We start from the raw sequence: 144,179 nt of genomic DNA, 5'->3' as shown, positions 1-144,179 counted from the left end.
CCTGAATGAATGTCATCCATGCATCTCTTCTGCTTCAGTGTATTACTTCCATCTTCATTTCATCTTGGTCAGTCAGTGTGTTCCCCTATTGATTATTCAACATCCCTACTCTTGGTTTAAATTTCCCTTTCATTTCTCTAATCTTTTAGAATAGGGCTCTTGTTCTTCCCTTTTTGTTGTCCTCTTCTATTTCTATACAATAACTATTGTAATAGTTCTTTGTCCCTACGTACTAGTTGCTGTATTGTTGCATTTAGGGTTCCGACCAAGTTTCCATCTCCTCTTGCTTTTGCTTTCCTTCTCACCTTAACCATTTTAAGAGTTCCTTCAGTCATCCATTGAGGTCTTTCTCTCTTTTTAACTAGAGGCACTGTCTTTTCGCATTCTTCCCTGATCTTGCCTCTGACTTCACTCCATAGTTCTTCTGGTTCTCTGTCAACTAAGTTTAAACCCTCAAATCTGTTCCTTATTTTGTCTTTATATTCTTCTGGGATGTTATTTAAATTGTATTTTGGCATTATGATTGCTTTGTTGTTCTTCTTTAGCTTTACTCTGATTTTCGATACGACCAGTTCATGATCTGTACCACAATCTACTCCTGGTCTTGTTCGCAGAAAGTATGAAACTTCTCCACCTTCTGCTGCCAATTATATAATCAATTTGATTCCTATAGTGACCATTTGGTGATGTCCACATGTACAGTCGTCTTTTCAGTTGCTCAAAAAATGTGTTTGTGAGAAACAAATTATGGGCTTCACAAAATTCAAGAAGTCTTTCTCCTGCTTCATTTCTGTCTCCTAAGCCCCATTTCCCCACAATTCCTAATTTGTTCCCTACTTTTGCATTCCAGTCCCCCATGATTATCAGAACATCTTGTTTTGGTGTGTGATCAATTTCCTCCTGTACTTCTGCCTAAAATCTCTCAAATTATTCTTCTTCTACATTTGCCATTGGAGCATAGACTTGGATGATGATTATGTTAATAGGTTTCCCATTTAATCTCATTGATATCACTCGGTCAAGCCTTGCTTTGTAGCTCCTAATTTCTTTTGCTACATCACTTCTTACTATTAAAGCAAGCCTATTTCTTCTTAATTTCTCATTTCCTGCATAAAATATTTTGTAGTTGCCTGACTGAAAATGTCCCATGCCCGTCCATTTTAATTTACTCACGCCAAGTATTGTAATGTTAAGACGTTCCATTTCTTGCTTGACAAATTCTAACGTTCCCTGGTTCATGCTTCTCACATTCCATGTTCCTACTGTGTGCATTGTACAACTCCGGACTCTCCTTTCACATATGTGCGCATCAGCCTCTGGGCTTCCTTTCGGCTTTGACGCAGCTGCATCATTAGTCACAGCACTACTCGTACTTGTCCTTTGTTTTTCCCCAGTAGCTCGGTGAGTGCCTTCTGACCTGGGGGGTCTCATCTTCCAGCACTATCTCATGTTGCATTTTGGATACTCTGTTCATAGGGCTTTCGTGGTAAGAGGTATTCAGAGGTGGTTTACCATTGCCTTCCTCTGCGTTTGGATGCATCTTAGTCTGGTGTTTCAGCTTTGACCATTCCGCCTTGGGTGCCCCTGCTAGGAGTCTAGCCTCTTGGTCTAGACTCCTGACGGCATTGCTCTCAGCTTCTTCAACACTCTCAAACCCCCTCATTCTAAAGTGGGCTGATAAATATAAAGCTCTAAAATGTTTGCCATGACTGGGCTAGATGATTATTTGATCTGTGGATTATAGCAATTGGAAGGATTAATTATCCTGCTGCTTCTATCTGTTTTGATTTGATGTAATCCACCAGGAAGTATAGCAGGATACTCTTTGTTTAAAAATGAAACTGAGTCATTGAGGGATTGATAGCTGCCATTAGAAACATCCCTAGTACTTATATCCTCTGATGTCTGAGAAAGTGCAAAATGAGTTGGCCATCTTGAAGAGATTGTTAGTGACATACTTCGGAGTCTAGCTTCACTTGTCATTTATTTGTGTTGTATTCACATATATTTCTATTTCTTGTTTATATTTATCAGTGTTTTGTATTTTTGGACTTGTGAATCTTTGGACTGTTGTTGATTGCACTATTAGGGAACGTAAGAGAAAATTTAAAAATAATTACAATGTTGTGAATGTGCATAGTGCTTTCAATCCCAAATGGTATTACTTTCTGGATCCAGGAAAAACTCAGACCATTTGCAAGACATTATAGTGGTGACATGGATGGATATGAAGCAGAACGCAGACTTTGTCCAAAAGTTCAAGAGAGGTATGAATGAGAAAGACAAGTAAGAATTGACACAATGAACCAAATTCTTACTCTCCTTGAAGAGCCAAAACTGTCTTTCAGTGAACTCCACACACTTATGTGCCATAGCCATCACAATACCTCCATGAAGTGCTGGGCATGAACAAATATTTACATGTTCGCAGCAAATTAAGACCCACTTGAGGACCAGTATGGGTGATGAATGCCTAAGTAACATTGCTGTACTGGCCTCAACCTTGAAACTGTTGTCAATCATTTTGCAGAAGTACATAAGAATGGGCATATTTCTCAGGATGCAGGATTGGGGCCCTGAAGTTTCAGACGATGAGGAGAGGGAGGGGGTCATTTGGACAGAGTCGTGTGAAGGAGAAGCAGAAGAGGGGGAGGGAACCTCAGAGATAGAACTGTCTGGGAGCGAGGACCTTGAATGTCCAACAGACACAGATTCTTACCGTGAGCTTCCCACGCCTCCTCCCCCTCCGAGCTTGGAGGAGTTGGAGAAGGAGGGAGGGCAAGGAGGAATCCAACCCCCTCCTGATCCAGGAAAAAGCAAGGAGAAACAGCCAGATGGTTTAAGCATTGCCCCCCCCCCGCTTTCCCCCATACCCGAGTCAGATTTCTCAGAAGGGGAGGGGGGGTGGCACCCCCTTCACCACGTACAAGGAGACAGCAAAAGAGGCGGCAAAAGAAGGGGGAGAGGTGGGGTGTGGATGAGGGCACTTTGAGGCGGAGTGAGAGAATTCACGCCCGTTTGCCCCCTTCTTAAGGGACAGGGGGAGTAGTGGTTCCTTGTTCTGTCAACTCTCTTCTATATCGCAGGTTATGTTTTGTAGTTAAAGTTCATGAGACGGCGTAGTCTTTGTCTGGATATTACTTTAATAAAAACTGATTTGCTTTCATCAACTGGTCTGGTTCCTGAGCCTCAACCTGGACACGACAATATTCAAGAGATGGCTATTTAGGCACACAACATATATTGCGTTTCTTAGGTGTACAGAACCCAGCTGTCTGTTTGCTCTTACTTTCCTTACACTGAGAGTCTACATTCCTCGTTCTGCCTGCACTGGTTTAAAAGTAACTGTTTTTTAAAGAAACTGTTGTGTCTAATTTGTATGTCAAGGAAGTGTTTATGTAGTGACTCAACCTTGTTTGAAAGCCTTTTTCCTTACTGTAAATTGAATTTGTTTAATACATGCTATATTTAAAAAATCTAAATTAATCAATATATGACTTCAGAAAAATATATTTAGGGTGACAGTTTAAGCATAACATATACAATTATTTTTCTTTCAGAGATTGTAACATAGGGGAAACAGCCTGCCCACGTAGAAATATACTTTGCCCCTTCTGTGCCCCCCTAGAATTATTTTTCTGGTGCCACCACTGCCTTCCAGGAAGTTGAGACAAACCTGGAAAAAACCTCAAGAGTCTGGGTCCTTTAAAGATCAAATTGCTCCAATTACACCGGTAAAATCCAACATATGGGAGCAGAAAGTTTAACTCTGAAGATGCTGTATCTTTCAGATTACACATCCCTCTCTTTCCTTGCTGACATGTTCTTCACCACTGAGAGAGATACCTATTGTAAAGCAGAGGGGGGGCAGCAACTAGAGGGGTAGGACTAGGTGTTTCACTAATGTACTGGTACTTAAAGGCCCACAAAAATTGGAGCCAGATCTGAGTACATTTTCATGACCAGTTATTGTCAGATTTTTATTTTCTTTAGTTCTAAGGCCTTCACGTTGGTTGAACATAAAGCAGGTCTTCAATCTAGTTATTTAATCCCGCGTCCTCAATGTTTCATCTAAAAATAGAAAATAATGTAACTGCCTCAGAGAATACAGCTGCACAGTATTGTTTTTATTAAAAACATGTGGAGGAAATGTAATTTTAGCTAAACAAATGTATGTAAATATTGGAAACCATTTATTGAAACACTGCAAGAAGAGTTATAAGAGTACTTTCAACACAAAATTCCTGAGACAACTGTTGTTCACCCTGTGGAAAATTAGCAGCAGTATAGTAAATACAGTACATTCGATTTATTTGTTCAAATGAACAATGGATAGCATACAGTGGCAGCTGGTGAGAACCAGACCTAAGGGGCCAGCTAAGGGGGTCACTGGAGCAGAGCCAACAGGGTCCCCACCATCACCACCTTGGATCATTACTTAGCATCTAAGTAAATGGATCAGTGCCCTTCCTTCTTTTTCTTTTAGATCTATAAAAGAGGGAACTTCAATAGGTACACAAGGTTGCTCTGCATACCTTTGCATTCTGCTCCTATTCTAGTAGCAGAATGTTTGGTAGTTTAAAAATATAAAATGAAATAGGAACTAAGTTTCGTGGTCCTGTTTCTTAGCAGAGATATAAATGCAGGCAGCAGAGTGAGATAAACCAGTCCACACCTTTCCCTAGGCACAAATAACAACAGACACAATCTTCTTAGGTAAAAGATAAAGAATATTTACTCATGACCTTTCATATGTTCAGAAACATAGGCTTTAGCTTAGATGAAAGAAAAAATAGAAGTCCTAGTCCCTCAAAGAGGAGAGCATCTGCCATGCGGCCTCCCCCAGAGGTAAAAAGCTCAGTAATGGAGATTATGCAGAAATCTCCAGGACAAAGGAGGAGGAAGCCAGGTAACTAATCCCACCCATTAGGAAGTTACATCATGGTAAACAGGTACATGCAATATTTCCCCAAATATCCCTTAAAGTGAACATGCAAGTTTGCCTGTTCCAACACAGAATAGGGAGAAATTCATCAGGCAAAGATTTCTCATGCATGAGGGTGATGAGAAGCTAAATTTGTAAGGTTTCTGCCTGCCATGAAGCTGTTTACATTTATTTTCTACCTTTTTATCCCATCTTACTCCAAGGTGCTCAGTAAACATGGCCTCAATTCCAAATGCTATCTTCACAACAGCCCTGTGAAGATGGTTAGGGATGAAAAGGTGCAACGTGCAAAGATCAGCCATTGAGCTTTATGACTAAATGAGGCATTTGAACCCAGGTCCTTCTCTAATCATAGCCACACTACCTCTCAAAGGCATAAGAGTTCTCCATATTTAGATGGCAAAGAGCTGAGTTCACACTGAAAAAAAACTCAACTGGCAAAGAATTACAAGCAGTATGAAAACAAGAAAATAGCAACTAAACAATAATAGTAAAATAGCATCAAAAAATATTGCCCCAACCCTTAGGCAACAGAAAACAAGGCACATCTATTTTTAACAGCTGTGCAACAGTCATGAATGTAACAGAAGTTATGTTTCTCCTGCACAAAGGAAAAACACTCTTTGAATTCCTGCATATTACATGAACGTCTCATGCCCTCAGGCTTCCCCTTAACTAGCTGCAACCACAGGAGGGAACCAGGAGGAGAAAAAAAACCCTATTCTAACCTCTTAACACAGGAAAAGTGGGAGCGGCTGCTCTTCAGACTCTTCAGAGCCAACAACAGATCAAGCCAGGCTTCTAAAAAAGACCCAGAGGATTGTTTCAGCAAATGCTATAGCTTCCCGCTTCCTTGACTCCTGGCATTTTTAAAGTCCGATTCCCCCACCCCCAACTCACTTAAAAAAAAAAACTTTTAAAAGAGAACGGACCAGGGCCAGGGAACGGAGCAAGCAGACGAGCGGTTTCTTCCCGAGAATCCCAGCATTTCCAAGCCCCAGTCACAACTCAGACCACAAACTATCTGGCTGGCTGCTGCTGGGCCCTCTCTCTCACACACGCGCGTCAAACAGTCTCACGCCGCGGGGTTCTTGCCACAAACAGGCCGGATCGCCCCGCTGAGCCACTGACTCTCAGGAGGGGCTCACAGCCCAGGCTCAGAACAGGAGCAGAACAAGGCCGGGGCGGATTTACGGCCTGCGGGGTCCTGCACGCGGCCCTTGTCGGGACCCCATGTGCGTTCACTTTTCCTGTTATAGGCTTCAACAGCCGCTACCCTGCAATCTGGGAGTGAGCGAAAGGAAGAGTTCCCATGCAGGCCTACGGGGAATAGTGAACGCCCAGCGCCAGCGCTTCCCAGGCCGCGCGCCGGGGCGGCTCCTGAGGGGGAGGAGGGTCCCGCGGAGCTTTCCACCGGCTGCCCGGCAGTTGCGTTGCTGTGCCCCGGGCGGAGAGCCCTGCTGGCTCTGCGCTCTGAAAGCTGCCCCTCTTTTCCCTCTCTGTGGGGCCGATATGCGGGGGGCAGATGGTGGCTGGAACCAGCGAAGAATCATGTGAAGCAGTTCTGTCACTTGCTCCTAAAGCCTTTTCCCTACTGCTATGATCGATTTATGTGAGCTCAAAGTCAACCCCCACTGCTTAAATGCATTCAGTTGATGGTTATGATTCATAAACATGCTTTTTCCTGACAATTTCTGCCTCTTTATTTATTTAGAGGATTATTCATTTCTGAAAGTATACCTTTCATTAAAGAAAAAAATATCAAGGTTGTTCATAAACAAGTAAAACAACAACAAAAAATTGTCATAAAACCAACTCAGTAAAGCAAAGTCAAAGGGTGGTTTGAGGAAGAGGCTGAGTACAGGTGAAGTAGGACAGAGCTCTTTGAATTTAATGTTTATTCATATATTTCACCTCCCACTCTCTTGTGCAAACTGAGGGCTCACCCAAGCTCACCTGGATAATCCACATTTTCCCTGTTCGCTATGTGATTGACCAGTCCCCACTTCGCCTGTTTTTTTCACTTTTTCGCCTGTTTTTTCGCTTTTTTAAATGTTCAGAAAACCGCTGTTTTTGCAGCCACACATCAAACATTCTTTCCGGTTTTTCCCAAAGTCCAACCTCTAACTCCGCCCCTATGAGCCAATTGGTCCACAGAATATGACATGTGCTCCCTGCACGGAAACACACTAACGCAGGCGCTTGGACGCAAGAGCGGGAAATTTGAATTTAAGTTGCTGTAATGGAGGACGAGCGAGGGAGCTAGCGGAGGGTGGGTCAGCAAGCGGGCACGAGCCCAGAAATCCCCAGCCAGGCAGGGTAGGAGTTGCAATGGAAGCAACATGCCATCCACAGCCTCCTCGCTTACCCGGGATGGGATGGGATGGGATGGGGGGGGGAGAAAAAAAGCCTGCTTTGGTTTATGCCACCTTTGAGTTACGACACTGAAGTTGGTTCCTAGTTCCCAGTTCCTTATTTGCTTGAAAGTTCAAAACACTAAAAAAGCACTTCAAGCCAAACTTAACATGTCTCTGAACCCCAAAATATGTGTTGGGGTACCCTGTATGATATATCACTGTGATCGGGGGACCCGTCAAGAATAACAATGCACTTATGCAATCAAAATCATCAGGCTTCTGATATTACCATAAATACATAATGATGTCATAAAATCATAAAAAATAAGTAACTGGGGGTGCCCACCTCAAAATCTGCTCTGGGCCTGGACTGCACTGGCATCTCATAGCAGACACCCTCCCCTTTCCTGGGCTGTATGATTTGTCCTGACCCAGAGCAGATTTAGGGGTGGGCACCCCCAGTTACTTATTTTTTCCTGTATGTATTGGTCTGCTTTGGTTTTGCATAGATGCCCTCATCCGTGCCCTGTGCACAACAGGAGCTCTGGGCCAGGCAGGACACAGTGGCATGTCGTAGAGGACACCCTCCCCTTTCCTGGGCTGTATGATTTGTCCTGGCCCAGAGCAGATTTTGGGGTGGGCACCCCCCTTTACTTACTCCCCAGCTTAGTAGCCGTGGTCAATCCCTGCTGTATATTAAAGTATCACATTGTTGCAACAACAACGAAACTCAACAGTAATAATGTGATTTCTTTTGGTTTCAGATAATGGACGGTTGTTCAATTCGTGGCTGCTGATGAGATGATTTGGGAAACAGCCCCTCGTCATGAGCAGAATGTTGAAGGGCCCACCCCAGCTCACCTTGTGCAGAAGAACACACCAACACACCCCTTAATAGAAGGGTGGTGTGGCTCCTTTGTGTGACACACTGGCACACGTTTAGGAGAGGAGGGAAGGTTCGCCTATTTTGCTGTCACGAAGAGCCCTGCAGCTGGACCTGACCAAAGGCTCAACAACAGTTGAAATTAGGGTCAGTCTTTAATGCCATAGTTGTTCATGGCTGTGCTAATGCACTCATGCATTACCCAAACACAGAAAGTAGTCCCCTCCACAGCAGATCATTCAGGTGGGCATTTTCTTGAGCATTCCAAAGTGCTGCTCCCATTTTTTCTGTGTTTATGATACTTTCTCTACTGAAATAATTACCGGAGTGCATTTTTGTTAACCATTCAGAATAAAACAATTTCGGAAAGAATGCCTGTTTTATTTCTTACGTGCAGATTAAGACATTGTCTTCAAACAACCCATAAACCTATGCGCAGAAAGCAATCCCATGTTTTGCTGCACCTATTAAAAAGGAATGCAATTCAAAAACATCATTCACGAAAGTTACTTGTGCCAATACAGTCATAACCAGAAGTCACTGTTTTGCTATGTAATTTAACATCTAAACTTTAAACACAGTGAAACAGTACAAGAACCCTTTATTAACAACACCGAGCTCCACCGCAAAAAAACGTTTGAATACATGCACACATACACAAAAAAAGTGGGCCATAGGTAGCAATCATCTTTCAGGATATATCACACCATCCATAGAAAATGCAAGGTATAGCATTTTATGTCTTCTTGTTTGGTGTCACATGAAATGCATCCTTGGGTATTGCTTACATAGCGGTCCAATGCCCACAAGAGAAACCTACGCATTCACAGAAGCATAGAACATGTTATATCAACCGGTGGACACAAACTAGGGTTGCCAGGTCCATGGCCTGAGACTGATACTGTATCTTTAGGAGAAGAGAAAGTCAGCCAAGTGCATGTCTTCTTGCAGCACTGCACTAAGAAAAACCGCAACGTTGAATTCTCCCTAACCCCTGCACAGCTTGGCTGACTTTCTCTTCTAAAGATACAGGGTCAGTAGCAGGCCATGGACCTTGCAGCCGTAACACAAACTGAGAAGGTGTCAGAGTCCATGTATGAAGAATCTCCGCTGCAGAATCCAAGTGATGGAAAGCAAATGTGTAAGTCAAGGCGAGCTGAATTAATATTCCACAAACTTTTTCTGAGCTTCAGACAGTGCAGAAACAACCAAACCACATGATGTGTCTATAAAGGGCAACGTTAAGCATTGCACCTGAGTATGCCATGTGCACCTAATTTTTCCATTGCTTTCACAGCTCAGCGCTTGGAGATACGTCTCTACTCGCTCAAGGTCGTCGTGAAAGAAATGGAGAACATTTGCGTTACAGCAATCGACAAGAGGATGAAAGTAATGGAGGCCACATTGTACACTGCATTAACAACCCAACTCCAATTATAAGCACATGCATGCACCCCTTCTTTCTATAGCTTGTTGTGTGCCAATATAGTCATTTTGCAACCGTGAAAGCCATGAAACATTATTTATCCTTGGGTTAAGCATGTACAAACATACCCCTAGGGGCTATAGGGTTGTGGCTTTCTGACATGTCTTGCATGGTGAGAAAATTGCGGGGTGGACGTAAGTGGCTGGATTGAGGGGGCACCGAACTGGGATGGGATGGACACACTTCTGAGCTCTGTGGGTTAACAATTCCAGCAATGGGATTTGGTGGTGGCCTAATCTGTGCAACTGATGATGAACTCTCCGCATCAATTACTGTCTCATCATCACACTCAGCACTGGAAGATATGAGGTCCTGAGAAGAAGGGGACAACTGGGAACTTTGTGGTTTTGGGGTGTTTGCCTGCAAAGAAGGGCAAACATCAGGTCTTTGTGGTTTTGTGGTGTGTCCCTTGTTTTCCTTTCCTGTCGGCAAAGGTGGTCTTTTTCTCTTCCTACTGTAATTACTGTTACAGGTAGAGGATGTTGTTGGAAGCTGCTGCAGTGGCACACTGATGGTTTGTGTTCTGCTTGTGTTCTGCTTCTCCCACCAATCCCACTTACATTGCCACCGCTTGCAGCAGCATTGGTTTATTCCTGCAAAGTGCAGGTCAATGTTTCGAGATTAGCCACAATGGCAGTAAAAGCCGAGACTATTCCATTCATTGTGTCCAAGTACTTGTTTCTGTCCCGCATGTTCTGTGCAGCACGCTCGTCCATAGTGGCAAGGCTCTGATGAAAAAGGTCATTATTTTCTCTCATTAGCAACATGAACTGCTCATGTTCAGTTGGTGCCGCTCTCTCTCTCCTACAAGCGTCCTCTTTTGCCACTTCCAGTACAGACATGAGCAGTGCCTCTGTATCTGTTCCTTTGGGCTTTTTTCGTCTCAGTGCTGCAAGACGAAATGCCGGTGACAGGGTCGCTGTCGGGTTGTGCACTGCTGGGTCTGGGAATTGTACAACTTTACATGTTAGTGTTGTTCTGCAAAATGATGGGAATCATTCTTCCACACCATAACTAAGAGGGTCCATACTTTGCCTTACATTGCAGGAGTAACCATCACACACAGTTCAAATCATCCCCCTTAGACAACGTTCCAACATTTCCAGGTCCATCTTCCGCATCCTCATGTTCAAGTTCAGGCGCATCTGGTTCCAAACCTTCGGGAGACATGGCGAGACAAGAATGAAAATACAGTGAAACCTACCATACAGTCTTTGCAACGGTTTCAGATCAAGAACATACAGCAACAGTGGTCCGGGTGGTTTAACAATCAGTCCCTCTTTGCAGCCGGCTCAGGGAATTGTAGTTTGGTGAGAGGAATAGTGGGTATCCTAACAGCTCGGAGCACCTTGGCACATGGTAATGACTGTTGTTAGCAGACCAGTGTTGGTGAAAAAGCGCGACAATAGCCACAGTGGGATGGGATGGGGTCAGGGTGGTGTCCACTACACATTGCTTTGCCAATCAATGATTCAAATGTCTGGATTCTTTGTTTAAAAAAAATTAACAACTCTTGGCAGCAGTAGCACTTGTACATTAAAAACCTAAAGTCAAAAAAAGTGTGCAATGAAAAATTATTCTGGAACACCAGTTCTTGTAAGTGTTGTTCGGAAGAGACAGAGCTTGGAGAATTTCTGTTAGTGAACTACAAGTCCCATCAGCCACAGCCAGCGTGGGCACTGGATTGGGCTGTTCGGAGTTGTAGTTCCAAAACTCACTTTTCAAAGCTCTGGGAACAGAGTGGTGTTTCTGTAACAGGTGCAAGAAAGAAGACAGCATATTTGTATACCAAGGACCTCTACGTTAATTACAATGCAAACCATTTAAGAAACCAAAACAAAGTGGAGATACATAAAGGAGACGAACTGTCCAAGTCACCTCCATGGATGAAATGGCATCTCCTTATTTCTTGCCTTTAATTTGAATAATGAGAGCCATTTAGGTATAGTGGTAAAGGTGTAGGACCAGGGATCCATAAGCACCTAGCCATGAAGGTCACTGGTTCGCCTTTGGCCCCTCAATTCCACTCATCCTCAGAGGAAGTCCAAGGGAAACCATTGCTATTTTCCTAAATGGGATAAAAGTAAGCCTACCTGCTTGCTCAAAGATCCTCCATGGCGCAGAGTGGTAAGCGGCGGTAACGCAGCCGAAGCTCTGCTCACGGCCGGAGTTCGATTCCAACGGAAGGAGGAAGTCGAATCTCTGGTAAAAGGGGTCGAGGTCCACTCAGCCTTCCATCCATCCGTGGTCGGTAAAATGAGTACCCGGCCTATGCTGGGGGGTAAAGAAAGGTCGGAGACGGAACTGGCAATCCCACCCCATAAATACAGTCTGCCTTGCAAATGTCGCAAGACGTCACCCTAAGAGTCGGAAACGACTCGCACTACAAGTGCAGGGACACCTTTACCTTTTACCTGCTTGCTCTGCACAGAAATCTTCATCTCTAGGCACATCTCCAGCCTCTTCATTGCAAACGGTTTCGCTCCCTGCAAGACAAAAGTAATATCAAGTTCTATACCCATGCATGTTATTTCAAAAATATTCAAACTAATACAGGTTGGTGCATTCCAAATAAAGTAGTTAGGTTACCACATTGTTTGAAATACTTGAGGCAGTATTATGTCACTGTTTAACTACTGTCCTGCGTTGAATGGGGAAATTCAGTGCCACAACACCAAGGAGAAATAATGTGGAGAGACAGGCTTCAGACAAAGTCACAAATAAGCTGCAAGTGGCAGCCCACACCAAGAGAACACCGGAATTGGTGGACTTGTTTTCCTTTTGTAATGCCAAATCCACATGTTTCTGCGCTGTTCTGTTTTGCAGTTACTGTAAACCGCATAGAGAGCTTCTGACATGGGGCGGTATAGAAATAAAACAAATGAATACATAAATTTAGAAATTGGTACCCCGAATCACACAAGCCACCTTCCTAGCCTTTTCTGCAGGGGGAAATCCAAGAATGGCTTGCTACACACACCTCCCACCCCCGATCTCTTCCAGGGCTGAAGTCGCAGTGCTTTGCATAGAGTAGCACAGCAGAAAAGCCCTAATACCTCGCAGGAATGCCAGCTGGGACCTTGGGCTCCACTGCAACGTTCCTGACCTCCAACATCAGAAGAGACAAGCCCTTGGTGTTCAATCCTCTGTTTCTTGGATTGGCTTTCCTCGTCTCTCTGTCCCCCTCCTTCCCTGTTTCTTTACTCCTCTTGTCTGCAGTTCACCTTGGGCAGGAGAGCCTTTCCTGGTAGATGTGTTCTTCCTCCCCTACAGAGAACGTGGCTGGATGGCTAGTAGTGATACTAATAAAGAAAGAGTTGGAAAAAACATTTTTTTAACTTCAGTAAAAATCATGAAACTATTATCCTACTAAAGTGATGGTAGACAATGCATCCAATAATCATTTTGAAAAGGAATGCAACATTTATACTTTAAACACAGTTCAGTTCCAAATTAAAATACCTGCAAACAACACAACAGTTTGTCAGCACATGCAGGCATCCCTTTTTGCCATACATTTGGTTTATGTGCAACTATTGACATGTTGCAACATTGGAAGCGTTGCAACATAATTTCTCCAATGGTGTAGCATGGAGGGGAAAAAAATAGGGCCGAGATGGTTGTTGCTTTGGAAGACATCTTGCACTGCTTGAAAAGTGTGGGGTGCACATAAGTGGCTGGGGTAAGGGGGTGCTTAACTCAGCGGCTATGCCATTCATTGTGTCTAGGGACATGGTTCTCTCCCACATGTGGTGCTAGGCACACTCGGAGACCTTGGTTGAACTGGTAAGAACATTCCCTCTGTGGTTCTCAGATCTCTTGTTCTGTCTAGGAACTGCCTGAGTGCCCACTGCTCCAACTCCTCCTCCTCCTTGCCCCTTCCAACTCTATGCAAATTGCTTCTGAGAAAATGTGATACAGGTTTTTAGTCTGCTCGATCATAAATACATAGATGTCATCAGTGGTGTGCTGGCAAATGTTTAACAACCAGCTCTCTGGAATAAAAAAAGGATGCATATATAAACTGACATAAGTAGGGCATTTCCAGAAGGGTGGCAGTGTCAGTTTGGAGCAGCAGAACTCTTGTGGCACCTTAAAGACAAACAGATTAATGATGGCCTAAGAGAAAGGTAGCCAACGTGGTGCCTTCCAGTTGTTATTGTAATGTTGTTTGACTCTTATCAGCCCCATCCAGTATGGCCAATGATCAGGGTGATAGTTGTAGTCCAGCAGCATCTGGAGGGCACAACATTGGCTACCCCGATGTAATTGGCTTGTGGCTATGGCCCTCCTCTGTAAAGCAGCAGTGAGGAACCTGTGGCCCTAAAAATACCTGACTCCAGCTCTCATCAGCTTCAGCCAGCATGGCCAATGGTCAGGGATGATAATGGTGAATTCTCAGTATTCCATCTGGAAAACATGCAGTGTGTTCAGAAACACACACAGCCTCTAGAAATATGGCAATGTAACATTGCTCTCTGTATTATCTGAAATCTCCTTAGCATGCACAATCTCTACTGTCCTTGCAGTGGTATTCCCCAAATGTTTATAGAGATGGCAATTCCTTCTTTCATCTTTAAGAGGGAAAAAATAATTTAAAAGCTATTAAAAACCAGGGAACTCTCAGACCCAGGCACTTTCCCACGCTCGGCACTAGGAAGAGAAAATAAATGGATATGATCAATTGCCTGTGCAACAGTCTTCTTGCTTTGGATACAATGGATCCGCTGACTCTGAAACAATAACCACAGGAATGTGAAACTGACCAGCAGCAGCAGCAGCCGCTCTGCAGAGAGCAAAGAAGCAGCCAAAGAGAAATTGAAGGGGTAGGATCATTTGTGTTTGCAACTGTTGTGTTGTTCAGTATACAATGCTCTCTGGGTCCTTCCAACCTGTCACTATTTTGCAGGTAGGATTCAAACAATCACAAGCCAGCAAATGCAGGTTGCATAGTTCACGTGGATTCAGAGCTCTTGTGCAACTTCCAAGAAGAATAAAATGAAAATAAAGCACAGACTTTTCACAGTAAGAAAACTTGATAGGAAGTAACATTGAGGATAACAATTACTTCACATGGCATCGTATAACCTCAACGCAAACAAATCAGAGTGAATGATCCATCACCAGCCAGCGTGGTATAACCTTCCTGCAGACTTTGAGCAAACAAATCACGATGAATGCTCAATAAACAGGACACTGGAAGCAACCCCTCACCACTCTGGCAGAGCTGGAGCTCAGTGGTAGGGCCTCTAGGTCCCTGGTTCAATCCTTGACACCGCCAGGTAGGGCTGGGAATGTCCCCTACCTGAAGCCCTGAAGAACCTTGAGGGATTTATGGTCTGACTCAGTACAGTATAAGGCAGCTTCCTAATGTGCTCCTGGGGATGAAACGCGGAGACAGGAGCTGAATGCAGATGAGACACGTTAGGAGACACGGCCAGAGTCAGAGGTAAACAATCAAGCAAACCCTCAGGACTAGAAGCTTCAAGGAGACAAAGAGTGTGTGTGTGAGTGAGGTGGTGCTTGAAGGTGGTTCTGGAAGAGCCCTAGCAGGGCCTATCAGCTACTCACCAGCAGTTACAGCAAGGGCGCTGGTGGTGCCTGCTGTGTCGGCTACATCACGGGGGTCTCTCACGGTGCACAGGAATTGCTGAGTTAAGACAGTCTAAGGCTGACAGAGCCACTGGCGTCACTTGAGGTAGGCAGCACCAAGGAACTCACCTGGAGCGGAAGCATCAGGACATAAGTCCAGCCTGGTGGATCAGGCCAGTGTCCAGCATCCTGTTCTCACAGTGGCCAACCCAGGTGCCTAAACCTCTCACCTTTAGGGCTCCACAGAAACTTTGGGTGTGCTATTGCACCAGTTTATCACAGTAAAATTTCACTATGAAGTTGGGTCTTACAGTATCTATATACCTATGGGAAGGTTCTTAAACTGCAAGGGTGTTGTGTGTTTTTGCCCCAATCTATGTACCCACTAAGACGTGTTACAATAAATCATGCTCCCCCTTCAACTGTCATCTACAACCGCTATGAGATGGAGGGAGAGATGAGACTGCAGGACAAACACACACCCCAGTTGGCTCTGCTGTCAGCCCAGCAGTTTTTGGCTCCTCTGCGCCTTGAAATCTTTCCATTCCAGCTGGTAACTCCCCTGACAAATTGCGCCTGGCACCAACACTGTTATCTTTTCGGCGCCAGCTCAAGACTTTCCTCTTCTCCCAGGCATTTTAGCATGTGTTTTTAAATTGTTTTGAATTTTAAAATTGTGTTTTAAATTGTTTTTTAAATATGTTTTTAAATTGTGTATTTGTTTTAATGTTTTTGATTGCTGTAAACCGCTTCAGCTATGGGGCGGTATACAAGTGCAATAAATAAATAAATAAATAAGAAATAGTGTGTGAGTTTTCATTTTCCTCTTCCCTCCAAATCGCTTTTCCTTTTGTGTTATGTCATTTAGTTTGTAAGCCTAAGGGCAGGCATTGCCTTATCACTGATCTTTGTAAGTCCCTCTGCGAGCCTTATTCAGCTGAAGAGTGGGATACAATTGCTTCAGATAATTAATCAATCCTTGTAGCAAAGAACATAAAAAGGAGCCCTTGCTGGTCAGAGCAGAGGTCTACAGCATCATCAGTCTCCTGCTCCCAACAATTCTTCTGTGGTGGTGTGTGCTTATTAGTGCACCACCTTTGGACAAAAGAGAGGCGCAACCAGGCAATTCAAAAGTTATTTCTGAAGAAAATCTGTAGCTCATTTTTTAAAAGTTCATATTCACATTTGGGTCCCTGCAAAGAGTTTGGTTGGTGCACAGGGAGTTGTCCTCTTTTATTTTCACAACAAGCCTCTGAGGGCAGGGTGGGATGATAAATAATGACTGGGAAAAGATTGTGTTTTGTTTTATTTTAAGAATTTTAAAACTGCTTAATATTAAAAGACCACTCAGTGAGTTTTATGGCTCAAAGGGGATTTGAATTCAGGTCTCCCCACGTATGGCTTAAATCAGGTTCCCCCTCCCTAAAAGAGTTTGTAATGCAGTGTTTATCCTACATTGGCCAAAATGCTCATTTGCATTACAAATGCCTTGCCTTCTGACAGAACTCAAAGGAAATTTCAGCTAAATTTTTAAAACCTTAAGAATATTATGTAGTTTCTCGTTTTTCCAATATTCCTGTATATGACCTCTTTCAGTATTAATTAACAACAGCAAAGGACTAATTGTGGTTCTCAGTATCAACATGTCTTGAGAGTTGGAGGCATGGCAGGATTTCTCTGTTGTATTTATTTGTTGATGTATAGCCAAGTGAGCCCCAGAAGCATCCAAAGCGCCATTCTTTTTTAAAGCTGGATGCCAAACTGTGACATATTGTTTAATCAGAAAATTAATGGAGGCTCTACAGGCAGAATTGCCTTTTTTGTTTTTTGCAGACACTACATCTTGGCATAGAAATGCCCTTAGAGAGTTTTCTGACTCGCTTGTGACAGATTTCCCTTAAAAAAAAACAAAAAAACCCCACCTCACTCTCAGTGATCTCGCTGGGGGGGAGGTCTTTGTCGCTGAGTGGGGCTTGCTTTATGTGGGGCAGGGCACCCAGGGGGGGCAGGGCACCCCACCTTTCTAGGCTGGAAGGGGGTCAGGGCTGTTGGGTCTCACTTGGCTGGCGGCTGAGTGGGGGAGACTTTCCCCTGCAAGGGGCTTCTTGGGGGGGGCTATGAAACCATGCAGTGGGTGAGGCGGGCCGCCCTGCTCTTATCCTCAGGGGGCAGCTGTGCAGGGGGCGGCGGTGAGGGGCACTGGCTTGGGTCCCGTAGAATTTATTCCCCAATTGGAATGCTTGCATATGCAGCTTTGGGGTTGCATAGATGACACTGAACGCACATTCCCCAACCCACACCTCGCACCCCACATCTTTTTGAGGACGGGAAGTGTGTTTATGTTCAGTTTGTAGAGCAGCCTGGACCCACCAGGTTGAAACTGAAAAACCTCTGTAAATATCCTTTCACCACAGTTACAAAAATGGAATGAAATCAATGAAAAGGGAGGGGGCGGGAATAATTTCAGCCCCTTGTAGAGTCTTCTGTGGATCTTCCTCATTGTGTCTCCCCTCCTCCTCCCCCTGGCCTCCTCCTCTCCAAAAAATACAAGAATTATTCTAGTAAATTTTAAGCCGAGAACACGAGATTTATAAGAGAAACAGGCCAAAATGGCCTTTAAAAAAGGGGGGGGACATAATCGAGCCCTTCGTTAATCTGGCATGTTTCCAGAAAGGAACTTGAGAATCCACACGGTGGCATTAGAAACAGGATCGGCACGTTATGCTCAGCAACTCAACTCAGGAAAGTGGCAACCACAGACTCAAATGAACACACGCTTTAAATCCCCGCTGGTCCCCAAACAAGCGTGCTTGCCCATCCTGTGCATGTCATTGGCATTTATTTCCAATTGATCCCAGGCTTCCTGCATTAGAAATTCACAAGCCCATCCCAAAACAGGGCACCATTGCTGTCTCACTCACCCTTCTTATGGCGGGATCGCTCACTCACCCTTCTTGCTGTGGATGGCAGGGAGGGAGCTGACTAGCCCGCCCGCTGGAGGTCACCACAGGAGGAGCAGATGCTGCAGCAGCCTTTCTGAGCACATGGATTTCTGGCTGCCTAATGGCGTCCTGTCGGTGAAGAACTGCCATTCAACTTTTGCGGGCTTTCACAGGCACATGCGCAAAAGTTGAAAGAAGTGATTGGCTGGGAATGAATGAAAGGGCATGTGGAAATGCCCACGGACTGCCTACTGCTGTAAACTCCACAGTATTGAATCCTAGCACCATGAAGGAAAAGCGAATGCTTCCCGGTTTAGGAAAGGATATCGCATTTTTTACGGTATTGCAAATGCGGATTTTAGCGAGATAAAATCCGCAAAAATGACCAACGTCATATGGACCATGCAAAATTAATCAAAACACAAAGCGATCATATCGCACATTAAACAATCGTTTGGATGAGTCCTGAGACACTCCTCGTGTCCATTGGAAACTATTCTGCACAACAGTCAGTGCCATTATTCCACAATTGTTTTTGGAGGTTTTTTTAGTGTTGCAAAGTGTTGCTGTACTTCACATATTCACAGAAACAGAAGCCAAGAGAAAATGATTTCCTATAGGAAACCACTAAAATTGCAAAATAAATCAGACATATTTAAAATGGCCATCTGAACTATATCAACTGTTTTAATATTGTTGCTTCCTCTCTGCTAAAACAAGATCAGCACAGCACGTCTTGTTTCTGTTATTTGGGCTGATTGCAGGTACTGCCAACATTCACCATATGATCAGAGGCATATGTTACCAAATCCCTCCAAGCTACACAGGAAGTGGATTGGACTGTGAAAGACCAACCCAAATTGTGTTTGCATTTTGACAGATGTGTAGGGCAGTACAATATCTGGAGGTCAGGTCTCCTGCTTCCCTGATGCATTCACTATAGCTGCCCAATTTCCCTGCTTTTTAAAGTTTGATAGAAATATTTGTTGGTTATAGGTACGTTCTTAAACCGTAAGGTTTTTTGCCTGTTAGTGAATTTCTCTGCTTTTTAATCCAGGAGGTAAGAAATGGGATCCTGTGCAAGTTTGCTGAGAATGGATTGATCATTTGCTTCCTTATTGAGTTCAGTAGGATTTATTTCCCTGCAATCATGCTTAGGATAAGTGAAACTGACCACAGGGGATGGGGGGAGGGGGAGGGAAGCAGGTGGGAGGGGAAGGAGGGGGAACAGAGGAAGGGGGGAGAGGGGAAGGAGGGGAAAGGCAGGTCTGATCATTTGCATGCTTATTGAGTTCAGTGGGATTTACTTCCATGCAATCATGGTAGGATAGGTAAAACTGACCATGGGGAAGAAGGAAAGGGTAGAGTCAAGGGAAGGAGGAAGGGGGACAGGAGAAAAGAAGGAGGGGATTGGGATTGGAAGGGAGGGGCAAGAGGGAAGGTATAGGAGGGAGGAGGAGGATGGGAGGGCAGGTTTGATCATTTGCATATTTTTTTAGTTCAGTGGGATTTACCCCTGTGCAATCATGCTTATCATAGGTGAAACTGATCTGGGGGAGGGGCAGGGTGGGGAGGAGGAGGGCAGGAATGGAAGGGGGAGGTAGGGGAGAGGAGGGGAAGGGGAGGGTGGGCACTGGGCAGTGGGGAAGCCCCTTTCTTTTCCAAAAGGAAAACATTGTGAACAGTATCATTCTTTTTCAGGGTTTCCCCCACCTTTTTATTTTACAGCAGACAGATGTAACTTCGCACCCAAATTTAAACCAAAGCTGTTGCTGGCCACATCCACACCAGACCTTTAGTTCACTTGAGACAGTCATGGCTTCTCCCAAAAAATCTTGAGAAGTGTAGTTAGTGAAGGGTACTGAGAGTTGCTGGGAGACGCCCTGTTCCCCTCACAGAGCTTCAATCAGAGCTGCTGACGGTTAAACCACTCTAGACACTGGAGCTCTCTCAGGGGAATAGGAGTCTCCTCTCAGCACCCTTCATAAACTACACTTCCCAGGATTCTTTGGGGGAAGCCATGACTGTCTCATGTGAAATAAAGATCTGTTGTGGGTGTGGCCCCCTGATTAGCCAAGCCAAGCAGCTGTGACTCTGGCTTTTAGGACACTGGCAGTTGGCTCTTATTGAGTATGCCTGACATTATTATTGAGTTCAAGTCAAAATTTCTTAAATAAATTAAAAATCAGCCATGCTTTTTTTAACCTTTAAACTGCAGAATATGAAGATCAGAGTATGTGGCAAGGTCCATAATAGGATTACAGGTACTCTGTGAACATGGCTGATCTTTAATTAATTTCAACAAATTATGAGAACTCTGACAGAAGAAAGTCCAAAGTGGGTCTGGTTTTTCCCCTCTCTTTTTACGCTTTGCGCTCTTGATTCCCTCTGACTATTGTGTATCGCCATGAAAATTGAGAGGGTTGTTAAGCAAGCATTTCTGAGTTCAGGACTATAAGTTTTGTAAGGTTTTGTTTTGAAATGAGCTTATGGGAAGCATCAGAATGGCATGAGGGGTGTTTTCAATTTAACATTATGGAATGCGAAAAATCCATGCTGGCTATAGTAATACAGCCACTCTCATGGCTGTATAATGTAGAAGATTGGATTCTGGCAGGTGCAGCTTTCTTGCCACTCATGAGAATCTGCACCTGTCAAAACTCATTCTTCTTTTCATCCTGTAAGTTGCAGAAGCCCTGTCCTTTGCATCTGGTCACCATAGCTGTCAGAGGGAAGGAGAAAGATGGACATTCAAAAATTAAAAGTGGGTCTCATATTGCAAACTGAGGTTAAAGAGGGGTTCCTGCACCTGAAAAGGTTAGACCTATGCAATCTTGTGCCTAGTGGTGTGTTAATTTAACCTTTTGTCCCCTTTGTGCAAACAACCCTTGGAGCAGCCCAGGGAGAGCAGTTTCAGCCAAACCAGCTTGCTGAAATGCTCAGTAACAACAAAAGATCCATTTCCCCATTATTATTCATTATTTCTAAAGCGTATTTCTACATTTACCCCCTAGTTACCTACTCTGCAGAAAATATGTATGTGTGTATGTATATGTGCATTAAATATATTTCCTGATGAACAGATAGAGATACACACCACTTTACAAAGGTTAAACATACATAAACAAATCCTCATCAATAAATCACTCAACATTCTAGAAGGGCAAGGAAAGCAGCAGCGGCAGGGGAGAGAGATAGACAGGTGATTTAAAAAACAATCTCTCTGCATCCAGGGACACTGACATAGCTGAGAATGTCACTGAGCATCTGAGTCACTATAAAAGGGTTTACAATAAAGCTGAAAATATTTTCAGATTTTCTCCCTGAAGAGCAATCACTGATCCTAGGAATTAAATGTAATGTTCTACAAGTTGCCCCTGCTGTCGAAATTAAATGAACAAGATGCAATGATATCTGATAATTATATCCATTAACTTTCACCTAAATCATAAATGCTTAAGGTATGTGTGATTTAGATCAGGGGTTCCCAAACTGTGGTCCGTGGACCACCAGTGGTCCACAAGCTTCATTCAGGTGGTCCATGATGTGTCTGTATTTAATATTCATATTGATCTTTAATTGTGTTATGATAGATTCTTTGTTATATTGAATTTTATTGAATTTGAATTCTATGAAACAAATAAAAGCAACAAATAAATACTATTAAAAATCATACATCATCTAGCATAGCACATTAAGATTGGTACAACAGGCAGAACATCCTTAAGTGGTCTGCCAAGACCTTCAGCAATTTTTCAGGTGGTCTCTTTGGGAAAACATTTGGGAACCACTGCTCTAAGCAATCAAACCATGCCTTATCAAGGTTTATCTATTTATTATTTTATTTATATCCCACCTTCCTCCAAGAAGGAGACCAGGGCAACAAGCAAAAACACTAAAAACACTTTTAAAAATCTTAAAATAAAATACTTTAAAATATCTTAAACACAAAACATCTTTAAAAACATATTAAAACAAAACATCTCAAAAACATCTATCTACTGAAAATTCCCCCAGGGCATTCAGGAATTAGTCTCTGGGCACAGTCCATCTGAATCTGCCCACCACCCCTGCAGGGGAGGACTGGAGCCATAAGTCTGAACTTCACCAGGAAGTGGTCTGACCATGACAATGGGATAACATCCATCCCCCATTTCCAGACCACCCCATCTGGAGCAAAAATCAAATCAAGGGTGTGTCCTGGCCTTAGTGTTGGACTGGTGACAACTGAAGACAGGCCCATGGTTGTCATGGAGGCCATGAAGTTCCAAGCCAGAACACTAGAGGCAACCTCAGCATGGACATTGAAATTACTCATGATTATCGTTCTGGGCTCCTCCATACCACAGCCGAGACGGCCTCCGCCAGCTCTGTCAGAGAAGCTGCTAGGCAGCAGGATGGAAGGTACACCAGCAACAACCCTAGTTTACTGTGTCCTCTCCTGATGCCAGGTGCAAGCCTTCACAGCCACTGCAAAACAGAGTGGCTTCCTGGTGACCAGAGATGTGAACCACAGCAAACTTCCCCTCCCATCCCTGCAGCCTGTGCAGGTGTTGCACTGAGTATGCAGGTGGGCAAAGCTAGGTGAGATCAACTCCTCCCAGTTCACCCACCCAGGTCTCAGTAATACACACCAAATCAATAACCCTTATTGTGTATTGATCTTATTGTGTACCGATCTGGTGTTAAACAACAGCACACACAGGCCAGTGGGCACAGCAGATGAGCAACCAGGAACCTGTCCATGGGAGGATTGGGAGTGAGGAGCAAGGCATATATAGTCTTGCCTTTCTCTCCCATAGTAGCTCATCACCTCCCCATGGCTATACCTCCCTCTATCCATGATCACTGAAATTGGGGTGGCATCACCCATGTCCCTCCTTTCCAAGTTTCCTCCTAAACACATGATATAGATAGCAATAGCAGCCCACAACAGAACAGTTATCCCAGTACACTGCAAGAATTGGGAACAATATTACTAGGACTATACCAGACCCACCCAATACCTTTCAATCAGGCACATCTACTGCCCTTGGCTCACACCCAGGGAGGGCCAGCCTTCTTCAAGTTGCAGATTCTCACTCTGAAGGCATCCCAGTTAAGTGTAGGCTTCTATGTGCATTCAGCAGGATGTGTGTAGAAGCTCCATGGACTGTCCATGTTGGAACATTGGCAGTTGAGGCTTACAAGTACACGCACACACACACACACACACATCTCTACACAGTTATAACCCTTGGGTGCTCAAGCAACTCCTGAAGAGCTATAGTCCTTGGAATTTAAAGTCTATCTGAGGGCAGTTTTACACATTACATGGCAGCAAATCCAGGGACACTTGATTGGGAAGGAGGTTACTTGAACTCTTACACAAATTCTTTCAAAGCATAAGGGAGTTATGGCTAGCCCCGGCCCCCCGTTATGTGCACTTGCCATGTCTCTTATGTTCAGCAGTTATATGAAAGGTCTCTACAAAAGTACACACATGGGACTACTCCATACGAGGAGCAATCCTGTGCCAACATGACGGCTCCTTACAATTTGAAAGAACATGTGAGATGATTGAGTGAACCCTCCTTGAGTCACAGTTCATCTCAGCTCTTGGACAAGTATACTTTACATTTTTAGATGTATACTTAAAACTTTAGATGTGTACAGCTAGAAACATAATATGTGCTGAGGCCATTTAATTCTGAATTGTGTTAGTTTTGGATACAGTGGCCATCAAAATTACACTAATGTTTACGGAGTGATTTCCATGTTATATTTTGACAATACATTAATGATCTCTTAAGTCACATCGATGCTTAAACAGTTTTACAGTTTTAGGCTGCGTTGTCATCAGTACGCTGATGACACGCAGCTCTATTTCTCCTTTTCATCCTCCTCAGGTGAGGCTGTTAACGTGCTAAACCGTTGCCTGACCGCGATAATGGACTGGATGGGAGCTAAGAGACTGAAGCTCAATCCAGACAAGACTGAGACGCTGTTGGTGAGTGCCTTCTCTGCTCAGATGGTGGATGTTCATCCTGTTCTTGATGGGGTTACACTCCCCTTGAAGGAACAGGTTCGTAGCTTGGGAGTTCTTTTCGATCCTTCCCTGTCTCTTGAGGCCCAGGTGGCCTCGGTGGCACAGAATGCTTTTTACCATCTTCGATTGGTAGCCCAGCTACGTCCCTATCTGGGCAGTGACGACCTCACTTCAGTTGTGCATGATCTGGTAACTTCTAGATTGGACTACTGCAACGCGCTCTATGTGGGGCTGCCCTTGAAGACTGTTCGGAAACTACAGCTAGTGCAGAATGCAGCGGCCAGATTGTTGACGCGGACCAGAAGGTCCGCTCATATAGCACCTGTTCTGGCCCGTCTGCACTGGCTTCCTATTTGTTTCCGGGCTAGATTCAAAGTGCTGGTTTTCACCTATAAAGCCCTACACGGCATGGGACCGCAATACCTGGTGGAACGCCTCTCCCAATATGAACCTACCCGTACACTACGCTCAACATCTAAGGCCCTCCTCCGAGTACCATCCCATCAAGAGGCTCGGAGGGTGATGACTAGAACCAGGGCCTTTTCAGTAGTGGCCCCCGAACTGTGGAACAGTTTCCCTGATGAGGTGTGCCTGGCGCCGACGCTACTATCTTTTCGGCGCCAGGTGAAACCCTTTTTATACTCCCAGGCATTTTAAAGTGTATTTTAAACAGCATTTCCATATTTTGGATGTTGTTTGGTTCGTTATTGTTTGTTTGTTTGTTTTTTATTATTTATTGTATTTATTGTATTTATATATTGTGCTTGTTTTTATTCTTTTTGTACACCGCCCAGAGAGCCTTCGGGCTTAGGGCGGTATATAAATTAAACTAACTAAATAAATAAATAAACTGTCATTGCCTCAGAGTGAATTTATGCTGGCTCACAACCCCAATTTCCCTAGAAGCAACAGGAAGTTCCAGTGCAGCCTTTTACGGGAGTCTGCTTCCCTGGGTGAACAGAGGATTGCAGATTTATGGTGTCTTTTGTAACCAGTCGGTTACTGTATGGGCTCAGCAGTGGCAGAGCTGATTTTCAATTAATAGGACTGCTCTTCATGCAGTGCACAAGTAGGGATGGGCAAATCTGTCGATTTTGCTTTCATTCAGTTTCTCATTTTTCCAGTCTTAAATTTAGTTCTCCACAGTTCTACATCAGTTTGCAATTTTTTTAAAAAAAAATCCTTGTCAGCATTTTCGTGTGAATTTCTCCTAATCTATGTGGACACACATTTTTGTGTGCAATTTTACCAAACATACATGTTTTTGCAAAGCTTTTGTATATTATTTTCACTAACATATGCATTTTATGGACACTTTACTTGGCTGCAGATCTACATTGCAAAATTCAGAGAAGTGCAAATTTTGAAGGATGGCTGTGTTTCAGTTGACAATTTGCCTTTATCCCTACTCCCATGGCAGCAAAAGTAGAGAAGACTAATAAACAACAGGGGTATGAGGGTAGAACAAGATGTTTGTGCATTACTTTCACGGGTTTGTGTTTTTAAGGTGGGAAGCAGATTATTCTAAATTATTAATAATGTTGATATCACTGCAATGTGGTATGATTCAAAAACATGCCACACCTGTGTGACAAGAGGCAAAGACTTGGACCTTGTAAATTCTTATTTGCCCATTTGCTACCGGGCCAAGTTCAAGGTTCTAGTTTTGGTGTACAAAGCCCTATACAGCTCGGGACCAGGATACCTGAAAGACCATCTTACCCCTTATATACCCAGTCGATCACTGTGCTCTGCAGGCGAGGGCCTCCTGCAGATACCATCTTATCAGGAGGTTCATTCTGTACAATATAGGAAACGGACCTTTCGTGTGGCAGCACCTACCCCGTGGAATTCCCTTCCCTTGAATACTAGGCAGGCGCCATCTCTGCTATCTTTTTGGTGCCTTTTGAAGACTTTCCTCTTTCAACAAGCCTTTTAAGTTGAGACCTATCCCAGTCTGAGTCTGTGTTAGAATTGCTTTTAATATGTTTTCTTTAATAATATGTTTTTAACCCTTTTTTAAAAGATGTTTTTAAAGCTTTTTTTAAAAAAAGGTTTTTAACGTTGTTTTGGTTTAATGTACTTTAAGGTCTTTTTATGATGTTTTAAAGTGTTTTTAGCATTTCTGTTTGCCGCCCTGGGCTCCTGCTGGGAGGAAGGGCAGGATAGAAATCAAATAACAGATTAGATAGAGGGACGAGAGAGGGACGAGAGAGGGACGAGAGGGACGAGAGAGGGACGAGAGAGGGACGAGAGAGGGACGAGAGACGGACGAGAGACGGACGAGAGACGGACGAGAGACGGACGAGAGACGGACGAGAGACGGACGAGAGACGGACGAGAGACAGACGAGAGACAGACGAGAGACAGACGAGAGACAGACAGATAGAGCGAGTGAGAAATTTCTGCTAATTTCTCCCTCCATCTGCAGCCCCCCTGTAGCATATGCCACACCATTCCCAAGTGTTCCCCAGCCCCAAAGAGCAAATTTTCAGGGGAGTTGCAGAGGGAAGATGGAAGCAGGAAAGTCCTACTCCATGAACAGCCTCTGGTCCAATCATGAAAACAGCCAATGGTGGGATTAAATGAGTATGTGCAGCACAGAGAACACTGCCACTCCACCTCCAACTCTTTAAATGTATTGCCTGTCTCTAGCCTAGCAGGAAAATTGAATGAGGACAAATGGTTCCCTCTTTGACTGTTGACCCAGCACCTTCATAGAATACCCACAGGACCATTAGACACTAGGAAGACATGCTTTAAATTTGATTTATGCTTTAAGGTTGATTCCTGCATTGAGCAGGGGGTTGGATTCAATCACCTTATAGACTCCTTCCAACTCTACTATTCTATGATTGTATTACTTTTTTTAATAAAACTCTAGCGGCGTACATAGACTAAAATATAACATAGAGTAAAATATAACACATAATACAAAACAAAACCCCAGTAGTCTATAGACATCCCGAGCAGCAGGTTCACGCACACATACACACACACGGTCTCTGGCCCCTTCAGCAGTTGCTGCTTTTGTAGCTGGAGAGAGACAAGCCCCGCCCTTCCAGGCCAGGTGGAAATCAGCCAGAAATGCAGGGAGCAGGTCTTGCAGAAACTCACACAGGTAGATGGTCTCTGGCCCCTTCAGCAGCTGCTGCTTTTGCAGCTGGAGAGAGACAGGGCCCCACCCTTCCAGGCTAGGTGGAAATCAGCCAGAAATGCAGGGAGCAGGTCTTGCAGAAACTCACACAGGTAGATGGTCCAAAATAAGATGAATGTTTTCGTATTTAGCTTCTGGATGAGAAAAAAGGAATGACTCCAGAATCTTCTGGATGAGAAAAAAGAAATGACTAACTACTTTTGTAAAAGCACTTCCAAATGGAATCAGCACACCTGACATCTTCAAAACACACAGGGAATTTGGGCTCCTGCTCGGAGGAAGGGCAGGATATAAATCAAATAATAAATTAATAAATTTGCCAATACTGGGACTCAACACTGCTAGTAAACAGATCTCAGGATGCAGCATTTTGTGGTACTATCTTGTTATTATCACAGACAATTCTTTCAACCCATGAAGGTTCCATGGGTGTTGACATGAAAAATCAGGATGCCTGTGTTATTATGGTGCCCAGTCTTGCTGACCCACTAAGCATAACTCCTTAAATTTCACTCTACAGGCAACTGCAAAGTGTGGGTTCATGTAAGGATGAAAGAGAAAGCAAGGGTTGGCATACACCATTTTAGCTCTTTTAATAGGTGTTAAACTCATGCTCATTGACTGGAAAGAGCCAGGACTCCAGAAGGATGTCAATCCCTTACATTGCATCTGGTTTATTAGCAAACACAAGTGTGTTCTTCTATATATCTGTTCATTAGTCTTTGCAAGAACAAAAGTACTTTTTCCAATTAGCACTGTAATCTGGAACTCTTTGTATTCAGCCCATTATATTTGAGGCTTGAAGTACAGCTATAATATCAGTGCCTCTTTCAGCTCTCTGGTGATTGCTAAGCTATGTAATGCAGGGTCAGTTCACAGCATGAGAACACAACAGGACACTGTACCATGTGTCTTATCAGGATGTTTTGACTACTGCAGTAAGCATGAGAAACTGTGAGAACAATTTCTAGTAAACAACTACAGAATATTTCTGTAGTGTGGTAAGACTACAAAACTAAGGATGACAGAGTAAAATCAGTCATCTTTGGTCTATAAAGGGCCTGTATTGATCATAACACAGCAGACATCAGATCATGGCTCAGGGCCTAGAGAGCATGATCGATTTGGGGTAGAGACACACTTACTGTTCTGTCAGTTCCGGTAAGTCACCACCTCTCTTTTCTGAAAACTGGGGCACACAACACTAGTCAAACTTTGTCCCTTTTTACTGTAAAACCTGGTGGAATTAGCTTGAGTGCATTTTTAATTACTATTATTTAGCTTCAAACAGGTTTTGCAACTGAACAGTAGATCAACCCATTGCCCCTCCATGTATAGCCAATGGAAATACTTTGCTGTAGGCTACTCATAGCCTTAGACTCACAGGAGATTGACACTGCTGTTATCAGATGTCCTAATAGCAATCAATGGGTGTAAATATCTGCTGTTTCTTAACCCTGTCTTTTAATAAATATTTTGTTAGAACTTATCACCTTAATGTCTTCCCTTGCCTTGCTGGTATGAAATGTGAATCCCCGCCAAGGTGTAGCTAACCTGTGGTGTGTAACCTCATCAGAAAGTAGAAACTGTAAGTTCTTTCCCCAGAGGACCATGCTGTTCAACTTGTTCCAGCTGTTGATCAACCTCCATGGGATGCTCTAGGACATGACTCGTCAAACCCCAGGTGCCTCCACTTCCTACTTCTTTCTCCCTGCCCTCCTGCTTCTTCTCTGAATTTGTTCTTTTTCTTCAGCTTAGTCAGGGATCTAAAAGAAACATGGAATTTTCAAGCCATTGCCCTGCTTTGCACCATCTTGGGAGGGTTCTATAGAATCCAAGTTGATTGCTGGTGTATTGTCCATGTAGGGTTCAGGATGGCTTACAAAGGTGCACCTACCTTTGTTCCCCCCCTACCACACCACTTCTCTGAATGAAGCACAGTCTGCCACAGGGGAAAGTAGCTTGTATCCAGAAATTCATACTTACCCACTCCAAAGATATACAACCTAGCCTTCACTCCCAAGTCATCATGAACTTTAGGAAGCCTTCCTTCAACAGGTTAAACAATCTGCACTTTGACCCTTCTGTTTCTCTCATCCATTTCTTTGATCTCACTCTTTTTTTGTGCCCTTACAAGGCCCGAATCCATGCCATATGCATCTGAGTTTCATCCATTGTGCCTAGGTCTCATATTGGATCCCTAGCACCTCCAATGCCACTCCTTATACAACAGTAAGATTCCCCACTTTCATCTATATCATAGAAACAAGCAAGTATAAAATGTTAGGGTAACCAACATGGTGTCCTCCAGTTCCCATCATTCCTGGCCATTTGCCATGCTGGCTGGTGCTAATGGGAGCTGTAGTCCAAAACACCTGGAGGGTACCATGTTAGCTATCCCTAGTGCTTAATGTATAGAATGGTACCTATGAAATCTATGCTCAAGTTTTGTTCTAATTAACCATTTTATTCTTTGTAACCATTTTTCTTGTTTCAGTTCTATACAATCATTTTACTCTCTGTGAACATTTTGAAGTTTTGTGATAAACAGCTTCTATTTTGAAAATGGAAATCAGTTCCGACTTATGGCAACCCTATGGTAAGCGGTATTCAGAGGGGGTTTACCATTGCCTTCCTCTTATCCAAGTGTATATTACTGGAATCTATGACCTTTTGTTAATTTTCCCTTTTAACTAAAGAACGGTGCAACACCCCCAGGTTGGGGTGCAACTCTGGGCCCAAGATTTTGGCATATCATGCCTCCAGGGTGACACATGTTTACATGCAGGTCAGCGTAGGTTTGGTAATGTAACAAAACATTTATGTTGAGTCTCCTCAATTTTTTTACAAATTACTAATTAAGGACAAGTTCACCAAGTTCCTTTTACAACATATATAACCCTTATCATTGGGGCTATCAGGATTGCAAACTGCAAGTATATAAGCCTTTTTTACCTTGGAAGACCATTGAATCTGAATGACTACTGAAAACTATGACATCTCTGCATGACATCTCATGCAGTAAGGCTGTTTAAAAGCCTTTTGCTTTTATTCATATTTATGGTGGCTAAAGAACATGTGCAAGAACAAGTCTCTTGCTTAATGTTTCCTCCACCCTTTTTTCATGAACGCAATGCTGTCACTGAAATAGGATTTCTCCACTGATTCATATTCTGTCATTGACGTCAATGGCTATGCATAATTGGGTGGCTATCCATCATCCCAGTGTCAGAGGATAGCACAGTTAGTTGCTCACTGTACTGCTGTGGCAAGGGCTCAGTAAAATCAGGCATTTTGAGCTGTCACCCCAATCCTGTCCTGGAACAAAAACTTAAGTCTATAACCATGTCCTGAAAGCATTTTTACTATATTAGGAATATACAGATGTATGTGTTTGGTTTTATTTTCATACCACCAGCAGTAATGGTTCCAAGATATTGGTCCCTGTACAGTGAGTCAGCAAGTGTTATTAATCTCAAACTTTTATTTGCACAAGAAACTACTGCTATAGAATATTGAATGGCATAATAACCAACGCAATTGCTATCCTACTGCAATGCTATGAGAAAATGATCTGCATGGTTTATAGGTTAATTCATACATTACCAATCTGCTGTGAGGATTACACTATGTTTGGCTTCTGTGCATTTATAGGAAAGATTGTTGTTGTTGTTGTTATATCCTGCCCTTCCTCCCAGAAGGAGCCCAGGAAGGCAAACAAAACACTAAAAACACTCTAAAACATCTTAAGAACAGACTTTAAAATAGAATAAAACAAAACATCTTGAAACAAAACATCTTTAAAAACAACTTTTTAAAAAAGCTTTAAAAACATCTTTAAAAGCAATTCCAAAACAGATGCAGATTGGGATAAGGTCTTTACTTAAAAGGCTTGTTGAAAGAGGAAGGTCTTCAGTAAGCACTGAAAAGATAACACAGATTATGCCTGTCTAAAATTTAAGGGGAGGTAATTCCAAAGTGTTGGTGCCACAACACTAAAGGTCCGCTTTCTATGTTGTCCTGATAAGATGGTATCTGCAGGAGACCCTCATCTGCAGAGTGCAGTGATCGACTGGGTATATAACAGTAAGATGGTCTTTCAGGTATTCTGGTCCCCAGCTGTGTAGGGCTTTGTACACCAAAACTAGAACCTTGAACTTGCCCCAGTAGCAGCCACTGCAATTCTTCCAGCAGCAGGGTGACATGCTGGCAATACCCTGCGCCAGTGAACAATCATGCTGCAGCATTGTGCACCTGCAGCTTCCAGACCAACCTCAAGGGCAGCCCCACATAGAGCACATTAGAAGCCTGGAGGTTGCTAGGGCATGGACAACAGTGGTCAGGCTGCCCCAGTCCAGAAATGGCTGCAGCTGTCTTACTAGTAATCCAGCCTGGAGGTTACCAGTGCGTGCACAACAGTGGTCAGGCTATCCCAGTCCAGAAACAGCTGTCTCACCAGCCGAAGCTGGTAAAAGGCACTCCTAGCTATGGAGATCACCTCGGCCTCTAGCGACAAAGATTAATTGAGAAGCACCCCCAGACTACAGACCTGCTCTTTCAGAGGAAGTACGACCCATTCAAAGCAGGCAACTGACCAATTATCCGAACTCGGGAACCACCAACCTACAGTGCCTCTGTCTTGCTAGGATTCAGACTCAGTTTATTGGCCCTCATCCAACCCACCACTGAGTCCAGGCGCTGGTTCAGGGCTTGCACAGCCTCTCCTGATTCAGATGTTACAGAGAAATAGAGCAGGGTATCATCAGCGTACTGTTGACACCTTGTCCCAAATCTCCTGATGACCACTCCCAAAGGCTTCATATAGATGTTACATGGTGATTTGATTGGATATCTGCTGGAAACACCCTTTTTCTGTAATTATCACTGGTCCTAGCAACTGTGGGAAAAGCTACTTTATATAAAAACAGTATTGGACAATGCAGAATGTCAGGCTCAATAATATCATGTGGGCATACAGTTGTTGGTAAGTCCTCTATGATGAATTGCTCTCAAAGAAAGCCTGAGTTTTTCTGAGTATCAGCAAGACACACACACAACATGAGATCACCTCATACCCAGACACCTCCTTTTTATATTGATTTGTAAGAGGGAAAGTGTACTTAAGAGTGGAACTAGAGACTGGGGGGGGCGGCGGCGATGGCGATCTGAGCTCCAACATGTGTAACTACGCTCTCAAGGAATGCAGTGCAGGACTGTGGGCCACAACCAGGAAGGGAGTCTGCATCTCGGCACAAGCCTTGAGGCAAACAGATTCCTTCCTGCTTTTGGCCCAGAGCTCCTTCACATCACTTGGCTATATTCCACTGCCCACTCCTGGGCCTAGGATATGTAATCTCTCCTACCTGTTATTCTTTATAGCAATAGGGACCTTTGATCTCTTTAGTTTAAAGTTATGAATGGGTTGGAGTATTAAGGATTAATGCTGCCACACACCAAGTAATGTTGTAACTGCTGTTCTCTTTTCTGTGAATAAAAGTTTTGCTTTAGACTGGTTTGGACCTCCATTTTGGGGGGGGGTTATACACACACTATTTAGGCACACTTCAGGGCAAAGTGCTTGTTTTATCCCTAGCAAAAGATACCCCTCCTCTCAAGGAGGTGAGTTTAATGGGACATGTGGGTGGTAGATTCACACACACTCAAGAGCCATAGACACGTGTCGCAACATTTTATTCTCACCTATTAAAAAATCTCTTATGATTATTGATGATCAGAGAAGTCAGAGCAATGCCGTACAGCATGCATTCACTAAATTGGTGCATCACAGGAATTTAAGTTATGTAAATTGTTCAGAATGTATTTTGTCATGGGAAGCAGAGCCTGAAGACTAAATGTGCTCTTTTTTCAAAAAAAGCGCTCTTTAAAAAAATCCCAGAGATAAATTACAGATAGCAACTCTGGCACACCAAACTTTTTTCCTAGAAGTGTTTCATGATGCGACGCAAAAACCATTTGGTTATCTTTTAGTGGATTTAAACCCATGCACCCCTGAGCCTTATAGGCTACAGTTGGGGCTGTTCCCCTCTTTATCTCCCCATAGTGTACTCTTGAAAAAAATCACACTCCTATAAAATGAAGCAATTCCATGATGCCTTGTGATTTTAATGTCTGTTGGTGTGCAGCAAGCATGTCTAGCAGCATCAAGAGAAATCTGCACATCTTAAAAATACTGGTTAATGCAAAGCCCCAGGAGCAGAAAGCTATTTTTACCCTTTTCACAAAGAGTAAGGCATTTAAGATGTCCACTTTGTAATGCTCATTGGCATTACCACTCATCAGAATGCATCTTTGGTGTGAGTGAGTTTGATTTTCACATCTACTCCATTCAGCAGCATTTTCTCTTGATAAAACAGGTTGCTGTACAGAGGTCCCATCAAGTCCCATTTTTAGATCTTTGCACAATGTATCCCCCTAGCCTTAACATTCAGGTTTCCACCCTCTGTTAGAATAGTTTGTTCCAGATACCTCGCTGCATCTTTATAGAAGCCTCCTGATGAAAGCTGTGTGCCCAGTTTGTCACTGCTGTAGTTGAGAATCAGCTCTATCATGGCCTGTGAGGGGTTCACTTTGGCTGATAAGCCTGTCTCCCAAAATGACATCCAGCTGGATAGAAAGGGAGGCCATAGAGTAGTTGATTAAAGTGACTCTTTCACCCTCTGCTAGGCCATCTGCTTTCAAGATCTTGCAGCACACATGTAGCAGCGTGTTGTTCAGATCTATGTAATCTTTGTCATATTCTAGTGATAAAAAACTCAAGAGGGGCATTGGAGGATAAAGTGGACATTGGAGGTACTTCGATGTACATGCTGTTATCAATGCTTGTCTGGGTGGAGGATACTTGAAAGATGTCCACTTCGGATTTAGAGCATTCCTCAGAGGCCCCATGAATGAATGCCATTTTTTTTAAAGTGTCTTCATTCCAGCTCTTCTTTTTCTTCTTCACTGTCCTCTGCTTATGAGGCTCAGGAGACTGCATGTTCAGCCTTTTAATCAGTTTAGGAGGTTCTAGGAGCTGATCCATTTCAGATACATCATGCCTGAGCCTCCTGAGGGTTCCTTTTTTATATAAAAAAGTACACTACATCCCCCTTGATATTTTGCATTGTAGCTTTAACATGCAGCTTAAGAAATTCCAAGCCTCACCTTAAAAGAGGCACACCCTTTCGAAAAAGCCCTCAAAATAGACTTCCTAATCCCGATCCATACATCATAGGTGCCCCATGGCCTGCTTGGGTCTTATAGTAAGCTTTGTAAGCATCAAGGTCTCCATAATATTTTAAAACACCAATTTTTTAAAGAAATTGACTATTTTTCTAGGACGAACATGTAACCTTACCACCATGTTTCCTGCACGGAATAGGACACATTGGTTTTGCTCTGTCTTTATTTCAATAGGGATTCTGTCAATATGGTGTCTGTTCAGGGGCACATAATGCAGTTTGTCATTAAAAATGGTTATACATTCATTAATTTCCCCTCACACAAGTACACAACACAATAAGGGCAAAAAGAAATCTCCCACTATCTAATGTTCTACAATATCTGTATACAGGAAAAGCGAGTTAAAAAAACCCTCAGCAGTATACTGTATTCTTTTAACCTGCTGGTTTGGGGGTAGTCCCAATATGTGGGCTAACTCAGCATCGACTGAAAAGGTATAAATCTCAAGGCCTCTAACTCTCACCTTACTGACCTGTGGATCGTAAAACAGTGTAATTTCAATGTAAGTTTCTCTAAAGAGGGGGTCCACTCCTCCAAATCTCCCTGTGGCTCCTGTATTATAATACTGTTTTCAATAAGGCCTCTTAAGAAGGCATCCTACTAAATGAAGACACTACCCAGCAGCAGGGGGTAGGGATGAAACACGTGGCTCAAAGCACACACTCCTTCCAGAGGGAGTCAGAACACACCACGCACAGACGCTCCAGGGTAGGGAGAGGGAATCAACAATAAAAAGGGGTGGCATATAATTTTATATTAAATAATTAAAAAGGTGGGGCCTATACTTTGCTATAAAAGGGGTGGGGCCTATTTTATATGAAAAGGGCAGGGCTTATAATTTTATATGAAAAGACAGGGCTTATACTTTATATTAAATAATAGGTTGTGGCCTATAATTTTATATCAAATGGGCATGGCTTATTAGTCTACATCAAATTAATATTACATTGATATCAAAGGGGCGGGGCTATTAAAAGGGGTGGGGCCGGAGGTGGGACTGGGGACCATTCTCGCTTCCTATTGGGTGAAGTGTTCTTGATTCCTTTTGGCTGATGGGGACCTGTCAAAAGTGAGATTGATGAAAGCTATACACTATTTCTTCTACCATGTCTACAGAAGTAAGTTAGACTGAATTCAGTGGAGCTAACTTCCAGGTAAGTGGGGTTAGGATTGCAGCCTTAGGCACTAATGGTTTCCAGATGGAAGTCTGTAATGATTTCAGGGGGGTCCCTGGGTTACTGAGAAGGGTATTAATTTGGAAGAATAAAATTTAAATGGACTTCATTTAGATGTGATGGGGACAGTTAATTGAAAGGGGATTTCAACTGATTTGAAGCAGGATCTCTTGGGAAATTGCTGGTAAATTAGAGCTGTTCTAGGGTAGGGTGCAAATTAATTGAATAATTTATTATACAGCCACGAGAGTGGCTGTATACTATAGTTCAGCATGGATTTTTTGCATTCCGCAATGTTAAACTGAAAATACCCCTCATGCCATTCTGATGCTTCCCATAAGCTCATTTCAAAACAAAACCTTACAAAACTTATAGTCCTGAACTCAGAAATGCTTGCTTAACAACCCTCTCAATTTTCATGGTGATACACAAAAGTCAGAGAGAATCAAGAGCTTGAAGTGTAAAAAGAGAGAGAGAAAAACCAGACCCTTTTTGGACTTTTTTCTGTCAGAGTTCTCATAATTTTTTCAAATTAATTAAAAATCAGCCATGTTTACAGAGTACCTGTAATCCTATTACTGACCTTGCCCATACACTGACCTTCATCTTCTGCAGTATAAAAGTTAAAAAAAGCATGGCTGATTTTTAATTAATTTAAGAAAGTTTGCATTGAACTCAATGACAATGTCAGGCATGCTCAGTAAGAACCGACTGTCAGTGTTCAAAAAGACAGACTCACAGCTGCTGGGCTTGCCACACCCACACCAGACTTCAATTTCACTTGAGACAGCCATGGCTTTCCCCAAGGAATCCTGGGAAGTGTAGTTTGCGAAGGCTGCTGAGAGGAGACTCCTATTCCCCTGACAGAGCTTCTGTGGCCAGAATGGTTTAAACAGTCAGTCCCCCTCTTCTGGGGATTGAAGCTCTATGGGGGAAACAGGGTGTCTCCTAGCAACTCTCAACACCCTTCACTAACTACAGTTCCCAGGATTCTTTGGGAGAAGCCATGACTGTCTAAAGGTCTGGTGTGGACGTGGCGAAAACCCTGAAAAAGAATGATACTGTTCACAGTGTTTTCCTTTTGAAAACGAAAGGGTCTTCCCCTCTGTCCAGTACCTATACCAAAGCCCACATATATTTCTATCAAACTTTAAAAAGCAGGGAAATTGGGCAGCTATAGTGAATGCACCAGGGGAGCAGGTGACCTGACCTCCTCTCTATTGTACTGCCGTACAAAGTTGTGAAAATGCAAACACAGTCCAATCCACTTCCTGTGTAGCTTGGAAGAATTTGGTAACATGTGCCTCTGAGCATATGATGAGTGGTGGCAACACCTGCAATCATCCCAAGTAACAGAAACAAGATATGTGCTGTGCTGCTCTTGTTTTAGCTGGGAGGAAGCAGCAATATCAAGACAGTTGATAGAGTTCAGAGAGTCACTTTGAATATATCTGATTTACTTTGCAATTTTAGTGAAGTTTCCTGTAGGAAACCATTTTCTTTTGCTTCTGTTTCTGTGAATATGTGAAGTACGGCAACACTTTGTAATACTAAAAAAAGCTCCATAAATTATTGTGGAATAATGGCACTGACTGTTCTGCAGAATAGTTTCTAATGGACATGAGGACTGTTTCAGTTTGCACAAGATAAAACAGTGGGAGGTGAAATATATTCTAGCAAAATTCTAGGTGTGCTCTATGTTTTTAATTGCCCATGCCTGTCTTTCCTTAAGTGGAACAGTTTAAGCATAGCAGGCTAAACACATGCATCTTGGGCAGGGCAAGTTTGTTTTTTTCCAACAGTTAGATTCATTGCTTAAGTAGCAACATATTGTAATCTGATTTTACATCAAACGGCAGTTTCAGATTCAACTGTTAATGCACCCAAAATAGAAATAGAGCATAACCTCCAGTTTGCAACACAAAAGGCTATCTTCACCATCATTGGTGAACACTGACCAATAAAAAAGCTTTGAAATTAATAAAAATAAATTTGACACAGATTTCTAGGATGAATAATGAGAGAAATATAATTTTCTTGGTTAGATTCTCTGTAGAAACAGAGAAACACAGAAAAGAAGCAAAGTAAGAAGAACACCAACAAACATACAACAATGTAATACTCCATCTTTGGAGATAGCAGGTGTTGCTACCGCTCACCATATACTCAGGGGCACATTACCAAATTCTTCCAAGCTACACAGGAAGTGGATTAGACTGTGAAAGACCAACCCAAATTCTGTTTGCATTTTGACAAATTTGTAGGGCAGTACAATATCTCAAAGAGGAGGTCACGTCTCTTGCTCCTTTGGTGCCTTCACTAGAGCTACCCAATTTTCCTGCTTTTTAAAGTTTGATAGATGTTGGCTACAGGTACATTCTTAAACCGCAAGGTTTTTTGCCTATTAGTGAATTTATTTGGGGTGATTTGGATGGGAAAAAAAATCTTGTCTTCTATTAATTTAACTTCTAGTAACTAATTCTAAATTTTCACCTGTACATATGAATTATCATGTGCTGCTGAATTACGTGGCAGAGTCAATGTGGTTAGAAAGGAAGACCCAGAATCAAATCCCCATTCAGGCATCAAAAGCACTGGCCACTGGATGATGGGCCAGTCGTTATCTCTCAGCCTAACCTACCTCACAAGATGGCTGTGAAAATAAAATGGGAAGAAGGGAGAACCTTATGGCTGCTTTGAGCTCACTGGAAGAAAGGTGGAATATAAGTGTAATAAATAAAACTTCTCTAGACTGTACCACTTTAGGTGCAGGTTGGGGAAAAACATGTTTGAGTGCTTCTTCTAGCTTGGAAGTAACTAGTTACAAATAATGAATTACTTGTAATTTATTACTTTCTTCAGTAACGAGTGGGTAACTTCATTACATTTTGCTGGTAATAGAACAAGCAGTAACTTCATTACTTTTGAGCTGCAACTGTAACATTTCCAGAGTTACTTTTGGGCATTAATTGGGGGCAGCAGGGAAAGTCTTCTGCTTCTCTGATTTGTGGATAAAAATCATGTGCTTCAAATTGGGCTTCTGTGCAGCGTCACTCTTCCCTCGTGCTCTATGGGTGCTTAGGAAGCAAAGAGTGAGGAGCTGGAGAGTGAGACGGAGCGGAGAAAACAATTGTTTAAAAATGGACAGGAGTGGAGGGAGAAGAGCCGGAGGGCAAGGAGGCAGCAGAAAAATGGACATGAAGAACTGGCTGCAGAAGTGAGAGATGATGATGTGGGGGGGGCACACAAAGCTCAAGGTAGCTTCTGCCTCCCTCCCCACCTCTGCTCTCTTACCAGCAGAGACACACAAGCCAAAAGCCAAAAGCCTCAGCTTCAGGGTGACCAAGGGACAGGCAGAAGTTGCAGCAGCAAGCAGCCAGGGTCCTAACGAGCTGCTGCTTCCAGTTCTTCCTAACAAGTAGGATGCATCTTTGTCTTGTGAGGGAGATGTTCCCTGGAAGCTCTTTTGTGCAAATCCTCCTCCCCATGGCAAATGCAAAGAGTTTCAAACAGGCACTTGTCCAGGCACTTGTCAAAAATGATTGTGTAGCTGACTTACAGTGCAATATATACAAGTCTACTCAGAAGTAAGTCTCTTTATGTTTAATGGAGCTTATTCCCAGGTAAATCAAACTGGGTATATAATAAAATTAGGCAAGATAAGGTCTGGTTGCAGCTGTACCAATTTGCGGGGGGGAGGGGAGAGAAAAAATATGACCCTTTATAGTACAAAGATGCATCAATTTGGTTAAGGCGAGTAAAATTTGATGCATGTAATATAAGGACTAATCTGCAAGACAGTACTTGTCTACTTAGAAGTAAATCCCATTGGGTTTAATGGGACTTACTCCCAGGCAAGTGTGTATTGTGAGTAGACTTCTTAGTAGACTTACTTCTGAGTAGACATGTATTGCATTGCAGCCTTAGTTTCCTTCTTTCCCATTTTAATTCTGCCTTCTGTATCTTCACAACAGCCCTGTGAGGTAGGTTAGGCTGAGAGGTAGGGACTGGCCCAAGGCAATAAATAAGCAAAAACAATGATGAGTAAAAGTTTAAAATGTGAAAATGTGCATGCTCAGAGTATTTTTGTCGCTGTTTGTCAAGGCTTTGTGTGTGGGTTTTATGTCTACTGTCTCATAACTTCCTTTTGCCTGAAAATGTCATATTTCATACTGTTACAGATGTTCTTTTTTAAAAAAATTCTGTGGTTTTGCGGTTTTTTTTACTTGAGTTCTTTGCATGGTTTAGGGGTGGCATTGCAGGAGATCAGGCTCTTATGGACAGCTTTGGGACAGGTAGAATTAAATGGAATAAGCCTTTGTGTATGAAAATACAATTATGGGGAAAGCTTCCCCGTTAACATTCTATCAGACATCTTATTACGTGTGTGCCCCCTCCCCAGATTTTTGATTTGTGAATGCTATGACCATTGCCATTCTCTCCCCCCATTTATCTTTGCAACAACCCTGTGAGGTACCTTAGGCTGAGACAATAAATGTACATAAGGGGCAGTTGGTAGTTGTAGTTGGTACATCATTAATAAAGTATAGCCCCTGAAATGCTGAAATGTATTCTGGTGAAGTCCAGTCCCATATGTGTCTACTCCAAATTAAGCTTCATTGAGTTAAATGGATAAGTATATAGGTTTGCATATTAATTTTTACCCCTGAAAGGAACGCACTGTCAGACATAGAATTTAAGAGCACATACTTTGTACACCAAAACTAGAACCTTGGATTTGGCCTGAAAGCTAATGGACTGCCTAAAGGACTGCCTATAATTTTTCCTGAAAGTTAATTTTTTCTGTCTAGAGACGATGTATTGTCACTACATGTGAAGATTAATTATAATTATGAAGTATATATCTTTGTAAGCAAGGAGGATTGGGGGGACACACAACCAATTGGCTCTGCCTTCTATAACCCTCCTGGATTCACCTCTTGGCTCCAGGGCTGGCCTGCCATTAATTACCCTGCCCAATGCCCTGCTATTCCCAATGGGCAGAAGCCACAGCTGATTGTAAGTCCTGTACTCAGTTCAGGGATTTTCTGAACAGCTCTAACAAAAAAAAATTAAAATTTCGCTAAACTAATGATCTATCAGAAGTGGTTGTTTTGGTAGTGGGGTGTGTTTTACACTAGAAAACCATCACTTCGCCTATTAGCAAACTCAGCTGGTGAGTGCTGACAGGATTGTGTTCAAACCTGGGCCACAGAGAAACAAGGATCAGTATGCCTCAGAGGGCAACCTCCCACCCTTGCCCCCCCAAAAGAGCCCAATGTGGACTGAACATGCTATGTTTTGGGGGGCATGAAAAACTATAGGAATGGAATGTCTCCATATCTTTTCATTACCCAGTCTGCACTAATAAAGTCTCATGCTACACCAGCCTTGAGAGAGGCAATTCAGTTTAATCTAGGCTAGCCATGGACCCAAAGTTTCCAGCTGCCTGGTTCCAGGCTTGTAACGTCCTCTGTGACATCAGAGCAGCTAGAGCAGCTGTGTCAAAACAGCCAGAGCATGTAAGTCGGGTCAGTCACCAAATATTTTGGGCCAGTGGACACATTTGAAATTTGGGGGGAAATTGCTTTGGGCACCAGTCACAAATGACTGCCATGGAGGCATGGCATAGTATGACACAAAATGGCTACCACACCTACAAGAAAGGGACAGCCACAAAATGGTGCAGCCATGCCCTCCCCATCAATGGAAATAAAAGGCACCTACATCAGAGAGCCATAGGCTAGGGGCGGTATAGAAATGGAATGAAATAAATAAAATAAATAAATCAGCCACTGCTCACTCGCTCATCACTCATCACTCACTCACTCATTCACAGAAAGGTCTTTACACATCTCCTCTACCCAGTACAGAAGGGAGGGGGATGTCCAATCTGGGCATACAGTGAAATGTAGGTATGCTTAATGTAGGAGGGGCCAGGCCAGTGCAAACAGGAATTAAACAGGAAGAGGAAACAGTCGCTCCTACACTGTGGAATTTTGAGGGGATAGTTATTGAGACCTTTCATGGGTGTGATAGGAAGTCCTGGTAGGCACAATGGTACCTGCTGCATTGGCAAGTCAAAGGCATCAAGTGAGGCGGAGCAGGCAAATCAGGCGAATGTCCAGAAGGCCATGTCCGGAGATAAACATATTTATCATTATATGGAGGAGCTCTTAGCTAGTTGATTCATACCCATGGAAGACTGCAGTGGTGTTTTTGCTTTAAAGCTTAGGGGGATTCACTTTACAAGAAGGTGCAAAAGAAATATTTCCACCTTAAATTCCTTGTAAAACTCAGCATCTCCAGAAAAAGTGCTAGTCACACTCATTAGCTGTGTATTTAAACTGTCTGCCTCATAGGTTTCACTGAGAACCATGAATCACCATATAAATGAAGGTATTTGCTCAAGTAGCATGGCTATTCCACAGCTTTAATGTTCCAGAAAGTCACCTTCCAAAAATTATTTTGAAAATGAAATGGAACTAAAGGATAAAGATGTCAGAAGGTCTGTGTGAACTAGAATAATGGATAATGGTAAAAACTGCACGCGCACACACACACACACCAGACCTTGCTACTTGATAAATGCAAATTCAATCATTTTTTACCTTGCAGGGACAATTCCATTCATGCTAAAAGTGACATTCCTCTATACTTTCCCTGTTAAGGGCCAATCCATAGGAACTAACAATTGAGTTGAGAATGAGGGTCAATAAAATCTACAAAGGCTCAGCCTATGGACTAGAGAACATGTGATGGTCATCTCCACACAGAAGAGATGTACACATGAGTTATCTTCCAACATTCTAAATAAGCATGGAAAGAGGAAGTGCAATCCATTTGTGCTTCCTTTTCCCAACTTTTTAAAGCTACTCCAGTTTCAGCAGGTGAATTGTCCCTAATCCATTTGTTTCTTTTCCCGTTTTGGTCACTGATTCAGTACTTTTTACAAGTATTAAGAACAAAAGAGAACCCTGCTGGATCACACCAAATGCCCATCTAACTCACCATCCTCTTTCCCCACAGTGACCAACCAGATGCCTATGGAAAACCTACAAGCAGGACTTTAGTGCACACAGCCCTTCTGCTGTTGTTCCCCATCGATGTTATTCAGAGATGTGGTGTCTCTGATCCTGCAGATAGGATAGAGCCATCATGACTCATAGCCACTGATAGCTTTATCTTGTATTTGTCTAATAATCCCCACTTACAGCTATCCAGGTTGGTAGCCATCATTTTGTGGTAGTGAATCCAATAGTTTAACAATGTGCTGTGTGAAGCAGTACATTCAAATCACATAATTTCATTTGTTTCTAAAACTGCAAAACTGCATTATCAACACTGTATGAAATACATTTGTGATGCATTCTTTCAACTACTCTTATTCAAACTTTCACCATTTTAACAAAGTAGTCAAGAAAATATTATTTTAGGGAAGTACATAGGGCTTCCATATGTACATAGAGGAGTACATAGGGAAGTACATAACAACTAGAAAATGTATGTTTCTATTTTTTGCTCTTCCTCGTGAAACCAGAAGGCTTGATTCTAAGCTGGTGCTTGGAAATAATGCTATTAAAATACATCTCTGCCCTTCTTAGATGCTCTAGACAAGAGGTAGCAGTTTGATCAGATTTCTGCCTCCGTTTTTCTATCCTTATCTAAGAAGCTGGGCAAAAAAATATGCTAGAGTTACATTTTAGGAACCATTTGTGAGCCTTGCTGAAGAGAACAGAAATCAAGCTGTGATGGTTAATTTTATACAAATACAACAGTAACACAAGAGCATTTTCATGTTAACATAGATCGAGACACATAGTTCATGTACTTTACCCAAATATATCATGAATACCAAATTGAAACTTTAAATAACAATGAAACTTCTGCATGCACAACAGACAAATAGTAAGCATTTATTTATTTGTGCAAGGTAGGGATGGGATCCATTGGCTGGTGCCAGTTCAAAAGCATTCAGCTGACCTAAAAGGCTGGTATTAATTTGAGTTTGTTCTTTGTCCACTAGCTACTGCTTTTACCAATCCTTTTTTTCCTCTCACACACAAAAAAGTGATATTAATATTGATGGTTTTAAAGTAAATATTGATAAATGAAAGGATATATCAATAAAATTATCATTCTTAATATCAATATCACAGATTTAATATTTTAGAGGCAGTTTTTTTTAAAAAAACTATTCATAAATAGTAATGGAAAATTGCTACATAAAAATCCAATCTGCAACAATAGAGAATAAGTGAATTAATGGAAAATTCAGTATCAAATCCGAATTGGGTAGAAATCTACCACATCCCTGCACATCTCTAGTGCAAAGTATGGAAACAAAAACATTTATGACTGAAAAATCTTAGCAGTTAGAATGAAATATTTAGCTTGCAGGACACTTTGAATGTGGCAAATATAATTTTTACTGTGAGACTCAAAGTTGTTACATATATTTTTATCATGTCATATGGACATACAGTCTCCCACATAGTATGTTTGTTGATGGAAGTTACTATCCCATCTTATATGTGCAAATCTGTATGGGAAGTTCATTTCCAAAAAGTGACCAGTAAAGTATCTTCCAGTTCACAAACTCTGAAAGGCACATGTTCTAACATAGTGGCAGAATTTTCTTCTTATTAGATTTAAATAAAGTATATTACAAGAAAGCTTTGGAACATACAGTGGGGAAATGGTCTTAAAATTAACAATAACAGTGGTAATTAAAAGAGAGAAAGAGAGGGGCAGATAATTCCTTTGCCACTTTAACAAATTCACAGTCAACCAACTTCCTCTTGGTTTTTTTCCCACCTTTGTAAAACAAAAAACCTGCATCTTTCCTGAAGATCATTCTGTATGCTTCCAGCTCCATGATACCATTTTCGATATTTCCTTACATGAAGAAGACCTAATGCAATGTTGTGAATTGATTCACTGACCATTTGCTGCTCATAGTGTTTCTAGCCTTCCTTTGCATGTGGTTATTCATTTTGCATATAGAAGAGTGAGGAAATCAGGTTCTTCATCAACACTCATGTTATATCTCTTTGGTCAGAAAGGCCTGTAAAATTTCATACTTAAAGTCCTTTAATGCTTACTTTTAATTCCCAAACAACCCATAGAGTAAATATATGTGTGTGTATAACTAAAAAAAAAACCCTTCCAACAGCTAAGATTACCTCTTAATTTTTTTTACCATGATAGATAGGAGGTTCAGATAATATTTTCACTTCTCTCCATATGGCTTTCATTACAGAAATATGACAATCAGCCATGGTTTCCTTTTCAAAATACTTTCTGTAATATTAGAGAAGTAATGGCTATAGGTAGTAGGCTTGTGTGGCTACAGAACTATTTCCCTTATTGCTTGACACAGCTTAGAATTCTGTATGTATAAAATATATGATTTTTTTCAGTCATTCAGAAAAAAAGTAAAATAAAAAGAATAAAGAATGGTGATGAAGGCTGAGTTACACTAAAATATCACTTCTCTTACTACACCATACCACGAGCCCGATCATGGCAATTGTCAGGAGAACTGGTACAAAAATCAGGGTAATCAGAATTTTATCCGGTGGATCTTCCCAATGCACTTTTTCTGAAGTACAGTTTGAAAAGAATTGTCTATGGATTCCAGTGATGAAGCCCTCAGCAAGGGGGTTAGGCCAAAAGCACTTTGCTGTTGCAGCCTTGCGTTCTGTACACAGGGTAAAGTTGTTGTAATACCTAAAGAGAAAAGAACATGAAAATAAATGTGATAAACATATACTAAAAATTCTGCTGACAACACTTTCCCTACTTTCACCTGAAACTGACAAAGTGTCTGTTTCTTTCCAACAATGTAACTTGATCCAGGGCAAATATAGCTATGCTGAGGGACTTAATATTAATCTCCATCCTTTAGTCAGATTCAGTTATGCTAATCTTGTTTATACTTTCATGATGATAGCCATATCTTAATATGTAGGAGCTTGCCTTAAACCAAATCATTAATATAAAAAGCAGCCCTGAGAGAGAAACTCCAGAGTATAATCTGATGTTAGCCAAGACTTGAAGCTCCATGCAGTCATTCAATGTAATGATGTTTTGAAAGCAGACGATAGGCTGGTTCAAACTGCACCCTAGTGCATATGCACCACATATAGTGTAATGTGGTGTATATTGAGAGAATGAATCCTTATGTACATACATTCGTAAGTGTGTGAGTTCCATCTATGCATTGCAGTTTTTTTAAAAAGGTGGAGATATTGTGTGAGCAAAGTATACTTGTGGGGCATCAATTCACATGAAATATGATCTTTAGGGCACAGGGGGGAGAAGAATGGTATGAGCGACAGGCTTGCTTCAGCAACCCACAGTATGCAGATTTTAGTCCATATGCTAGGTCTTAAATGAGGAAGGGGCAGGGGAAGTTTAGTAGGGGCAGGGGGAGAGCTTTGGCGACTCATGGGGTGGTTATCCAGAAAAGGTGGGGGAGAGCTTTGGTGACCCATGGGAGATGGGGGGAGATTTGGCAACCCATGTGTGTGTGGGCCCTCTGATGACCCATGGGGTGGCTCTGGCAACCTTCAGAGGCGTAGGGATCTGAGGTGGTGTTGGTGTTGGTGAAGGGCTGGGAGGAGGGATGGGGGCACATGTCAGAGGAGGTGCAGGGAGGGCTTGGGGTGCTGTAGGGTGGAATGTAGTCACAGTTGATGAGCAAAGCAATCAGGGTGGCATTCCCTAGTAGTTCTAATATATATGAATCTGAGCTGTACAAAACCAGTTAAATATGCCCTGGTGCTTTAATATTTCATGTGATTTCATATTGAAGGTTCTCTGAGCAAGGTTGTAAACATTATGCCACTACAGTGGAAACACCTTTATTAATAAATGGTCTAACACTTATTAGCAGTTTGTGATTGCTTGCACCTACACAAGTTACAAGAGACATTACTGTGATTTAACATCTGTACCCCCTACACATTTTCCTCTGCAAAAATTTTATATTGTTACTTCAATTCATCTACAAAGTGTTTTCAGAAATGGAAAAGATTACAAATTTAAAAATATACAGAACTCCCAAACTGGCTCTACTAAATGGCTTGAAAGGATAAGCAGTTAATTAGTTTTATGTGAGTTGAAGACCAGTCTCTTATTGCTCCATTTGGGAAGGACTTGAAGGGCATCTGCATCCTCCCCTGGTACAATAAAATTTGGCCGTTAGCATTAATAGAAAAACTTGCACAAAAGATAACGATTGCAAAAGATAGAAAACAAAAGGACACATTTGTCACAGAACTGTGGAATTTTGTTTCCAACACAAATGAGGCAAATAGCAATGAAATGGTTCCCCAAGGCTTTCTATTACAAAATCTATGGATTCTGTAAAGGTGAATAACTCTTTTTTGTACTTCAACCTTTTTTTTTTAATCTAGGTACAGAAAAGTTTGTATTTTTCTGTATACTTTGGTCGATTCTCAATATGCAGTCAAGACATCCTTAATTTCTTGTTTTTATACCCCACTATTTTGGTTGTTTGTTATATTTTAAAACATAAATGAATACATTTATCAAAGTGAATTCAGTTTTCTTGGCAGAATTGCCTGTAGTGCTTATAAAAACTACATACTGAGATAGCATCAACTTTTGAGCAATTCATGAATTATTCATACACATTGCATCATATGGCGGACACACCTGTGCAGCCACACCATGAGGTCATGGCCTGCTGAAAAAAATAATAGCTCTGTGATGCCCTGCTCCAACATAAAGAGAAAATAAACATTATATACAAATGTATGTTAGAACCTTTCAAACTGAATATATTGTAGAATATGCTGACAGATGCCAGAATAATTCAGGAAAAAAGGTTAATACTTTTTGACACAGGCTATGATGAGACTTCTATATTGGCCTGTGCAAAGAGCTTCTGTGGCAGTGAAATGTCTAGCAGTGATTGGCTGAACAGTTATGTCATCAGCTCTTCTCAAAATCCTAACTATTGGAGGAATGGGAGTTAGCAATAGACCAAATGACCAAGTTTGTGTGAGGAAAGTGAAACTAGCATGTGCTGGGATGAAAACCTCCCATATGTCACAGGGACTGGAGGATGCATGTTGGCATATAATGTTGATAAATGGAAAGATGACATGGAAGAAGTAGAGAAGGTAGAGAAGGTAAAGGGTAGGATGCTGAGACCCAAGGAAACTGAAAAAATACACCAGAGTAGACAGTGGACCAAGAAAACAGCAAATTGAAAAGTGTAGATGAAGGAGGAAGAGACCAATGGACTGGGAATACAGAAACAGAGAGGGATGCAGAGAAAGCAAGGAGTAAGGGCAGGAGAAGCTGTCTACTGTTGGTAGAAAAGGGTCTGGCAGGAAGGAAAAAAGAGCACAGTGCAAGCAAGAAAGGAAGTTTGTCAAGAGCCAGGGTGGGTAGAAATGTAATAAGCAGTGGAACAAAAAGTCAGGAACTGAAGAAAAAAGTACTGATAGAGTTGAAGAAACACAGTGAGAAGTGGGACAAAACCTATCCTGGTATCCATCCTGGTATTATAGGTCTAAATCTGAGCATCAGAATCAAGACAGCAAACCACTGTTTTGCAAAGCTCAGTTTTTTAACAGTCAAACCCCAGTAGGATTGAGGGGCTGAGGTGGGCTTTCCTTTCAACTCACAAGAAGTACTCTGAGTTGGTGATCAGATACTACATTAATAAATGCATATGGTTCAGTTACACAGCAATATAACCAAACCTGATATACATCAATGCTCTAGAGATTATGCCAGCAAGGCTGAAATCTATCATTTCTACTTTAGGGTTCAACAGAATTAACATTTCTTATCAGCTTCCAAATTGCAAAGGATGATCTGCTGACTGATTTGAAAACAAACTACTACTCCCCCATTTACAATCTAATCCTTTCCTTACTTTCTTAACTGAAGAGTTGTCAAATTCTGCTCAAGCATTTTATATTACTAGGTAGGATTATAGAGTGTGTCTGAGATAAGTGCACGTCTGATTGCCAAGCTTTAGAAATGTTACCTTGACTTTCGTTGTGCTCTGTGTATCATCAGCACTAGAACTGGAACTTAAAACATATCTGCAGAAATTAATTACGAAGCTAAACTGACAAGTATGCATCTGTGAGCAATCTGCAGGAAAAATGAAAAGAGTAAAACTACATTCTCCTTTCTGCCAAAACTCTTTCTATTAGGGTTGCCAGGTGTCCAGTTTTTGCCTGAAGACTTTGGTTTTCGGGGGTCCTCTCCGGGTCTCTGGGTGACTCACCTTAATCTCCAGACTCTTGGCTTTCATATTAAAAATATATATTAAGTTTCTAGGTGGTCTGGTTCAAAAGATATAAATCAAAATGTCAGCCCCCCGCCCCCCACAACTTCTGTTACTACCAACTGCTCTAATCCCTGCCCTTTCAGGTTTTTAGCCAATAAGTGAAGTCGGGGTTGTGACTGACAAGATAGCAATAGCTAAACTCACAGTTTCCTTTTCCTGTTTGCCTCACACCAGGAATTCAGTAAATATATTGTTTCAGCAGCATAAAGAGTACTTTCTCTGTACAGGATTGGGACTTGCTTCTGAGTAAACATGTATAGGATTGCACTACAACAGACAATTGCAGAAGGATCTTGGTAGGCATAAAAGTGCAGGGTTTTTAAATTACTTGCAAAATGGCATATACATTTTATCTTTCAAATAATTTTTGAACAGAAGTTTTTAAAAAGTGTACATGCTACAATGTTATACTTTTCTAATTAAAAGTCAAACAAGTTTAAATTTTCCTGGAAGAGGCAGTTGATTTGTCTTATTCATAACCTGTTTTGAAAACCTTCCCAATATGAAGCTTTTCTGGGGTAAAGCTGCAGTGCTAATTCCATATACCAGAGGGCTTACCTCATTGAATTCAGTAGGACTTACTTTGAGTAGACATGGTTAGGATTGTGCTGAAAATCAGTGGGACTTTTGAGTGAACATAGAAAAGGATTCTGTTGTAAATCTTTCTCTCCCTCTCTGATCCTTTTTTTTTAAGCAGTTAGGCAGGGCTTACTTAGGTATCACTGCTTTTATTTCACAGGAAACTAATACTTTTTAAAAAAAAAAAAGTTCTGCAATGGCCAACTGGTTTTGACAATGAACTATTATATGGGGCGTATGTATTTTTACATTTCGTGTGTGTGTGTGTGTGTATTAAATGTATTATGTGGATCTCCACTAGTATGCTGTGCATTCATTAGTGAAATGAAAAGAACAATTTTAAAAGATACCTTTTGAAACAGGGCTGTAGCTCAGTGGTAGGGCACATGCTTTGCAATCAAAGGTCCAAACTTCAATCTCTGGAAGAGACTATTGCCTGGAATCCTGGAGAGCCAATGCTAGTCCATGTCAGCAGTACTGAGCTAGATGGTATCAAATGGCCTGACTCAGTATAAAAGAGGAAAGAGACCCAAAGGTCATAGTGACTCAGAAATTTATTTATGTATTTTATTTACAACATTTATATACTGCTTTATTGTAAACAAAAAAAAACCCCTCAAAGTGGTTTATAGAAGGAATTAAAGCAATAAAATTATTGGCAAAAACAAAGATAGGTATTTAAAAACATTCAAAATAAAACCAACAATGAGTTAAAAACAGAAAAAACATAATAGCTTCCACATGCCTGGATAGGCTTGCCTAAACAAAAATGTTTTTATCAGGGGCCAAAAAGAGTACAATGAAGGCACCTGCCTAATGTCAATAGGCAGGGAGTTCCAAAGTGTAGGTACTGCCACACTAAAGGATCGATTTCTTACAAGAGCAGAACTAGTACTATATAGCACCCGTAACATGGAAAGCACACTTTGAACTTGGCCTTGTAGCAAATCAGCAACCTTTCAGAGCAGAGATATTATGCGCTGATAAGGTTTCACTCATGTCAGCAATCATGTTGTAGCATTCTGCACTAACTGCAGCCCCGGGGTGAGGTTGTGCTGCATGTGGATTTCTGTGACCTTGGCTGACTGGCTGCCAGGATTTTTTTAGTTTTGGTTAGGAACCCTGACTGGTTCTGGGATACTGAGTTTTCTGCCTTACTCATAGGAATCTTGTTGTGGTTGGTATGGCATTGCATTTAGGAAATCGTCATTGTTTTTTGTTTTTCTGTTTGTGTTTCATTTACCTCTGACCTTACCCCCTTACATCCATAGAAGCAACAACAGTGGATCCATGTGGTCAGCTAAACCCCCTTAAACCCACTGATGATGCACCTTGTTATTTGCATAATGGTTTGTTTTTTGCCAATAGTGGTAAAAGAGAATTCACATACTGGGAAGTATGGCTTTAATTGCTGTTGTTCCCAATCTACTGCCTGTGAAGGTAGACCAAACCATGTGTGTTTTCTCTCTGCCAGTTACTACTCACTGGAATTAGGTTGACTGTCAAAGTGAATTTGTAGAAGCCTACAGAGTAGGCAGGAAAGAATAGAGAATCTTCTTAACCCTTACTCATTTCTCAAACCTCTCTCTGCAGTGAAGGGTCAAGTCTGTAAAGAAGTTTAGAGCAGCCATGTTAAAAGGCAGGCAGGGCATTCCAGGCAGGGGATTGCCATCCCTGCTTTGATATGGATGTCTTTGCAGAGGATTCCTAGTCAAGCCTTACCAACAGCACAATGCTAACAATATCTACACAGAAGTAAGTCCTGTTGAGTTTTATGGAGCTTAGTCCCTTAGGAAGTGTGTTTAGAATTGCAGCCTTCAGTGGCATCCATCTTTACTCCTGAGTGCTCCCATCTAACATCTCCACAACACTAGGCTTTCTTCCTACAATGGCCTTCTGGTGACTAGCCTGGCCTGAAGACACTAAACCCTTCCCTTTTTGCCAGAAACAAGTGGGCTAGATTAAATGTTCCTTACCCAGGATCTCTAAGCAGGTAAAAAGGAATTATCCCATCACTTCAGCTGGACCTGCAAACACCTTTAGCTAAGATTTCTATCTTAATTTCCAATCAGATTTTTTTTGTTTGTTTGAGTGGTATGCTGCAAGCAAGTGTGATTGTTGCTTAATGTATCATGATTAATGACATCACTAGGACACACCCCCTATGACATCACCAGGGCACACCCCTATGACATTACTAGGATCCGCCTCTGAAATCTCAGGGTTTGGGGTGCTTCTGACCTGGCAACCCTACTTTCTATTGAATGTAAGCCTTGATAGGAAACAGTTTCAGGAATTATAATAGACCCAGAATGCCTTGCTCGGTTGCAAGTAAAAGGGAATTGCTTCAATTGCACATTTAATAAATGTCATTGAAGACATTTTCTTTTCCTGGCAGCAAATGTGTATATAACGGAGACTATACACTAATGTTATATGTGAATAACTGTACGAGTGTACAGGTCAAGTACTTGTGTACCCAGGTGTCATTGAATGTAACATGTGAACAGGGCCATAGAATAGTAGAGTTGGAAAGTGCCTATAAGGCCATAGAGTCCAACCCCCTGCTCAATGCTCAAATATTTATTTATTTGGGTAGAAATGATGATTTAGCAGTTGTCAACACCAGTACAGTTTACAAATGTAGAGAGCAAGATGGGTGAATTATTATACATTACTGTACCCATAGAGCAATGGAACAAACGTATGAAGTTTTACTCCTTAGTAAGTTTCATTGAACATGTTAACTTACTTCTAAGAAATTAAGGCTAGGACTTAGCTACAAAGAGACAGTGGGGAAGGAGGAGGAGGAGATATAGAAACAGAAAGTCATCTAGTAGCAGAGAGTTACTTGAAGCGCTGTGGGGGTGAGGAAGCAAAAGGAGCCATTCATCTGCAAAGTAATAGCCAGGTCCAGTCAACCAACCCCAGGGCAAATCTCCAACCCATAACTGACAGTCCTGAGGTTCTGAATAAACTCACCACAATTTGTTTTAAAAATTCACTAACAGGCAAACAAAGCTTGTGGTTTAAGAACGTACCTATAGCCAACAGATATTTCTATCAAACTTTAAGAAGAAGTGAAATTGGGCAGCTATAGTGAATGCACCAGGGGAACAGGAGACCTGACCTCCTCTCTGAGATATTGTACTGCTCTACAAATTTGTCAAAATGCAAACACAATTTGGGTTGGTTGTTCACAGTCCAATCCACTTGCTATGTAGCTTGGAATAACGCAATAATGGGGAAATAACACAATAATGGGGGGAAATTAACAATGAATAATAATTGCCAGCCAATCCATCAGATTGAAAAATGAAATGTATCCAGGAAGCATACCCCATCCTTAGTCAACAGGTAAGACAATACAGGACTAATCCACACATCCTTACCCTTCACTACAACTACTCAACAGAAAATTTCATTTACAAAATTAACCAAGGTCTTTACTTTTTAAGAACCGTTCTTTCTTGGGAGAAAAGTCACACATTTTCATTCTGGCATTAATATTGGAACGCCAAACACAAATGATCTCAACTGGCCCCAGACACTTAGAGCAATGCCACTGAAAGTCAAGGGATGTTTTTTCAGCATAATAATCATTATTGTTGGTCTTCATTGTCATAAACACATCTGTTCTATTTATTACTCCTTACAGACAAACACAGCTGTGAGCAGAAGAAAATTTATAGCAGGAGGAAGATGTATATGACATAGCGTGATTCTGTCAATAGCGTGAGGGTAAACAATGTCTTATGGATCCTGAACAATGTATTTGAAGAACCCAGTGTTGATATTTTATATGCTTTCCTTCCTGCCCCACATTTTCAGGGATTGTAAAGAAAAATATTCCATTGGAAATCTCTTCTGTTATGCTTCAGTACTTCGTTTCACTCTTACTGGATTTAAAATACAGCTTACTGATCAGATTTTACCATGGACACTTGCAATTCTAACAATAGGGCTTTTGTGGCATGGTGGAGATTAAAAAGACACAGTATCACAGAGTTGACACTTGGCTCCACCAGCCTTAACCTGCACAATAAGTACCCAATTATAATACACCAAAGTTTACTACAAAATAGTAAAATTGAATGGGATAACATGGAGGACAGCAAAACAAAATGAAAATGCAAGCTTATAGGTTGACACTAGTTGTTACTATTTATTTATTAATTACATTTATATCCTGCCCTTCCTCCCAGTAGGAGCCCAGGGTGGGAAACAAAAACATGTAAATACTCTAAAACATCATAAAAACAGACATTAAAATATATTAAAACAAAACATCGTTTTAAAAAAGCTTTTAAAAACTTCTTAAAAAGCGTGTATTAGACATGAAATACTTTCATATCACACAAACATAGTGATTGTCCAAGAAGAAAGATACTGTGGAAGCCAAAGGTTGCCACTTTAATCCCCCAAAACAGTATTCCCCCTCATCAAAGGTAATTCCCTGTCAATCATTCTCCTAAGCACAAATAGGAGGTCAAAGACCAGAATGCTGAAAAGATGTCGCTTTATTCTGTGCACAGAGGCACCACTGATTTCTTGTATATAAAAAATTTCTGTGTAAAATATGCTAAAGCCCAACACGTTTCAGCTTGTGCAGTCAAGCCTTCATCAGGGGAAAATTAAACTCTTCAGTAAAATATTAAGACAAACTTTTTCTGGTATCTTCCTTATCGCTGTTGTCATGTAAAGCTTTATTTTACTGAAGAGTTTAATTTTCCCCTGATGAAGGCTTGACTGCACAAGCTGAAACGTGTTGGGCTTTAGCACATTTTACACAGAAATTTTTTATATACAAGAAATCAGTGGTGCCTCTGTGCACAGGATAAAGCTACATCTTTTCAGCATTCTGGTCTTTGACCTCCTATTTGTGCTTCCAGTGAATGCTTCACACTTTTATCTTGTTACTAATCATTCTCCTAAGCCAGCTACCATTCTGCTTGTTCCAGGGGGCCCACTGTGGGACCTTGGTTGTATCAACGTAATGCTAAGCAGTGTTTCATGAGCACATGGATTTCTCTTTGTGCAATGGAACTAGCTCCCACTCTCCCCCTGTGAGCTCCCTAAATCTGTTTTCCAGAGCAGATTTGGAGATGGTGCAGGATGGGTGGCACAGGATTCCCCCAATCCTCCAGAGCAGATTTTGGGATGGCAAAGGGGGTTGCACAAGAGGAGGAGAGGGGGTAAATCCCATGGCACTAGTACTAACCCTTGCACTAGTAAATATAAGTTATGCTTAATACGTTACTATGGCAAGTGGTGTTGAGAGCCAGGGTGGTGTAGTGGTTAAGGTGTTGGACTACGACCTGGGAGACCAGGGTTCGAATCCCCACACAGCCATGAAGCTCACTGGGTGACCTTGGGCCAGTCACTGCCTCTCAGCCTCAGAGGAAGGCAATGGTAAAACCCCCTCTGAATACCATTTACCATAAAAACCCTATTCATAAGGTTGCCCATAAGTCGGAATCGACTTGAAGGCAGTCCATGGCAAGTGGTGAGTGGGTAATGAGTGGATGGAATTTTGGTGTATGCTGCGTGTGATTGGCTGAGTGAATGTGGGATGACTGGCTGTATTATACAGCCACGAGAGTGGTTAATTTTCTTAACCATTTTAATCTTTTAATCTGTATTTTTAATTTTTGTTGTATTGTGTTTTTGTAGTGTTTTTTGTTGTTTGTATATGTTTTTATGATTTTTATTATGATATATTGTATTTTATCTTGTTTGTTCACCGCCCTGAGAGCTATTCTGCTAAGGGCGGTATATAAATTGAAATAATAAAATAAATAAAATATATACTGTAGCCAGTGTGGATTTTTCACATTCCGCAATGTTAAATTGAAAATCCCCCCATGCCATTCTGATGCATCCCGTAAGCTCATTTCAAAACAAAACCTTATAAAACTTATACTCCTGAACTCAGAAACACTTGCTTAACAACCTTCTCAATTTTCATGGCGATACACAAAACAGTCAGAAAGAATTGAGAATTCAAAGTCTAAAGAGAGAGAAAAAACACTTTTTTTCTCTCAGCGTTCTCATAATCTGTTGAAATTCATTAAAAATCAGCCATGCTCACAGAGTACCTGTAATTCTGTTACTGATGTTGCCCCATACTCTGACCTTCATATTCTGCTGTTTAAAACTTTAAAAATGCCTGGCTGATTTTTAATTAATTTAAGAAATTTTGGCTGGAACCCTATGAGTGTTGGGCATGCTCAGTAAGAACCAACTGTCAGTGTTCTAAAAGCCAGACTCACAGCTGCTGGGCTTGGCTAATCAGGCAGACACACTTACACCTGACCTTTATTTCACTTTAGACAGTCATGGCTTCCCCCAAAGAATCCTGGGAAGTGTCGCTTGTGAAGGGTGCTGAGAGGAGATTCCTATTCCCCTGACAGATCTCCAGTGGCCAGGCTGGTTTAACAGTCAGCCACCCTGACTGAAGGTCTGTGAGGGGAACATGGTGTTCCCTAGCAACTCTCAGCACCCTTCACTAACTACACTTTCCAGGATTCTTTGAGAGATGCCATGGCTGTCCAAAGTGAAATAAAGGCCTAGTGTGGATGTGGCTTTGGTTTAAATTTGGGTGGGAGGCTATATGTGACTGCTGTAGAATAAAAAGGTGGGGGGAAAGCTGAAAAGCAATGTTACTGTTTGAAATGTTTTCCTTTTGGAAAGAAAAGGGGCTTCCCCTCTGCCCAGTGCCCACCCTCCCACCCAATCTCCTTCCCTCTCCCTCCTCCTTCCCTCCCTGCCCCTCCCCCAGGTCAGTGTTGGACTATGACCTGGGAGACCAGGGTTTGAATCCCCACACAGCCATGACACTCACTGGGTGACCTTGGGCCAGTCACTGCCTCTCAGCCTCAGAGGAAGGCAATGGTAAAACCCCTTATGAATACCGTTTACCATGAAAACCCTATTCATAGGGTCGCCATAAGTTGGGGTCGACTTGAATGCAGTCCATTTCCATTTTCAAACATGATTGCACTGGCCATGCTGGCTGGGGCTAATGGGAGTTGTAGTTCAAAAAAGTAATTTTTCCAAGCTCTGCCCACTGAACTCAAAAAGTATTCAACTGGTCAAACCCACCCTCCCTTCTCCTGTCTCCTATCCCCTCCCTCTTGCCCCATCCCTCCCCTCCCCCTTCAATCCTCTCCTTCCCCTTCCTCCTCCTCCTCCCCATGGTCAGTTTTACCTATCCTAACCATGATTACATAGGAGTAAATCCCATTGAAATCAATAAGCATGCAAATAATCAGACCTTTTATTTATTTATTTATTTTTATTTAATTAAGCTTATATACCGCCCGACTAGCAACAGCTCTCTGGGCGGTGAACATTAAAAATACAATAAAAATAACACAAAACTGTACACAAAACTGTACAGTCTAAAATCAAAATATAATAATTTACAATTAACAGGAATTAAAATGCCTCAGAGAAGAGAAAGGTTTTAACCTGGCGCCGAAAAGATGATAGTGTCGGTGCCAGGCGCACCTCCTCGGGGAGACCATTCCATAGTTCGGGGGCCACCACTGAGAAGGCCCTAGATCTTGTCACCACTCTCCGGGCTTCCCTATGAGTCGGAACCCGGAGGAGGGCCTTCGTAGTAGACCATAGTGTACGGGCCGGTTCATATCGGGAGAGGCGTTCCGACAGATACCTGCCTTTCCCCTCCTTCCCCTCTCCTCTCCCTTTCTCCTCCCCTCCCCTCTTCCTTCTTCCTCCTTCCCTGCCCACTCCAGCCATCCCTCTGTCCATCCCAGTCAGCTTTACCTATCCTAAGCATGACTGCACGGGAGTAAATCCCACTGAACTCAGTAAACATGCAAATGATCAAACCTGCCCTTCTCCCCTCCCCCTCCTTCCTGCTCCCATCCCCCTCCTGCCCTCCCCTCCCCATCCCCTGTGGTCAGTTTCACCTATACTAAGCATAATTGTAGGGGAGTAAATCCCACTGAACTCAATAAGCATGCAAATGATCAATCCATTCTCAGCAAGCTTGCACAGGATCCCATTTCTTACCTCCTGGATTAAAAAGCAGAGAAATTCACCTAGGCAAAAAACCTTGCGGCGTGCAGCAACATTTTGCAAAATTTACACTAAAAACCCTCCAAAAATAATTGTGGAATAATTGCACTGACTATTCTACAGAATAGTCTCCAGTGGACATCAGGAGTGTCTCAGTTTGCACAAGATAAAACAGTGGGAGGTGAAATTTATTCTAGCAAAATTCTAGATGTGCTCTGTGTTTTTAATTGACCGTGCCCACCTTTCCTTAAGTGAAGTGGTTTAAAGCATAGTAGGTTGAAAACATGCATCTTGGGCAGGCTAAGTTTGTTTTTTCCAACAGCTAGAGTCATTCCTGAAGTAGCAACATATTGTAATCAGTCTGATTTTATATCAAATTACAGTTTCAGATCCAATTGTTAATGCACCCAAAATAGAAATAGAACATAACCTCCAATTTGAAACACAAAAGGCTGTCTTCACCATCATATATTGACCAATTAAAAGGCTTTGAAATTAATAAAAATAAGTTTGACACAGGTTTCTAGAATGAATAATGAGAGAAATAATATTTTCTATATTAGATTGTCTATATAAATAGTAACACAGGAATGAAGCAAAGTAAGAAGAACACCAACAAACATACAAAAATGTAATTATCCATCTTTGGAGATGGCAGGTATTGCCACCACTCACCATATGCTCAGAGGCACATTCTACCAAATTATTCCAAGCTACACAGGAAGTGGATTGGACTGTGAAAGATCAACGCAAATGGTGTTTGCATTTTGACCAATTTGTAGGGCAGTACAATATCTCAGAGAGGAGTTCAGGTCTCCTACTCCCCTGGTGCATTCACTATAGCTGCCCAATTTCCCTGCTTTTTAAAGTTTTATAGAAATATCTGTGTGCTATAGATACATTCTTAAACTGCAAGGTTTTTTGCCTATTAGTGATTATTTTTAAGGGTTATCAGTTAACAGTTAGATGGGGTTTGACTTTGGAGGGTGAGTGGATGGGAATGGTGTTGTAGTGGGAGTAAGTAGGGAGGTTGGTATTGGTAATTGAGTAAGTTAGTGTGTGAACTGTATTAAAGTGAGGAATGTGTAATAGAAATCACATGCTTAAGTACCTGAACCAAAAGGATTCTTGCTAAAGTAAAATGTGTTATTTAAATAAATGTGTTTGTTTTCAAAAACACATCTGGGTCTTAACCAGCTACTAGACAGCATATAAGGTGGCAAAACAAAAACAAGAGTATTGCATAAAGTATCAAATGGTGGGAGCAAAAAGTACCTCTGAGTTACAGTAGCAAGTGAAGGAAGCTAACTGTGGTCTTTAGGAAAAGTACATAAGGTGGCACAGGGATGTGAGGCTGGCCTGGAAGTCTGGTGTTTATAGCAAGGGCTGGAGAAATAGAGCAGCATTGCTATACATAAAAGTGTATTCGGGAAATATAAATAATGTGCCCCTCATCTATTACAGACAAGGTGGTGGTGGGCAAGAGGGGAGGCGCATCACCCCCTATCCAGAATACTCAGATATGCAAGGCCAGCCCCACGATTAAGACCCTTAAAACCAGAATTTCAAATGTAAATCGCCATAGTAATGTCAACTATTATACTGATTCTCTTTGGAAAGAATAATATGAAATGCATTTATCTTTAACAACAAAATAAGGTAAAATAATTCAAGCCCAACTGTCTTGAATAGAGCTTCAGAACAGATGGTGGAAAGCTATAACTGGAAGGGAAATTAGATCCCCACCCTTAATGGTCACTTATGAGTCAGAGTATTGTGATGCTTTCAGTATCAACACAAAAGTCCTAAATGTGTTTGCTCTATACAAATAAGCAGAGAGTTTGCAGTCAAGCAAATTGTGTTTGGCTCAGATCGAGGCCAGAATAATACAGTTGGAAACCAAAGCAGCAATATTAAAGACACCTGGGATGATTAATCAATTCAAAGTCACAGATGGAACAGCCAAGGAGATGAGAGCTGCTGATTAACTAAGAACTCTAAAATTTTGACATTTGTGGCTGCCAATGACCAATGAACATTTTGAGTCCATTTTTCAAGAGACACATTAAAGTGCCATTTTGCTGGGAACTAATCAGGCTTGACCCATGCCAACAATTCAGCTTCTAGAATGTTTATAAAACCTTTTGATGAGGAGGAGAGACCAGGAGGAGTATAGCTTTTGAATAAGGGGAGGGGGGAAAGTAGTGCCAGGCTTTGCCCTGGGCCTGCTTCAGATTGGGCTTCTATTCGCTTTGGATTGCTTCGCACCCCAAATCGAAAGCAATATTACAAAAACTGAAGCTTCCATCCTCCCACTGATGTGAATTGGGAAATCAAAACAGCCATAACTTTTTGGTTTTCTCACATGAAACGCGGACATAGTAACCTACCAAATTTTAGACAAGTAAATCAAAGGGTTTCTGTGCTAGCCACCTTTAAAGTTTGCTTTTTTCAAAATATTTTCACAAGTAAAATGGCCATAGCTTTATAGTTTTTTCACCTAGGCACATGGAACCTGCAGACACAGTAGTCCCCCAAGAGGGGATTTAATCCTGCCAAATTTCAGATAGATAGGTCCAATGTTGTTTGGGTTTTTTCCCAGAATGGCAATAACTTTTTTATAAAATGGCAATGCAATGAGTGAATATACCCTATTCAATGAGAAAAATATAGTAGCCTAGGCCAGTGTTTTTGAACCAGTGGACACATTTTGAATTTTGAGAGAATGCTGGGGGCTCCAGTAACAAAATGACTGCCATGGAGGTGTGGCATAACATAAAAAAGTACAGTCTTGGTGAAGCTTTTGCTTATAATTCAATTTCCACACTAGAAAAACTATGGAATTTCTGCCTGCCGTACTGCTGTTAAAGGCACAAGAATCCTATTTTTCCCCCAATGCCAACCCTAAACCAAAGTCTGGGCTGCCATGCTAAACCAGTTTGCCAGTTGTATACCGGGCCCAATTCAAGGTGTTGGTATTAACCTTTAAATCCCTAAACGGTTTCAGCCCAGTTTATCTGAAGGAACACCTCCAGTATCACCAAATATGCCGCCAAACAAGATCGGCCTCACAAGACCTTCTCTCGGTCCCACCGGTGAAAACAGCTAGGCTGGTGCGGACCAGAGAGAGGGCCTTCTCGGTCGTGGCCCCCACCCTCTGGAACTTGCTTCCTTTTGACCTTCGACATGCCTCCTCCCTGATGGCTTTTCGTCGAGCCTTAAAGACCTTGTTATTCAGGCAGGCCTACGGGATTTCTGGGGTGGGTTAGGCTATTATGTTGTATTACTAACGGGTGGTTTGTTGTTTAATATGGTGACTGTTGTATGAATATGTTTTAAATTGTATTTTATATTGTGTAAGTCGCCCAGAGTGTCTGTTAAGTCAGACAGATGGGCGACTAACAAATAAAATTTTATTATTTTTATTATTAACCTGCTTACTTAGGAGAAAGCCTCAATTAAACACAAAGACTTACTTCTGAATAGACATGTGTCCCATTGTACTGTAAGTTAACTACATAGTGAATTCTTAATGAGTGCCTGGTCTTTATCTCCTGCACAGCAGGAGACATGACTAAGCCTCTCTGTAAAGTTTTCACATTTGGTTTTTGGGATGGGGGATATACCCACACACTTACTGTATTTGAAGAAAATTAATTCTAGGGACTACCTGATCTCAAACAAACCTACCACAGGAATAATGCAACCTGTTTGGTAGGGGGAAAGGAAGGGCAAACTATGGAAATTCCAAGCACTAAAAAGTAAGACAGAAGCAGGAAAAGTGCACTAAAGGGGAGGAGAAAAATGCAGCTCCTTAGGACCCCAGGGAGTCCTGTTGTCCAAGCAAGTCACTTAGCAGTCACAAATCTGATGCCACTCACTGGCTAAAAATACTTAAGGGTGGGAGCAGCCAGGCTGACTTATTTCATAGGAAGCATTTGGAAGAGTGCCTGCATATTTTGCTCCATAACTTACTTTCTTTCTAGGAGGGTTAGAGACTTACTTTTTTCTTAAAATGAAAGCTCAAAATTTGGGTCCCCTACCTGAGGGCACCAATGGAGGTCATGGTTGGCTAACCCCAGCACAGGCACTGAAAGATGAATGGATTAAGAAAGGATAGAGCTGTAAAACACTATGGCCAATATCAGAGGCAGGGAGGAGAGGGAAGTGACACCACCTAACAATTCAAACCAGGGTTGCCAGGTCAGAAGCATCCCGAACCCTGACATTCCAGGGGTGGGCCCTAGTGATGTCATAGGGCCAGGCCTGAATAATGTAACAGGGGCAGGCCCTAGTGATGTCATAGGGCCAGGCCTGAATAATGTAACAGGGGCAGGCCCTAGTGATGTCATTAAGCATGATACATTAAGAATCACCCACAGTTGCTTGGCACATACAATTAAAAACAAACATTTATCTAATCGGAAATTAAGACAGAAATCTTAGCTAAAAGATGGAACCTAGATACAGAAAATTTAATCTACCCTACTTGCTTCTGGCAAAAAAGGTTTAAGTGCTATCAGGCCAAGCCAGTCACCAGAAGACCCTTGTAGGAAAAAGGGAGCCTAGCATTGTGGAGATGTTAGATGGGAGCACTCAGAAGTAAAGATTGAAGGCTGCCATTCTAAGCAGACTTACTGATGGACTAAGCTCCATAGAACTCAACAGGACTTACTTCTGAGTAGATATGGTTTGGGTTGTGCTGCTGCTAAGGCTTGGCTAGGGATCTTCTGCAGTGATATCCATATCAAAGCAGGGTTGGCAACCCCCTGTCTAGAATGCCCTGCCTGCCTGTTAACATGGCTGCTCCAAACTTCTTTACAGACTTGCAGAGAGAGGTTTGAGAAATGAGCAAGAGTTAAGATTTTCTATCCTTTTCTGCCTACCCTCTGGCTGCTATACTCACTTTGACCGTCAACCCAATTCCAGTGAATAATAATCAACAGAGAGAAAACACATATGGTTTGGTCTACCTTCACACGCAGCAGCTTGGGAACAACAACTGCAGACACACTTTCCAGTATGTGAATTCTCTTTTACCACTATTGGGCAAGGAACAAACCATCATGCAACCATCAAGGTGCATCATCAGTGGGTTTAAGGGCACATGGAACCACTGTTGCTGCTTCTATGGATGTAAGGGAGTGAAGTTAAAGATAAATGAAATGCAAATAGAAAAAGAAAAAGACAGTGATGATTTCCTAAATGCAATATCATACCAACCACAACAAGATTCCTATGAGTAAGGCAGAAAACGTGGCATCCTACAACCAGGCAGGGTTCCTAAGGAAACAAAAAAAATCCTGGCAACCAGTCAGCCAAGGACACAGAGATCTCTATGCAGCACAACTTGACCCAGGGGCTACAGTTAGTACAGAATGCTATGGCAGTAGAGATGTGAAGGCCGGGGGAAAAAACAGAAAAATTCAGGGGAAAAACATGGTTTCTTTTAATTTTTTTCTGAAACTGTTTTTGTTTTTTTTCTGAAAAATTTGAAAAATTGAAAAAATGAAGGAAAAATGGATTGTGGAATGTTCTATTTTAGAATGATGAATAAAATGTTTCATTGAACCTTGGTCCCCCCCCTTTTTTTTTTTCTCAGCTCTTTTTATGGGAATGGGTGCTTTATGTCTTCTTGACACTGTGGAGTACTAGCGGAGACATAATTTTCTTTGTTATTAATGTTGATGGTTTCTTCTGTTTCTTTTTAAATTGTTTTTTGCCTGCTCCTCATAAACTGGCAAAACGGAAGAGGTTCCTTACAGTTCATGAACTTGCAGATCCATTTGTTATAAAAAAAAGTAAAAATTTTAAAAAGTAAATTCAATTTGTAATAATTGTTTGAATAAAATGTACTTTTAATATACGAAATATGATAATTTTATGCCAAACCAAGTTGTATATAATTACATTTGATGCTCCTGAAGTAACAAAATAACTTTCAATCTATAAAAAGTGCTAATACTGCATTTTTTCCATTTTTTTGAAAATTTCCATTTTTTCTGAAAAAAGTATTTTTCGACGGCTTCAAAATTTCAGGAAATTTTACATCTCTATGTGGCACAATTGCCAACATGAGTTAGACCCTATAAGCACATTATATCTCTGTTCTGAAGTCTGCACTGGTTGCTAATTTCCTACAAAGCCAAGTTCAAGGTGTGCTTTCCATGCTACGGGTGCCACATAGTACTTGTTCTGCTCTTGTAAGAAATTAGTCCTTTAGTGCGGCAGCACCTGCACTTTGGAACTCCCTGCCTATTGATATTAAGCAGACACCTTCATTGTACTCTTTTTGACACCTGCTAAAAATATTTTTGTTTGGGCAAATGTAGAAGCTATTGAGTTAAAAACAGATTAAAAACACATCATTGGTTTTATTATTTTGAATATTTTTAAATACCTGTCTTTAACTGTTTTTGCCATTAATTTTTTTGTTTTAATTCCTTCTGTAAACTGCTTTGAGATTTTTTTTACAATAAAGCGGTATATAAAAGTTGTGAATAAAATACATAAATAAATTTTAGAGTCGCTGTGGCCCTTGTGTTTCTTTCTATTTTTAGGAACAGAGGAATCAGGCCATTTGGTACTGTCTACCTCAGTACTGATGACATTGACTAACATTGGGTCTCCAGGATTCCAGGCAATAGTCTTTTCCAGAAGTTGAATTTTGGACCTTTGCATGCAAAGCATATGCCCTACTACTGAGCTACAACCCTTAAAAAAGTATCTTTTAAAATTGTTCTTTTCAATTCACTAATGAATGCACAGCATACCTAGCGCAGATGCACACCATTCATTTAAAGCACATTCAACACACATTTGAAATACATGGATCACACCACAGACTCATGGGAACTGTAGTTTGTTAAGGGTGGTGGGACCTATAACTGTGAGGAGGAAACTACAGTTCCCAAGATTCTTTGGGGAAAGTCATGTGCTTTAAATGCGAGTTGGATGTGTTTTAAATGTATTGTGCACATCTACTTAGTAAACTTTGTCTACATGTAAATCATTTTAATTAATTTTAAGATTTGCTGGGTGACCATGGGCTACTCATAATCTCTCAGACTAATCTGCCCCTCATGATGAAAACAACAGAGGGGAACCATGACCACCCCAAGGAAGAAGGGCACACTTAAAATGTAGAGGAAATAATAATGTACAACCATAGTGTGAAATCAGATACTTATTGGGACATAGTATGAACAAATATTTATATAAGCATGAATGTCAAAGATGTTTATTATTTACACAAATTATGAAGATATTTATAGTGCATCCTATGCATGTTTACTCACAAGCAAGTCTCAATGTATTCAATGGGGCTCAGTCAGACAGGGAAGCATGCACAGGACTGCAATTCGACAATAAGGAACTTCACTCACCCAATCCAAAATTCAGAATCATGCCACTGCAAGTTGTTTTGCAACTGTTTTATGCTTGTTTTATGGTTATTGGATTTTAAAGGGATTTATTTCTTATTGCGAGCTGCCTTGGTTTCCAGTTGACAACCCTACCTCCCAGGGTTGTTCGAAAGACTCCATATATACACACTAACTGGAGATGTAAAAATACATACACCTCATATAATAGCTTATTGTCAAAACCAGTTGGTCATTGCAGAACTTTTTTTAAAAAAAATCAGTATTAGTTTCCTACAAAATAAAAGCAGTGACACCTAGTTAAGCTCTGCCTAATTGCTTTAAAAATAGGATTGGTGGGGGAGAGATTGTTTGCTACGTTCACTCAAATGCCCATTATTTTACAATCCTAACCATGTCTACTCAAAAGTAAGTCCTATTGAATTCAATGGGGTTTATTCTGGTTATGTGGGATTAGCGTTGCTGCTTTACTCCCAGAAAAGCGAGTATAGGATTAAAGTTTCATATTGGGAAGGTATTCAAAACACTGTCCTCTTCAACAGCCCAGGAAAATTTAAACTTGTTTGACTCCTGCACACAAGAGAGAAAAAGACTGAAAACTATATACTTACTCAATTTACGAGATTTTCAGATAAGCAGGAAAAAAACAACAGTTTTCTGGCCTTGCAATGAGTCTAGTTACTGCCTTGTCATTCACAACCCTGACTTCACTTATAGGGTACAAACCTGAAAGGGTGGGGTTAGAGCAGCCAGCTACAAGCTCATTTAACAGAAGTTGCAAGGGCGGTTCACGTTTTGGGCTCTCTTGAGCCAGACTACCTAGAAACTTAATTTTTAAAAAAATTACAGTTGAGAGTCCGCAGATTAAGGTGACTCACCCAGAGAGGACCCCAACATTCTGGAGTCTCTGGATGAAAACCAGAGACCTGGCAAACCTAATTCAAACTGAAGTCTAATAGTACATGTCTCTTGTTTCTGTGTTATAGTTACAATATATATATGATGAAGACGGCACTGGGATGAATTGGGAGGATGGAAAAGAACTGAGAGAAAATGAACAGGTGAAAAGGCTAGGTCAAGGACAAAGAAAGGACAAACTAAATAAAAATTCCACCAACAATGTTTTGTAACATTCAGAGAACTAACCAAAGAGTGAGGGGGGAAAGGCACTGGGAAAAGGATTTATGGAATCAACATCCCTCCCCCTAAGCACTGTAACTGGAGGGTGAAATTCTAGCCCTATATTTGAGGCTAGAGCTGTCAAGGAAAAAATTCAAGCTTCCCTCCTCCCACCCTGATGTTTCCCTTATATGGTGTTGTTTATATATTTTTCCCTTTCATTTTGGAGATTGACTGTCTGGCTTATGACACAGTCTTTTTGATATAATTTTAAATATATTGACAATATCATTAATACAAATCTACAAAAATATCTACAGAGAAAAGGATGAATAATGAAAATGAAAGTAATTTCCAATACCCGAAGACATAAACAAATTATATATCTATTCTACTAAAATCCCTTACATCTCAGGCTGAGATGATCTCGGATCTTAGGCTCTCTGTGTATCACATGTATCATAAACATCAGAATGAAAGATCTTAGTTTGATATAATGCTCACAAGAAGGCATGTCTATTCACTGATTGTATAGAAAATCCAGGTAAGTAGGAAAATAAATATGAAACATATTATACATTGAGTTCAATTACTCTAATCTTTCTTCTTCTATCCCTATGACAGGGGTCATGTACCACCTGTGGATGAATGGCAAATTTAAGCTCCTAGTCTAGGCAGAGATGGTTTTAAAGAGGTCCCGCTGTAAGTCTTCAATTGCACAACCAAAATCCCTTTCCCGTATGCCTTTCATTTTCTTGGTGGTGCCTGTGTTGATATTGGATAATTTATTTTATATAGCATAGATATCCATCCTTTGTTATCCACCCTATTAGAGGTCAAATTATGTTCCCTCTCAGTGTCCTCAGTGCTGAGAATTTGACATCTTCCTTGTTTAGAAAAGATGAGAGCTGTCTCTGTTGTACCCAGGATAGAGGAATCTCCTGCAAAGCTGTTCTAAAATCAGGCTCTGTAACATATTGCCACATATTGCTCTTATGGAAATCTTTTCATCTATATACATTTTTCCCTCTCCATTTTTTCAGGTCATACAATTTGCTAGTGGTAAGAAAAGCTGGATGATATTTTAAAGAGAAATCACTGGAGCCGGCGCTTCATTCCTTTTGTCCCAGATTACTAACATAGTTTTAGTAAACATGTTTTCCACTTTGTGTAGCTGATTTTTTTAAAACAGAAAGGCAGTTAAGTGTTAGGCTATCTAGTACTTCATTTTCTGACTTCACCCAAGTCTCAGTCTTATTTAACTCCAGCTAATACTCCAATTAATACTCCTCTAAAGAGCCTGCCCCCACAAACCATATTTTTAAAATGCCAGTTGCACAGCAATTTACCGTGCAATCCTAACCTTATCTATTCAAAAGTAAGTTCTACTAAATTCATTGGGACTTTCTCCCAAGTAAGCAGGGTTAGGATTGCAGCCTATGCAAATTTCTCCCATTCAATCTGTGAATTTATTTTTAGACCTACTCTCATGTGGATCATTTTTATTTCTTTATCTGAGTGTGTAACAAGCAAGCAAAAAAGGTTTTGGTTATTGAAGGGGGACGCATCTTATTTTGTTTTTGTGTGTTGACTAACCATTTTTCAGCTTTATTATGGGTAGGAAGTGGCCTGGATATCTGTGACGCTTTGAGAGGCCCTGACACGAAGAAGAGATTTTTACCAATCTTGTGGAGAATGAACACAACTCTGCAACTAAGTAGCCCTGGCTCCAGGATTTTCAAGGCCCTTGAACCTAGCACCCTCAGTGCCCCTCCCCCTTAGCCTACTAGAAGAGTTGGAATATGGAGAGTCCCCTTAGGCTGTATCTGATCTTCTTGGATACTCTGTGCAAAGTGGATTGTGTAAGAATTGTTAGGGTGGGCAGTGTGCACACTGTGGATCTTGGGGGCTTGCAAATGCCCAGCCTTGGTGCCCTCTGGAGCCAGCTCTACAAGAAAATATTTCTGGATTGGGGTAAAAAAAATCAGAAATATGTTGCCAGCATCTCCTATTTGTACCTAGCAGCACATCATGTTTTGAATAATCATGAATATCTTGCCACATACACACAGAGATTTGCATTTGCCAGATGCTATGGCCTTTAATAGTTTACAAATTGTCCATGTGTATGTCCATGAACACACATTTTTCAATATCTGAAAATGTCCAAGAAATAGGCTATACTACACTGCCCTGGCTAGCAGTTTTTTTCTGGCATAGGGTTGCAGATATCCGCTTTTCATATATTTGGAACCTTTACAATCATTCTCTTAAGATAGTTCTTCTGAGCTGGGTCTCATATTTGAAGTATTTTGCTTAGACCTGCTTTTATGATATAAATCTTGTTCATTCATTAAATTTATATGCCACCCCAAGGCCCTCTAGGCAGCAATAAAAGCAACAATATCAAAATAATGCAGCAAGATCAAAATGATAAGCTTGATAAAAGCAAGAGAGAAATGCTGTGGCCCAACGAAAACTCTTAAAACTGGGGGAGGCATGTTTTTGTTTCCAACGTGTATCCTACTTCACCAGAATCTGATACCATTGCCAACAGAATTATTAAGCCAAGAGCTCCTTTGTGCAACTGAAGTGCTAACGATATAGCACTTACAATAACATCACAGCATGGAGCTAACTCAAAGAGAATTATAAGTAATATGGAAATAACAAAGCTGATGCCTTAAAGGGTTTTGGTAAGGATAATTAAGATAGTGATATGAAGCACTTTGAACACACTGAAATGTGCCATCATGAGTGAAGGCTTCCATAATTGCTCACATCACAGCACCTCCTCAAATCATTTCGCAAATGGCACCTTGACATGAGTGCTGTGGACATAACATATCTCAAGACTGAAAGAACTGGGCATGTTTAGCCTAGAGAAGAGGAGACTGAGGGGAGATAGGATAGCACTCTTCAAGTACATGAAAGGTTGCCACATAGAGGAGGGCCGGGATCTCTTCTCGATCATCCCAGAGTGCAGGACACGGAATAATGGGCTCAAGTTGCAGGAAGCCAGATTTTGACTGGACATCAGGAAAAACATCGTAACTGTTAGAGCCATACAACAATGGGAACAATTACCAAGAGAGGTAGTGGGCTCTCCGACACTGGAGGCATTCAAGAGGCAGCTGGACAGACATCTGTCAGGAATACTTTGCTTTGGATTCCTGTATTGAGCAGGGGGTTAGACTGGATGACCTTATAGGCCCCTTCCAACTCTACTATTCTATGATTCTACGATCTTCTTTTCTCTAAATGAAAAAGCCCCAAGTGCTGTAACTTTTCCTCTTAAGGGAGTTGCTTCATCCCCTTGATTATTCTGGTTGCCCTTTTTTGAACTTTTTCCAGCTCTAGAATATCCTTTTTGAGGTGAGGCAACCAGAACTGTACGCAGTATTCCAAATGCGACTGTACCATAGATTTGTGTATCGGCAGTTTTATTTTCAATACCTTTCCTAATGATCCCTAGCATAGAATCTGCCTTTTTCCACAGCTGCCACTGGGTGAGCTATCCACTACAATCCCAAGAGCAGATCCCTGAACCTAAACTAACATTTGCAGGAAGGGATTCTGAGGAACTGAGACAAATAGTGGTAACGAGAGAGGAAGTTCTAGGCTTAATGGACAATATAAAAACTGACAAATCACCAGGCCCGGATGACATCCACCCAAGAGTTCTCAAAGAACTCAAATGTGAAATTGCTGATCTGCTAACTAAAATATGTAACTTGTCCCTCGGGTCCTCCTCCGTGCCTGAGGACTGGAAAGTGGCAAATGTAACGCCAATCTTCAAAAAGGGATCCAGAGGGGATCCCGGAAATTACAGGCCAGTTAGCTTAACTTCTGTCCCTGGAAAACTGGTAGAAAGTATTATTAAAGCTAGATTAACTAAGCACATAGAAGAACAAGCCTTGCTGAAGCAGAGTTAGCATAGCTTCGCAAGGGAAAGTCCTGTCTCAGTAACCTATTAGAATTCTTTGAGAGTGTCAACAAGCATATAGATAGAGGTGATCCAGTGGACATAGTGTACTTAGACTTTCAAAAAGCATTTGACAAGGTACCTCACCAAAGACTTCTGAGGAAGCTTAGCAGTCATGGAATAAGTGGAGAGGTCCTCTTGTGGATAAGGAATTGGTTAAGAAGCAGAAAGCAGAGTAGTAATAAACGGACAGTTCTCCCAATGGAGGACTGTAGAAAGTGGAGTCCCTCAAGGATCAGTATTGGGACCTGTACTTTTCAACTTGTTCATTAATGACCTAGAATTAGGAGTGAGCAGTCAAGTGGCCAAGTTTGCTGACGACACTAAATTGTTCAGGGTTGTTAAAACAAAAAGGGATTGCGAAGAGCTCCAAAAAGACCTCTCCAAACTGAGTGAATGGGCGGAAAAATGGCAAATGCAATTCAATATAAACAAATGTAAAATTATGCATATTGGAGCAAACAATCTTAATTTCACATATACTCTCAAGGGGTCTGAACTGGCGGTGACCGACCAGGAAAGAGACCTTGGGGTTGTAGTGGACAGCATGATGAAAATGTCGACCCAGTGTGCGGCATCTGTGAGAAAGGCAAATTCCATGCTAGGGATAATTAGGAAATATATTGAAAATAAAACAGCCAATATCATAATGCCGTTGTATAAATCTATGGTGCGGCCACATTTGGAATACTGTGTACAGTTCTGGTCGCCTCATCTCAAAAAGGATATTATAGAGTTGGCAAAGGTTCAGAAGAGGGCAACCAGAATGATCAACGGGTTGGGGCGACTCCCTTACGAGGAAAGGTTGCAGCATTTGGGGCTTTTTAGTTTAGAGAAAAGGCGGGTCAGAGGAGACATGATAGAAGTGTATAAAATTATGCATGGCATTGAGAAAGCGGATAGAGAAAAGTTTTTCTCCCTCTCTCATAATACTAGAACTCGTGGACATTCAAAGAAGCTGAATGTTGGAAGATTCAGAACAGACAAAAGGAAGTACTTCTTTACTCAGCGCATAGTTAAACTATGGAATTTGCTCCCACAAGATGCAGTAATGGCCACCAGCTTGAATGGCTTTAAAAGAAGATTAGACAAATTCATGGAGGACAGGGCTATCAATGGCTACTAGCCATGATGGCTGTGCTCTGCCACCCTAGTCAGAGGCAGCATGCTTCTGAAAACCAGTTGCCGGAAGTCTCAGGAGGGGAGAGTGTTCTTGCACTCGGGTCCTGCTTGCGGGCTTCCCCCAGGCACCTGGTTGGCCACTGTGAGAACAGGATGCTGGACTAGATGGGCCACTGGCCTGATCCAGCAGGCTCTTCTTATTGTCTTATGTTCTAAGGTCTCGTACCTGGTCAGTTACCACCAGTTCAGATCCCATGAGCATATATGTGAAATTAAGATTTTATTTCTCCAGGGTGCATAAGTTTGCACTTGTTGAAACTGAATTGCATTTGTCATTTTACAGCCCACTTTGAAGAGGTCCTTTTGGAGCTCTTCACAACCCCAGTTTAACAACCCTGAACAATTTAATATCATCAGCAAACTTGGCCATCTCACTGCTCATCCCTAACTTTAGATCTTTTATTTGCTGTTTGTTGTTATGTGCCTTCAAGTCAATTACGATTTATGGCACCCTATGAATCAGCGACCTCCAACAGCATCTGTCATGAACCACCCTGTTCAGATCTTTTAAGTTCAGGTCTGTTGTAGAATCTTGAGCATTACTTTACTTGCATGGGATATTAAGGCAATAGTTCGATAATTACTGCATTCCCTGGGATCCCCTTTCTTTGGAATTGGGATGTATATGGAATGTTTCCAGTCTGTGGGCCAGTTTTAGTTTTCCATATTTCCATATTTCTTGACAAACCAGTACTTCAAGATTGAATATAATGCTGATAAGTGGTACAATCATCACCAAAAAGAAATCCCTCAAGCTTAGTCTGTAACACCAACCTTGGGGTTTTTTCCCCAAAAGAAGCAAGTAGGATAGCTTGCCCATTATCTAAGGGTTATATCTAATGAAAAGAGAGTAATAATAAACTTTGGGCTACTTTCTTCTTTTGCCCATGAAATGAGATACTATCCTCCCACAGTTCCACACAATGCTATGCAAACTGTTGAAGCTGAAGTGATGTCTCCACCCATAAGTGCTGAAAAATGAAATCACAGCATCTTGAAAACAAATTGCCAATAAATCTTTTCGCCATTAAATATTAAAGTTTTTAGAACCTAAAAATAATTTCTTATAAGGTTTTTAAACAGCATCCTGTCTCTCACTGTATTCAGTTCTTCAGCATTAACAAATAGATGCTTTCCCCTTCTGTTGCGATGTGGACTGAATTACTCAAGCAGAAGATACATCCCCTTATATTTACAACACTTGAAGTCAAATTGTTCAAGCAAAATTAATGCTATTTTTTATTTTTCTCTACCTTCAGAGCTTGGAAAAGTTACTTTTTTGAACTACAACTCCCATCAGCCCAATCCAGTGGCCATGCTGGCTGGGGCTGATGGGAGTTGTAGTTCAAAAAAGTAACTTTTCCAAGCTCTGAATACTAAATATAATGGAAAGTTGCTAGCTTTTAAGCACATAGGTCTGTTTGCCTTCCATAAACTAGCATTCTCTCAAATTCCCACATATCTCCCACTTCACACACATTATAAACAATCTTACTATCGTGTCAGAATAAAGCAATGCATAACATATCAGGGGCGTAGATTCATTTACTGTTAGGATCTTTGTTGCAAGGTCATGTAGTATTATGAAGTCCCATCTGGCTCTACTCCTACTGCTATTCAAAATGCACAAGCTACCAACAGAGAGGACTCATCCCAAGAAATTCCACCCCTATCCTGAAGTCTCAGGGTCAAACTTCAGGTCACATTTAATACACAGCATGCAGCAACAACTTTTGCTTTTCTTTAATTAATTACAGCCTCAGAGTACAGGCATACCCCGCTTAAAGTAGCTTCACTTAAAGTAGCCTCACTATAAAGTACATGCTCCATACTCCACCATACCCCGCTTAAAGTACGAGCGCTTCACAATAACGGACACTTTATTGGCATGATGCTGCTGCCATCTAGTGGTGATTGCGTGCAGTACAAGTGAAGTACAAGTGAAGTAACGGCGCTGGAAAAAGTCAACTAGCTCATTTGATAAGATTCAAGCCAACAAATGTGCAAAAACCTATGCCTCGATGAGAATGGCAGCCCGAAAATCTTTTTATTCGACCTCTATTGCCTCATCGAGTAATCATCCAAAAGAACTGTTCCGGATAGTGAATAATCTCCTTCAAATACCACAAACAAACTCATTTAATCTGCTCTCAAGCCCGCTGCCAAGAATTTGCCTCATTTTTTGAAGCTAAGGTGGATCAGATTCGTTTTAATATAGATCATACTGAAATGGCAGAGGAAAAGAACATCAGATCAGAAAATGACTACCCTGCGCTTTTTGCCACCTTTCAATTAATCTTTCCAGATGACATTCCTCGATTTCTAAATGGAATGAATCCAACAACCTGTTTACTTGATCCATGTCCTTCCTGGTTGATAAAAACATCAAATTTGAAATTAGCAAGCTGGATCAGTACAATCGTAAATTCTTCTCTTCAACAAGGCCACTTACCGGAATGCCTAAAAGAAGCAATGGTTACACCTTTATTAAAAAAAACCCTCTCTCGACCCTAAAATATTAAATAATTATCGACCGGTATCTAATCTACCTTTTCTGAGTAAAATCATTGAGAAAGTGGTAGCCTCACAGCTTCAAAAGTTTATAGACACCTCCGACTGTTATGACCTCTTCCAATCTGGTTTCAGACCGAATCATGGGACTGAAACGGCTCTAGTCGCATTAGTCGACGATCTTCTACTAGAACATGACAAAGGCAATCTGTCCCTTCTAGTTTTATTGGATTTATCTGCCGCATTCGACACAATTGATCACAGCATTCTGTGAGACCGTCTCTTTAAAATGGGTCTCAGAGGTACAGTACTAAAATGGCTTTGCTCCTTTTTGGAAAAAAGGCTTCAGAGAGTTGCCCTCGGGGATCATTGCTCTAAACCCTGGCCATTAAAATATGGCGTTCCACAGGGCTCTGTTTTATCCCCAATGTTATTTAATATTTATGTAAGCCCTTTAGGAAAAATCATTCGAAAATTTGGGATTCATTATCACCAATATGTTGATGATACACAACTGTATTGTTCCTTTCCACCGAACACTGTAGAGACTGTCAACTGCCTTAATCAATGTCTCCTAGCAGTGCAAAGTTGGATGAATAAAAACAAACTGAAACTAAACCCAGAAAAAACAGAGGTCATTCTCATTGGCAAAAATCTCCCCCAAGGAACTGGACATCTGCCTTCACTTGACGGAGTTTTTCTCCCTTTAAAATCTCAAGTCCGTAGTTTAGGTAAAATCTTGGACTCAGCCCTAACCTTTGAACCCCAGGTTGCAGCCGTGTCTAGAGCCACATTTGCAAAACTAAAACTGGTCCGTCAACTCCGCCCATTTTTAGGAACATCAGAATTAATGAAAGTAACTCAGGCCTTAGTAACCTCTCGACTGGACTATTGTAATTCTTTATATGTTGGCCTTTCTGCTAGAGCACTTCGACCGCTCAAGCAGGTACAAAGAGCGGCCGCGAGGATGATCACTAAAACTGGTCCTCGGGTTCATACTTCACCTCTTCTTTACCATCTTCACAGCTCCCTATTAGCTCCAGACATCAGTTTAAGATTCTGGTTCTAACGTTTAAGGCTCTTCACGGACTGGCGCCGGTATATTTGACAAACCGTCTCGTTGAATTCAAAACCTATCGCCCTATGAGATCGATTTCTGAAAGCACTCTTATTATTCCCTCAACTATCATGATCCGCCAAATGAACACCAGGAGGAAGGCCTTCTCAGTCATAGCCCCTACTCTTTGGAATAATTTACCATCTGAGATACGACGTTCCTCGTCTCTCATTGAATTCCGTCGGCGGATTAAAACATACCTGTTTCAACTAGCTTTTAATGTTTGAAGTGAGATTGTTGTCGAACTTTTTAGTATTAATTTACTTATTTGTTTTTAGGTATTCTATTATGCTGTTTTTGTATTATCTCTGTTTTTTAATGTTCACCGCTCTGAATTCTGAGTTTCGGAACTAGAGCGGTATATAAATTTTTGAAATAAATAAATAAATAAATAAGATAATTGCTTCACTTTAAGTACATTTTCACTTAAAGTACACTCTCTGGTTCCATTTCGTACGTTAAAGCGGGGTATGCCTGTATAGAGAGGTTTATCCCCTTCATCCCCAACTGCAACCTCTACCACCTCCTATGTAGATGTTAATTAAAAAAAAATAGTTCCCATTGGGGCTCAATGGAATTTTTTTTTAGCACCAACCCTCATAGTCATTCAGGGGACTGATATTTGGAGGAGGGCATGACTGGGGAGGAAGAGAATAACCCCCCACCCCTTGCATGCTGTGATCCAAATAACAATCAGGGGGAGGCTGTGGCTGTAACTAATTTAAGAAAACCAGACGTAGCTGCAGGTTATGCAATAAATGCAGTATGCAGTTTGACCCTCAGTATGCATGCAGTGGCCCACCACAACTAGGTGCAAGTGACTTGACTAAAACTGACCCCAGAAAACACTTAGAATCCATTGTAAGAAAATCTTTTTGATGGATCACAAAACCTTTGAAGTACAAATTAGAAGAAATACTCCTTTACATAACTGCCTTGCAGAGCAATCCTATACATGTTTACCCTGAATAATGTCTGACTGTTTAATGATGCTTACTCCCACGATAGCAGCTTAAATGCATCATTTTGAAGTTTCATTAACACTTTCTTGTTTACTTTCTAAAAAGACAATTTGTTTATTTTAGACATTTGGTATCTTACTCTTCAATACAAAGATTCCTAGAGTGCCTCACAATATGTATTAAACATAACAAAAATTACAAAACAAATTTTGAAATGTAGCAACAGCACAACCAATAACACCCCCCCCCGCACTGAGTTTTGTATCCAGCGATAGTCATATTCAGAGTAGATCCATTGCAATTAATAATATGACTAACTTAGGTCCCTTAGTTGGATACAACCCATAGATTTAAAAGTTTTTATTCAGTGAAATCCTACTCAGAGTAGACCCATTGAAATTAATGGACCTAAATTAGCCATGTCTATTAACTTCAACAGGTCTACTCTAGGTCTACTCTACTCTAGTAGAACTAGCATTGAATACCACCCAAAGTCCTGGGAAAACAAACAGCTTTCACCAAGCACCAAAAACATTCAGTGCCAGACAAGCCTCCCTGGGGAAAGAATGCCAAAGTTGGAGGGCTTCATTTGTCTTGTACTCAGATTTCCCTTTATCAGGTTATTAAGTCTGGATCATTCAGACCATGGTATTCCCGATCTCTATGTATGAATGTGAAAACTGGACAGTGAAAAAGGCGGATAAGAAAAAAATCAACTAATTTGAAATGTGGTGTTGGAGGAGAGCTCTGAGGATACCACGGACTGCGAGAAAGACAAATAATTGGGTGTTAGAACAAATTAAACCAGGACTATCACTAGAAGCTAAAATGATGAAACTGAGGTTATCATACTTTGGACACATCATGAGAAGACATGATTCACTAGAAAAGACAATAATGCTATTTACAAGATCTGAACAGGGTGGTTTATAACAGATGCTACTGGAGGTCACTGATTCATAGGGTCACCATAAGTCGTAATCGACTTGGAGGCACATAACAACATGCACCAATCTGCCATTTTAGCCCTCAGCAAAATAAAGGAACTTCGGGCTCATCCACATGATGATTTAGTGTGTGTCTGGTCCTACTTGCATTCCCTTGTAATTCACATGGTTCACATGATGTTACAGGCAAGGAGAAGCTATAAAGCAGTTTTCCCCTTTAAATCTGTATTAACCCAATCCAATTATAATGCAAAAAGGAAAGGAAAACCTGTCCCAGCTGTGCAGTGCTCCATCGTGTAGGGGCTTTGCTTCAATTTTCTTTAATGGGTGGGCTCTCTTTTAATGTCCCATCGCCCACTTCCTCTCTCTTGGCTGCCTGCAAAAGCTGGGACAGCTGCTGCCTACTTTGCCTTTTCACTCACTCCCCCCCTCCGCCAGTCCGTCTAGGCTGGGACAATGGAGAAGGGTGGTTTTTTTGTCAGGTACATTTTTTCTTGTCAATGTCACACCAATGCTCTCCTGGCTTCAGCCTTGAACTGGAGGGAGTAAACATGTAAAATTAGAGCACGGAGCCACAAGGAAACAGCCACACTGATCCTTCACAGAGGAATCCCTACTAGTGTGAATGGAAAACAGTGGATTTGAAGCTACCAAGTGTGAACCTTGCAAATATATCACGACAGTAAAAGCAGCATCTTTACTATTCTAACCCAATATTTACCTATTCTAACCCAATATCCTTTTCTCACAGTGGCCAGCCAAATGTCTCTGGGAAGCCCACAAGCAGGACAGGAGTCCTCTCCTGCTCAAGATCCCCAACAACCAATATTCAGCGGCAAACTGCCTCTGATACTTTTAAGTAATACAGCCATACTGACTAGTAGTCACTGATAGCCTTATCCTCCATTAATTTGCCTAATCCCCTTTTAAAGCCATCCAAGTCGGTGTCCATGACTTAATCTTGTGGTGGTGAATTCCTTAGTTTGACTATGCACTGTATGATGAAGCACTTCCTGTTTTTGTCCCAACATTTAGACCCTGGGTTCTATTCCTATGAGGGAGAAAAAAGAAGTTGCAGGAACTTTGTTCCTCTCTCTGCTGACAGGAGAAAACAGTGTTGCCTGAGGATGCATGATGTACAACAGTGATGCTCTATCCGTTTTCACCACACAACCAGTTGTTTGGGGAAGCAATCATCTGCATTCAGTAAAACTCTTTGGATCTCTCTGCAAAGAGTGTTAATCTGTATCCAACCAATATCTATAACCACATTAATACATTAATTCAGAGTGTTCATTACACCATTTTTTAAAGAAGTTATCATTTAAAACAGGTTTCTGGTACTTCAGGTAACTACAAAAGAGGCTAAGGTCTTTTTTTTTAAGCAAGCTTGATATGAGCATGTATTAATTAGACAGAAAAGATTTTTTCCCCACTCAGTAAAACAAAGCTACCCAGTAAACGAGGTCTGACAGTTTCTTGTAGATCAAAATATTCCATACAGTATTATATATATTTTTCATCTATCTCTTGTGGCTCCTAAGCGCAAAAAGAGATAAAAAGCTGACAGCTTGAAGAAGGGAATGATACTTCGTCATAACTTCATAATCCCTTTTACGTGAAAGGTGATGGTGAGAAATAGGTGGTACTAAGCTTTTAAACCTATCACCTGGCAGATAGTAAAACAAATTGAAACAGTTCAAACGTGATGGATTTAACAGAGTTTTTTGAAACCGTCATTCAGAAGCTTGGAGATAACTCTAGTAATAACTGAACAACAGAAAGCAGGATCGATTGCTAGTGTAGCTCATGAGAGAAATGTGATAAAATTTAGGCACTTGATTCCTTCCACATATTAAATTTCTAGGTCTAAGTGACAGATAATTATAATCAGTTAAATAAACACAAGCTATTTCTTATGAGCCAATGAATTATAGTTGGGAGTATGTTTTATATTTTGAGAGCTTTGCCTGAAGGAACACAAGTGCTATAAGGGACGCAATCTTATACCTTAGACAGAGATTTCTATAAAGCAGATTGTAACAGAAAGTGAAAAAACCATACAGCAACACCCTAAAATTCTTGCACGTTAAGATACTTGTGTTCCATGTTTTATTCACACTCAGACCCTAAGAAGACATTGCAAGCCTATTCATGTCTGCTAAGAGGTAAGTCCCACCTAGTGCAATGGGACTTATGCACAGGTAAGTGTGCATGAGACTAAAGCCTTATACAGGAGTAAATTCTCTTATGGAACATATGCTTTTGTAAGACAGTTAGGAAAGCAAAATCCGAACATATATAGGCTCTATTGGATTTGGAGATATGGACATTTAGTACTACTCTTTAAAGAATTGGTGGCAAACCCTTTTTGGCAATCCTGCCACAACAAAACAAAGCCACTCTAAGGTATACTACCGTACATGTGCCCGCCACAATATCATGGAGTGCTTTTGCTTCTGGATGAGGAACCCTGGAAAACCATGACAAGGGAGTGTCAATCAAGCTATATGGTAGCCAGGCTTGCAGCTCCTCCTACTTTTGGCTAGAAGTGCCACATATTCTTGCAGCCTGTGCCAGTTGTGGCACCTATGCCACTGGTTGGCCACCCATACTTTAAAAGGATTATAACCATTCTTAATAGGTAGTGTCTACACACACACACAAGATGAGCTTACAGGATAAATTCTGTTAGATTGCACCATTTTCTAGAGTCCACTTTGTGCATCATCTCTTCAAAGGATTTTCCACACAATGGCAAGTTTTGTAACATGAGGGATTCATTGCAGACAATCCCTTGTTGTGCACCTAGAACAAAAAGATATTTTCATATCAACAAGGAAACATTCACGATCTCTCAAGCTCTCTCTGGAGAGCAGCAAGAGAATCAACATTTTGAAAACACTCACCAAAGAAGATGAACCAATAAAAAGGATCATTTAGCTTACTTTCCATCTCAGGGCTGATTTAAACATGACAAGGGCTGCATGTGGCACTGCTGAAAACCTCTTATTCTTAGCAGAAATCATAGCAGAGTGATGGAGCCCAGTGTATGCATACAGATGTCCCCAGCATCTCCAATTATAGGATCTTAAGTAGCAGACCAGGAAAAACCTTGGAGACCTGCTGGCAGTCAAGTAGGCAATACTGGAACAGACAGTCCAATGCATAAAAACATAAGAAGAACCTGCTGGATCAGGCCAGGGGCCCATCTGGCCCAGCATCCTGGTCTCAGAGTGGCCAACCAGATGCCTATGGGAAGCCACAAGCAGGACCTGAACACAAAAGCATTCTCCCTTCCTGTGGCTTTCAGCAACTAGTGTTCGGAAACATACTACCTCTAATACATACTGCAGAGTGCTGTTGTGCTCACGTCCTACGTGCAGGCTTTCCATAGACATTTGGCTGACCATGGTGAGAACAGGATACTGGACTAGATGGGACTTAGGGTCTTACTTCATATAAGGTAGATTCATATGCAAGTAAATGGGTCCAGTTTCATATTTAGAAGAGGTTCCTTGAACCAGCTCAGGACTTTTGGGGTCACTGAGATCCCAAATGCATCTGCAAATATTTGCAAGCAATGAGCACCCTCCCTTCAGAAGGTGACCAGACTTAATGGCAACTCTCAGTCAAAACCCTTTAGTTGACCACTTTTTTCGGTTCACAGAAATATATTGGCAAAATTGTTGGAGGATTTAGTGTTCTGGATGAACAATTACTGATAATTTCTTTGCCAGTCTTCTGTTGACAAGGGGATAAGCTTAAGAACCCTGACTTTGAGGATACATTTATGGGGAGGGCAATCAAGATATCCCAGCAAATCCGGAAGTGTCAATAATAGTATTTTTGGTTTTAAACAAGGTTTGACACCTGGAAGTTAAGTGCCAGAGGAAGGAAAGTCAATAGATCTCCTTCCTTCAGTGCATAATCTCAGACCAGAAGTCCAAGATAACATTCATTATTATAATAAAATTAAATGTGGCTTTGATGCGTGTGATAAGATAGTCCACCATTTCACCATGCATTTGGAAGTGAATTTGAAGGTTATGGTGGACACTGCCTACTTAACTACCTACATTGTTGGAAACTGAACAAATGGGCAATTGTGTAAACATCCCAAAAGACATTACTCCCTAGTAGTCCTAGGACTTGTAATGGAAGGACACGTGACCTTTTTCTTTGGTTCATCTTAGTGATCAGAGCAACTGTCTTGCTTGCATTGCATTTTGGGTATCGGCCCCTTTGTGACCTCTATCTTATTTGTGACTTATAAGAACAGACTTTCTGACTCCAGAGATTATAAGAACTGATAAACTATTTGGCAATAAGGAAGAACTTTACATTTATTTATTTTATTTATATTTATTATTAAACTTATATACCGCCCGACTAGCAAGCAGCTCTCTGGGCAGTGAACATAAAAACATATATACAATAAAATTACAGGATCTGATATAACAAATACATAAAAACCATCTAAAATGAAATTACAACATTTACTTAATTAACTTAAATTAAAATGCCTCAGAGAAGAGAAAGGTCTTAACTTGGCGTCGAAAGGATAATAGTGTCGGCGCCAAGTGTACCTCCTCGGGGAGACTGTTCCACAATTCGGGGGCCACCACTGAGAAGGCCCTTGGTCTTGTTACTACCCTCCGGGCCTCCCTGTGGGTCGGGACCCGGAGGGGGGCCTTCGTAGTAGACCATAGTGTACGAGCCGGTTCGTATCGGGAGAGGCGTTCCAGCAGATATCGTGGTCCTGCGCCGTATAAGGTTTTTTAGGTTAGTACCAACACTTTGAATCTAGCCCGGAAGCATATTGGAAGCCAGTTATCCAGTTCCTCTCAGGATAAGCTTCTCTCCAAAGGAATGGGTGCCATTCCAAACTCAGTTTATGACACCTTAGAAACTGCAAGACAAAGCTTGCTTTTTCCAGATGCGGGAACTTGCACCATATACCCTACCAGAGACAGACACTATAATTTCTAAGCACATCTGATAGAAAGAGACCCCAAAATTACATCTCCCTCCCAGTTTACGTATAAGTTTATGAGACCCAAATTCCCACCTAAGATTGGGGTTTTTCATAGCTAAAATTATTTATTTATTTATTATTAGATTTATATCCCACCCTTCCTCCCAGGAAGCACAAGTACTTGTGGCTCCAGCAAACTCCTCCACACTTCACATCACTCTCAGGGACAACTGAACATGCTTTGCTGGACATCAGACCAAGGAATGGGTGAGAATGAGATCTCTATTGCCTGATAGTTATTGGTTTCCACTGGGACAGTTTAACTCTCATAGGCAAAGAAATGTTTATCCTGACTTTGAGCTTTGACTGAGAGTTCAGACATAACATGTGTAGTTATCTAATCCAGAGTTGAGCTTAGACATATAGCCAGTTAGCATGGAACTTCAAGACTGGCAGCTGCTGACACCAAGGAAAGGCAAAGGTGTCATCTCTGCGGTCGATGCAGTGCCCAAAAATTACAGCAATGGGATGTAACCATTCATGTCACCATTGTGTCTGTTCTACTCATGCAGTTGTAAAATGTGGTGGTTTTGCATAGGCTGTTCATGTCATGTGTGCTATGGCTGCAAGATGTGAGATTTGTTGTTCTTAGTAGTTGCCAAAAAAAAATGCCAGTCATTTAATTCCTGGCGTTCATTTTAAATTTTCTGTCAACTTTACCTTTACATAGCCCATTATGTAAGTTAACACAAACTCTGCATGAAGGAGGAGTTAGGGGGAAGGTCACTGCCTTTCCCTTCCCCTGACCTGGCCCTCACATCCTCTCCATCAGTGTGCATGTATGGGATTAGCTGGTGCTATGTGCCTCCCCCCCATCCCCCCATCCTGAAATGTGGCTGCCCTACTGAACAAGGAAGACTGGCTACAGGGCTGACAAACAAATGTCAGCTTCCTAACCTGAGTACTCACAGCAAAGCTAAAGAGCCATGCATACCATATCTCACACATGCTGGTTTATAGTTTCTTCATGCTGTCTCTCTCTCTCACTCTCTCCAGGTGGGAAAAATTGCATGTGTGAAGCAGCCCTTAAAGAATATTTCCCACTCTAAAGTATAATCATTTTGGGACCTGGAACTATTTCCCCCCAGCTGATCATTCACAGCATAATCAAAACAGCCTAGTGAAGGCACCATTTTAAAAGAAACATCATGAACAAGAACAATTTCAAACAAAAAAACCCACAGAAGATTAGGCATCTTACCTGCTAATCCAATTGTCAGCAGACCATTAACTGGAAAGGGGAAAAAAGGCAGCTATTAGAGATCCGTTACATCAAAAATTATCAAAAGGATGCTTTTCAATTAAGATTTGAAATCCACAGCAGGAGTGTGAGAGGGGAGGAGAGGACTGACAGCCTCCCAGCAATGGTGCTACTACTCACCATCTAAGGCTGCTACCGCCACTACCAACCTGGAGCTCCCTTTACCTTGCCACCACACCAGCCCAGTGATCAGGAACGCCACTGGGAAGACACCACTGCCACTTCCCCTCCTTCATGTGCTGCTGCTGAAAATGTGTGAAGGAGCTTCCAAGAACATGCTGGGTAGCCTACTTCCATTGCCCAGAGGTCAGTACATTTGTAGGCCATGCCCTCTGGTAAATGTGTGACTGGCATGAAACATGCCTGCTTTTGAGTTTGAAGAGAGATTATTTTGCAGAAGAAGAAAAGCTACAGCATTCTTAAAACAAGGGTTAAGTTGTTCCATATAAGAACCACCAGCTCTGCTAAACAGCCTCCATTCTCCTCAAAGCAATAGCAAACAATGGCAATCTTTCCAACAAGGTAGTGGGAAACAGAAACCATCAGACAAATCTAACAGATTCTTCAGGGACCAGACCACACAATTTCAACCCTCCCCCTTTATTCCTGGTTTTACCTTCCCCTCAGAGCCTGTTCAATACCCTTGTACTTCTTCCTTCCATAATTTTTTTCACCAGCCTGAGATTTCTGAAGGCACTTGCAGACTGTGCTGAAGGTAACATTTTAGCAGTAAGATGCACCATTTATTTATTTAAGATATTTATGTTTCCTGTTGGGACACATCTCATAAAGCACTTTACAAAAATACTAAACAGGAGAAAGAAAGAGAGGAAGGCAGAGACACCATCAGGGCCTGTGCCAGTTAGATTGTCTCTGTCCCTCCCCCAGGGCCAGTGGACACCATTTGCCCTGTGAGAAGGGAGAAGTAGCAAGGGAGTTGTTTGTATTATTTTTATCTGCTTATCAGTGGTGAGAGAATTGTGAAACTGTAAACTGCCTTGGAAGCCTTGGCAAAAAGGCAATATATAAATCTCCTTCAGGAGGAAGGGCAGGATAAAATTCAATAAATAAATAATAAATAAATAAAGCCTCCCCCCAGCACATATACAAATCTACACATATAGGGCCCCCATCACAGAGACAAAACCCTGGCCATCTCTATAGAAGGAGCAGTATGCACATAAAAAGTTCCCCTTGCATCAGCCAGAGCGCATGGGCTACACAACGCATCAGCATCTACAGGTAGGAAGCCCTTAATGCGCTTGCTTTCCAGAGCTACTGGAAAGGGCTACAGTGGTTTGGCAAGTTCCCTCCAACCTAAATACCTGTCAGATCTTTATTCTGTTGCATATTATGCAAAGGGACAATGTTCATCGTTTGCTAAGTTCTATAGAATCTCCCTATGGCTTTAAACAATATAGATTTTTTAAAAAGAGAATTTTTCATGTATTAAATAAGTTGCTTTAGGATGCTAGGGAGGACCTTTGGGTTGTTAGTGTATTAACACACCATTTAAAACAGATATTTAGCCATATACATTAGAGAATTAAAACTATAAGGTGACTAGGGTTGCAAGGTCTCCAGTTTTCACCCGAACAAACTTGTTTTGACAATAGACTATTACACGGGGTGTATGTATGTTTACATCTCCAGTGTGTGTGTGTATGTGGAATCTTTCCAATTACCCTGTCATGTAAAGTTGGAAACCAAGGCAACTCACAACAAGAAATAAATCCCTTTAAAATCCAATAACGGTAAAACAAGTATGAAATGGTTGCAAAACAGCTTAAAGTAGCAAGATTTTTGGTTTTTGATTGGATGAGTGAAGTTCCTTATTGCTTGAAGTCACAGTCCTGTGCACACTTCCCTGTTTGATTAAGCCCCATTGAATACATTGGGACTTGCTTCTGAATAAACATGCACAGGATTGCACTATAAATATCTTTACAGGTTGTGTAAATAATAAACATCTTTGATAGTCATGCTTATATGATTATTTCTTCATACTATGTCCCAATAAGTATTTGATTTCACACTTTGGTTGTACATTATTATTTCCTCTACATTTTAAATGTGCCCTTCTTCGTTGGGGTGGTCATGGTTCCCCTCTGTTGTTTTCACTCTGAGGGGCAGATTAGGCTGAGCGGTTGTGAGTAGCCCATGGTCAACCAGTAAACTTTGTAGCTGATTTCTATTTTTAGAGTACAATGAAGGTGCCTGCCTAATGTCAATACTACACAATACTACATTGTACTACATACGCACATTCCTGCCATAAGCCAAGATGGCAGCAGAGGCTTCAGCCCCTTGGGGAAACTTCAGCTGCCATCTTGGTGAAGGGCAGCACTGCGCATGCAACCGCAGAATAGCTGAGAAAGGTAGGTTAAGCAAGGGAATGGTGGGGGCTCTGAAGCTGTCGCTGTGCGATCCGCAGCAGCGATCCTGCTGCGAATCGCGGAAGGGGAGCTCCGGGGCCTGGGGCAGGCTTGTGCCCAAGGGCCCCAGCATGTCTGGGGCTGGCTCTGGTCAAGCCACATGTAGTTGAACATACTCTCTGCCCTGTTGGGGTGCTCGTCAGAGGAAGAAGAGATAGTTGCTTGCCTAAGTTAGCCTTGGAAACCTCCAGGACATGAAATAGATTTTACATCCACTCTAAGCAGCCTGCTCCATTGCTGCTTTGATGAAACAGTTGAAAGGTTTTCCTAGTTTTTTATTTGAATCTAAATCCCTATTACAAGCCCATTGTTCTTTTCACAAGATAGGTGTTTCAGATTCCTCAGCCCTTTTATGTTTTGCCTTCAAGGTTCTTTATGGTATTCTTCATCCTTGTATTTCATTTTTTACATACGTATTCAAGATGTAAGCAACCAATTTCAATTGTGGTGTTTTAAAATGAACATGGTGCTCCACATGTGGCTTCACAAGTGCTAAGAAGAGGGGCACTATTATTGTCCAAGACTTTAATACAACATGTTTGTTAAAAAAAACAAATCTATAGCTTTTTAAAAAGTACGGTGCTCATGTTGAAATATAATGCAAAAGCCAATAAAGTAAGTTAAATAGTTGAAACAGTAATTTCATACCAGTTGACTTCAGCCCTGGATTTTGACTTTGTAGACCCTCATTTGCAGTAGAAAATACATTGCAGCTACTTCTGTGTCCCATATAAAAGGGTGTTCAATGTTGCAAAGATTGTTGTAGACAAACTGCTTAAGTCTTTTGATTCTGCAACTCAGAACAATCTTAGTTCTTTTTTACATTACTTATATCCAGAGATTCTGAACACGGATGACACTCAGTGGCCTGAGCTCCATGCTTTCAGTGACCCTACACCTCTGTTAACAAAGTGATACCATGTGTAGATGTCAGGAACTGGGAACGGTGTGCAATCTTACTTCCCTTCCATAAACTTACAGATATGCATATCTACTTGAATCAAAGTCCCACTGTGCTTAATGGGCCTTACTTCCAGGTAAGCGTGCACTTTTCTAGGAATAAACCCTACTGATTTCAAGGGGCTTACTTCTTAGTTGACATGTACAGGATTTTACTGATGCCATCCCTGAATACCAACCATGTGAAAAGGGTTCTGGGCCTTTTGGCATACATTTATTTATTCATTAGATTTATATCCCACTCTTTCTCCCAGTAGGAGCCCAGGTCGAAATAAATCACATTTCTTTCATAAATCATAAAAGAAATAAATCATTTCTTTCATTCAGCTCAAACAAAATATGAGAGATTATTTTTAAATTAATATGTTCTCTTTTTTCTAAAGATAAATGTTGAAGTTATGGGATCAGTATGTAATCTGGAACTCAATTTTAAAATATCTTAGCCCCCTCCCTTCAAATAAAATATCATTAATATAAATTTTGGAAGCTGTCTTCTACCCAGTCAAATCATTTGTCTAGATTAGTATTATCTACACTGATTGGCAGCAGCTCTACAGGTTTTCAAGCAGGAATCTTTCCCAGAACCACTTGGAGACACCAGGGATTGATCCTGGAATTTTCAGCATGCAAAGCACATGATCTTACCATGGAGCTCCAGACCTTCCCATAATGAAAGGACACTTCCACCTGCCAAAAATATTTCTACCTGCAGGGACTTCCACCTGCCAAAAATATTTTGTTGTAGCTGGATGATAGAAAGCCACAAAGAGCCAGATCTTGTAAATTGATTTTGCACAAGTTCAGGTCTCTAGGAAACACTTTTCTGGTTGGGTAGTGGCAAAATAGTACAGAAAGTGTCTCAAGAGAAATTGTTTAAGGAGCTGCTTAAGAAAATCATAGAACAATCAGTACCAAGACCAGGTGTGGGAAACCTTAGGCCTTCTAGATTTTGCTGAACTACAACTCCCATTATCCCTGGCCATGCTTGCTAGGACTGATGGTTGTTATTCAGCTACATCTGTAGTAGTAATGGGGGATTTCAATTATCCCAATATCTGTTGGGAGGCAAATTCTGCCAAACACGGCCCCTCCAAGAAATTTTTGACTTGTGTTGGAGAAAGTGGAGGAAGCAACCAGAGGATCAGCTATCCTGGACTTGATTCTAACCAATAGAGATGATTTGGTGGATGAAGTGGCAGTTACGGGAACTCTGGGGGAAAGTGACCACATCATACTTGAATTCTTGATTTTAACAGAAGCGAAAGCTGAGAGTAGCCACATGCGCACCCTGGACTTCAGGAAAGCTGATTTTAATAAACTCAGAACAATTGTAAGTACAGTTTCATGGCAAGCCACCCTAATGAGGAAAGGAGTCCAAGATGGGTGGGAGTTTCTAAAAAAGGAAATTCTAAAAGCGCAATGGCAAGCAATTCCAACAAGGAAAAAAGGGAGGAAACAACAGAAGAAGCCAATGTGGCTTCACAAAAAGCTTAGAGATGACCTGAAAACAAAGGAGGACACATACAGGAAGTGGAAAGAAGGCCAGGCCACAAAGGAAGAGTACAGGCAGGTATCACGGAAGTGCAGGGATGGCGTCAGGAAGGCTAAAGCTGAGAATGAGCTGAGGCTAGCAAGGGATGCTAAAAGCAACAAAAAAGCTTTCTTCAGGTGTGTCAATAGTAAAAGACAGAGAAAAGAAATGGTGGCACAGCTACTCAATGAGGATGGCAAAACGATAACAGATGACAAAGAAAAGGCAGAAGTGCTCAATTCCTACTTTGACTCAGTCTTCTCCCAAAAAAGGGTCTATGACCCTCCCGGGAAACATGAAGTCAAAGAGGCAGGATTGGAGCTTGAGATTGATAGACAAATGGTCAAGGAATACCTAATCACTTTGAACGAGTTCAAACCTCCAGGGCCCGATAAACTGCATCCTAGAGTATTGAAGGAACTGGCTGAAAAACTCTCAGAACCGCTCTCTATTATCTTTGCGAAATCATGGAGGACTGGTGAAGTGCCAGATGACTGGAAGAGAGCTAATGTTGTCCCTATCTTCAAAAAGGGCAAGAAGGAGGAACCGGGGAACTACACGCGATTTGGAAACCATACTTCTGTTAATGCAGCCTAATATAGCATTTGCCTTTTTTGCAGCCACATCACACTGTTGGCTCATATTCAGCTTGTGATCAATGACAATTCCAAGATCCTTCTCACATTTTGTACTGCTGAGCCAAGTATCCCCCATCTTATAACTGTGGATTTGGTTTCTTTTTCCTAAGTGTGGAACTTTGCATTTATCCCTGTTGAATGTCATTCTGTTGTTTTCAGCCCAATGCTCCAGCTATCAAGGTCCCTCTGTCTTCCACGGTATTAGCTATGCCCCCCAACTTTGTATCATCTGCAAATGTGATAAGCATGCTTTGTACCTCCTCATCCAAGTTATTAATAAAAATGTTAAAGAGCACTGGGCCCAGGACCAAGCCCTGTGGTACCCCACTCATTACTTCTGCCCAGTTTGAGAAGGAACCATTGATAAGCACTCTTTGAACACTGCTCGACGCCCTGGACTCTCCATTGTGGAGTCCCGCAGGGATCGGTACTGTCCCCCATGCTTTTCAACATCTACATGCAGCCGCTGGGTGCGGTCATCAGGAGTTTTGGGGTGCGTTGTCATCAGTATGCTGATGACACGCAACTCTATTTCTCCTTTTCATCTTCTTCAGGTGAGGCTGTTAACGTGCTAAACCGTTGCCTGACTGCAATAATGGACTGGATGGGGGCTAACAAACTGAAGCTCAATCCAGACAAGACCGAGACGCTGTTGGTGAGTGCCTTCACTGCCCAGATGGAGGATGTTCATCCTGTTCTTGATGGGGTTACACTCCCCTTGAAGGAACAGGTTCGTAGCTTGGGAGTTCTTTTCAATCCTTCCCTGTCTCTCGAGGCCCAGGTGGCCTCGGTGGCACGGAATGCTTTTTATCATCTTCGACTGGTAGCCCAGCTACGTCCCTATCTGGACAGTGATGACCTCACCTCAGTTGTTCACGCTCTGGTAACTTCTAGGTTGGACTACTGCAATGCGCTCTACGTTGGGCTGCCCTTGAAGATAGTTCGGAAATTACAGCTAGTCCAGAATGCAGCGGCCAGACTACTGACGCGGACGAGAAGGTCCGCTCATATAACACCTGTTCTGGCCCGTCTGCACTGGCTTCCTATTTGTTTCCGGGCTAAATTCAAAGTGCTGGTTTTGACCTATAAAGCCCTACACGGCATGGGACCGCAATACCTGGTGGAACGCCTCTCCCAATACGAACCTACCCGTACACTGCGCTCGACATCTAAGGCCCTCCTCCGAGTGCCATCCCATCGAGAAGCTCGGAGGGTAGTGACCAGAACCAGGGCCTTTTCGGTGGTGGCCCCCAAATTGTGGAACAGTCTCCCCGATGAGGTACGCCTGGCGCCAACGCTGCTATCTTTTCGGCGCCAGGTGAAAACCTTTTTATACTCCCAGGCATTTTAAAATGTATTTTAATAATTGTTTTTACAGTGTATTTTAAACAGTATATTTTGATGTTGCTTGGTTTTTGTTGTTTGTTGTTTTGATTTTTGATTCTGTTATATTTATTGTATTTATATATTTTGCCTGTTGTATCTTTTATGTACACCGCCCAGAGAGCCTTTTTGGCTTAGGGCGGTATATAAATTAAATAAAATAAATAAAATAAATAAAAATTTGAGTATGATTCTGGAGCCAACTGTGGATCCATCTGATAGTTGTTTCATCCAGCCTGCATTTAACTAGCTTGCTAATCAGAATATCATGGGGCACTTTGTCAAAAGCTTTGCTGAAGTCGAGATATATTATGTCCACAGCATTCCCACCGTCTACAAAGGACGTTACCCAATCAAAAAATGAGATGAGATTAGTCTGGCAGGATTTGTTCTTCATAAATCCATGTTGGCTCCTAGTAATCACTGCATTGCTTTCAAGGTGCTTACAGAGTGACTGCGTTATACTCTGCTCCAGAATTTTTCCAGGCACTGATATTAGGCTGACTGGTCTGTAGTTTCCTGGTTCCTCCTTCTTGTCCTTTTTGAAGATAGGGACAACATTAGCTCTCTTCCAGTCATCTGGCACTTCACCAGTCCTCCATGATTTCACAAAGAACTGATGCATTAACTACTTTTGAGTCATTCTCATGATTAATGCTATCACCAGAACTCCCACATGGGAAGACAGTTTTCATTTGGCATATACCATAGTTTGTAGGATAACTATTCCAAGAGAGATAATGTTCATGTCCCCATGACACATCCTCTCCCTCTAAATCAGGAATGGCTAACCTGTGGTCTTCCAGATGATGTTGAACTTCAACTCCCATCAACCCTAGTCAGTATGGTCAATGGTCAGGGTGTTTTGCCTCAGGCAGTGGTCACAGTCTAAGTGGGGCCATGCACTAGGTACAGGAGCAATGAACATCAGATCATATGCTATTAGTACCAGTTCCAAATCCAAGAAGCAAAGTTAGCTCAAGGCAAGGTCAGACAAAGCAGAGGCCAAAGTTGAAAAGGCAAATGAGCAAGGTGAGTAGCACCCTGGGTAGCTCCAAATGCTATCCAGACTGAGCTCAAAGAAGGTTGAATGTTGCTCCAACAACCAACAAACTCAGACTGACTCCTAAATAGAATTGTAGCTTCTTTTGAGCAGCTAGCCATACCTGTGATGAGTATCTTAAGAAGACACAGCCTGTTTAAGAGCCATTTACTCCAGTGGAGACTGGAGTTCTTATTATGGACTCCTCTGATGCTGGAATTCCCAAGAAGGCAGAGATGTCAAAAGTTGGCTCAGAGGGCACATTCTCCTCCTGGGTCTGAGATATGCTCTGAATCCATGGCCTGTTCCCTGAGGATAGGGAATCAGTCCTAGGCCAAGGCACAGGGATGGTGGGAGTTGTAGTCCAACAGCATCTGAAGGGCCACAGGTTAACCATACCTGCTTTAAATTGTGGCAATTAGGAGGGGGGAGATAGTAATGTGCACACTGAGTGTTGTCCTACTTCAGAGCTTTCAAAGGGACAGCCATTTTTTAAATATGGTGGCCCTTGTAGAGAGCACAGCATTGCTTCCATGTCAATAACCATGATAGTCTTTTAACCTAAAAAAAATTGATTGGATTTTAAAAACTAAACAAATCCTAAGATGTAGGGATATGACAGCCAGATAGAGGCTGGTGAATGGAGCAGGACCTGAAAGAGGGAGGGGGAAATAAGAAAGCAAGAGGAGGTTGGAAACAATGATAATGGATTCTCAAGAGCAGAACCTTGGGACATACACATGTAAGCCAACTCATAAATCAAGGAGGGAAATATTGAGGACGGGGAACATTATGTTGTAGGCAGGGCTTATGGCCACAGTCTTGCTCCCCTTCCATGTGTTAGATGTACACATGGAGGGGGGCATTTAAATACCCATAAATGCATGCATGGAAACAAAAACAGGAACTTAACATAAATTCTTCCCCTAACCCCACCCCACCCCCAACCTAGATGAGAAATAAAGCCAGAATAATTTGTTACTCACCCGCTTTGCATACAGAAGCCAAAAACACAATTTCTCCTGGGCAAAAAGTCAGTGAGGGTATGTGGAAGGATGTAATTGCAAGACAAAAATGGTGAACTGTGTTTCAGTATGTGCTTTGCCCAGATAATATGCAGCTCCAGTATTAACACTTAACATTTATATAGCACTTTATTAAAATTACTCACCTTTATTACCAAGAATATTTGTTTACAAGAATCCAGTAAGTTAAATGGTGTGTATTATCCTCATGCTGTGCAAAGGAGGTGGGGGATAAGGTTGAGATAACAGTGGCTTACCTAAGGGTACCTGGTGAGCTCTTGGTGGAGATGGGGGGGTCAACTTCCCACCTCACACTTTTAGCCCTGCATGAGCAGCCGTAAGTCTCCGAGGAACATGATGAAGGATATTGGGAATGAATATCAGATAGCTGGCTGCATTCACCAAATATCATTCACTCGCACGTTAAACAAAAGAGAGTGCCAAAGTTTACTTGTACAAACATGCATTCCTTATATTTGAAAAGTCAGTCTATGAAGAAATTATCTACTGCTACAATACTTCAGATAATGTGTGCCATGTGCATGTTGGAGATGGCAGCACTAAAAATAAGTTAATCTCAAAGCCCTCACTTTTTTTTAGACACACACAAACTAAAACAATGTCAACATATCAAGCATTACAAAAAGAATCTCCAATTTCTTTAAGCAAGCCACATGTCCTGCTTGGAAGGTTCTTTTTTCCCATTAGTAATTATCTATCTGATTTCATCAGCAAACAATCTATTGCAGTTGAGGGGTGAAATAAAACACAGAGACGTCAGCTTGGGTTGAACAAGGGCCACTTTATTTAAATTATAGTAAACAAAACCCAATTTAAAGTGACCTGCAGAGGGAAACCTAGGTGCGGGAACTGTCTATAAGCAAGTAGCTTGCCATACAGCTCTATGGCGACAAGCCCCTACTGGGGCAAGGGCAAGCCCATCTGCTTACCCTTTACCCCAGCCACACCCTGCAGGTGAGTAGGGGGGCCTTCCCACATCATCCCCACCCAGGGCCGTATAACCCCTGGGTAGATGAGGATAAGTTGGCCCCAGAAGCAGCCCATACCCTGCCCTCGAGCCGTAAAGCCCTGAGAGACAGGCCTCTGGAACCGCCAATCACCTCCAAAGGTGCCTAAGGGGGCCACCTAGCTGTCCTTACCTATTTCCCTTCCTGCACCTTCCCGCCACAAAAGGGGGACAAATCTCTATTTAGTCCCCCTTTACCCCACTGCCAAGAAACATCTCTTGCAGACACCCCTGCAGGTCACCCAAAATAAGTTGTTACCTGCATGAGACAGGTGAACGCCATCGGCCCTGTACAGTTCACCCTTTCAGTGCTGAATGCGGGGATGCGGAATGGCCAACCCCCCCTGCCCAAGAAGAGCCCACCGAATTTGCCGGTTGACCTTCTTCCATGCCTGATCAATTCCAGCTGGATCCCATATGCCGCGCCATATCTGACCACATCAGACGCACCAGAGGCCAATGCTGCCTTATCACTTGCATGTCCTTACATGCCTGTACGCTGAGGGCCTTGCCCTGCTTCACGCCGCGGTCATTACCACCGAGGTGGATGACCATTGCCTGCGGAAATATCCGCACCACACCTTGCTGGAACAGAGCGGGTAGGAGCCACTCCCCATGCATTCCTTGCCGGTCCAGCCACTGCACAACAGCCCCTCTACTGAGGCCCAACTGCGAGCCCATGCTCGAATTCGCTGCCCTCCAGGGTGCCCGGAAGACCATGCTGTGGCCGCATATTAGGATGTGCATCTGCTCCATCCCTGTCCAGCAACCTGTCAAAACAATGAAGATTGTGAGGCCGCTACATTCCCTTGCCCTCCAAAAGTGGGAAATATAGCCCTTGTACGCATCAGAGGACCAAAGTCCCACGCCCTGTACCAGTGCCTGTGGGAAACTAAAACCTGCTGCCATAAAAGCAGCCCCAATTCGAGATGAATAGGTTCCAACTGTAAGGTGTCGTATCCCAGCCCCTACAATGCTCGTTTCTGAGGCCGCCGCATCCCCCTGCCCTCTAAAAGGGGGGAATATAGCCATTATATGCATCAGAGGCCCAAAGTCCCACGTCCTGTACTAGTGCCGGGAGGAAACCAAAAACCTGCTGCCGTAGAAGCAGCTCCCATTTTAATTGAATAGGTTCCAGACTGGAAGGGGTCATACCCCAGCCCCTGCAATGCTTGTTTTGTTAATGCCAAAACTGGTATTGTTGATCCAGATAGGCATATATGGCCTATAGCTAGGGGGTCCAGATTAGCCTGGGTGAATAAATATCCTTCGGTAGAGGTTGGGCGCTGAGGCAAGGTCAACCGTACATGCCTTCCCTTACACCTCTGGTCTGTTCTAGACCTTCCACGTTGAGCAAGCATAACCCCCCCTCCCTGGAAACATCAAAACTGGAGGGCATGTCGAGAGAGGTCTCACGTAGAGCCAGCCACCACCTCTTTTCTCCTGAAATCCCCAAAACAGTGTATGAGCCACTGCCTGGAATAGCTTGGGTCTTAACTGAAGGCACAGACCGTTTCCCACTGGTCCACTACACCCATAAAATGTCCAGCGAGAAGGGTCGATGGGGATAGGGAAAAAACCGCCAGCCTGGCTAAGAAACCTTACCTCAAAGTGTTCACACTGCCATGCCCCTTCTCCTGCCGTGCCGTCTATCAGGAATATCAGCAGGTGACTCACCAGAAAGGCCACTCTGGCATATAGCCCTTGCCGGCCCAGAATTCCTGAATACCTGTTTTCTAGAAGCTGGCGAGAATGCTGGGGTAATGTAACCCATTGAATCCAAGGGAATTCCAGTGCGCAGCTCATGGGATTAGCCCCCCTTCACACTGCCCCTGCTGCCCTATTCTGCATTCTGATAGCTGGTGATCATGCTAGGGCAATAGATAGGCTTATGGCCTTCTCAGACTCCCTGCATAAACTTCTCCCAGAACAAAGGGACAGGCAAGGACCATGAATCCTAGTGTTCCTAATTATAAGAGAGTTATGAGACCCGACCCCAGGCCATGAGCCCTTCTGTCCAAAAGTCGCCTTCCAACCCCGGAAAAGAGTTAATGAAAGGTAACATTCATAGTTAAAACCCCTTCCCGAATCCAGGCTTGCAACCGCAGGAAAGGGAACCACACGGCCAGGTCGGTGCATAAGGCAGCCATAACCCTGAATTCATAGTATGGGTGTTCAAGCCCCATCATAGCATAATAACCCCCTTAAAAGACCCCTAACATCAAGAGGGCCGAAAGGAAAGACTTCATGGTCCCAATCCAGGATCTCATCTGGGTCGGTTCAAGCTTGCCCCTGTGCAGCTTTCAGCTGCCATACCTATGAACATCCACTCAGACAGATAGTGCCCCGCTGCTTAGGAGCCCACTTGTCTCCTGACTGCCCCCTCACGGAAGGCTCTGAAGCACTCCATGCGAGAATTATAGCATTCTGTAGGTAATGTTCTGCCACTACAAATGCATAAGGCATATGTGCGCACTATGATGATGGAGTGCAGCTCACTGACCCTAGACTAACTAGTGTGAACCCCTCACTGCCTGCCCCTTTGAATAAGACTGGCGTGACCAAGTGTACTTCTGTACATTCTGACCACAGCCGTTATTGCCATGACTAAACGGGGTGAAGATTGTAGGCCATGAGGGCCAGCCATGAGTTGGAGGCCATGAAGGCCAGCCAGGAGTTGGGGTATGAGACTGGGAAACAAAAGGCAAATACCCTAACATAACAAACCTCCCCTTAAACCGGGTAGCCTGCTAACCAAGTTCATAGTACCCGGAGTCTAACTGGGGAAGGGACACCTGTCCCTAAGCAGCCGGTAGCTCCTTCTTACCCTTTTGAAGGCCTCTTGCCTCCTATCTCCCTGTTGCCCATATCTGTCTGCAAAAAGGAAGGAAATCATTTATGAGTAAGTACACTTTACCAACTATTAGTTCATTGCAGCTCACCCAGTTGTGCTAAATCACGGAGACTAAAGATAGCCTTGTATCCCAGCCTTGGTCCCCCCTGCCGCAGCTTTCTCTTAGCGGGTGTCAAACGCCAATCAAATACAAGTATCCATGTAAGGGTTGCATGTTATGCATGACATCAAGTAATTGTGGCGAGAAATCCCACACAGAAAGGTTTTGTTATTGTGAAATCCTCAGGAAGGGGTGAAGAGTCTGTCTGGATCTTAAAATGCAGCCTCCGCATCAAACAGCATCTAAGATTCTGTCAAGGTAACACATGTTTCAGAACGTCTAAGATCCCGTAAATGATCAGAATCCGATAAGTATTCTCTCTTTTCCTCTGTATTCCTGTCTACTGCTCCAGCCATACTATCGTCTATTAGACCTTCAAATCCCTGCAGACATTTGCATGTCCTTCCTTAAATATAATTAATGCCATAAGCTTTGTTGTTGATATGAGCCCAAGTTCTTGGGACCAAATTCGAATAAATGCCAGTTCTGCCACAGGGTTAACAAGGAATGTGTAACTGACACTTGAAAGGATCACTGTCCTTTCAGCCACCATGTAATAAAATTAATAGCACAAAGTACCTTGAACCTAATATAAGCCTAACCAAATAGAACTCACATCCAAAGGCTTGTGCCGCCTTCTCGCTCGTAATTGACTCCAAGCCTACAGCTGTCGTATGGGGGGGGTTCAAAATTGCCCAAAGGCCCGCATTTTATGAGGGGACCTTTCAGCCCCCCTTTTCCTGTCTTGGTGGCATTATGGCTTTAAATTATTATCTTTTCGGCGCCAGGTAAAGACCTACCTCTTTGCCCAGGCATTTTAAATGCTAAATTTTAAATTTAATCTATTTTAATTTTTTGTCTTAATTTTGTTTTAAATATGTTTTCATATTGTATTGTACCCACATCTGTATTTTAATCTGTTTTTATCTTGTTGTACACCGCCCTGAGAGCTTGTTGCGAAAGGGCGGTCTGAAAGTGCAATAAATAATAATAATAATAATAATAATAATAATAATAATAATAAATCCACCCTTGACTTATAATTATAACATTATTATTAATTTTTTACCCAATGACTGTATGCGACTCCCTCATGACCAGTCTTGGCTCCCACTTATAACTATGGATTCCATTATGATAGTATTGTTATTAATAATACTAACAACATGAGCCATCGACTGTCCTGACCATAGAATAATGGATACAATTACAATCACTAGTCATAAGTATTATAAACAGTGCATATAAAGTAGGATTTCTCTAATTAAACCCCCCAGCTCCTGTTATCCAATCCTTAGTTCAAAGCACATGTACATTATTATTATTATTTATTATTATTAGCCACAGAAAAGACAAGCACAATTTAATATTAGAAACTACCAACTGTAATAAGTCACTGCCTGCAAAGTATGATTATTTATTTATTTTATTTATTTAATTACGCTTTTAAACCGCCCTATAGCAACGAGCTCTCAGGGCGGTGTACAGCAAGATAAAACCACATTTAAAAACAAACAAGTGTGGATTACAGCATACAATAAAACATATTTAAAAACAAAACTAGAATACAAATTAAAATAAAAATACAATTACAGTTAAATTTAAAATAAAATAAAATTTAAACTTAAAATGCCTGGGCGAAGAGGTAGGTTTTTACCTGGTGCCGAAAAGATGACAAAGAAGGCGCCAGGCGTATCTCATCTGGGAGGGCATTCCATAATTCGGGGGCCGCCACTGAAAAGGCCCTAGATCTAATTGTTGTTCTCCGGGCCTCCCTATGAGTTGGGACCCGGAGAAGGGCCTTAGATGTCGAGCGCAGTGAACGGGTAGGTACATAGCGAGAGAGGCGTTCCATCAGATATTGCGGTCCGATGCCGTTAAGGGCTTTATAGGTAAGAACCAACACTTTGAATCTGGCCCGGAAACATATAGGTAGCCAGTGCAGTTGGGCCAGAATAGGTGTTATATGGTCGAATTTCTTCGTCCCAGTAAGGACTCTGGCCGCAGCATTCTGCACTAGCTGAAGTTTCCGAATCGTCTTCAAAGGTAACCCTACGTAGAGTGCATTACAGTAATCCAATCTAGAGGTTACCAGAGCGTGAATAACTGAGGCGAGGTTCTCCCTGTCCAGATAGGGTCGTAGTTGGGCTACCAGCCGAAGCTGGTAGAACGCATTCCGTGCCACCGAGGCTACCTGAGCCTCAAGTGACAGGAGCGGATCTAATAAGACCCCCAAACTACGGACCTGCTCCTTTAGGGGGAGTGTAACCCCATCCAGAGCAGGTCTGACATCAACCACCTGGGCAGAGTACCCCCCCACCAACAGCATCTCAGTCTTGTCAGGATTGAGTTTCAGTTTGTTAGCTCTCATCCAGTCCATTATCGCGGCCAGGCAGCGGTTCAGTACATTGACAGCCTCACCTGAGGAAGATGAAAAGGAGAAGTAGAGCTGCGTATCATCAGCATATTGCTGAGAACGCACTCCAAAACTCCTGATGACCTCACCCAGCGGCTTCATATAGATATTAAAGAGCATGGGGGACAGAACTGAACCCTGCGGGACCCCATATTGGAGTACCCAGGGACTCGAGTAATGCTCCCCAAGCATCACCTTCTGGAGGCGATTCCCAAGATAGGAGTGCAGCCACTGCCAAGCAGTGCCTCCAATTCCCAAGTCCGTGAGTCGCCCCAGAAGGATACCATAGTCGATGGTATCAAAAGCCGCCGAGAAATCAAGGAGAACCAACAGAGTTACACTCCCTCTGTCTTTCTCCCGACAGAGGTCATCATACAGGGCGACCAAGGCCGTTTCTGTACCAAACCCCGGCCGAAAGCCCGATTGAAATGGGTCCAGATAATCAGTTTCATCCAAGAGAGCCTGGAGTTGGTGAGCGACCACACGCTCTAGAACCTTGCCCAGAAATGGAACATTTGCTACCGGCCTATAGTTGTTAAAATTATCAGGGTCCAAGGAGGGCTTTTTTAGGAGCGGTCTCACCACTGCCTGTTTCAGGCAGAGTGGGACCACTCCCTCTCGTAAAGAGGCATTGATCACCTCCTTGGCCCAACCGGCTGTTCCATTCCTGCTAGCTTTTATTAGCCATGAGGGGCAAGGGTCCAGAGCAGAAGTGGTCGCCCGCACCTGTCCGAGCACCTTGTCCACATCCTCGAGCTGTACCAACTGAAACTCATCCAATAAAACCGGACAAGACTGTGTTCTGGATACCTCATTAGATTCAACTGCTACAATATGGGAGTCAAGGTCCCGGCGGATGTTAGTGATCTTATCTTGGAAGTGCCTCGCAAACTCATTACAGCGGGCTATTGATGGTTGTATTGCATCCGGAGGACCAGAATGATTAATCTTGCAGCTCTTTCGCTTAAAATTATTTTGGTTACTTATACTACTGTAAGTGTGTGTAATCTTGCTTAACCAACTGGCTAAATTATAGTTATAATATAATTACCTATGTGAGGACTATATTAAGTTAATTACTGTAAAAGTATGAGCCACCACCCCTGAAGGTGTGATCTTGCTTAAACTAGCTGTTACCAGCAGCCGTGAAGCCAGAAGCCTCAAACCAGCCATTGGGGGGATTGTTATGATCTTGCTTAAACCGGCTGCTAAAAGCCGCCGGGAAACAGAAACCTCAAGCCAGCAGGGGGTGAGTGAGTTCCATCCTTGTCAAGCCTTGCAGGCCTCGCTCACGAGGCCCGCTCCAGCAGCAGCCGCTCCTTCTACAGCACCCCCAAGCCGGAGCGGGCTCCACCCCCCCATGGGGAAGCAAAGCAGCTGAAATCGGCACCTAATGAGGCCCATGTGCTGCAGAAACCAAGCGCCTAAAATGGCGCCGACCGTGCGGCCTTAACAGAACAGCCGCTGCCGTTTCACCGCGCTGCGTTCCACTCTGTCCCTCGTCGTCCATGTCGTCCACGTCGAGCAGCAGAAGAGGAAGGTGGAAGGGGCGGCTGGACTTAAATAGTCCTATAGTCCCCGCCCCTTACGCTGCACGTCGCGCTGATGTCACAGGCGCAACGCGCGACATTGCCCCATTAACAGATGGGGGCAGCGTCTTCACCCCCACCTGCAATCATGCCCCGCTCGTCAGCTGCGCGGCGAGCGGAGCTTCGTTTGTGGAAAAAGAAGGAGAACAATCATAACGTGGTATGAGAACACCAGAGGAAATGAGGCAAGTGAAATTCACAAACTAGGATAACAAAAACATTGTACAAAGTAAGGATGTAAGGTATAAACAGAAGCCTTCATAAGTACACCACAGTGAAAAATATGACTGGCACTAATAAGAATATCAGACTAGGGGGAAACAGTCATATACATGCCCAAGGGACTAACAGGAGAGATGAAATACACCTATCAGATGTAAAAAAAAGAAAAAGAAAAGCAAATGTGGTGTAGTAAATCACTGGAACCAGATACACACAGGACTTTATTATACAGCCACAAGAGTGGCTCTATACTATAGTCAGCATGGATTGTTCGCATTCTGCAATGTTAAATTGAAAATACCCCCCAAGCCATTCTGATGCTTCCCATAAGCTCATTTCAAAACAAAACCTTACAACACATACAGTCCTGAATTCACAAACGCTTGCTTAACAACTCTATAATTTTCATGGTGATACACAAAACAGTCAAGAGAGAATCAACAGTTCAAAGTGTAAAAAGAGAGAAAAACCAGATCCCTTTTGGACGCTTTCTGTCAGCGTTCTCATGAGTTGTTGAAATTAATTAAAAATCAGCCGTGTTCACAGAGTACCTGTAATCCTATTACTGACCTTGCCCATACTCTGACCTTCCTCTTCTGCAGTTTAAAAATTTTTAAATGCCTTGCTGATTTTTAATTAATTTAAGAAATTTAGCATTGAACTGATAACGTCAGGAATGCTCAGTAAGAACCAACTGTCGAAAAATGACTCACAGCTGCTGGGCTTGCCTAATCAGGGGGCCACACCCACACCAGACCTTGATTTCACTGGAGACAGTCATGGCTTCTCCCAAAAAATCCTGGGAAGTGTAGTTTATGAACGGTGCTGAGAGGAGACTCCTATTCCCCTGACAAAGCTCCAGTGGCCAGAGTGGTTTAACAGTCAGCTGTTCTGATTGAAACTCTGTGAGGGGAACAGGGCCTCTCCTAGCAACTCTCAGCACCTTTCACTAACTAAACTTCCCAAGATTCTTTGAGAGAAGCTTTTGTTGCTGTTGTTATGTGCCTCCAAGTCGACTACGACTTATGGTGACCTTATGAATCAGTGACCTCCAAGAGCATCTGTCATGAACCACCCTGTTCAGATCTTGTAAGTTCAGGTCTGCGGCTTCCTTTATGGAATCAATCCATCTCTTGTTTGGCCTTCCTCTTGTTCTACTCCCTTCTGTTTTTCCCAGCATTATTGTCTTTTCTAGTGAATCATGTCTTCTCATTAGGTGTCCAAAGTATGATAACCTCAGTTTCATCATTTTAGCTTCTAGTGACAGTTCTGGTTTAATTTGTTCTAACACCCAATTATTTGTCTTTTTCGCAGTCCATGGTATGAGCAAAGCTCTCCTCCAAACCACATTTCAAATGAGTTGATTTTTCTCTCATCTGCTTTTTTCACTGTCCAAGTTTCACATCCATACATAGAGATCAGGAATACCATAGTCTGAATGATCCTGACTTTGGTTTTCAGTGATACATCTTTGCATTAGAGGACCTTTTCTAGTTCTCACATAGCTGCCCTTCCCAGTCTTAGTCTCTTTCTGATTTCTTGACTGTTGTCTCCACTTTGGTTAATGACTGTGCCAAGGTATTGATAATCCTTGACAAGTTCAATGTTCTCATTGTCAACTTTAAAGTTACATAAATCTTCTGTTGTCATTACTTTAGTCTTTTGGACGTTCAGCTGTAGTCCTGCTTTTGTGCTTCCCTCTTTAACTTTCATCAGCATTCATTTCAAATCATTACTGGTTTCTGCGAAGAGTATCGTATCGTCTGCATATCTTAAATTATTGATATTTATCCCTCCAATTTTCACACCTCCTTCATCTTGGTCCAATCCCGCTTTCTGTATGATATGTTCTGCATATAGATTAAATAAATAGGGTGATAAAATACACCCCTGTCTCACACCCTTTCCGACTGGGAACCAATTGGTTTCTTCATATTCTGTCCTTACAGCAGCCTCTTGTGCGGAGTATAGGTTGCGCATCAGGACAATCAGATGCTGTGGCACCCCCATTTCTTTTAAAACATTCCATAGTTTTTCATGATCTACACAGTCAAAGCCTTTGCTGTAATAAAGCACAGGGTGGTTTTCTTCTGAAATTCCTTGCTCCGTTCCATTATCCAACGTATGTTTGCGATATGGTCTCTAGCGTGTCTTCCCTTTCTAAATCCAGCTTGGACATCTGGCATTTCATTCTCCATATATGGTAAGAGCCTTTGTTGTAGAAACATGAGCATTACTTTATTTGCATGGGATATTAAGGCAAGAGTTCAATAATTACTGCATTCCCTGGGATCCCCTTTCTTTGGAATTGGGATGTATATGGAATGCTTCCAGTCTGTGGGCCATTGTTTAGTTTTCCATATTTCTTCACAGATTTTTGTCAAAATTTGGACAGAATCAGTCTCAGTAGCTTATAGCTTCTTTGGGAGAAGCTATGACTGCCTAAAGTGAAATAAAGGTCTGATGTGAATATGGCCAAGGACAGCTTTGGTTTCAATTTTGGTGGGAGGCTACATGTGCGTACTGTAGAATAAAAAGGTGGGAGAAACCCTGAAAAAGAATTATACTGTTCACAATGTTTCCGTTTTGGAAAGGAAAGGAAAGGAAAGGGGCTTACCTTCTGCCCAGTGCCCACCCACCCAATCCCCTCCCCTCCTCCTAATTCCTGCCCCCCAGGTCAGTTTCACCTATCCTAAGCAAGATTGCACAGGAGTAAATCCCACTGAACTCAAAAAGCATGCAAACAATCAAACCTGCCCTCCCCTCTTCCTACCTCCTATCCCCTCCCTCTTGCCGCTTCCCTCCCTCTTCCTTCACTCCTCCCTTCCCTTCCCCTCCCCATCCCCTTCCAATTCCTTCCTTCTGCTCCCCCTCCCCCCTTTCTCCTTCCCTCTACTCTCCCCTCCTCCTCCTCCCCCCCCCATGGTCAGTTTTACCTATCCTAGCCATGATTGCACAGGAGTAAATCCCACCGAACTCAATAAGCATGAAAATGATCAAATCTGCCTTTCCCCTCCTTCCCCTCTCCTCTCCCTCCTTCCTCCCTCCCTGCCCACTCCAGGCCTCCCTCCCCATGGTCAATTTCGCCTATCCCAAGCATGATTGCAGGGGAGGAAATCCCACTTTATTATTATTTATTATTTGATTTATATCCTGCCCTTCCTCCCAGCAGGAGCCCATTGAACTCAATAAACACGCAAATGATCAAACCTGCCTTCCTCCTCCCCATCCTACCTGCTCCCCGCCCACCCCCTGTGGTCAGTTTCGCCTATCCTAAGCATGATTGCAGGGGAGGAAATCCCACTGAACTCAATAAGCATGCAAATGATCCACCCATGCTCAGCAAACTTGCACAGGATCCCATTTGTTACCTCCCGGAATAAAAAGCAGAGAAATTCACTAATACACAAAAAACCTTGCAGTTTAAGAAAATACATACAGCCACCAAATATTTCCATCCAACTTTTAAAAGCAGGGAAATTGGGCAGCTATAGTGAATGCACCAGGGGAGCAGACCTGACTTCCTCTCTGAGATATTGTACTGCCTACAAATTTGTCAAAATGCAAACACAATTTGGGTTGGTCTTTCACAGTCCAATCCACTTCCTGTGTAGCTTGGAAGAATTTGCTAACAAGTGCCTCTGAGCATATGGTGAGTGGTGGCAACACCTGCCATCTCCAAAGATGGGGAATTATATTTTTTGTATGTTGGTTGGTGTTCTTCTTACTTTGCTTCTTTTCTGTCTTACTAGAAGACTCCTAGAGAGGAGGTCAGGTCTCCTGCTCCCCTGGTGCATTCACTATAGCTGCCCAAATTTCCTGTCTTTTAAAGTTTGATAGAAATATTTGTTGGCTATAGGTACGTTCTTAAACCACAAGGAGTTTTGCCCATTAGTGAATATATGCTACAATTTCAGGGGAGGGCAGAAAGGTGACCGCACACATGGATTTTACCTTCCCAGGAATCTTAGTGTTCGGGTTTTTTAAAACAGTATGTTTCTAGTCCTTGTGGTTCCAACAAGAAAGAAAAAAACAGTCCTGTAGCATTTAAAGATACATCTATTGTGACAATAGCTTTTGTGGACCAGAGCTTCCTTCCTCAGATGCATGAAGCAGCAGATATATTAAGGAGGCTGCTATTACAACGTGAGGCGAGGAGACCCAGCAATACAAGAGATACTAGGGCAACATCGAACGGAGTCCAGTGAAAAGGATTACAGAGTCAGCTGAAGTAGAGGCGATCCCAGTGCCAAATGGTAATAAATTTATTTGTTTATTTATTATTTGATTTACATCCCGCCCTTCCTCTCAGCAGGAGCCCAGGGCGGCAAACAAAAGCACTAAAAACACTTTAAAACATCATGTGCCTGGGGAAAAGACCTTTCTATCAAGCGGGGAGACTTGAGGGGGGCCCAATTGCCGTAATGACGGGCAGAGGGAGGTATGGTGTTATGAGAAGGACGTGCCAGGTAAGGGGAACGCAGCCCAGACATGTAGTGGCTGTGCCATGTTCCGGTCCTTCTCATACCCGCAGGGTTGTTGGTTGTCCTCTCAGCCAACCCTCAGATCTCCAGTTGCTGCTTCTTAATGCCAGATCGGTACAAAATAAAACCTCCCTCGTCCATAATTTGATTATGGACGAGGCAGCCGATCTCGCATGCATAACCGAGACCTGGGTGGGCGAGCAGGGAGGAGTTAGTCTCTCCCAGCTCTGCCCTCCGGGGTATTTGGTCCAGCATCATGGTAGATCTGAGGGTCGGGGAGGTGGGGTTGCTGTGGTCTATAAGAGTTCCATCTCACTCACCAAGCACCATGTCCATGCAATTACTGGTCTGGAGTGTTTGCACCTTGAGTTGGGCCAGAGGGACAGACTGGGAATCCTTTTGGTGTACCGCCCACCTTGCTGCCCAATGGCTTCCCTAACTGAGCTGACGGAAGTGGTCTCGGAGATACTGTTGAGATCCCCCAGACTATTAGTACTGGGGGATGTCAACATCCATGCCGAGGCTAGTTTGTCTGGGGCAGCTCAGGACTTCATGGACGCCATGACAACCATGGGGCTGTCTCAATATGTTAGTGGCCCAACACATACATCGGGGCATACTCTCGACCTCATTTTTGCTACTGGACATGGGGATAGTAATCTGGATGTGGGGAGTCTTACATCTCTCCCTTTGTCATGGTCAGATCACTGCTTGCTGAAGTTTAGACTTTCAGTGGCGTTTTCCCTCTGCAAGGGTGGGGGACCTATTAAAATGGTCCGCCCCCAGAGACTAATGAATCCTGAAGGTTTTCAAAGGGCTCTGGGGGATTTTCCGGCTGATAGGACTGGCGCTCCTGTCGAAGCCCTGGCTAATCTGTGGAATGCAGAGATGACCCGGGCAGTGGACACGATCGCCCCTGCACACCCTCTCCTTTGTAGAGCTCATATAGCTCCTTGGTATACTCCAGAGCTAAGAGCGATGAAACAAGATAGGAGACGGCTTGAGCGGAGTTGGAGACGAACTCCCGACGAATGTAATTATGCACTGGTCCGTGCTTCTACCAAGCTGTATGTAGGAGCGGTGAGGGCGGCGAATAAACAACATTTCGCCGCCACTATTAAGTCATCTCTCTCCCGCCCAGCGGAGCTTTTTAGAGTCGTCCGAGGGCTACTCTATTCAGGCCCACAGGACATGGCAAATACATCGGTGGCCCGCTGTAATGAGTTTGCTGAGCACTTCCAGCATAAGATCTTACGCATTATTATTATTACGCATATGACAGTTAGTCCTAATGAGGTGTCTGGAGCACAGTCTAGTCATGTTTTGTTGGATGAGTTTCAGTCGGTTCAGTTCAAGGACGTGGACAAGGTGCTTGGACAGGTACGTGCAACCACTTCGGTACTGGATCCTTGCCCCTCTTGGCTTATAAAAACTAGCAAGGATGGAACAGCTGGCTGAGCCAAGGAAGTGATTAATGCCTCTTTGCGAGAGGGAGTGGTCCCTGGCTGTCTGAAAGAAGCGGCGGTGAGACCACCCCTGAAAAAACCTTCCTTGGACCCAGAGGACTTTAACAGCTATAGACCAGTGGCGAATGTTCCATTCTTGGGCAAGATCTTGGAACAAGTGGTTGCTGACCAGCTCCAGGTGCTATTGGATGAAACCGATTATCTAGACCCATTTCAGTTGGGTTTCAGGCCCGGTTTTGGCACCGAGACGGCCTTGGTCGCCCTGTTTGATGACCTATGTCGGGAGAGAGACAGAGGGAGTGTAACTCTGTTGATCCTCCTTGATCTCTCAGCGGCTTTTGATACCATCGACCATGGTATCCTTCTGGAGAGGCTTGTGGAGTTGGGTGTTGGAGGCACTGCTTGGCAGTGGTTCCGCTCCTACTTGGCGGGCCATCTCCAGAAGATAATACTTGGGGAACATTGTTCGACACCGTGGGCTCTCCAATATGGGGTCCCGCAGGGTTCAGTTTTGTCTCCCATGCTTTTTAACATCTATATGAAGCCGCTGGGTGCAGTCATCCGGAGTTTTGGAGTGCGTTGTCATCAGTATGCTGATGACACGCAGCTCTACTTCTCCTTTTCATCTTCTTCAGGTGAGGCGGTCGATGTGCTGAACCGTTGCCTGGACGCGACAATGGACTGGATGAGAACTAACAAGCTGAGACTCAATCCTGATAAGACTGAGATGCTGCTGGTGCATGGTTTCTCTGGTCAGATGGTGGATACATACCCTGTCCTGGACGGGGTTACACTCCCCCTGAAGAAGCAGGTTCGTAGTCTGGGAGTTGTTTTAGACTCTTCCCTGTCACTTGAGGCTCATGCAGCCTCGGTGGCACGGAATGCGTTCTACCAACTTTGGTTGGTAGCCCAGCTATGTCCCTATCTGAGTAAGGAGGACCTTACATCAGTGGTACATGCTCTGGTAACCTCACGTTTGGATTACTGTAATGCGCTCTACGTAGGGCTACCTCTGAAGACAGTTCAGAAGCTACAGCTAGTGCAAAATGCGGCAGCCAGACTGCTAACAAGAACCAAGCGGTCTGAGCATATAACACCTGTTCTGGCCCGCCTGCACTGGCTTCCAATATGCTTCCGGGCTAGATTCAAAGTGTTGGTACTAACCTATAAAGCCTTATACGGTGCAGGACCACGATATCTGCTGGAACACCTCTCCCGATACGAACCGGCTCGTACACTACGGTCTACTACGAAGGCCCTCCTCCGGGTCCCGACCCACAGGGAGGCCCAGAGGGTAGTAATAAGATCAAGGGCCTTCTCAGTGGTGGCCCCCGAATTGTGGAACAGTCTCCCCGAGGAGGTATGCTTGGCGCCGACACTATTATCCTTTCGGCACCAAGTTAAGACCTTTCTCTTCTCTGAGGCATTTTAATTTAAGTTAATTAAGTAAATGTTGTAATTTCATTTTAGATGGTTTTTATGTATTTGTTATATCAGATCCTGTAATTTTATTGTATATGTTTTTATGTTCACCGCCCAGAGAGCTGCTTGATAGTCGGGCGGTATATAAGTTTAATAATAAATAAATAAAATAAAATAAAAACAGACATTAAAATACATTAAAACAAAACACCTTTAAAAACTTTTTTTAAAGTTTTCAAGACATCTTTTAAAAAAAGTTAAAAACATATTGTTTTTAAAAAAAGTTTAAACACATTTTAAAAAGCAATTCCAACACAGACGCAGACTGGGATAATGTCTCAACTTAAAAGGCTTGCTGAAAGAGGAAGGTTTCCAATAGGCCCTGAAAGGTAACGGACATGGTGCCTGTCTAATATTTAAGGGAAGGGAATTCCAAAGGGTAGATCTGTTTCCTATGTTGTGCGGAACAGACCTCCTGATAAGATGGTATCTGCAGGAGGCCCTCACCTGCAGAGCACAGTGATCGACTGGGTATATAAGGGATAAGATGGTCTTTCAGGTATCCTGGTCCCAAGCTATATATAGGGCTTTGTACACCAAGACTAGAACCTTGAACTTGCCCTGGTAGCAAATGGGCAGCCAGTGCAATTCTTTCATCAGTGGGGTGACATGTTGGCGATACCCTGTCCCAGTCAGCAGTCTCACCGCCACATTTTGCACCAGCTGCAGCTTCCAGACCACCCTCAAGGGCAGCCCCACATACAGCGCATTAAAGTAATCAAGCCTAGAGGTTACCAGTGCGTGGACAACAGTGGTCAGGCTCTCCTGGTCCAGAAATGGCCACAGCTTTCTTACCAGCCAAAGCTGGTAAAAGGCACTCCTAGCCACCGAGATCACCTGCGCCTCTAGCAACCAAGATGGATCTAGGAACACCCCCAGATTATGGACCTGCTCTTTCAGAGGAAGTACAATCCCATCCAAAGCAGGCAACTGACCAGTTATCTGAACTCGGGAACCACCAACCCACAGTGTCTCCATCTAGCTAGGATTCAGACTCAGTTTATTGGCCCTCATCCAGGCCACCACCGAGTCCAGGCACCAGTTCAGGGCTTGCGCAGCCTCTCCCGATTCAGATGTTACAGAGAAATAAAACTGCGTATCATCAGTGTACTGCTCACACCTTGCCCCAAATCTCCTGATGACCACTCCCAAGTGCTTCATATAGATATTAAACAGCATAAGGGACAAGATGGTACCCTGCGGCACCCCATAGCACAAGTGCCAGGGGGCTGAAAGACAATCTCCCAATGCTATTCTCTGAAAATGACCTTGGAGATAGGATCGGAATCACTGTAAAACAGTGCCTCCGATACCCATCTCACCAAGTCGGCCCAGAAGGATCCCATGGTCAATGGTATGAAAAGCTGCTGAGAGTTCAAAAGTAACAGGGTTGCACTCCCCCTGTCCTTCTCCCGATAAAGGTCATCCATCAGGGCGACCAAGGCCTATTCAGTCCCATAACCAGGCCTGAACCCAGTCTGGAATGGGTCAAGATAATCTGTTTCATCCAAGAGTACTTGCAATTGCTGTGCCACAAGTTTCTCAATCACCTTCCCTAAGAAGGGGGTATTTGCGACCAGTCGGTAATTGTCGCAGACCAATGGGTCCAGGGTGGGCTTTTCCAGGAGCAATTGGATCACTGCTTCTTTCAGGGTGGCTGGAACCACTCCCTCCCACAATGATGAGTTGACCACACCCTGGATCCACTTGGTCAAACCCCCTCGGCAAGCTTTAATAAGCCAAGAAGGGCAAGGGTCTAGAGGACACGTTGCTGGCTATGCATCATTGCAAGCACCTTGTCTATGTCATCAGGCCACATCAACTGAAACTATTCCTAAATATTTTCAGCAGATGTTGCACTGAACATCTCATTGGGGACTATAGTAGATGTGGATGGGGCATCAAGACTGCTACAGAGGCGAGCAACTTTACCCTCCAAGTGCCTTGTAAACAAAACACAGTGGGCCTCCAAAGGGTCTAATACTCCATTTCCTGGAGCTGTTGTCAACAGACCCCTGACAACATGGAAAAGCTCCACTGGACAGCTACTTGAGGATGCGATGGAGGCAGAGAACTGAGATGAAGGCAGGGAATTTGCAAAGCAAGATGATTAGTGTAATAATGAACACCTAGCTTGAACACTACCAATTCACGGTAGTGAGCTAGCCATTCCCTGTATCTATCAGCCCAATCTACATATGAATTCCAGCTGCAGCTTCACACTAGAGTCTCCCTTTGAAACTTTTTCTCTGGAGTATGGTAACCTTCAAGTTTTGTTACTGAATGTCCAAGGAGTATGATATGCTCCCCCACTGGTCTATTTTTAATATCTGGATTGTGTTCATATATTCTCTTGCATAGAGACATTATAGTTTAAATACAAATGGCACAAATACATTGTTACTACAGGGTGACATATGAATTCAGGTAAGACAGCTTTTAAACCTAAAATGCTCCTGGTCAATAGAAGAGTTACAGAGGCTCAGCCTAACCTGGATAGGGCTGCATTCTCCTTGAGGATGCAAGTCCATCATTCGGAGGTAATCCTGAACCCAGCCTTGAGCCTGGAGAGGCAAAAGACAACAGTGGCCTGGTGTGTTTTTGCACAGCTGCAGTTGTGTGCCAACTGTGCCCATTCTTTGAAATGTCAGATCTGGTTGTGGTAACACACATTACTTGCATCTTGTTTGGAATACTGTAACATGCTCTACATGAGGGTGCCTCTGAAGAGTGCTCAGAAATTTCAGTTGTTCAAGAATGCTCTGGCCCATCCCTTGTGAGTGGGAGAGACCTTGCCACATTGGATTGACACCTAAGCATGCTAAGAAGACCCATGGACTCACCAGATATGCTGTCTCCCTGGAAGATGGATTATGTGACTAAAAGGTTGCCAACACTCATAAACCCACTGACAGATATCCCTTTATTCACAATCAATGTGGAAACAAATGACACTGCCAAACAGAGCTACAAAGAAATCATGTCACACTTTGAAGCTCTGGGAAGGAAGCTCAAGAACTTTGGGGCCTAGACAGTTTTCTCACCCATCCTTCCAGTACTTATAATAGGACCAGAAAGGGAAAGAAAAATACTCTGGGTGAATGACTGGCTACAAAGCTGGTACAGATGCAAGAGATTTGGATTCTGGGATCACGGCCTAAACATCCTGGAAGAGAGACTGCTGGCAAGTGATGGCTTGCACCTCACAAGTTCTAGGAAGAATACGCTTGGCCACAGCTTGGAAAACTTCATCAGGAGGGCTTTCAACTGAATCCTAAGGGGGAGGGAGTTATAAACTTGAGAGTAATGACTGACTAAGGCTTATGCACAATAACAGGAACTGAGACAACAGCTCTAATGGAGCTCAGTAATACTCTTCATAAAAATGTAGAAAGGAAGCCAGACAACATATCACATGGTCTTTGATGTCTGTATACTAATGTCCAGAGTATGGGAAACAAACAAGACAAACATGAACTCTTAATGCAGGAGGGTAAATACAACTTGATAGGTGTAACTGAAACTTGGTGGGATGACTCCCATGACTAGAATACAGCAATTCAAGGATATAACCTGTTCAAAAAGAACAGAAGGAATAGAAAGGGAGAGACAGTCACACTCTATGTTAAAAATATATATCCCTGCACAGAAATGCAGGAGGATGACTTTGGTAGCCACATCGAGCATATCTGGATTGAAATAAATGGAGCAAGGAATACGAGGAACAGGGTGGTTGGAGTCTGTTACCAAGTCTATTAAGGAGAAGATAAGGATGAAACTTTTGAAAAGCAAATTGCCAAAGTTTCAAGGAGGCACAATGTAGTAGCAATGGGGGACGTCAGTTACCCTGATATCTGTTAGAAGACAAATTCTGCCAAATACATCCAAGGAATTCCTGACTTGTGTTACTTATAACTTTCTCCTACAGAAAGTGGAAGAAGCAACCAGAGGATCAGCTATCCTTGACTTGATTCTAGCCAACAGAGGTGACTTAGTGGATGAAGGGGCAGTTATAGGAACTCTGGGAGAAAGTGGCCATAATATACTTGAATTCTTGATTTTAAAGGAAACAAAGACTGAGTGTAGCCATACAAGTACCCTAGAATTCAGGAAAGCCAATTTTAATAAATTCAGCCAATGCTAAGTAAGGTTCCGTGGCAAACAACCCTAACAAAAAAAAGGAGCCCAAGATGGGTGGGAGTTTCTAAAAAAGGAAATTCTAAAGGCATAATTGCAAACAATTTCAACTAGGAAAAAAGGTGGAAAATAGCAGAAGGACCCAATGTGGCTTCACAAAAAGCTTAGAGGTGACCTGAAAACAAAAAAGGACACATATAGAAAGTGGAAGGAAGACCAGGCTACAAAGGAAGAGTACAGACATGTAGCACAGAATTACAGGGATGGCGTCAGGAAGGCTAAAAGTGAGAATGAACCAAGGTTAAAATGTAAATGTACTGCCTTCAAGTCGATTCCGACTTATGGTGACCGGGTTGTCATGAGGCTGAGAGGCAATGACTGGCCCAAGGTCACCCAGTGCGCTTCATGGATGTGTGGGGATTCAGTCCAACACCTTAACCACTACGCCACACTGGCTCATTTGAGCTGCGGTTAGCAAGGGATAAAAATAACAAAAAGGCTTTCTTCAGGTACATCCTTAGTAAAAGGCACAGAAAAGAAATTGTGGTTCAGTTACTCAGTGAGGATGTCAAAATGATAACAGATGACAAAGAAAAGGCAAAAGTGCTCAATTCCTACTTTGACTCAATTTTGTCCCAAAAGAGAGTCAATGACCCTGCTGGGAAACGTGAAGTACAAGTTGAAGGGGCAGAACTGCAGCTTGAGATTGATAGACAAATGATCAAGGAATACTTAATTACTTTCAATTAGTTTGACTCTCCAGAGCTCAATGAACTGCAACCTAGAGCAATGAAGGAACTGGCTGAAGAACGCCTGGAACCACTGTCTTTTATCTTTACAAAATCATGGAGGATGGGTGAAGTGCCAGATGAGTGGAGGAGGGCTAATGCTGTCCCTATCTTCAAGAAAGACAAGAAGGAGGAACCTAGGAACTACAGGCCAGTCAGCCTGACATCAACCCCTGGGAAAATTCTGGAGCAGATTATAAAGTGGTCAGTCTGTAATCATCTTTAAAACAATGCAGTGATTACTAGAAGCCAACATGGATTGGCAAGAACAAATCCTGCCAGACTTATCTCATTTTATGATTGGATAAACTCCCTTGTAGAATTCCTTGTTGGGAATGCTGTGGACATAATATATCTCAACTTCAGCAAAGGTTTTGACAAAGTGCCCCAGGATATTCTGATTAGCAAGCTAGCTAAATATGGGCTTGATGGAACAACTATCAGGTGGATCCACAGTTGGCTAAAGAATCATATTCAAACAGTGCTTATCAATGGTTCCTTCTCAAACTATGGGGAGGTAACGAGAGGGGTACCACAGGGCTCAGTCCTATGCACAGTGCTCTTCAACATTTCTATGAATGACTTGGATGAGAAGGTGCAGAGAATGCTTATCAGATATACAGATGGTATAAAATTGGGGAGATAGCTAATACTCTGGAAAAAAGAAACAAAATTCAAAGGGATCTTGCTCTGGCTGAAAACAGAATGATATTTAACAGGAATAAGTATAAATTTCCACACTTAGAAAAAAACCCAAATGCACAGTTATAAGATGGGGAATACTTGGTTCAGCAATACTGTACATGAGAAGGATCTTGGAATTGTTGATCACAAGCTGAATATGAGCCAACAGTGTGATGTGGCTGCAAAAAAGGCAAATGCTATATTAGGCTGCATTAACAGAAATATAGTTTCCAAATCGCATGAAGTATTAGTTCCCCTCTATTCGGCACTGGTTAGGCCTCATCTTGAGTATTGCGTCCAGTTCTGGACACAGCACTTCAAGAAGGATACAGACAAGCTGGAACAGTTCAGAGGAGGGAACAAGGATAATCAGGGGACTGTAAACCAAGCCCTATGAGAAGAGACTGAAAGAACTGGGCATGTTTAGCCTGGAGAAGAGAAGACTGAGGGGAGATACGATAGCATTGTTCAAGTACTTAAAGGTTGCCACACTGAAGAGATCCTAGCCCTCCTCTATCATCCTAGAGTACAGGATATGGAATAATGGGCCCAAGTCACAAGAAGCCAGATTTCAGCTGAGCATCAGGAAAAACGTCCTAACTGTTAGAGAGGTACGACAATGGAACCAATTACCTAGGGTAGTGGTAGGCTCTCCAAAACTGGAGACCTTCAAGAGGCAACTGGACAGCCACCTGTTGGACTCCTGCATTGAGCGGGGGGGGGCTGGACTGGATGGCCTTAACCCTAACCCCTTCCAGCTACTATTCTATAAATCTATAATACTCTACGTTTATATATTTCAGCTTGCAGAGTTTTACCAGTCGAAAGCTTGTGCCAGACAGCTACTTTTAACAACAATGCCAAGAATCAACCAAACAAGACAACTTGGGGAAAATAAAAGGTACACTTCATTCTAACTTCTTTACTGCCTTTGCATTGATGATAGTTTGTGGAGCCACCCCTTAAAACCTTAAGAAGTGGCCAGGCTAAAAGACAGCATACTTGCATCAAAATACAATGAAAAGGACTGTTACTAAGAAGTTTGGTGTAATTGGAGTTCTGTACATGCCCTGTAACTGTGTGTAATTTGGCTGTTCTCTAAAGAATACATATGAGTGCCATTGTACTAAACAGAAAGAATTGGAGCAAAAGTTGATACCACTACTCTGTCAGGCACAAATAGGAATTAACTGCATATACAATTAAATTCCTGGAACAATACTATACCTAATACACACAACACCTATAGTCAGCCATTTATCTCCTCTTGTGAGTAAATGGATCCCCTTCAGCAAACATATCCTGTCTTGATTACAAATATCATCTTTTGCATTTCTTGAACAATTGAAGTCTGTCTCTTTCAGCAAGGACAGGGTCATGACCTAATTGGCTGAGATTCCAGGATGACTTTGCCTTACCCCTGTGGTGGGAAGCCTGAGGAGACTCATGGTAGTCTGTAATTCATTACCTTTGCCTATTGTTATAGAATTATTCTCATGCCCCTCTTGCACCTCAGTGAAAACCTCTTTTCAAATGTGTCAATGTTTACTGATAAGACCATCACTGTAACTGGATGTCTCTCACATCTCCAGGTTGCTCTGCTTTTGTGACGTCTCCAGAAGGCCATTCCATATTGCTTTCTCAGAAGCCCTGACCCCACTGATTGCTGTAGGAGCCAGACTTCATTAATCCTCTTAACTAGAGCTTTTTTTGCCTTCTGTCCCCCATTCCCTAGTCTCTTTGTTTTTGTTAGTGATCGTCAGGACACCCTTGTAGAAGTACTAGCCAGTGTCTTTCTACAAAGGACCCTTTCTCTGTTTGTAACCATAACTGGAGGATTCCTAAGAACCCAATGGAAACTGACTTGGCTAAGGTAAACCTGAGCCTTAACAAAGCAAGGACAGCCTGCATGCTGGTTGGAATCTGTGACACAAAGCATAAACAGATTAATCTGGTTCTGCTTGACTGTCTGAAATTCTATCAGGACCCAAATCAACAACTCTTCCATTGCTAGGAACCTATCACCCATCTGTGATCATGCACCTCTAGTCCACAGTAAAATCAAACCTCCTTCTGCATTTCTTATTTAATTAAATGCACTATCCTCACAAGACCCAAAATCTAGCTATTTACATGTACATTTTTTCCCTCTTGGTTTCTGACAGTCTCCATAATTAAGCCAGGTCTTCAAACTCTACCTCTTACAAGATGATTCTCTACCCCTAACCTCTTCCCTCTATCTTTGCAATAGGAACTAAAGGGTATGGTCCAATCAACATGAGGGTGGTAGCTATACAACAGTGTAGTAAACATTATTTTACTCCTCTATACTTCTATAGCAGCATTTCAAGCCACTAAGTTTTTCTTTTATGCCTTTTAAGCCATTTTTGTGAAGAAATATTTCTAATTATAACAGCAATGTGGTTATTGCTAAATTTCCCAAAATGGATGTTTTCTAAAGGTAATCCGGCCCATTGTAATAAGGTCTGTGGCACACAATCGGCTCCAGTAAGGATTCCAAGAGGAGTATTGCTAATTTCCCAAAATTAGTTTTTCTGAGAATATAAATTTAAGATATGGGTTCACAGGCATGCTTGCGCTGGCACCTGAGCAGAATAAAATGTTACCCTTTCCGCACTGCATCAGCTTTTATCTCCGTGTGCCAACCACTTCAGACCTTATTACATGTACTGGAAAGAGAAAATAAAAACAGGATAATTTAGTTAGGTACTCCCGAAGTAATACTCAAGGAGCTATTATAGGAGGATGTGCTGTGTTTCATCTTTAGATGTGGTTCTCTGTGCTCCTGCACTTTTATTTTCATCTCAACTTTTTATCTATGTACTTTAACTTTTATTAAGGCAATGGAAACTGATTACAGAAATAGAATCTGAGGGAAAGCATTAAAAACCTATAAACTACCAGCCCCAAACACAAAAGAGTTGCATTGAGCTCTAGTACCATTAGGAACTGGGGATGGGCGGAACTATTAAAGGGCAAGCTAAAGATCACGAGGGGGCACAAGAAACAAGCAGAGGGGCATTTGGGAACACAATGACCTCCCAGACTGGAATATATAAGGCAGGCATGGGGAACCTCCAGCCCAATTAGGTCCATCAGGTGCAAGGCAGATAAAGAAATAATGAGCCTTGAAGTGCTCTTCAGATTGTTGCTTGGAAAGTGGTGCTTGCATTCAGCCCTTTTTAAATATGGCATCTGATGCAATCCCACTAGGATCAACTACATTTTGGGTTAGGGTTAACCCTAACCCTGCCAGCTGCATTCTGTTCCCCACTCTTGATATAAGGTAACCCAGTATGAATACATAAGTTTCATCATGTATAATTAACTTGTAGGATTCGTTAGCACAAGATATGGTGAATGTTGTGTTCAGACAACTCTTAAAAATAATAATCTGGATTCAGAGTGTGTTCTGTAGATGTATCCTTTTATTTTAGAGTCCCTTCCCTTTATACAGTTAGCTATGCAAACCAATATTCTTTCTTCCAGAATTCCCCCTCACCTTGTCAGAAGGGCCCTTGGGGAAGGGACTACAGTTTGGTGGCACAGCCATGTACTTTGCATGCAAAAGGTCCCAGGTTCAGTCCCCAGCATCTTCATCTAGGGTTGGGAGACCATTTTGTCTGAAATCCTGGAGAGATGCTGCCATCACTGCAGAAAATGCACCCTTGGTCCACCCAGCTCCAGAAGGCAGCTTCCTATGTTCCAGAACACTAGGTGTTCTGAAGGGGACTACTCTGTGCCTAGCCCAGAGCATTCTGAAATCCTGGGCTGCAACAACTGATGCATTGGCCATAAACATTCCAGTTAGGCTGTTTCATGAAGAGATTAGAGTGAAAATGTTTGGAGAAGCAGTCTATCCATGCCCATAAGCTCAATGCAACTTCCATTCTCGAGAAAGAATATCATTTGAGTGCAAACAAGTAACAGATAACCATAATCTTCATGCCCTGCTTGCAAGTATCCCAGTGGCATCTGATTTACCGTTGGAAACAGAATCCCTTGGTCTGATCCAGCAAGGCAATTTTATGTCCTAAACAAATCCCTTTCTTGAACTGGGCAGGAACAGGTTATGGAAGGGGTATGGCCACATTCACTATATAATCACTTTTGTCTTGTAATAAAAGAAAACAGCATCATGCTAACATTCCCCTGATGTGGACAAACCACAGGTAATCAGTTGATACTTAATTGGCATGTAATGGGGAAATCAGTTTGGGGCATTTCATTACACACTATTTCCCATAGATCAGTAATGCCCAAACATTTGATAGCAAGGGCAGTTACCATTGAGATTAAAGTAACATCTGATTTTAAATTTTTACATGGTTTTTATTGTATTTATGTATGTTGTTTTGAAGCATGGCATACAATTTTTTTAAAATGAATAAAACTGGGGAGGGGCAAGACCCTCAACTCTACAAGACTGAATAACCAAAGTATGAAGTGTAAGAATATAAGGATGTAAGAAGACATTGATCTCCTCTCCACCCTGATCCCATTGCATGCAGCACCATTTCTGTTCCTCTGAACCTCAGCTTCTGACAAAAACAAATCAATAGTATTTATCTTGGCCTTGGTCACCCTGTATGATGACCTCTGTCGGGAGAGAGATGGGGGAGTGTGACTGTTAACAACAACAACAACCAACAACAACAACCAACAACAACCACCACCCCCCACCCCACCACCCCCACCCCCACCCCCACCCCCACCCCACCACCCCCACCCCCACCCCCACCCCCACCCCCACCCCCACCACCACCACCCCCCACCCCACCACCCCCACCCCCCACCCCACCACCCCCACCACCACCCCCACCACCACCCCCACCCCCACCCCCACCACCACCCCCACCCCCACCCCCACCCCCACCACCACCCCCCACCCCACCACCCCCACCCCCACCCCCACCCCCACCCCCACCACCACCACCACCACCACCCCCACCCCCACCCCCACCACCCCCACCACCACCACAACCACCACAACCACCACAACCACCACAACCACCACAACCACCACAACCACCACAACCACCACAACCACAGTTTATTTTTACCCCGCCTTTTGGCCAAAGGCCCTCAAGGCGGCTTACAAAAAGTGCAAATATAAAATACAATATAAAAATGCATCAATAAAACAATACTAAATATTAAATACAATCTGCAAAAATTAAATAACAATACACTGTTGATTCTCCTTGATCTCTCAGTGGCTTTCAGTACCGATCATGGTATCCTTCTGGGGAGACTAGCTGAGTTGGGAGTGAGAGGTACTGCATGGCGGTGGTTCCGCTCCTACTTGGCAGGTCGGCTCCAGAAGTTGGTGCTTGGGGAACATTACTCGGCACCCTGGCCTCTCCAGTATGGGGTTCTGCAGGGGTCAGTTCTGTCCCCCATGCTGTTCAACATCTACATGAAACCATTGGGTGTGGTCATCCAGAGCTTTGGAGTGCGTTGCCATCAGTATGCTGATGACACACAGCTCTAGTTCTCCTTTTCATCTTCTTCAGGTGAGGCTGTCAATGTGCTGAACCGGTGCCTGGCTGTGACAATGGACTGGATGAGGGCTAATAAACTGAGGCTCAATCCAGAGAAGACTGAGATGCTGCTAGTGGGTGGTTCTTCTGACCAGATGGTGCATGTCCAACCTGTCCTGGATGGGGTTGCACTCCCCCTGAAGGAGCAGGTTAATAGCTTGGAGGTTCTACTAGAACCATCTCTGTCACTTGAGGCTCAGGTAGCCTCTGTGGCACGGAGTGCCTTTTACCAACTTCAGTTGGTGGCCCAGCTACGCTCCTATCTGGATAGGGATAACCTGGCTTCAGTTGTCCATGCTCTGGTAACCTCCAAGTTAGATTAATGCAATGCACTCTATGTGGGGTTGCCTTTGAAGACGGTTCAGAAACTGCAGCTTGTGCAAAATGCAGCGGCCACATTGGTAACAGGGACCAGATGGTTCGAACACATAAAACTGATTCTGGCCCGCTTGCCTTGGCTGCCTGTATGTTTCTGAGCTCGATTCAAGGTGCACTCATGGTAAGAGGTATTCAGAGGTGGTTTACTTCCTCTGACTTTGGACACATACCATATTTTGGACACATAATGAGAAGACATGATTCACTAGAAAAGACAATACAGAAAAACAGAAGGGAGTAGAAAAAGAGGAAGACCAAACAAGAGATGGATTGATTCCATAAAGGAAGCCACAGACCTGAACTTACAAGATCTGAGCAGGGTGGTTCATGACAGATGCTCTTGGAGGTCAATGATTCATAGGGTCGCCATAAGTCAAAATTGACTTGAAGGCACATAACAACAACAACGAAGTGGCAACACCTACGCTTTGGAACTCCTTGCCTAAACATTAGATAGACGCCTGTTTTCAGCACCTGCTAAAATCATTTTTGTTTAGGCAAGCCTATCCATGCATGTAGAAGCTGTTGTGTTTTTAAATCTGTTTTTAACTCATTGTTTGTTTTATTAATTTGGATGTTTTTCAATACGTCTAACTATTTTGCCAATAATTTTATTGTTTTAATTCTTTCTGTAAACTGCTTTCAGATTTTTTACAATAAAGCAGTATATAACTGTTGTAAATAAAATACATATATAAATATTGGAGTCACAGCTTTTAAAAATGTTTTTAAAGATTTTTTGTTTTAATATATTTTAAAGTCTGTTTTTATTATTTTTAAAGAGTTTTTAGTGCTTTTGTTTGCCGCCCTGGGCTCCTACTGAGAGGAAGGACTGGATATAAATCAAATAATAAATAAAAATAAACTTCATTCACCCAACCCAAAATTCAGAATCATGCCACTTTAAGCTGTTTTGCAACTGTTTATACTTGTTTTATGGTTATTGGTTTTTAAAGGGATTTATTTCTTATTGTGAGTTGCCTTGGTTTCCAATCACCAACCCTACCTTACAGGGTTGTTGGAAAGACTCCATACATACACAAGTAAATATACACCCTATATAATAGTTTATTGTCAAACCAGTTGGTCATTGCAGAACATTTTTTTAAAAAATCAGTATTAGTTTCCTACATAATAAAAAATGTGATACCTAGGTAAACCTTGCCTGATTGCTTTAAAAATAGCATTGGAGGGGAAGGGAAAGATTTACAACACAAACACAATTCCTCAGAAGTCCCATTAATTTACAACACAATCCTAACCATGTCTACTCAAAAGTCAGTCCTAATGAATTCAATGCAGTTTATTCCAGGTACATGGGATTAGCATTGCTTTACTCCCAGAAAAGCAAGTATTGGATTAAATACTTTCATATTGCCAAGGTTTTCAAAGCACTGCCTTCCATATTCTTACTTACTCAAACACACTGAAAATCTCAAAACCACAATTTTCTGACCTTGCAATGAAGTCTAGGCACTGCCTGGGTCAACAAATCACAACCCTGGCTTCACTTATTGGCTACAATCCTGAAAGGGTGGGGTTAGAGCCAGAGCTTGGGAAAGTTATTTTTTTTTAACTACAACTCCCATCAGCCCAATCCAGTGGCCATGCTGGCTGGGGCTGATGGGAGTTGTAGTTTTAAAAAAGTAACTTTTCCAAGCTCTGCTAGGAGCTGCTATAACAGGTCCGTTAAACAGATTTAACAGTCGTGGGGGGACGGACGATGTTTTGGTGTATATCTCGGGAACCAGACCACCTAGAAACTTAATTTTTTTAAAAATTGAAGCTGAGAGTCTGGAGATTAAGGTGGGTTGGCCGGAGAGCCAGAGGAGACCCCCAAAAACCAGAGTTTCAGGCCAAAAAACGGAGATCTGGCAACCCTATACACAAGTGTTTCATATGCAAAAAAGAAAAGAAGTAAATGAGGTAACTAGTGAAAGGAGGAAAACTTCCCCATTAACCCAACATACCTCATCTAGCAGCCAGTCCCAAACCTCAAAAACTGGTCTGACCCTTCACAAAAGGACCAGCTGGCAACCCTAACCCCACCCTCTGATTTGTCCAGCTAGTCCAGGCCCAAAGATGCAGTCATGCTATCTAGGCAATGTTGGTGCTTCTGGGATTCTCCTGCACTGGTAGCAGAAGTTCCATCCAGAAATCTCTGTGCATCCTTATTCGTTTCCTCACTGCTCACATAATGGTAATGGGAGGAGGGAGCATGGACCGTGGAATGGGGGGGCTCAAGCCCGCCTAAGACTAGGCTGGGGTGGGCTGAGCCCCCCCCCCAAAATGACCAGGTAAATTTGATAGTGGTACAGCAGCGTTCTTAAGTTCTGGCAAAAAATGAATGGTTTCCCACACTGCCACTACAAAGAGGTCTCCAGAGCATGAACATCCCTTCTGTAATCTATGGAGACCACACCAGGAATGCTAACAGATTGCTGTGTTAATTTATTCTGTTTTCATGAAGGCCTTTGCCTGGCAGCCATTTTAGGAACAGTTCCAGCCAGCAAACTGCTGGAGTAAAAACTATCGAAGACATCTCACAATCATTGAGACAACAGCCTCAGACAGTCCGAAATCTCTTAGACCAAGTTGTCCTGCTGGTACAGCTCTTACACACAATACTTACATCAGCAGCATCAGGAGAACGTTATATCAGTGCTCTGAGAAGAGTGAAGACATATCTACGTAACTGCATGTCACAGAAGCATCTTACCCATTTGCTCCCTTATGTGCACAAGCAAAGAAGTGGCCAAATTCCTTTGGAAAACATTATGAATGAATTCATCACCGGGACTGCTGAACGCCAAGCCACCTTTGGCTTAAGTGTGCTATAGTAATGTTTATGGTTTATTGAAACACAAATAAGAAGTCTGTGGCACCTTAAAGGCTAACAAAATTATTTAAAGTGCCACAGACTCCTTGTTTGTGTTTTCATATTTCAGACAACATGGCTAGCCCTCCTGAACCTCTTTAAGGTTTGTTGTTATTAAGTATAATAAGACCTGTTATGATAACCATGATATAAATAGTAGAATACAAGAAACACAGCTATACTGTTTATTTTAAAATATTTATTTTATTTATTACATATTTTAATATTTTATATATTTTATTGTACTTTAATTTAAAATTTAAGATTTTCTTATTTATTTATTTTAATGTATTGTACTTTATTTTTAATTTATTTTAAGGTATCTATAGATATTTATTTTAAAGATGTTACATGAAGTTCCAGTAATAAACAGAAAGCTTCTAACTTTCTACAAAAGACTGTGTTTTCTCCTTTTCCATCTCTGAAGTAAAAACAGGTTAGCTGGAACTTACAAAGGGTATTCCATTATCCATAAGCATTCTGTAATTTTTACTTTGAGCAATTACTACTTATGTTTTTTCTTTTTTATTCAGGTGTATTTATGATTGTGACAGTGCTGGAATATGACAGATTTATTATTTAACCCATTATATAAGTAGATGTAAAAATGCAACTGCAATAAGGTCATCATGACATGACCTGCCTGCCAATCTTGACACACACCCCTTTAAAAAGTTCTGGGGTCCCTGGGAGGAAGAGGTGAAATCTTTGCAAATCATCCTACTCAAATGGCAGGAAGTAATGTATGCATTCACAGTAGTGGCTTAATTTAACTTCAGGCCCTTTTCAGCACACCGTCTGGAAACACCAACACCTGTGCATTAACAACTTGCAATAATAGTGGAGGTTTACTGACAAGGGCTCAGAAATCTTACAGTCAAGCTTTTAGTTTAAGCCTTTAGTTTCCATCTCTACTTCAGTTTTGATCTGTAAGTCCATATAATTGCATTTGCTCACATTCATTCCTTCTCACTTTTGTCATTTTCCCTTTATTCACCCCAAAACACTTCTCTTGTGCTTTTTCGCTTGTGTTTATTTATGTGCCGCCTTTCCACAGTGAGCTGTGCCCAAAGCAGCTTATAAGCATTCAAAATATCAAAATACAAAGCACTGAGATAAAGTCAGTTTACAAAAAGCAATAATAAATTCAAGTAAGACAAGAAGCAACCATTTAGCAAACATAGCATTATAAATTTATTTTTTATTATTAACTTTATATCGTTCCCTTCCTCCCAGATAAATAATCTAGACTGGAATAGAAAGGAAGAAAGTGAACCAACAATAGAACTCCAGGTGCAGGTCTTACCGCACTCCAAGGAACCTCAGCGGAGCCTGGCTGAAATGCATCCCAGAAAGGAGGGACCCTCTCACCAGGCTAGATGGCTTACAGCTGGGTCCTCCTCCAGAGGAGACCGACAGTAGCAAAAGGGAAATGCTGAGGAGGACTATGGTGGCGTGTCTGCTTCCCCAGCCTCCTGGAAGTTCTAACTGCTGGTACAGGTCTTACTGCACTTGTATTTTATCTTGACTATCTGATACCCTCTGCTGCCCTCAATTGTACACCTGTGTTCATTACAACAGATTTTGGCATACAGTATTTCCAAATTCAGACACATGTCTGTTTTGCCAAGGATCCTCTTGTGTAGATGGCTGAAAGTCATTCATATTATAAATGGAAATGAAAAAATACATATGAATGAAGAGTGGTCCAAGCTGCTAGAAATCCTTAACTACTGCTTGGAAACCTATGTCTTTTTCAGCTTTGCTTCAAAAAGTAAGAAGGCAAAATGCTGAGATGACTACCAGTTAATTGCTCTGAAAGGGCTCTGATAGAGGTAGCCATAAATTACCCTACCTGCTCTATTTCAAAATGAGGTCCCCTCATTATTAGAACAATTAAAAAAAAAGATGTTCCATAGCAAAATGCAGTCTATTCTTGTCTCTGGTTGATACAGAGAGTTAAACTTCTTTACTCCCCTTCCTCCACCACCCCTTTTTCATTTCATTCTGCTCCAATTCAGGGCAGCTCATATTACATCAGGCAGCGGGCAGGTAGGGGCAGCTTTACTACTTGAGTCTTGTGATGGCATACACTGGCCTTCAGCCAAACAAGAACAGACTAAGCAAATACATGTACTTTGTGTGAAATATTATTTTCAAAGCTACAGGCTAGGTAAAGGGACAAGTGAAAAGGTAAGGGTAGGGATCAAAGGATCAAGAAAGCTTAATAGAAGCCAGAAGAAAAATCCCCCATGGCTATACAATGGCTGTAACAGCTGAACATCTCTGTTTTGAGCTCCTCTGTCCCTTATAATTTGGCATGATTTAATGTCACCTTGCCCTGCCTATCTTACTATGCTTTCAAGTTGATCTTTTAAATTATGTACTTCACATGTGAGCTTGCTGCGGAAGTTAATGTTCTAAAAGTTCTAAAGCTGATGTTCTAAAGCTAATGTTGTCCCTATCTTCAGAAAGGGCAAAAAGGAGAAACTGGGGAACTACAAACCACTCAGCCTAACATCAATCCCTGGAAAAATTCTGGAGCAGATTATAAAGCAATCTGTAAGCACCTTGAAAACAATGCAGTGATTACTAGGAGCCAATATGGATTTATGAAGAACAAATCCTGCCAAACTCATCTCGTTTTTTAATCGGGTAACCTCCCTGGGAGACTGTGGGAATGCTGTGGATGTAACATATCTCGACTTTAGCAAAGCTTTTGACAAAGTGCCCCATGATATTCTGATTAGTAAACTAGTTAAATGACACAACTATCAGGTGGATCCACAGTTGACTCCGAAATCGTACTCAAAGAGTGCTTATCAATGGTTCCTTCTCAAACTGGGAGGAAGTAACGAGTGGGGTACCACAAGACTCGGTCCTGGGCCCAGTGCTCTTTAACATTTTTATGAACGACTTGGGTGAGGAGGTACAGAGCATGCTTATCAAATTTATTAAAGTATTAATTCCCCTCTATTTAGCACTGGTTAGGCCTCATATTGAGTACTGTGTCCAGTTCTGGTCTCCGCACTTCAGGAAAGATGCAGACAAACTGGAACAGGTTCAGAGGAGGGCAACAAGGATGATCAGGTAACTGGAAACAAAGCCCTGTGAGGAGAGACTGAAAGAACTGGGCATGTTTAGCCTGGAGAAGAGAACACTGAGGGGAGATATCATAGCATTCTTCAAGTACATGAGGGCCAGGATCTCTTCTCAATTGTCCCAGAGTGCAGGACATGGAATAATCGGCTCAAGTTGCAGGAAGACAGATTTCGACTGAACATTAGGAAAAACCTTCTGTTAGAACCATACGACAAAGGAACCAATTACCTAGAGAGGTAGTGGGCTCTCTGACACTGGAGGCATTCAAGAGGCAGCTGGACAGCCATCTCTTGGGAATGCTTTAATTTGGATTCCTGCATTGAGTAGGGGGTTGGACTTGATGGCTTTGTAGGCCCCTTCCAACTCTACTATTCTATGATTCTAAGTGTACCTATGGGTGATCAGACACATGCACAGCTTTATCAAGTCAAATCTGCACACATAGCACTGATTGGCCAGCCCTTATGGCAGTCACAACATGAACCTCCTCTCCAATCTGAACAGTTTTTAATGTTTTAAAACAGTACAAAAAATCCTAGGTTTTTGTTGTTGTGTTGCTCAGAGCACCAATTGTTTGTTGGAACAAACATGGCAGGAAGGAGGAAGAATTGGCCTGAAGCCTGGGGAGGTGGGAGCATGAATAGGAGCAAAGGAAGGGGAAGCAGAGCTCATTCCATTCCCATTCCTGTTCACGATTTTACAATGAACCATGTAGAAAGTCTTTAATGATAAAAGGGCGAGTTTTCCAGGTTTTTCATTTCATTACATTACATTTACATCCTGCTATTCTTCCAGAGAATTCAAGAGAACATTTGCCTTTAAATATACACTTGGCAAGGATGGGATCACTTGACAAGTGTACTCAAATGATGCATGCTTGAGCATAGCCAAGGAAAGACTGTTTCCAGGCAGTAACATCGTTGACAAATGTTTCAGAACTTCGCAAGCTATAAGCCCTATTGATGCATTCATATTACAAGGGAGCTTAAACTGTGTTATCAGGGTGCTGATCGCAAGGCAGCTCGTCAATGCCTTCAGGCTAAACATGCTTACAGACCCCCTTCAGACCATCCTGCTAAACATATAAAGAGAAGGGGTGGAGTAGGCAGAGGGAGACACTGGGGACAGGGCCTTTCCCCCTCACTAATTTAAACCCTCACATGCTATTTTAAATGCATGAATACGGTTATAGCATGCAACAAGAGGTGTGAGGGTGGCAAAGAAGGCCCACTTCTCTGCCACCATCACATCCTCAAGTAGTCATCCAGTGGAGCTCTTCCATACTGTCAGGGGTCTGTTGACATTAACTCCAGGAAACAGAGTTTTAGACCCTTCAAAGTCCCACTGTTTGCAAGGCATCTTGAGGGTAAAGTTGCTCACCTTCACAGCACTCTTGATGCCCCATCCACATCTACTGTAGTCCCCAGTGAGGTGTTCAGTGCAACGTCTGCTGCAACCTGTTGGAGTCTGATGCAGCCTGATGATGTGGACAAGGTGCTTGCAATGATGTGGCCAGCAACATGTCCTCTCGACCCTTGCCCTTCTTGGTTTATTAAAGTTTGCTGGGGTGGGGGGGTTGACCAAGTGGATCCAGGGTGTGGTCAATGCATCATTGCGGGACGGAGTGGTTCAAGCTGCCCTGAAAGAGGCAGTGATCCAACTGCTCCTGAAAAAGCCCACCCTGGACCCATTGGCTTGTGACAACTAATGCCCAGTCACAAATATGCCCTTTTTAGGGAAGGTGATTGAGTGGGTTGTGGCGCAGCAATTGCAAGTGCTCTTGGATGAAACAGATTATCTTGACCCATTCCAGTCTGGATTCAGGCCTGGTTATGGGACTGAATCAGCCTTGGTCGCCCTGATGGATGACCTTTATCGGGAGAAGGACAGGGGGAGTGCAACCCTGTTACTTTTGAACTCTCAGCAGCTTTTCATACCATTGACCATGGTATCCTTCTGGGCCAACTTGGTGAGATGGGTGGTGGAGGTACTATTTTACAGTGGTTTCAATCCTATCTCCAGGGTTATTTTCAGATAATAGCATTGGGTGATTGTCTTTTGGTCCCCTGGCAGTTGTGCTGTTAGGTGCCGCAGGGTACCATTTTGTCCCCAATGCTGTTTAACATATATGAAGCCCTTGGGAGTGGTCATCAGGAGATTTGGGGCAAGGTGTCAGCAGTACACTGATGATATGCAGCCCTATTTCTTTGTAACAACTGAATCAGGAGAGGCCATGCAAGCCCTGGACCGCTGGCTGGACTCAGTTGTGGGCTGGATGAGGGCCAACAACTGAATCTGAATCCTAGCAAGACAGAGGTGCTGTTGGTTGGTGGTTCCCAAGTTCAGATAATTGGTCAGTTGCCTGCTTTGAATGGGTCGTACGTCCTCTGACAGATCAGGTCTGTAGTCTTGTGGTACTCCTGGATCCACCTTTGTTGCTAGAGGCCCAGGTGACCTCAGTGGCGAGGAGTGCCTTTTACCAGCTTTGGCTGGTAAGACAGCTGTGGCCGTTTCTGGACCGGGATAGCCTGACCACTGTTGTCCACGCACTGGAAACCTCCAGGCTGGGTTACTGTAATGCGCTCTATGTGGGGCTGCCCTTGAGGTTGGTCTGGAAGCTGCAGCTGGTGCAAACTGCGGCGGCGGGACTGCTCACTGGGGTAGGATATCACTAACATCACCCTGCTGCTGAAACAATTGTACTTGCTACCTATTAGCTACCGAGCAAAGTTCAAGGTTCTGGTTTCGGTGTACAAAGTTCTATACAGCTTGGGACCAGGATACCTGAAAGACCGTCTTACCTCTTATATACCTAATCAACCACGACACTCTGCAGGTGTCTGTTCCGCACAACATAGGAAGTGGACCATTAGTGTAGTGGCACCTACCTCTGGAATTCCCTCCCCTTAAATATTAGACAGGCACGATCTCTGTTATCTTTTCAGTGCCTACTGAAGACCTTCCTCTTCCAACAAGCCTTTTAAGTTGAGACTTTATCTCAGTCTGCCTCTGCATTGGAATTGCTTTTTAATATGTTTTTAAAGCTTTTTTTAAAAAAGATGTTTTTTTTAATGTTTTTAAGGATGTTGTAATACAGTAGGGCCCTGCTCATACAGCGGGTTACGTTCCGGACCCCCGCTGTAAAGCGAAAACCACTGTAAAGCGGATCCCATTGACTTACATTGACCAAAATGGTGCCCGGCGGCAAAAAACCGCCGTAAAAGTGGAACAAGCGCTGTAAAGCGGGGCCTTTCTACAATTCACAACCACTGTTTTAGCGGAACGCTGTAAAGTGAAGCGCTGTAAAGCGGGGCCCTACTGTATATTTTAGAGTCTGTTTTTATGATGTTTTAGAGTGTTTTTGATGCTTTTGTTTGCCACCCTGGGCCTACTGGGAGGAAGGGTGGGATATGAATCAAATAAATAAATGGAGCCCCACTGACTCTTTGTTTTTTAAAAAGTTGTTAGTGAAAGTGGTGTACTTGAAGAGTCACACAGATTTGAAAGCAGCCCTCTAAAAGTCTGTCACCAACTAAACCAGTCAGAGAGTGTTATTGTAGAGCTTCTTTTTATTATATAATTCAACACGTTCAGTGTTTCTGAACATTTCCTGGAAATGTAAGCAGCCCATCTCATTGTATTAGTTTACAAACTGTAGAAGCCTTTGCTAGCTTCTTGTGCCTCTTATTTAACCCCTCTTTCCAGAAAGCAAATTAGACTAAAACTTTCCTTACAAAAACGTTAGGGGGGCTGTCAAGAAATATGGGTGTATCAATTGCATTTGACTTTCTAAGTATTTTTTGAAGTATCTGAAACATAAAATGGCTTAATCAGAAGTTAACTTGTGTAACTAATTTGTTTACATGCATAAAGGTTTAGCAAGCTATGAACAGCAAGACTGAACAAAATCACGATATGCCCTTTTAATGTGAAAGAACTACATACGCTAGTCCAGGGGTGGTATCCAGCCCTTGGGACTTTGTCCAGGCCATGCCCCCTCTTGACAGGCCACACCTCTCATCATCCCTCCTCTCCATGAGCACCTTTGCTTGGCTAGAATGTGTCCTTGAACTGTGATCATGCTTGTTGGCTGGATGGAGAATGAAGAGATGTGCATATGTGTATGTAGAAACCTCTGACTTTTGTGTAGTTAGAATGTAGCCTACTTTACAATGGTAAGAGTCACATCCATTGTTCCACCCACCTTTGTCTCTGGTCCTGCTTCAGGCAGCCCCTGGGAGGTTGTCTGAGAGAATGAGGCCCTTGGTCTGAAAAAGGTTCCCCACCCTTACTCTAGTCCTTGATTTCTAGGGAGGAGGGAAAGGTTCCTGGAGTTCAAGTGTATATGGCAACATCACCCTGGAAAACTAATGTTCATGGGTGCTATGCAGCTACTCAAGTGGATCTACTCTAGTGGTGAGAAAAATGCACTCTGCATATGCTATGGGATACTTTAGTCTATACTTATGTTAAAAACAGTTATCAGTGCTGACCCTGCTAAGCTGTAGCAGTTTAAGCTACACTGAAAGCAATTCAAATCATATTCTGCCCCAATAAAAGCCCATAACAGATTTTCACTGAATTCATAATTCAAGTATGAACACTAAACAGAAGTGAGTCAGTTCAACATCAGCAATGAAAACAGTTCCCTGTTATGTACTTCCAGGATTTTGTATAATCTTTTCTTCCTCTGCAAGTTTTACCAGACCATCATTCTTGGGGTCAAGCAGGCATTACCTAGATTAATCAATGTCATTCTGGGGAAGCAAGTTGCTGTCCTGACATTTTTTTCCCCACATGCCTTTTTAACTTGAGCTCCCTGTACTCTGCAGGTACTTTGATTCTGTTCATTGTACTCAAGGCACACTTTGATCCATCTGGACTATAGGTTAGGATCAATAGCAAAAACCTCAGGGCCAAATCCAACTCTGAGAAGTACTAGCTGATCCCCAGTTGCCAACCCTAAGGCAAAGTGGTGTATGGAGGATGTGGTGGCTTTGACACTGGGACTTGTTGGCTGTCCATTTTTAGGGGAGCATGCCTCAAGATTTTTGGACTACAACTCCCCCCAAACCAGCCAGAGTGGCCAAATCATTTGGAGAGCACTACGGTGGGAGAGGCTGACACAAGGCCAGACACACACACACAGCCCATGAAACTAGTTGCTGATCAAAGTTGTAGACTGATTAGAATGGAGGCAAGGTGTTTGTGATTTACCAGACTGGTAACTTTGAGACTGGAGACAACTCTGTGAACAACCCTACGATTCTAGATTTTTGTCATGTGGTGCGATTAATTTTGTCTGGAGACCACACCACATACTACATAGCAACAAACCTTGATTTGCAGAGTGTTCATTTTCCTATGAGCTGGAGCCAATCCTGTCACTGTAGTGAGTGTATTTGTACAATACATATACTTCCAAACATAGAATCATAGAACAGTAGAGTTGGAAGGGGCCTATAAGGCCATCAAGTCCAACTGTCTTCCTTATTTACATGTTACATTTTTAAAGTTTATAACTAAGATTTGTATTTATTTTTAGTGTATGAAATGGCCCAGAGACCGAAAGACTAGCCTATTCATCACACACAAAAGAATTGGCCAAAATCTACTGCATTGTATTTATTTATTTAAGCTGGTCCTAATAATGGTATTACCTTTCTATAGATTGTAGTGTTTTTTTCTAATGGACAAACACCATTAACTATGCTATTGTTGTTTTTTAAAAAAATTGACAGGAAGTATCAGCATTCTTGTGTATATGTCCCAAACAAGCACAAATGTGTTTGCAGTATTTAGAAGTATCAATTTGGCTTCATTTTTCATTTTGTTAAGCTCTGCATCTATAGCCATCTGCTATGCAGCAGGGGTGCCCATTCCATACTTGTTACATCACTGCTAAGCCTTTAGGTGAAACAAATATCTCACTGCAACTAATTGAGGATGGAGGGTTGTTGTTTTTTTTTAAAAAAAAGGAGTGGGTAGTCTTATCTTACTTTTGGAGCAAATGTTTGTTTTCACAAGAAAAGGGCGGAAGGACGGGGAAAGAGTTGAAAGAAAATTGCTGCCCTCAGAGAGATGACCCACTCTTCAAAACAAATAAATGATTTTTCCTGGACCCATTTACTATGACACGAGTTTTGTTTATAATCTAAGCAAAAAAAAAAGTAACTATACTCATATCCATCTTGCCTACAAAAATAGAAGTGCCTGCAAAAACAAATGATGAAGATAACTGAACAGCTTTCTAATTTAAAGCTAACTAAAATATATAAGGAAATTTTCAACACAGATGTAGTAATGGAGTCAAACAAACAGAATTTGGGTTCAACTTCCATCCACAGGAGCCATTCTACATAAACAATTTTGCTGTACATTTAAAGCAAATTATATTACAATGCTAAGTTAAAAGTGATGCATAGATATGACAAATACTTGTATCATATTTTTATTTATTTATTTGATTTATATCCTGCCCTTCCAGTAGGAACCCAGCACACAGCAGCATATGACAGGGAGCTGTAGTTAGCTGCTGAGTGAACACACTGTGGCAAACCTAAGCTTGTCTTTCCACAGTGTTTGAAATGATCTTAACTAGGCAGCCTTGGGCAAGTTGTGAACACTGCTTCTGCTACTAATTCCACATTATGCATTCCCAGATCCAATTTAAGATTAAACGAGATAAATATTGTAAAGTACTTTGAGCAGTTAAAAGTGTATGCTATAAATAACGTCATCCTAGTAACATGTAAAACCTATCTGGATCTTCTACAAATTCCAGTTATGTGTTTGTGCAGTAAGTCCACCCACAAGCATCATGTCCTTTGAGAATGCAGGCATAAGCTTGCATAAACATTGCCCATGCACAATCCAAGCAAGAAGGTAGAGAAGAGTGTGGATGGGTTGCATTTATCTGAAAACATTTTTCTTCTAGGATGGAAGAAACCCATTATCTAATCACTTCTGTGGGACTGCCTGCTTCTCTAAACAAGATCAGAACATCCCCAGAGAGGAATTTAGAAGTAGCTGTATGAATACTTCGGCAAACTCTTGCTTGCCTTTGCTAGCAGGGCGCATACATTGATAAACCATACAATTCTAGTGTGATTTGGAGGGGGGTGTAATTCTACATACAACTTAAGCATGAAAGAGGGTACAAAAGATAACTAACATTCCTTTCATTGACAATGTGGTTGAAAGAGAACAGCGACAGCATGTACTTACCCCACAACACAAAGAGGAAAAGTTGTATCAACCAGAAAGCGTGAATCTCCATCCTGAATCTTCCAGTAACACTAAGTGCAGCCCGGAATTTTGGAAAGAAGCAGCACGCATGGGGGACGAAAAAGGCAGCGCTGAAACAGCCTCAGATATCCCCCAAATCTTTCACCAAACACGTTTTCTAACAGGGAACCTGTTCTTCATTCGACAGCATCAAGTCCTGAGCAGGAACTTGGTGTTGGCAGGGAGGTGAGGGGGCTTGGTTGCACAAAATCCCACCCTTCTGCTCCTCCCTGCGCGAAGATGTCAGCCGCCGCTGCCAACAATCAGCTCGGAATGCCATTTCCTCTCTTATTTCTCCTTCCCCCACCCCCAGCTTGCTTCGCCTTGAGAAGAAGGATGAGGATGTTGCAGCTATTCCAGGATCCTCCAGGGGAAAGAAAATGCAGCTGGAAGCTGCCCACACGACGCAGCCATGAGAAGATGGTCCACTCACAGGATGCGGATATATACAGCTGTAAAAAGCCCGCAGGAGGAGAAAGGACAGCTCAGCACCTCTGCCCTTTACAGCTGGGCGGGCGGGCGGGCGGGCGGGCGTGTTGCGCCGAACCAAACGTGTGTGCTTTCCTCCTGTTCCGCCCTTGGTTCTTTCCGCTCATCTTACTAACTCTTACATCTTACCCACTGCGCAATTCATTGACGATTTGAAGCAAGTCTTCCTTCAAAGATTTTTTTGAAAAACAGCGTTAGCCTTGTCGCTCTTGGAGTACAGCTGGATTCCTCAGAAGACAGCTCTCTCATAACTTTGTCACCTTTGGTGTGAGAAACTTTTGTCAAGATAGCTCACCAAAGGACGAGGGCGGAAAGCTTCTGACAATATCGTGACTGATCACGAGTGCCTTTTCAGTACTCTGACTAGATGAGCTGGCAGAGAGCTAACACCTGCAATTTTCTAACAAAACGGTTCAGATGCATTAAAGCACCAATTTTAACCAAAAAGTACCATTTATAAGCTGTTTTTTGTATCAGCTTCATAACTACCCACGTCTTGAGCAAAATATAATTCACAAATAGGCAAAAAACCTTGCGGTTTAAGAATGTACCTATAGCCCACAGCTATTTCTATCAAACTTTAAAAAGAAGGGAAATTGGGCAGCTATAGTGAATGCACCAGGGGAGCAGGAGACCTGAACTCCTCTCTGAGATAGGGTTGCCAGGTTCAATCCCTGAGACTGATCCTGTATCTTTAAGAGAAAAGAAAGTCAGCCAAGTGCAGGTGTTCTTGCAACCCTGTAATAGGAAAAATCACAAGGTGGGATTTCCCCTTCCCCCTGCACAACTTTTAAAGATACAGAAGACCTCTTGGTTGCCAGGCCTGACCCCCAAGAGGTCTTTTGTATCTTTAAAAGTTGTGCAGGAAGGAGGGAGAGGAGAGGAGAAGAGAGGAGGGGAGGAGAGGAGGGAAAAGGCAGGTCTGATCATGTGCATACTTATTGAGTTCAGTGGGATTTATTCCCTTGCAATCATGGCTAAGATAGATAAAACTGACCATGGGGGATTAGGAGGGGGAGGGGGACAGGTTTGATCATTTGCATGCTTATTGAGTTCAATGGGATTTACTCCCCTGCAATCATGTTTAGGATAGGTGAAACTGACCGGGGGGGGGAAGGGGGGGGGAAGGGGGGGGGAAGGGGGGGGGAAGGGGGGGGGAAGGGGGGGGGAAGGGGGGGAGAAAAGCAATTTCCTGCAGATTTGAGAGCTGCAGTGACCAGGGTCCAAAGACCTACTTAGATTTATGCAAGGCTTGCACTAGCCCAGTAAAATTTAGGGTTTCTTTGAACAACTTATATCTTATCAGAAAACTATTATTCAAATTATCTTGCTCTCTTTCTGTGATTTTTCAGATGTTATATTTAAGATTCCAGATTTTCATTACAAGTGATGTTGATGTATTTTGAAAGATGTGAATGTTTGCCATGTTTATGAGGTATTTTAAAATATTTCCAAGTTTTGATAGGTACACCTTTTAAAATTGGTACCCTATCCCCACTTTTTTGTACTATGAGAAGTTCCGGGGGGGTAGTGTTTACTGTGGTTTGGTTTCCTCTGAAAGGAAATTATTGGAGACTTGTGGTGCTTAGCAGTGTTTAAATTTATTTACAAATATACAGGTTGAATATAGATTGCAGCACTCCAACAAACAGCCATACCCACCACCCCACATCAGTAAATTCCCCCAATTTAGACACAGGTTGTTAGACATCTGTAGTCCTCCTTAATGGAATCTGCTTTTGGATTGACACTTGGACAGAACAAAGGCAATAATCTTTGGCTATGAGGGACCTCAACTATGTGATTTTAATAACTGAAGTTCCTGGCTGGCCTTACCATTAAGTACACTTAGATGGTAAGCCAATACATGTCTACTCAGAAGTAAGCTCCACTGGTTCAATTGGACTTACTCTCAGGTAAGTGTATATTGGATTGCAGCCGCAGCCTCGTCTCAGGCTGAAAATTGGGAGGCGTGATGAGCACACTCCTGTCACCAACCTGAGCCCCCATGCCTCCAGCAGTTGCTGTTATGCCACTTGAGCCCTAAGTGCTCCGCAGTGAGATCAACACCCTGTTGGGTCACAGACTACCACTGATGTGTCACTTCAGACAAAAAAGAAAGTGATGGCAGCAGCTTCCTGAAGAGGTATTCCATGGCCTTCCAGCATCCAGCTAAGCTGACAGGCAGCTGGAGCACCAAATCAGGCACTGGCTGCCCTAAGATTGAGCCATGTAGAGAGAAGCTATATAGAGGTCTCTCCAAAATCTTACCCAGCCATACATCAGAAGATGTTGCTGTGGCTTGTGGGACTTTGCTACAGGCTTGGTGAAATCTTGTGAAATGATACTTGGGGCAGTTTCTCCAGTGCCATGGTGGCTGTGCTAAGTAGTGGGAGTGTGAAAAGATCTACATCAGGTTATAAAATGGCTTGGGCTGGCCTGGGAGCTTTTTAATACATAACACTATTGCTAACTCTAACAATGCATTGTATTACTCCTGAAAGAAGGACAAACAGAATAATTGTTTTCTTTTGGGCTGTCTACTGTGAATCCCAGGTAAGCGGGTAGATCCCAGGTAAGAGATGGAATTGCTGGAGAGGGTGTTTGATTGAGAAAGGAGCCCCCATTGGCAGGGTAGTCCATGATATGACTGACAGTGGGTGATGTGGTGTAATTCCCTGAGATGCATTTAGAAGAGGAAACAGGCAATGGGCTGGTAGAGAGGGAGAGTATCACTATTTGGCTGCCTCAGGGAAGGGACTTTTCCCAATGTTATGAAATGGTTACATTAGAAAAGGAGGCAAAACATTTGCAGGCTCCCCATCTCCCTTTCTGAGCCTGCAGCCAACCAACAGGGTGCTGGATGCAGCATCAGTTGTCGACCACCCATATAATATAGCCCATTTATTTTTGTAATAACTCTATGTGGCCACCAGTCAACAATTCCCTGGGTGACTTACAAACATAACTGAAGGTATCGCCTGAAGCTGAATGTATTTTTCCCCTTTCAAAAGTTTTACCCCTTTAGTCCCCTTTTAATATCACTACCCTTGAATTGTTAGCTGTATTTTATGTATTTTTATCTATTTTAATGTTTTATTGCATTTTTATTTACTGTGTACGATTGCATTGTGAGCCACTCTGAGTGCCCCATTGTGGGGTAAAAAGACAGGATAGAAATACTTTAAATAAATAAAAATACATCACACATTAATTAAAATCATCAATAAGCAATAAAAATACAGTATGACCTTTCCTTATAACAGAGACATCTCACATTAAAGCTACATTCAACCATAAGCCTAAACAGCCTAGAATTGTTTTAAAACACAAAAAGCCTGGGTGACTAAAAAGATGTTTGCCTGGAACTAAAAAGATCACAAATAAAATGCCAAGCACACTTCTCTACAGAGTCTATTCTATAACTGGGGTTCCATCACCAAGAATGCCCTTCCTTGGTAGCCACCCTCCTCTCTTCTCCTGGGGGCACATGGGGTAGGGCCTCCAAAGAGGATCTTAAAATGTTGATCCACATAGGTGTTGTAAATAAGCATTAGGTAAGAGGCTAAAAAGATGATAAGCATGGATGTCTATCTGACTTTTGTTATTATAAGGACTCTTTCCCACTCACCAAGTGTCTTTTTCTGTCAGATGATCTATATAAATTGTATGTACTTTACATTAGATCCTCTGGACCAAAGAAGGATCCTTCCAGAACCATACTCCCAAACATGGTGCCCTTTAAATATTGCAAGATGACAACTTCCATCATCCCTGACCATTGGCTATGCTGGCTGGAGCTAATGGGAGTTGTACTTCAAAATGTGTGTGATAAGAACCTTTTTACAAGAGTGTGCAAACTTCCTGGGAAGCATCCATGATTGTATATGTCAGGGGTTGCCAATGTGGCATCCACAGCCTCACACGTACCCAGAGAGGCCTTTCCCAATGCCCACAAGGTTCCCCACCCTCTGTTGAAATTGGGATTGAAAGAAACATACTATTGTAGTCAATAACAGGTTGCTGTGTGTGGTGCCCATGACAGTTTCTCCAGCTAGCACATGTTCCTATACGTTATAGATAAGGCTCCTCACCAGCAGAGCTACAGTACCGCTCCCAACAAGACCAACATAGTCACTAAATGGGCTTCAGACAGCTGAAACTCAAGTTCCAGATACTTCACTGCACTAGTATGGGGTACATCTTCCACAGTGTGAAGCTTCTCACAAATACCTCTTGGCTTATAAACTTCACCTCTTTTCTAGACAACCATTTGATAGTCTGGGACCCTGTAAGGTTAACAACTGGTTTTGCTAACAAAACTCAGCTTAATCCTCTTAAACCCATGGATGATCAGCAGTTTAGTGGCAAATTCAAAAGTGCAGGGTCCCTTCATTATAGTCATAGTCACAGCCACATCCCTCCCCCCTTTTTGCTGCTGGAACTTGAGAATGAGATCCTTGATCTGGACCACTGCCTGGACTCAGTCGCGGGCTGGATGAGGGCCAATAAACTGAGTCTGAATTCTAGCAAGACAGAGGTGCTGTGGGTTGGTGGTTCCCGAGCTCAGATAATTGGTCAGTTGCCTGCTTTGGATGGGGACGTACTCCCCCTGAAAGAGTAGGTCTGTAGTCTGGGGGTTCTTCTAGATCTATCTTTGTCGCTAGAGGCCCAGGTGACCTCAGTGGCTTTTACCAGCTTTGGCTGATAAGACAGTTATAGCCGTTTCTGGACTGGGATAGCCGGACCACTGTTGTCCATGCACTGGTAACCTCCAGGCTGGATTACTGTAATGCACTCTATGTGGGGCTGCCCTTGAGGGTGGTCTGGAAGCTGCAGCTGGTGCAAAATGCGGTGGTGAGACTGCTCACTGTGACAGGGTATCGCCAACATGTCACCCTGCTGCTGAAAGAATTGCACTGGCTGCCCATTTGCTACTGGGCCAAGTTCAATTTTCTAGCTTTGGTGTACAAAGCCCTATACAGCTTGGGACCAGGATACCTGAAAGACCATCTTATCCCTTACATACCCAGTTGATCCCTCCTCTTCAGATGCACACCTTAACGTGGTGAGGGGTTTTGAAGAAGCTGAGAGCAATGCTATCAGGAGTCTAGGCCAAGAGGCTAGACTCCTAGCAGGGGCACCCAAGGCGGAATGGTCAAAGCTGAAACACCAGACTAAGATGCATCCAAACTCAGAGGAGTAAACCACCTCTGAATATCTCTTACCACGAAAACCCTATGAACAGAGTATCCAAAATGCAACACAAGATAGTGCTGGAAGATGAGACCCCCAGGTAAGAAGGCACTCACCGAGCTACTGGGGAAGAACAAAGGACAAGTACAAGTAGTGCTGTGACTAATGACGCAGCTGGGTCAAAGCCGAAAGGAAGCCCAGAGGCTGATGCGCACAGATGCGAAAGGAGAGTCCAGAGTTGTATGACGCACACAATAGGAACATGGAATGTGAGAAGCATGAACCAGGGAAAGTTAGAATTTGTCAAGCAAGAAATGGAACGCATCAACATTACAATACTTGGTGTGAGCGAACTAAAATGGACGGGAATGGGACATTTTCAGTCAGGCAACTACAAAATATTTTATGCAGGAAATGAGAAATTAAGAAGAAATGGGGTTGCTTTAGTAGTGAGAAGTGATGTAGCAAAAGAAATTAGGAGCTACAACGCAAGGTCTGAGCGAGTGATATCAATGAGATTAAACGGGAAACCTATCAACATAACCATCATCTAAGTCTATGCTCCAACGGCAAATGCAGAAGAAGAGGAATTGGAGAGATTTTACGCAGAAGTACAGGAAGAAATTGATCACACATCAAAACAAGATGCGCTGATAATCATGGGTGATTGGAATGCAAAAGTAGGGAACAGAGAAGAATTAGGAATTGTGGGGAAATGGGGCCTAGGGGACAGAAACGAAGCAGGAGAAAGACTTATTGAATTCTGTGAAGCCAATAATTTGTTTCTTGCCAACACATTTTTTGAACAATTGAAAAGATGACTTATAGACATGGACATCACCAAATGGTCAATATAGGAATCAAATTGATTATATAATTGGTAGCAGAAGGTGGAAAAGTTCCATACTTTCTGCAAAAACAAGACCAGGAGCAGACTGCGGTACAGATCATGAACAGGTCGTATCGAAAATCAGAGTAAAGCTAAGGAAGACCAAGAAAGCAATCATAATGCCAAAATACAATTTAAATAACACCCCAGAAGCATATAAAGATCAAATAGGGAACAGGTTTTAAACTTAGTTGACAGAGAACCAGAAGAACTATGGAATGAAGTCAGAGACGTTATGAGAGAAGAATGCAAAAAGACAATACCTCTAGTTAAAAAGAAAGACCTCAATAGATGACTGAAGAAACTCTTAAAATGGTTAAAGAGAGAAGGAAAGCAAAAGCAAAAGGAGATAGAAACACAGTCAGAACCCTAAATGCAACTATACAATGACTAGTACATAGGGACAAAGAAAAGTATTACAAAAGTTACTGTATAGAAACAGAAGAGGACAACAAAAAGGGAAGAACAAGAGCCCTATTCCAAAAGATTAGAGAAATGAAAGGGAAATTTAAACCAAGAAGAGGGATGTTGAATAATCAATAGGAGAACACACTGACTGACGGAGATCAAATAAAAGGAAGATGGAAGCAATACACTGAAGAACTCTACAAAAGAGATGCAAGGATGACAGATTCATTCATGGAGGAACCATATTATGAAGAACCAGAAATTTTAGAATGTGAGGTGAAAGCTGCTCTTAAAATACTTGGAAGAAACAAATCACCAGGAATAGATGGCATACCAATAGAGTTGCTACAAGCTACTGAGACTGAATCAGTCCAAATTTTGACAACGATTTTTCAAGAAATATGGAAAACTAAACAATGGCCCACAGACTGGAAGCATTCCATATACATCCCAGTTCCAAATAAAGGGGATCCCACAGAATGCAGTAATTATCGAACTATTGCCTTAATATCCCATGCAAGTAAAGTAATGCTCAAGATTCTACAACAAAGGCTCTTACCATATATGGAGCGAGAAATGCCAGACGTCCAAGCTGGATTTAGAAAGGGAAGAGGTACCAGAGATCATATCACAAACATACGTTGGATAATGGGACAGACCAAGGAATTTCAGAAGAAAATCACCCTGTGCTTTACAGATTACAGCAAAGCCTTTGCCTGCGTAGATGATGAAAAACTATGGAATGCTTTAAAAGAAATGGGGATGCCACAGCATCTGATTGTCCTGATGCGCAACCTATACTCTGGACAAGAGGCAAAACCGATTGGTTCCCCATCAGAAAGGGTGTGAGACAGGGGTGTATCTTATCACCCTATTTATTTAATCTATACGCAGAACATATCATACGGAAAGCAGGATTGGACCAAGAAGGAGGAGGTGTGAAAATTGGAGGGAGAAATATCAATAATTTAAGATATGCAGACGATACCATACTACTAGCAGAAACCAGTAATGATTTGAAACGAATGCTGATGAAAGTTAAAGAGGAAATCACAAAAGCAGGACTACAGCTGAACATCCAAAAGACTAAAATAATGACAACAGAAGATTTATGTAACTTTACAGCTGACAATGAGGACATTGAACTTGTCAAGGATTTTCAATATCTTGGCACAATCATTAACCAAAATGGAGACAATAGTCAAGAAATCAGCAGAAGGATAGGACTGGGTGGTGCAGCTGTGAGAGAACTAGAAAAGGTCCTCAAATGCAAAGATGTATCACTAAACACCAAAGTCAGGATCATTCAGACCATGGTATTTCCGATCTCTATGTATGGATGTGAAAGTTGGACAGTGAAAAAAGCGGATAAGAGAAAAATCAACGCATTTGAAATGTGGTGTTGGAGAAGAGCTTTGCGGATACCATGGACTGCAAAAAAGACAAATAATTGGGTGTTAGAACAAATCAAACCAGAACTATCACTAGAAGCTAAAATGATGAAACTGAGGTTATCATACTTTGGACACATAATGAGAAGACATGATTCATTAGAAAAGATAATGATGCTTGGAAAAACAGCAGGGAGTAGAAAAAGAGGAAGGCCAAACAAGAGATGGATTGATTCCATAAAGGAAGCCACAGACCTGAAATTAGAAGATCTGAACAGGGCGGTCCACGACAAATGCTCTTGGAGGTCACTGATTCATAGGGTCACCATAAATCGTAGTCGACTTGGAGGCACATAAAAACAACAACAAACCCAGTTGATCACTGAACTCTGCAGGTGAGGAGGGCCTCCCGCAGATATCATTGTGGTGTCCTTCCCTGGCTCTCCATGTCAGGTTCCTACCTGCGCGTGGCTACTGCCTGTCACTAGGCACCACCAGGGACTCCACCAGTCCGGACTGTCCTTTTTTTATTGTTTCTCTCCCCGCTCTAGCACAGATCTCAACAGATCCCCCTGCTAGGCAACCACCAGTCATGTCCTAATACTAGTATTCCCAGAGACTCTGAATACTGGTATTGTTATTCTCTTCACCGCTGCCACCATTTGTTACAGTTCCCCTTCAGCCTTGGTCATTACCTTACCCTCCCTTCTGGTCTGTGAAACCCCAGCCAAGGATCAGGCCTTTGGTAAACCAAATTAAGTATTTATTAAAGATAACAAAGCTAACAAGATTAACAAGATTTTTTCTTAAGGCACATAAGCATATGGTTTTATTCAATACTAATCCAAACTCCACCCCCCTCCTTCTCCACTCTCTCCTGGCAAACAACTCTCTCAAACCCCACCAAGCAACCCACTCTTTCTCTTCTCCCCCCCTGATTCCACTCTCACTCTTCCTTTTATACGTTCAGCCATTTTAAACACTCAGCCAATCATCTAGCATTCTACTGCCCATTCACTCCCCCTCCTCTTTCACTCCACTTACCATGTATCTTCTAAACAACCAACACTTACCATATATACATTAATATAGGAACATCACTATCATCTTATCAGGAGGTCCGTTCTGCACAACTTAGGAAACAGACCTTTAGTGTGGCGGCACCTACCCTGTTCAACTCCCTACCCGTAAATATTAGACAATCTGTTATCTTTTTGGCACCTATTGAAGACCTTCCTTTTTCAACAAGCCGTTTAAGTTGAGAGCTTATCCCAGTCTGCTTCTGTGTTGGAATTGCTTTTTTACATGTTTTTAAAACTCTTTTTAAAACAATATGTTTTTAAACTTTTTTTAAGTTGTCTTCAAAGCTTTTAAAAATGTTTTTAAAGTTGTTTTGTTTTAATGTATTTAAAGTCTGTTTATATGATGTTTTAAAGTGTTTTTAGTGCTTTCTTTTGCCGCCCTGGGCTCCTGCTGGGAGGGGCGGAATATACATCAAATAATAAATGAATAAAAATACTGTGTAAGAATTGTACCTAAGAAGAACATCACATTTAAAGGTTTCTAGTTTTGAACATTAGTTGTTAATATAATTTTTCCTTTTTTTTTGGTAAGAGACTTATTTTGTTTCAGAACTATTCTTTTAACATGTTTTCTTTGTATCATCTACTTTAGGCAAAAAGGGGAAAAGGTTCAGACAAATTTTATTCCTTTAGGACTGGAAAGGATAACAAATCAAGGTGAAGAGAAAGAACAAGAACAAATCTCTCAGTAGTGCACAGTCAAAATGACAATACATAAAGAAAGAAGGAAACTGTTTAATCAAGTGGAAATAGTCACTGTGTTTTGGTCATATGGGTAGCTGTTCTTCAGCAGCCCTGGATGTCTCAAATGTTTTTTTATGGTATATATTTTGCTGTACACTGCTTAGAACTTTTGAAATATTAAGCATTATATAAATGCTTTTAAATAAATAAACAGCTGGTCAGCAGACCTGCAGAAGCATCGGGGGTAGCTACAGGGTGAAACCAGAGGGCGGGGCTGGGTAATGGATGGTGGAAATTCTTTTTTTTTTTTAATTAATTTTTATTCCAATTTTCAAAACCAAAACAATACAAAAGAAAACAACACAAATCAATAACTAGTACAATACAAAAAGAAAGAATATATATATATATATATAAAAAAAAAGAAAGAATATTGACTTCCGATTTGTCATAGTTCAGCTATAAATCTATAATATATAACAATCTTAATAGATTATAAAATCACCTTCCTCCAACGGTTATCTTAGTTGGTTTCAAATCTCATTAACATCATATCATTTTAATCTTCCACAAAAAGTCAAAGAGAAGTTTCCAATCCTTGAGATATATGTCAATCAATTTTTTTTCTAAATAAACATGCCAATTAATCCAACTCATCAAATCTACTAAGTCCAGTAATTTTAAATCGCTCTTCTGTCATTATCCATATTGGGTCCATCTTCCATCTTCCATCTTTACGCACCCAAAAATCTTGCTGTCATAGTCATATAATAAAAGTCTGATAGGAATTTCCTCCATCACAGATGTTTTCTTACCATCAAATCCAAACGTATCACTGAAGTGTTGTTGCAAAGCCGCATCTCTGTTCCTCTTTTCCACATGATACACTAGTACATCTCTTGAAGGTTTTTCCATTGACACAAAACAGGGATTAATTCTGTTAACTTTCTCCATTTCAAGTTCCATCAAATCCTTCCAGTCCAAGAATTTTCTTGAACCGATAATATCTTTATCTCCAATCTCTTCAATTCCTTCAAGGACAGCGCTGAATTCCAAACTGTAATATTTGTCTCCAGGATCCATCACAGCCAGAAAATCCAAATCTTTTTTCATGTCCATAATTAAGCCAATCTCCATAGTTTGAACCTTGCCTTTAATTTCTCTTCCATCCTTTTTTTGTTTTCCAGATCTATCTTTATTCTCCTTTCTCATAGAATCCTGAGTTTCTTTCAGCTCCTGTCTCATTTCATGAAATTCAATTCTCCACGCTTGTCTATTATTTCTCAGTTC

At 42.3% G+C, this 144,179-nt stretch overlaps 1 protein-coding gene across 1 annotated transcript; it reads right to left on the bottom strand.

The window, feature by feature from the left end:
* Positions 1 to 43,604: 43,604 nt before the first annotated feature.
* RAMP3 (receptor activity modifying protein 3) lies at positions 43,605 to 133,601 on the bottom strand. The gene is made up of 4 exons (XM_061587300.1): positions 132,691 to 133,601; positions 83,219 to 83,248; positions 79,658 to 79,787; positions 43,605 to 45,539 (listed from the first exon to the last, which is right to left on the bottom strand). The coding sequence occupies exons 1-4, from the start codon at positions 132,740 to 132,742 to the stop codon at positions 45,284 to 45,286; spliced, it is 468 nt and encodes a 155-aa protein (XP_061443284.1). The 5' UTR covers positions 132,743 to 133,601; the 3' UTR covers positions 43,605 to 45,283.
* Positions 133,602 to 144,179: the final 10,578 nt, after the last annotated feature.

Source organism: Rhineura floridana, chromosome 10 (assembly GCF_030035675.1).
Source record: "Rhineura floridana isolate rRhiFlo1 chromosome 10, rRhiFlo1.hap2, whole genome shotgun sequence".
In the NCBI taxonomy this organism is placed as follows: domain Eukaryota; kingdom Metazoa; phylum Chordata; class Lepidosauria; order Squamata; family Rhineuridae; genus Rhineura; species Rhineura floridana.
Note: the sequence above shows the minus strand (reverse complement) of the source record. Positions and strands in the feature narration are given on the sequence as shown.

Bases quoted from the DNA above. Each gene is read 5' to 3' on its own strand.
- RAMP3 (XM_061587300.1), bottom strand. From the start codon at position 132,742: ATGGAGATTCACGCTTTCTGGTTGATACAACTTTTCCTCTTTGTGTTG. The intron at 83,249-132,690 runs GTAAGTACATGC...TCCCCTTTCCAG, and splicing joins TTTCCTCTTTGTGTTGTGGG to TTAATGGTCTGCTGACAATT. The intron at 79,788-83,218 runs GTAAGATGCCTA...TTTTTGTTCTAG, and splicing joins GCTGACAATTGGATTAGCAG to GTGCACAACAAGGGATTGTC.